The sequence below is a fragment of the Nymphaea colorata genome, chromosome 3, assembly GCF_008831285.2.
Source record: "Nymphaea colorata isolate Beijing-Zhang1983 chromosome 3, ASM883128v2, whole genome shotgun sequence".
Lineage (NCBI taxonomy): Eukaryota > Viridiplantae > Streptophyta > Magnoliopsida > Nymphaeales > Nymphaeaceae > Nymphaea > Nymphaea colorata.
In genome coordinates, this window is record NC_045140.1 from 13,185,955 (window position 1) to 13,330,133 (window position 144,179).

A 144,179-nucleotide genomic window follows, 5' to 3' on the forward strand; every position below is an offset into this window, starting at 1 on the left:
AAATGTCTAATGTATTGGGAAAGAAAAGTCAATGTTTTGATCTTGCAACCTCTATGCCCAAGAAATATTTTAGTTCACCCAAATCCTTTAATTGAAATTTACCATTCATGATGGCCTTTAGTTGTTTTTACGACATGACAATTATCTTGCAATGGTAATATCATAGACCTATATAATCATGAAAATGCTACCATGTTGGTCAATTTTAGAAAAAAGTAAATAATCATCCTTGGATTGTAAGAAACCAAGATGTTGGAGAAATTCAATAAGCTTGAAAAACCAATTCCTAGGCGATTTTTTTAGAACATATAAAGATTTTTTTAGCCGACATATGACATTCTTAGATAAGACCGGACGCAAGTGTAATATACACTTCTTCATGCAAGTCGCCATGGAAAGGCATTGTTGATATTGACTTGGAAAATGGATCATCCTTTGGTGGTGGTAGTGGACAATAGACAATGAATGGTGATGACCTTTGCAACAAGAGAAAATATTTTTGTATAATCTATGCTTTTTGTTTGTGCAGACCCCTTGGCGACAAGGTGTGTGTCGTATCATTCAATGGAGCTGTCAGCATTGTACTTGATTTTACATACCCACCAAGAACCAATGGGATTTTTTACTATGCAGGAGATGGGTGATTTCCCAATTATAGTTTGCTTCCAAAGGTCGAATTTCAGTACCCATGGCATGTCTCCATTCTTGACGTTGCATTGCCTCATGATGGGTGGAGGGTCTATGTGTGTTGAATATGGTGGTGAGGAAAACTTTGTGATTTTGGGAAAAATTTATCAAGGCAAAAAAAATTAAGCATGTGGTATTTGGCCTTTTGTGGATGTTCAAGGCCCATAATCGAGTTGGACAATGGAACAGATGTACTATAGAAGTACTTGTAATCTTTGAGATAAGAAGGTGATGCTCACTGCAATCTAAATGCCAAAGAGGTGGATTACTACAATATGGATCCATTGTTTAGGGCTGGTGTTGAAAGTTGATCGATGGGTTCATTTGGTGGAGGTGGTGAGATACATGCATAGGTGACAAGGGAATTGATAGTGGCATTGTGGTGGGTTGAGTAATAGTGGAATGTGTTGGTGAGAGAGATGAGTGGTGGTACTCATATTCGAATGAGTCGTGTGGGCAAGGGCAATACAACATGCTATCTCTATCAGTGATATTTGAAAATAGAAATTCATGTCCAACAAATTTGACATCTCGGCTAGTAAAAACTTGTTGCATTTCAAGGTCATAAAGTTTACAGGCACTTTGGTCATAAAACACGCTTACGTGCTCAAGCATCAAATTTGTGAGTTTTGGAATTATTATTTGCATAACACAAACACCCAAAAGGATGAACATGATCATACTTAGGACATTTATGGCGAAGTTATTCTATAAGTAGTTTTTTCTTCTAAGTATTGAGTTGGCAATAATTGAACATATAAGTGGCCATCAAATACACTCTCCCAAAAAATTCATGCAATTTCTCAAGCAATATTTAAAAGATCTATGTGCTTGCATTTGACAGATTCATTTTGTTGCAGAGTCACAATGCATGAGGATTAAGTTTTGATGCCCTTTGTCTGTAAAAGAACTTTCATATTACTTGAAAAAATGCAGCAACATTATCACTGCAAATCTTATGAACCTGGGTTTGGAATTGATTTTCCACCATCAGAAGAAAATTTTGAATTATAAAGAAAGTCTCACATTTATATCTCACTAGATATGCCCAAGTACAATGAGAATCACTTCAATCTCACAATGAAAGGACTGAAAGGAATTCAGAAGGGAATAGAAATCTGATATGGCTCTCAATGCACTAGGAACAAGGGGAAAGGTATGAGTTTTTCTCTTTCCATCGATGTTTCATCTGAGTAAAATGAGTTTTCTGTTAGTGGTGATAATTTTATTGTCGTTTGTATGTTTAAGTCTCTTCATTTTGCTGATTGGAGGGCGTTCCACATCTTTTGGTTTCTTTATAATTATGTCTTATTTCTGTAGCAATTTGTGATGCCAAGCTATGTGGAGATTTATCTAAAGTGATTTTTTTCTTAATGAATGAAATATTGACAAAGTGCTTGAGTTTGGTGCAAGAGTATCACTGTTCACATTTTGGTGGTTGCACTTGAGCCTGCTTCTTGTTGCACAGGATTAGTCCTTCCCCTTGACTTAATCCATCACCCTATAGGTCGAGCTTGATTGCCTATCTACATTGTGCTACAAACAGTCTATGATGCTTGTGAGCCCACCACAACTTACTATGACTTGCTCACAGCATAATTAATCACCTTAGTAGAAAGGTGCAAGTCCTCTTTTTATAATTGAAAATGCAGGAGCACCAAAGTATTCCTTGAGAATAAATATTCTTTGAATGCAATGTTTCAAGTTGTTTGTCCCAAAAAAAAAGTGGCCAAACAATAATTCATTTAGGAAAATCATGTCACGCCAATGATATAAATATCTCATATCAGAAAGAAACTATTTCATTCTCTATGCTCTTATTGCTGCCATACAAAGTAAAGGAGTTTGTGTGTTTTCAAGGCAGACTATGATCCACTGAATAAAGCATGTTTTTGGCCACAATTATCACACATGCTAACTCCATGTTTCAGATTTCCTGGTACAATTATAAGTTCCTTTTAATTTGTTGGGAATTGCTAAATAAGAGACTATGTTTTCCTATGTTCTATAACTCAAAACACATTTGAAAGTTTAACATGCTATGTTCTATTACTGCTGTCATTTTTCATTGCTTTTTTCTATTACAATCTTGCAAAGTTGCCTTTTAAATACATATCTTTCAAATAACAAAGCTACTTATTCATTCAATATTGTTTCTGATTTTCTCCTCACTTTGAATTTATGGACAGTGATTAATTGTTGATATTTTGCCTCTACTCCACTTGAGTTGTGCTTTACCTTACATAACAACTAGACTGTGAGAAAGTTACTCTTTCTTGTCTTATAAGGTTTATGATAGGAGTTTGTTTTATCATGAGGATAGGTTATCATAATTTTTGCTCAATCTTCATGGGTTTTGTCATGAGGCCTTCAAATTGATAAATTGCACATTTCTTTCTTTCAGCTTTCTTTCTTTGTTTCTATGTAAGACTTGTTATTAAAATGGCAGCATGCAACAACAACAATTACAAAGTTGAAAAAGGAATATAATTTTGTAATAGGTCATCTTCTTTTGGGACATGAAATTGATGAAAAGGAATATTGAATGGTTCTAATTAGGGATTTGCATCTTTACTTTTTATGGGAGACTAAATTCGCAATAAATTTGTTAGTTCTACTCAGAATAGGATGTGGTATACTGCTCAAACCGAAGACCACCTGGAGGTTGGCTATCAAAATGATACTGACTGAGACATGGTGGGAATTCCTACATTTGGTTTTTTTGATGGAGAGGTTAGATTTGGTTAATATGCACTAGAACATTCCACAATGTCGATAGGTTCTGGTTCAAAACTTCGATAACTTGTTAAAACATGAGGAAGTAACCCGATCAACATCACTGGTGCTTAGGTTGTCAGCTTTGGTGGTGGCAGGTGCTTTGATCTATCACTCAAGAGGGTTAGGCTTCCTTTGATGGAAGCTTTGAAGAGCTTCAATTGGATTATCTTGATCTCTACCTCATGAGATGTGACCACAAATCTGGATATCCCCTTTTCTTGATAATTTTTTACAATGTCATAAAAAATTTTCTGCATATTGATGATAAAGAGACAATTGCAGATTCACTAGTCATTTATGCTTCATGAAGGTGCAAACAAACCTCCCACACTAGATTATGTGTTAAGAGTTTGACATGGAAGGGATGTGGAAAGAAATGGAGGGACAGTAATGGAGAATCTGGTCAAAGACAATGGGTGTTAGCAATTACATTGTTAAGAGTTTAATATGTTACTAGGATTTACAATAGATCATGCCTTCTTTTTGTTAGGTAAAAATTCTTGTACCTTTAAATTATTCTTTATTAAGTAAATTTGTTTGATTACATGTTAGTGCTTTGTAAATCCCAAACAGAAATGATGCTCGCCCAGATCTTTAATGGCAAACTCATTTTTGAATTGACAAATAATTTTATGAATATATTATGGTCAGCTTCCTGTTATAAACATGCCATCCACCTGTACCAAAACATATACAAGCATTTCCCCTTTTTTCAAAATAAAAAGAGATGAATATGTTTGAGCTCCTTTAAGAAATAGGCTAAGAGAGGCAAACCATGCCCTAAGAGCCTATGTTAAACCTTATCAAACATGTTCAAACTTGCATATATGATTTGGGAAAGAATGATTCTAAAATCCAGGTGGTTGAACCATATAAACTTCTTCTAAAATAGATCCATATAGAAATGCATTTTGAATATTTAGTTGATCTATTTTCCAGAAATAGTCAATATTGTCCAAATTGTAGTAGGATTCACAATAGGGCTGAAGCTTTCAGTATAGTCAATTCCTTCTTTTTTACTATATCCTTTGATGATGAGTCAACACTCATTTAAATCCTCCGATGTGTTTGGCTTCTTTCTTTGGAACAAGTTTCCAAGTATTTTTCTAATAAGGGCATCATACTCTTCTTGCTTGACTTCCTTCAATTTTCATCATCATATGCTTCCTTGAAATTTGATAGTTCTTTGAAGAGTGGTGACAATAGCTTTTGAAAGAGAGTGTTTGCCAGAAAAATACGCATGAAATTCATTGTATTTAGGATTGGGTTTGAAGGTTCCTACTTGAGATCTAATAGTCGTTGGATGGACTCATTCTTGATTTGGGTCATTTTCATTGTATTCAGTTGGCTCCTCATTTTCAAGAGTTTCAAACTGAGATTCACTATTTATTTTAGACTGAAGTAAGGGTTCCCTTGACATTATGGAGGTACTAGATTATGGTACTATAGGGTTTGAGAACTGATATTTATGAGGGAAGGTTAAAGTGATAGCTTCGTTTTGACTTTCTAGATCTTGAATTCTAGTTTCTTGTGTATCAATAAAAGAAAATTTCCTCTCATTAAATTGGACATGTCTCAAAATATATATTTTACTGGTTCGCATATCCAAAGAATAATACCCTTTATGTTGAGGAGCATAGCCCAAGAAAACATATCTTTCATATCAGTAATCTAATTTATTTTTCTGATAAGCTTTTAAACAATGAAAACATTCACATCCAAAGATTTTGAGAAAGTGATAATCAAGTGCCTCTTTGAACAATTTTTTCAAAGGAGGAGCAAAATCAAAAATCTTGGTTGGTATTCAGCTAATCAAATAAACTACAATACAAAAACCATAAGGTCAAAAGTTCTTAAGGATGTTACCTTCTGCCATTAGAGATGAGCATATTTCAACAATATGTTTGTATCCTCTTTAAGCTGCTCCATTTTGTTCAAAGATATGAAGACATGATATTCTATATCAAATCTCATTATAGACAAGATATGGTTAAGCCTTTAAAATTCTCCTCCCCAATTTGAGTGAAATTTTTTTATCTTGTGTCTAATGAGATTTTCAAAAAGTGCAATGGAAGCTTGGAAAATATGGCCAATATATGATTTTTTTTCATCAAATAAATCCAAATATACTTTGAAAAAACATCCATAAAAATAACATAGTACTTGAAACCATTCATGCTCTCCATCGGAGCTGGACCCAATACATCTGAATAAATGAGTTCAAGCGGGCGTTTCACCTTATTTGAAATAGCGTTGAACGAAAGTGTATGGCTCTCAGCTTTTTGACAAGGTTCGCACAAATAATTTAAACAATCATCATAATAAGACAAATCACATTTGTTCAAAACCTTCTTAACAATGAAAAATAAAGGGTGACCAAGTCTTTTGTGCCACTGCCCAATAGTCTGTCTTTCTTCAAGCTAAGCTTCCTTTGTTATGATGCCAAGGTCCATCTTGTATAGCCCATCACTACTAGTTCCTTGATGAAGAATTTTTCTTGTTCCTACTGCTTGACATAGCGCATGTTTGGATAAAACTCAAAATAAACTCCATTTTCCGTAGAAAAACATTGTACAAATAGCTTCTTGTTATTTTGGGCACATGAAGGAGATCATTTAAAACTAAATTTTGAGATGTCTTTGAAGAACCAGTATCGAAAATTCTCAAACCTGATCCATCTCTATTTTTTACTGCATCTCCACCTTTGTATTTGGCATGAATGGACAAGTTGTTGATATCATTGGTGATGTGATGAGCCACAACCAGAGTTAGTATACCAATTGTCATCTTCAATGCCTTGATTCAGAGTGCTAGAAGAAACTGCATGATACGTTTGAGGAGATGTTGTCTCTCTTTCTTTAAGCAAGTTAGTATATGACTAATAAAACTTTGCAATACGACCAAATTTTTCATATATTTGGCACACAAGACGATCACCTTTATATTTTTCATTTTTTTGTCCTCCTCCTTAAGATTGGTAGTTGTTTCTACCATGGCTTCTATAGTTGGTCTGCTTGTTGTAAACCTGTTTTGAGACAATATTCACAGCAGACATAAAAGATTCAAGAGCTTGAGAATCAATTTCTTTTAAGTTAGCTTATTGTATGTGAAGAAGCTCATGAAGTTCATTCAAAGAGACAAGGTCCTTTCGAGTTTTCATATCGACTGTAATGGCAAGTATTGACTTGGCAATCCTCTAAGAATTTGAAGAACAAGATCATCTTCATCAACTAGGTTGGATGTAATGGCTAACTGATGAGCAATAGCTTTTTTGTTGTTTATATAAACGTCCATAGAACTAGACTCCTTTTTCAAATCTTGAAACAACAATTTTAACTTCATTATTCTAGCCCTAGATTGAGCAACATAGGATTGCTTAAGAGCACCTCAACCTCTACAGAAGCTTTTAAACCAAAAATTTGGGTATCTATTGCTTCAGATAGAGAGGATTTAATCCAATTGATCATTTCTCAGCCATTCAATATATTATGGACTAATTTTAGTTGTTTCACATCTAAACATTGACAGAGGAGGTTTTCCTTTATCAATATACCCCACAAGATAAAATGAGATCAAGATTACAGTGAAATGAGATTCCCAAATAAGATAATTTTCAGCACATAACTCGATGGTGAGGAAATGTTCTAAATTGCTTGTTATTGAAGAGGAGAGCAAGAAGATTCGTACTTGCATCAGAGTTGACTCCCATATTGGATGATGCTTCTTGATTTACCATGCATCAGAGTTGACTCCCATATTGGATGATGCTTCTTGATTTACCATGAGAATGAAGTGCCACAACACAAGACGTGATCCTTAGGATCTAGCAGCAACACTAACAATGACAACTGCTTTGATACCATGCTAAAAATAAAAACAAAAAATGATTGAAAAAGACATAAATTTTTAAAGTGGTTCGGCCAATAGGCCTACATTCACTACTCTCTACTTTTCAACTTGTTTTTCTTTTGTAGGTAGCTGCCTTTATATAGAGGAGATACATAAGGAGTCCTTTTGGGTAGTTACAAAAGATTTATTATCATTACAATTTTCCAAGAGACATGATTTTTTATCTCCTAAGCAATTCACCTTGATTGATGAGAGTTGATTCTCTCTAAGAGTCCTCCTGATTGATGAAGGTTGTTTTCTTCAAATGTCTTATTGAATGATGAGATTTGATTCTTTCTAAAAGTCTCCTTGGTCCACGAGGAATGATCTCTAAGAGTCTCCTTGGTATTTTCATTATTTCTATTAACAGTCTATTCTTGTTTCTATTGGCTTGATCCTTCTCTGCATCGAGTTTTTGAACAGCAGCAATAGAGACGTTTTCTAATGGAGAAGCAACATGAACATCATGATGCCTTTCTTGTTGGACCAAAAGGGCATAGGCACAAAGGATGGATGGTGTTGGATCCATAAAAAGTATCTTGCTTCGTACGGTGCTATGGCTATCGTTAAGTCCCATCAATAACTATGTGAGACGCTATTGCTCATGTATGTCCCTGACTTGATTCATGGCACCACAGCTACAAGGAGGTAACATCTACAACTGTTTGCAATTAATAATATGTTGTTGTATTTGATACAGCCTAGGAGCATTGGATTGAGAATAATGAGCTTTGAGCTACATCCGCACTTCAGCAGTAGTGCTCACATAAATCACAGTTGATGAGAGAGATGTATGCAAAGAATTAAGAAGTCACAATTGGACCATATTTTTGGAACATTGCCAAGATAAAACAAGGGACTTAACTAGGACCAGTGAGTTCCAGAATCATCCCATGGACAACCAAGTTCATTCTTGGCCACAAGGGCCATGGTCATTGCTCTATGCCAAACTTCATAGTTATCTCCAGTTAATGGTTGAGATACAAGAACCACACCAGGGTTGTCCGAGTGATGAAGGTAAAAAGGATTGGCTTCATTTCCTTCTGTTTGTCTTGCTTCCTCACTAGCTGGTGGTGTTATATTCTGACCTATCATGATTGACTACCATAGTAACTTCAGCTCTTATACAATGATAAAAAAAAATAGAATAAAGACAAAGGTATTCCTCATTTCTGAATTAGGGAGTTTTACAAAAGACAAGAGAAATATACAATGCAAATGAATTATGACATTTGCTTGCCAATAACAGTGGAGACACATGGGTGCCATCCTATTATCATGCCAATATAATAACCATTTTAATCTTCAACACTTGTGACAATATGCTTATTCTTGGGTACTTGGACTGGGAATGACGATTCAAATTTTCACTGCATCATGGAAAGATGAAGATGACAATAATTTTAAGGCCTAAAAAAGGATTTGAAGCCTATAAGCAAAGATTTTATGGATTAGAAGAACCAGAAGGTAGAAGGAAATGATCAAACCAAAAGATCATACCCAGCTGTTGGATAATCTCGATGACCAAATTCAGCCTTGGCGAGCACCCTTGATTTGTCTACTGCTCATTGCCTTGCAAGAAAGAAAAATGTTATACAAATCATTCCAGCATGTTTGTTCAACAGAATAAGGCAAATAAAGATAATAACAAGAACAAATACCATCAAAACCAAGAAACAAAACACACAAATTATGCTTAAAAAAAATCTCGTAGAGGATCATGAAACCTCACAAAATCCTATTTACAAGGACTAGATAAGCACTTGAAAAATTTAAATGCGACAACACTATATGAGCTGGTTTACAATAAAGGTGTTTACTATGATGCAAAAAGCAATCAGACAAAGCAGAAATTGTTTTACGATACACTCAAATAAAATCATGTCTACAAGAACATCATAACCACTCAGACAAATTAAATGGCCGATAATGACACTGTATACATTGGTTTTACGATAAAAATGTGTTTACTAATAAGCGAAAAGTAGTCAGAAAAAACAGATCAAGATAATGCAACTGTAGGATTTGTTTCACGATACAATCAAATAACGTCATTTTTGCAAAGATACAATAAGCACTAGGAAAAATTAAATGCGACAATGGCACCATATGGATAAGTTTGACAACAAAAATGTGTTTACAAAGAGGTGATAAGTAGTCAGACAAAACAGATAGGGATAACGTAACTACAAGATTCGTTTTACGATACACTTAAGTAAAATCATATTTACAAGGACGCATTAAACACACAAAACAGTTAATGCGACGACACTCTATGGATTGGTTTTATGAGAAAAAGGCATTTACTAAAAGACGATAATCAGTCATGAAAAATAAATTGTGATAACACAATTGTAAAATTCATTTTAGGATACACTCCAATAAATTCATGTTTACAAGGGCATTGTATTGACTGGTTTTACAATAAAAAAGGGTGTAACTAAGAGGTGATAAGAAGTCAAACAAAGTAGATTGTGATAACACAAATGCAAGATTTATTTTATGACACACTCCAATAAAATCTTGTTTACAAGGACGTGATAAACACAAAAAATCATGCGATAGCATAACCATAAGATTTGTTTTATGATGCAATGAAGTAAAATTTTGTTTACAAGGATGCGATAAGCACTCAGAAAAAACTAAATGCGACAACGACACTGTATAGACTGGTTTTATGATAAAAAGATGTTTACTAAGAGGTGATAATAGTCCGAAAAAATAGATTGCGAACACACAAATGCATGATTCGTCTTATGGTACACTCATGTTGTTTACAACGACGCAATAAGCACTCGGAAAATTAAATGTGACAACAACACTATGGACTAATTTTGTGATAAATGGGTGTTTCCAAAGTGGCAATAAGTAGTCGAACAAAACAAATTGCAATAATGCAACTGTAGTATTCATTTTATGATACACTCAAATACAATCGTGTTTACAAAGACGTGATAAGTACAAAAATCATACAATAATGCAACTACAGGATTTGATTTATGATACACTCAAATGAAATTCATGGGATAAAACAACATTGTGATTGGTTTTATGATACACTAAATTTGGATTCATGTTTACAAGGATGCGATAGACACACCTAAAAATTAAATGCGACAACAACATTGTATTGATTGGTTTTACAATGAAAAAAAGCTTATCTGAGAGGCAATAAGAAGTCAGGCAAAGTAGATTGTGATAGTGCAAATGCAGGATTCATTTTTATGATACACATCAACAAAACCGTGTTTATAATGATGCGATAAACACAAAAAATTATGCAATAACACAGCTGCAAGATTTGTTTCACGATACACTCAAGTAAAATCATGTTTACAAGAATGTCACAAACACATGAAAAAACTAAACGTGACAATGACACTGTGTGGATTGGTTTTATGATAAAAAGGTCTTTACTAAGAGGTGGTAAACAGTCAAAAAAAATAAAATGTGAATATGCAAATGAAAAATTCATTTTACGATACACTCAAATATCAAATAAAATTGTGTTACAAGGATGTGATAAACACAAAAAATCATGTGATAATGCAGCTACAAGATTTTTTTTTTATGATACACTCAGATAAAATCATGTTTACATGGATGCAATAAGCACTCAAGAAAATTAAATGTGGTGACACTCCATGAACTAGTTTTGTGATAAAAAGGCATTTATAAAGTATCGACAACGCAACTGCAAGATTTGTTTTATATCACACCCAAGTAAAGTCATGTTTACAAGGATGCAGTATGCACTCAAAATTAAATGCGACTACGAGACTGTATGTATTGGTTTTATGTTAAAAATCTGCTTACTAAGAGGTGATAAGGAGTCAGACAAAAAGTCATTCAATAACGCAACTATAAGATTGTTTAAGATACACCCAAATAAAGTCTTGTTTACAAAGACGCGATAAGCACTCAAAAAATTTAAACGCGACAACGACACAATGTGGAATGATTTTATGATAAAAGGGCATTTCCTAACAGGTGATAAATAGTTAGAAAAAAAAATCATGCGATAACACAACTGTTGTATTTATTTTATGATACACTCAAATAAAATCATGTTTACATGGGAGTGATAAGCACAAAAAATTATGCGATAATGCAACTGCATGATTCATTTAAAGATATACACAAGTAAAATCACGGTTACAAGGACGTGATAAACACTCAGAAAAATTAAAAGCGACAATGACACTATATTCACTGGTTTTATGATAAAAATGTCTTAACTAAGAGGCAATAAGCTGTTAGACAAAATAGGTTTTGATAACGTAACTAGAGGATTTTTTTTTACGATACTCTCCAATAAAATAGTGTTTACAAGAATGCGATAAGCACTCAAAAAGACTAAATGAGAAAATGATACTATATGGACTGGTTTTACAATAAAAAGGCATTTACTACGATAAGCAGTCGAGCAAAACAGATCACGATAATGCAACAACAAGATTTGTTTCATGATACACTAAAATAAAACAACGTTTAAAAGGACGCGATAAGCATTCAAAAAAATTAAATTCAATAAAAACACTATATGGTCTTGATTTACAATAAAAGGCATTTACTAGGAGGCGATAAGTAGTCAGACAAAACAGGTTGCGATAACACAACTTTAATATTCATTTTAAGAAACATTCACATACAATTGTGTTTACAAGGTTCCAATAAACACAAAAAATCATTCGATAGTGCAGAGGCAGGATTCATTTTATGATGCACTCAAGTAAAATCATGTTGACATAGACATGATAAGCACATCAAATAAATGTAAAGACAACATTGTATGCTGGGTTTTACGAAAAGAAGGTGTTTACTAAGAGGCAATAAAATCATTTTTGCAAGGCCTAGAAAAGCACTTGATGAAATTCAATGCGACAATGACAGTGTATTGACTGATTTTATAATAAAAAGTTGTTTAATGAAAGCAAAAAATAGTCGGACAAAATAAATTGTGATAACGCAACTGCAAGATTCATTTCACAATACACCCAAATAGACATGTTTACAAGGATGTGATAAACACAAAAAATCGTTTGACAATGCAACTATAAGATTTATTTTATGACACTATATGAACTGATTTTACAATAAAAAAAAGGCATTTACTAAGGAGCGATTAGCAGTCAGACAAAACAGATTGCAGTAAAACAAAGCAGGTTCCGTTTTACAATACACTAAAATAAAATCGTGTTTATAAAAGTATGATAAGCACTCGAAAAAATTAAATAAGACGACATAATATGGACTAGTTTTACAATAAAAAAGTGTCTACTAAGAGGCGATAAGCAGTCAGACAAAACAAATTATAATAACACAACTATATGATTCATTTACGAAACACTCAAATAAAATCATGTTTATAAGAATGAGATAATTACTTGAAAAAACTAAATGCAACAATGACATTATATGGATTGGTTGGATGATAAAAATGCATTTACTAAGAGCCATTAAGCAGTCTAGAAAAACAAATTGCGATAATGCAGTTGTAGGATTCATTTATGGATCCATTTAATAAAATAGTGTTTCTAAGGTTGCAAAAAAAACAAAAAAAAAAAATCAAATGCAACAACGATTGTATAGACTGGTTTTACAATAAAATGTTGTTTATTAAGAGGTTATAAGTAGTTAGACAAAAAATCGTGTGATAATGCAACTGTAGGATTTGTTTGAAGTTACACACAAATAAAATCTTCTTTACAAAGAAACGATAAGCACTCAGAAAATTTAAATGCGACAATGATGCTATGTGGAATGGTTTTATGATAAAAATGTGTTTACCACTAGTGATAAACAATCAAACAAAAAATCATGTGATAACAGAACTGATGATTCATTTTATGATACACTTAAATAAAACCATGTTTACATGGATGGATAAGCACTAAAAATTGTGTAACAATGCAATTTCATGATTCATTTGAAGACACACTCAAGTAAAATCATGTTTACAAGGACATAATAAACACTCAAAAAAAATAAATGTGACAATGATACTGCATTCACTGGTTCTACAATAAAAATGCTTACACTAAAAGGCGATAAGTAGTGAGACAAAATAGATTGCAATAACGCAACTATAGGATTTGTTTTACGATACAACGAAATAAAACCATGTTTAGAAGGACGCAATAAGCATTTAGAATAATTAACTGCAACAAAGACATTGTATGTATTGTTTTTATTATAAAAAGATGTTTACTAATAGACAATAAACAGTCGAACAAAACAGATTGTGATAACACAACTATAGGATTTGTTTTCCGATACACTCACATACAATATACTCAAATAAAATTGTGTTTACTAAGACACGATAAGCACAAAAAATTGCAAGTAATGTAACTACAGGACTTGTTTTACGATACACTAAGTAAAGTTGTGTCTACAAGGACATGAGAAGCACTTAGTGAAATCGTATCTACAACGACACTGCATGAACTAGTTTTATGATAAAAAACATTTACTAAGAGGCTACAAGCAATCAGACAAATCAGATTGCGATAATCCAGGATTCATTTTATAATACACTCAAATAAAATTGTGATTACAATGACACGATAAACACTCGAAAAAAATAAATACAACCATGACATTATATGGACTGATTTTACGATAAAAAAGAATTTACTAAGAGGCGATATGCAGTCAAATAAAAAATGGTGCAATAAGGCTGCAATAAGCATTCACAAAATTAAATGTGACAACCACATTGTATGGATTGCTTTGACAAAGGTGTCTACTAAGAGCCAATATGTAATCAGACAAAATAGATTATGAAAAAGCAACTGCAGGATTCTTTTTATGATACACCCTAGTAAAATTGTGTTTGCAAAGGCACGACAAGCACTCAGAAGAATCAAATGTGATGATGACAATGTATGGACTGCTTTTACGATAAAAAGGCATTTACTAAGAAATGATAAGCAGTCGGGTAGAATAGATTGTGGCAACACAACTACATGATTCGTTTTACGATACACTGAAGTAAAATTGCACATAAAAGGGCACGATAAGCTCTTCAAAAAATTATACGTAATAATGACATTGTACGGATTGGCTTTAAGATAAAAATGCATTTACCAAAAGCCAATAAGCAATCGAACAAAACATATTGTGATAACACAACTACAGGGTTCACTTTAAGAGACACAAATGAAATCATGTTTACAAAGACATGATAAGCACTCAAAAAAACTCAATGTTACAACGACACTATCTGAACTTGTCTTATGACAAAAAGGCATTTACTAAGAGGCAATAAGCAGTCAAACAAAATGGGTTGTAATAATACAACTACAAGATTCATCTTCTGATAAACTCTAGTAAAATCATGTTTCCAGGGAGGTGATAAGAACTCAAAAAATTAAATATGATAACTTTACTGTATGGACTGGTTTTATGATAAAATGGCATTTATTACGAGGCAATAAGCAGATGAACAAAAATAATGCGATAACACAAATGTAGGATCTGTTTTACGTTACTCTCAAATAAAGTCATGTTTACAAGGACACAATATGCACAACTATAGTAAACTCATGTTTACAAGGACCCAATACACACTCAGAAAAATTAAATGCGACAACAACACTATATGGACTGGTTCCATGACAAAAAGGCATTTACTAAAAGATGATAAGCAGTCAGACAAAACAGATTGTGATACGATCTGACAAAATAGATAGTCATACAAAAAATGTTGGATTTGTTCCGATATAACAAAAACAAAATCATGATTAAGAGGATGTGATAAACACTCGAAAAAAATAAATGCAACAACAACACTAAGAGGCAATAAACTATTGAACAAAAATTATTACGATAATGCAATAGTGGGATTTGTTTAACCATACACTAAAATAAAATCATGTTTTCAAGGATGCGATAAGTGCTCAAAAAAATTAAATACGACAACAAGACTGTATGGATTGGTTTTGCGATAAAAGGCATTTACTAAGAAGCAATAAGTAGTCGAACAAAATAGATTGCGAAAATGCAACTATAGGATTCGTTTTATGGTACACTCAAGTAAAATCGTATTTACAAAGACATGATAAGCACTCAAAAAAGTTCAATGCAAAAGCAACAATGTATAAAGGGGTTTGACAAAAAAAAGGCATTTTTACTAGGAGGCGATAAGCAGTTGGACAAAACAAACTATGATAATGCAACCGTAGATTTGGTTTTACTATACATCCAAACAAGATCTTGTTTACAAGAACGCAATAAGCACTTGGAAAAATTAGATACGATAATCAAATTTTATCGACGGTTTGACGATAAAAAGGCGTTTACTGAGAGGTGATTTTATTTGAGTGTATGATAAAATGAAACATGCAATTGTGTTATCACAATTTATTTTGTTTGACTACTTACCATTTCTTAGTAACTGCCTTTTCATCGTAAACCAGTCCATACAGTGTCATTGTGGCATTTAATTTTTTTGAGTGCTTATCACATCCTTGTAAACATGATTTTACTTGAGTGTATAGTAAAATGAATGTTGCAGTTGTCTTATCATAGGATTTATTGTGCTTATCGTATGCTTGTGAACATGATTTTATCTAAGTGTATCATAAAATGAATCATGCAGTTGCATTATCGCTTCTTAGTAAATGCATTTTCATGATAAATCTAGTCCATACAACATCGTTGTCGCATTTAATTTTTTCTAGTGCTTATTGCATCCTTCTAAGCACAATTTTATTTAGATGTATCGTAAAATGAATCACGTACTTGCATTATCACAATCCGTTTTGTCTGCCTGCTTATCGCCAGTTAGAAATGTCTTTTCATTGTAAAAGCAGTTCATACAGTGTCTTTGTTGCATTTAATTATTTTTTTTGCTTATCACCTCATAGTAAACACCTTTTTACTGTAAAGCCAGGCTATATAGTGTCATTGTTGCATTTAATTTTTTTTTTTATTTCTTATCACGTCCATTTAAACACGATTTTCCTTGAGTGTTATGTAAAACGAATGCAACAGCTGTATTATTGCATGATTTTTTGTGTTTATCACCCCCTTATAAACACTATTCTATTTAAGTGTATGGTAAAATGAACCTTGTGGCTTCATTATCGCAATATGTTTTGTTCGATTACTTTTCATCTCATAAAAAACTCTTTTTTATCATAAAACCAGTCCATATAGTGTCATTGTTGAATTTATTTTTCTGAGTGCTAATCTAGTCCTCATAAAGACCAAATGAATTCCTGTAGTTGTGTTATCACAACCTGTTTTGCTTGACTGCTTATTGTGTATGCCTTTTCATTGTAAAATCTTGTTTACAAGGACATGATAAACACAAAAAATTGTGTGATAATGCGGTTAAAGGATTCATTGTACGATACGCTCGAAAATATTGAATGCGACAAGAACACTATATGGACTGGTTTTACAATAAAAAGGCATTTATTAAGACTTGATAAGCAATTGAAAAAAATCGATTACGATAAATTAACTACAAGATTCGTTTTACGATAAACTCAAACATAGGGGTGGGCATCGGGCCGGGCCGGGTCGGCCCATCGGCCCCGGCCCGATATCCCGGGTCCCGGTCCGGCCCGGCCCAATGGGGGGAAGGGGGGAGAAGGAGAGGGGCAGAGGGGCAGGAGGTGGAGGCGGAGGGGGCAAGGGGGAAGAAGGAGAGGCGAAGGAAGGAGGAGGGGGCGGAAGGGGGAAGAAGGAGAGGCGGAAGGTGGGGGAAGGAGGGAGAAGGAGAGGAGGAGAATGGGGGACGGGAGGAGGAGGAGGATGGTATAGACCGTATAGACTCGTTTTGCGATAAAAAAAGAGTTTTCTATGAGATGAAAAGTAACCAAACAAAACAGATTGCGATAATGAAGTAACAAGATTCATTTTACCATACACTTAAATAAAATAGTGTTTATAAGGGGGTGATAAACACAGAAAATCATGCAATAATACAGCTGCTCAAAAAAATTAAATGCAACAACGAGACTGTATAGACTGATTTTGTGATAAAAAAGCATTTACAAAAAAGCAATAAGTAGTCAAACAAAGCAGGTTGTGATAATGCTACTGCAGGATTCTTTTGATGGTACACTCAAGTAAAATTGTGTTTAGAAGATGCAATAAGAACTCGAAAAAGTTAAGTGCAACGACTATATGAAGGGGTTTGATGAAGAAAAGGCATTTACTAGAAGGCAGTAAGCGTCTTCGCAAAACAGATTATGATAACGCAATTGTAGGTCTCGTTTTACTACACACTCAAATAAGATCACGTTTACAAGGATGCGATAAGCACTTAGAAAAATTAGATGCGACAGTGAGACTTTATCAACCGGTTTGATGATAAAAAGATGTTTAGTGAGAGGTGATTTTATTTGAGTGTATGGTAAAGCAAAACCTACAATTGTGTTATCGCAATCTGTTTTGTTTGACTATTTATCACCTCTTAGTAAATGTCTTTTCATCGTAAACCAATCCATGCAGTATCGCTGTTGTATTTAATTTTTTCCAGTGCTTATCATGTCCTTGTAAACATGATTTTACTTGAATGTATCGTAAAATGAATCATGCAGTTGTATTATTGTAGGATTTATTGTGCTTAGCATGTGCTTGTGAACGTAATTTTATTTGAGTGTATCCTAAAATGAATGATGCAGTTGCATGATTGCTTCTTAGTAAATGTCTTTCTATGATAAATCCAAACCATACATCATCGTTGTTGCATTTAATATTTTCAAGTGCTTATCACAACCTTATAAGCACAATTTTATTTGGGTGTATCATAAAATGTATCAAGTATTTGCATTAATAGCAATCCATTTTGTCTGACTACTTATCAACAACTAGTAAATGTCATTTTGTCATAAAACCAATTCATACAGTGTCGTTGTTGCGTTTAATTATTCCGACAGTTTATCGCTTCATAATAGATACATGTTTTTTGTAAAGCCAACCAATGTAGTGTTGTTGTGGTATTTAATTTTTTTTAGTGCTTATCATGTCTATCTAAACACAATTTTGCTTAAGTGTTTTGTAAAACGAATGTTGCAGCTGCATTATCACACGATTTTCTGTGTTTATTGCCCCCTTATAAACACGATTAAGTCCAACTACTTTTCACCTCATAGATAACTTCATTTTATCTTAAAACCAATCCATATAGTGTCATTGTCGCATTTATTTTGTCAAGTGCATATCTAGTTCTTGTAAACACTATTTTGCTTTAGTGTATCATAAAATGAATTTTTGGAGTTGCGTTATTCTAATCTATTTTGTTTGTTTATTAGTAAATGCCTTTTCATCATAAAATTGTGTTCACAAGCACATGATAAACACAAAAAGTTGTGCGATAATGCTGCTATAGGAATCATTTTATGATACACACAAAAAAATTAAAAGTGATAATGACACTGTATGGACTGGTTTTACGATAAAAAGGCATTTACTAAGACACGATAAGTAATTTGCCAAAATAGATTATAATAATGCAACTGTAGGATTCATTTTGTGATTCCCTCAAATAAAATCATGTTTACAAGAATGCGATGTGCACTCAAAAAAGTTAAATGTGACAAGGACAATATATGGATTGGTTTTACGATAAAAAGACATTTACTAAGAGGTAATATGCAGTCAGACGAAAAACAATTGTGATACCGCATGATTCATTTTACGATACACTCAAACAAAACCGTGTTTAGAAAACCATGATAAGAAATAGGAAAAATTAAATGCGACAACAACACTTTATGGACAAGTGTTGTGATACAAAGGAGTTTACTAAGAGGTAATAAGCAGTCAGACAAAACTAACTGCGATAATGAATCTGCAAGATTCATTTTACAATACACTCAAATAAAATCATGTTTATAAGGACTAGGTAAGCACAAAAAATTATGTGATAACACAACTGTAAGATTTGTTTTATCGTACACTGAAGTAAAATCATGTTTAAAAGGATTCGATAAGCACACAAAAAAGTTAAATGCAACAATGACACTATATGTACTAGATTTATGATGAAAAAGTACTTACAAAGAGGCAATACGCAGTCAGATAAAACAGATTGCGATAAGACAAATGCATGATTCATTTTATAATTCTTTCAAATATAATCATGTTTGCGAAGACGTAATAAGAACTCGAAAAAATTAACTACGACAATGACAATGTGTAGACTGGTTTTACGATAAAAAGACATTTACTAACAGGCGATAAGCAATCAAACACAAAGTCGTGCAATAATGCAATTGCAGAAATAATTTTACTTTACACTTCAATAAAGTTGTGTTTACAAAGAAATAATTTTACTTTACACTCCAATAAAGTTGTGTTTACAAGGATGCGATAAGCACAAAAGATCGTGTGATAAATCAACGGCATGATTTGTTTTATGAAACATTCAAGCAAATCATGTTTATAAGGATGTGGTAAGCACTCAGAAAAATTAAATGCGACAATGACACTATATGGATTGTTTTTACGATAAAAAGGCATTTTACAAAGAAGTGATAAGTTATCAAACAAAACAAATTGTGATAACCCAAGCGCAAGATTTGTTTTATGATACACTCAAATAAAATCGTGTATACAGAGACGTTATAAGCACTTAAAAAATTAAATGCAGCAATGATACTGTATAGATTGGTTTTATGATAACAATGCATTTACTAAAGGGCGATTAGCAGTTGAACAAAATAGACTGTGATAACGCAACTACCAGAATTGTTTTACGAAATTCTAAAATAAAATCTTGTTCACAAGGATGCGATAAGCACTCAAAAAAATTAAATGAAAGAATGACACTGTATGGACTAGTTTATAATAAAAAAGTTTTTAATAATAAGAGATAAAAAGTCAGACAAAACATATTGCAATAATGCAACTCTAGGATTTCTTTTATGACATACTCAAATAAAATCATGTTTACAAGGATGCAATAAGCACTTCGAAAAAAGTATAAGCAACAACGACACTGTAAGGACTGGTTTGATGATAAAAAGTCGTTCACATAGATGCAATAAGATATCGTACAAAACAGATTGTGATAACATAACTGTAGGATTCGTTTTATGACACACTCATAAAATCGTGTTTACAGGGATGTGGTTGGCACTCGAAAAAATTAAATGCAACAACGAAACTTTATGGTCTAGTTTTATGATAAAAAAGTGTTACTAAGAGGTGATAAGTAGTTGCACAAAATAGGTTGCGATAAAGCAATTGTTGGATTCATTTTACAATACACTGAAACAAAATTATGTTTTTTGAAATGGGCTAAGCACCTGAAATCATAAGATGTCATAACTACGAGATTCATTTTATGATGCAGTTGAGTAAAATCGTGTTTACATAGATGCGATAAGCACAAAAAAAAATTATACGCGACAACGACATTGTATGGACTGTTTTTAAGATAAAAAGATGTTTAGAAGGAGGTGATAAGCAGTCGAATAAAAAAAATTGATAATGCAGTTGCAATATTCGTTTTAAGATACTTTCAAGTAAAATCATGTTTACAAAGATGCGATGCGCACTCGAAAAAATTAAATGTGACAAGCACACTATATGGGAAGGTTCTACGATAAAAAAGCATTTAAGAAAAGGCAATGAGAAATGAGACAAAATAGATTGCATTTACACAACGGCAAGTATCATTTTATGATGCACTCAAATAAAATCATGTTTAGAGATAAAATGTGATAATTTATTGACAGATATTTTGACTATGGGATCAGGTTAGACATTTTCTATTGCCAATACATGCTGCTAAAAGTTTTCATGTAGTGTTTTCATGTAGTTGGTTCAGCGGCTTGTGTAGCCAACGCAAGCATAGGCTGAGTATAACGGTAGAAGTACTAATCTCGGAGTTTTATGCCATTAAGTGAGAAACAAAGGCTTTCAGTCTGAATGCGGCTTCCTCAAGTGACAATTAATACACCAAAATATCTCCAATGAAGATTTCAGTGTTTTCATTAAACGGATTTAGTTTAATACACTAGGTGAGTGTTAATAGGCAACAAAAAGCACAGCAACTATTCAAAAGTAAGAACGGACCACGTGTCAAGGCCTAATATGGAGCCAGCGAAACAGTGTCCAGAGGAACTCGTTACCTTTTTATATTAGCACCAGAACCCAACGTTTTTCTCCAAAAGAATATTTCTATCTTCTTCCTTCCGTTTGATGGCCAGAAACATATTTCTGGAAACAAGTTTTCAAAAATATGTTTCTGGAATTGGTTTTCTAGAAATAAAATTCTAGGATTTCCAAAAGTATGTTGCGTTTGATGGCAAGAGGGAAAGAATAGATGGAAATGAGAAAGTAGCAGCTCCCCCTCCGCCCCTTTCTTCTTCCTCCCTCCTTCCCCTCTCCTCTTCCCTCCTTCAGTTCTTCCCCTTTCCTCCTCTCCTTTTCTTCCTCCCTCCTTCCTTCCGTTCTTCCCCTTTCCTCCTCCCTCTTTCTCCTCCCTCCTTCCCCTTTCCTCCTCCCTCCTTCCACGATCCCTCCTTCTTCCCCTTTCCTCCTCCCTCCTTCCGCTTTCCCCCTCCCCTCTTCCTCCTCTCTCCTCCTTCCTCCTTCCGTTCTTCCTTCCCCTTTCCTCCTCTCTCCTTCCGCTTTCCCCCTCCCCTCTTCTTCCTCCCTCCTTCCCCTCTCCTCCTTCCTCCTTCCGTTCTTCCCCTTTCCTCCTCCCCTCTTTCTCCTTCCTCCTTCCCCCTTTCTCCTTCCTCCTTCCCCTTCCCCTTTCCCTTTCCCTTTCCCTTTCCCTTCTTCTCCTTCCTTCCCTTCTTCTTTCCTCCCTCCTCCTCCCTTCTTCTCTTCTTCTTCCTCCTCCCTCTTTCCCTTTCCTCCTCCCTCCCCGCCCCTTCTTCCTCCCCAACGGTAAAAAAAAGAAAACCGGAAATATTATTCCGTCTCTCAGCTGGAATAATATTTCTAAAAATATTATTCCGATTTCAGCCCCAACGGTAAAAAAAATAATTCCATGTTTGATGAAACTGAAAAAATTTTAAAAATTTGAATTATTTTTCCTGTGGTACAGTAAAATCCCTGCTTATCAAACGCTACCTTAATTAAACAACTTTCTGGGTTTAGAATTGTATAATTTTTTAACTAAAAAAACATTTTCTCCATTATGTCATTCAATCAAGGGTGATAGTGTGGAAGATTCGTTCCAACGCCATTGGAAGCAAACAATTGTCACATCAACGGAAAAATTAATAGTTTTTCCTTTTCAATTGAAGACAACAGAAAGAGAAACGCGAGAAGACTAAGTTATAAATTTTCCCATCTTACCACTTATCACCACCTATGACGGTAAAATCAGTTCAGATTTTTAGAGCTCTCTATCGCTCTCAGAGCTGCGGCTTTCTCCAGATGACTGAAAGGTTCAGCATGTTAACATCGACAACGTCCTTGCTCACGTCAGTGTCCATGACTTCCAAGCCAATGTCCTTTTCGACCGAGGATTGATGACCGACGCCATTGCTGACCATTGACTTCATCCTCAAACTTGGGCTCCAAAACAGGCTGAAGATGTCATCAACCATAAATACACAAACACCATTCCAGCCACACCCGCACTCTAGAGAGAGAGAGAATGAGCGAAGAAGTGAAGCTGCATAGCATTTGGGAAAGCCCATTCGGTTTCAGAGTACAAATTGCCTTGAGCTTCAAGGGAATCGAGTATGAATACATAGAAGAATATTTGAAGGACAAGAGCGAGCTCCTGTTAAGATACAACCCAGTTCATAAGAAGGTCCCCGTGCTCGTTCATCGCGGGAAGCCGATACCAGAGTCGATGGTGATCATCGAATACGTCGAGGAAACCTGGCCAGAGAAGCCCATCTTGTCAGAAGATCTTCATGAGCGAGCTATGGCACGATTCTGGGCAAAATTTTCTGATGATAAGGTGAAAAATAATTCATCAGTTTGTGCAAACCTCTCTCTCCCTCTCCCTTCCTCTGTCACATACAAAGAGACAGACTTGTTTTATGCAAGGAAACTACACAGATCAAATTCATTCGAAATGGTCTATACTGATTACAGGATCCAGGCATAAACACATACACATTATACCGGTTATTAGTGGAAAATCTATGGAGATTGGCTTTCCAAAGCATGGATTTTTCCATGTTTTGATAGTTTGAGAAACGCAGAGAAAACCGGGTAATCCCGCTGTCCAATTTCAGTTTAAAAACATGTTCTTGATTTTCTCAGTAGTGTTCTCCAATCCTTTCTCGAGGGATCGCACCACTTTTTTCTCTATATTCCCTTCATTCCTTGTTGGGGTACTCTCATGATTTTCCCTTTCCCTTTTCTAGTGCTCACCGGCAATTTTCAAATATTTCTCCACCCAAGGTGAGGAGCATGATAAGGCCAAGGCAGAGCTAGTTGAGAATTTGAAGACACTGGAAGGTGCATTGAAGGGTAACAAATTCTTTGGTGGAGAGACGATCGGACTAGTTGATATTGCAGCAGGCTGGATGCCTATGTGGATCCAAAGAATTGAAGAGGTCCTTGGTAACAAAGTTGTTGAAGAAAATAGTTTCCCACATCTGCAGGGTTGGTTCCATGACCTCCTGAATCTCCCTTTCGTGAACCAGAACCTGCCCCCACCTGAGAAACTCCGTGAGCACCTTAAGAACTTCCGCAACAGCTTGCTTGCACGATCAACCTAGCCTGCTATCTTGATGCTTCCCAGTTGCTTACTCTTTAGCTTGCTAGTTACTTAGAGAAGAATGACGGTGTGGTATACTTATAAATGGCATGTAACAATATATATCGATGCTTAATGCAAATTCTTGAGGTTCTCAGTTTACCCACATTTCTTCAACGATCTTGATTGAAGAGACACGGAGGCCACTGATGGCCCTGAAAATTTTACTCTTTGTGGACAATAATTCACATGTTAAAAGGAAATTCTGGTTTTTTTTATTTCTATAAGCAAACAATTAAACAGCTATGATCATGAACCAACTAAGCATTCCAACTGGAACTGACTGAAATCTATTTCGAAGCTATTGATAACTGTGCAAAAGTCCAAATGAATCTTCATAACTGTGCAAAAGTCCAAATGAATCTTCATTCACAGTTAATCTCTACAAGTAAAAACAACCAAAGGGCATGTCATAAAATTTAAAGTTTGCACCATTGACTGATGAAATGCACGGAAAGACTGATCAAATGCACCAGAAAGAGGATGTACACTCCTTGAAAACAACATACATGGAATTTTGCCAATATTGCCACCCCATTTTTACCATGACAAGGATACATAATATACAAGAAAATAACTAAATCAATTTTTGGCTCTAACACTGCTGTTTGCTATCACTTCTTGCCCAAGTTGGTGGACAGAGTGGAAATGAGTAAACAATCCACGTGCAAAACTTCCTTCGAGTGGCCATTTTATGGGGGCAACAAAGCCAACAACATGCACGATAAATGCATGGATTCACAACCATCCCCTCACGTTTGTCCAAATTGACTGCTCCCTCCCTCATAAACTACAAAACCACTTCATTGCTCTAGTCTTGCACCCAAGGATGCACGCTTCAGTTTTGGACTGTTGATGACCGTCAATTTGAATGGCCCTAGACAGTCCACCCCAGCCAGGTGTGCTGAGCCTTACGGGATGACTCCTCTGCAACTGCAACGAGGTATTTGTAGAAAATTTCACTCATAGCAACTCATCACATACTTCTTAAACTATCATAAGACAGATCAAAAGTTCAAGGAGGATTGTATGCCTGAAAAATTATTCTTACAATTCATTACTTTGAAAATGCCACCTTGCTATGCCAGAGCATGGTGCTAGTAGCTTCCTGAAAATGAAAATTCCTCAAAATTGACCACATCAAAATCTTAGTTCCTGAAAACAGTAATTGTCCTCAAGCTCCGCACTTTGATCCATGATAGAATTTCCAATGTGCTTTGATGAGGCATTTAGTTTCCCGACATTTTACTTTTACCACTGCATAGGACATTGCTTCTTGCTCCCAATTGCAGTATCACTTATTCATTAGATATTTGTTCTGCACATATTGGCATGCCATGATGCCACTTTAGGAGTCACATCCAACAAAATATCAACAATTTAGAGTTCCTCCAAAAACACATCCTCTTTAATCAACAACAAACAAATAAGCTTGATTCCAGTGAAACTTAAGATCAACACAAGTTTATCTCAGATCCTCAAAAGATACATTTGAGCAAGCCATAAAGCACCAAAAAGAAAGTCAGTATTCTTTTAACACCTGCAGATACCATAGACCAGTCACCAGATCTGGTCTTCCATGCTCATGGAGGTGGCGTAACTCCATCATCTGGAGTCTAGAGTATGTCTTGTCTGCCAATTAGGATATCCTACTTACAACTCCAATTCTTGGGTTCAATAACGTAAAAGAACCAACTACTTGACATACATACCAACCTAAATCGCATCTATCATGTAGTTCTCGAGTCAATCTTCATTCTCCTGTGCACATACAAAGCACCAGTTACCTTGACATAAGACAATTTTTTTATGCTGGTCACATGGATAAATGTCATACCAACGCTTCACAGGCTTCTATTCCAAACAGATTTATCAGTCTAATCTGTCAGTTGTCTATCGCAGCTTCCTTATTCCTTTCTTTGCAGCAACTATGGCCATTGGACACTGACCATTTTATCCAATCAAATACATATTTAGGATTTTCACCAAATTACAAAGTAAGTTGATACTCTCTGCATTAACGCTTTCGTTACCCAACTTCAGAATCCCAAAAATCAAGATTCAGTATGAACAACAGCAGCACCATTTACAAATCCAGCCAAATAGAATTCCCCTCTTGCTGGCAGACTGAACTAGAAACAGGCCTCTTTACAACAATAATGTCATATAAACTTATGACCTGGTCATAACAAATCCATAGGTTTCCATAAGATGAGTTTCTTCCATTGTCACATATATCGTCTATGGGTACTATACCGCAAGGAATTTCTCGAGTATAATACAACAAAGTTGTATATCTGAGGAATATCTCGAGAAAATCTCGACCAATTTTTAAAAAATTTAAAACATTTAATAAATCCTAAAAATTATAAAAAAATAAAATTATTAAAAAATACAAAAAACGCAAAAAAAATGCATATAATACACGTTCTTTTATGTTTGTTTTTCTGGCATTTTTTTAAAAAAGAAGCGTTTAATTGCCATTTTATACGGGTGACTTATTTCTCGGGTAATATGCATGTTTTTTTCCAAATAATGTGTGTTTTATGTGACAATACTTTCTTCTCGTATTTGAACCAGCTTCCTTTGGCAGCTTATTGACTTAAGCGGCTTGGGCCTTGGGGTACTTGCGAAAATTCCAACAGCAACTTAGATTGGTCATATCTTGCAATTGAAAAAGAGTCAGTAATACTTTATTGCATTTGATGCATCTTGGAAAATGTTCTCATGCAAAGGGAGAAGCATTTCCACAGTGAAAGGGCATCAGGAACTCAGAGAAAATTTCGAAAAACTTCAAATAATGAGAAAGAAAGGCAAACCTGCTCCATCAACTACACAATCTTATCAAAACACATCCCAGGAACCAATGAAGATCAAAAAGTAAAATTTCAGATGCAAAACCGAATTCAGCTCTTTACTTTAATTGAAATTTGAAAATCAGGGATGCCCCCAATGAAAACCTTAAATTACATAATTAACCAGATCATGTGCCTATTTCATGTCAAACATTAATGAACAGATATCCATATTTATTAAATATACTTCATAAGAAACCTCTCATAACAGGTAAATGTAACTAAAAGGCTAATATCTAACAGGACACCTAGAAAAAAAAAAACCATCACCTTCTTCACACTAACCAGCATTTCATCTCAAAGTAGTTCTAACTTTGTTAATTAGCAAAACAGCACGTCAGTACAATTACATTTGAGAACAGGCAGCAGATAAAACAAGAATTGCTTCCGTGAAGCCCGCGGAAGAAAAGAAAAGGGGAAGAATAATGCTAAATCCCACACCCAAAAGGCAAGTGATTCAGCAAAAAACCTTTTATCATGTGGCTCCCGGTGCATCACTTCCACCAGCAGGCTTACGATTCAAATAGCGAATGACAGCATCCTCAACCCTGTTCACTCGCACCACAACAAGAATAAGGTAACAAACAAAGGCACCGCTAAGCATCGTACAAAGAAACGAAGTGAAGATACTTACCATGGTTGATTATAGAATTCTGCACGCCGCTCCTTTTCGGCATTCCTACTTGCTTCTCCGGCGACCAGCTTCAAGTCCTTACTCTGCGATGCAATAAGGGCATTGATAAACTCCACAGGCGACTGGCTAAATCCCAAAAAGAATGCCCTCCTCTTCCGGTGCTCATGGATCCTCTTGATTGCAGAAGAAATGGCCTCGTCACACGCTTCAATCTCTTTATGCTTCTCCGTATTCGCCAGAAAGGCAGCCATCTCCTTCTGCAGAGGGAAGGGGACGTCCACCAGAACGTCGTAAGCTACGCTGCCCACTGGCATTTCACCAGACAACCTGATCCTGTGTTCCAATTGTATAGCTTGAGGAGGAGATAAATGAGGAGATATCTTATGTGATACTGCAGTGAATTTCATTTTCTCTTCATTGAAGACCTTTCGGAGCGGTGGATCGCAGATGAAGAAAGAGGGATCTGCTGGATTCTGCAGCTTCCTGGCCTTCACATAGTGCCATATAGCAGCTAGAATTCTCGGACGGGTGTCGACTTCAATCCCCAGAACCTCCATTAGTGCCGGTGACAATTTGAACTTCTCTGGCACGTAATTCATCTCGAGACGAATACCGGCTGTGAATTCTTTGTCCCCAATTCGCTTAATTTCGAAACCTTCGTGCTGGACCGGCGAGCGAGCATTTTCCCACACAATTGTTGGGTTCTCAGGGTACATAGTCGGGTCCAAGGTAACTGTGATTCTCTTGAAAAATGCAGAAAATTTCGGGAACGAATGATTCGGCTTTGGAATGCCACCCGCTGGCTCCGGTTCAGAACCATCCTCCAGAATCCTCCCAACTATCTTTAGCGACCACGATGGCGTCTCCCCAGGCCCGCGCTCATGAGGAGCCTTGTTCTGGTTGGCGTACGTGTTGAAGATGTATATTCGGAGTGTCTTCTGCATCGAAGGCGGGTTCTTGAGCGACTCCTGAATGTCGATTTTCTTCCTCATCAAGGCCGCATCTACACGGCTCTCGAACTCGAGGAGCTGCGTGTAGAGGGCAGATTCCGGCAAGAGCGCAGCCACGCGGTCAGGCAACTGCTTCTCGGGAAGCTTTCGCTTCTTCCGGCGGGCGGCCGGGGTGAGCTCCGCCGACTTCAATGCAGCAGCAATACTGGCGCTCGTGGGCGTTCCAGCGGGGCGGACGGGCGGCTTTTGCTGGGCCCTCTTTGCATTCGCTGAGCTCGGCGTGGATAGAGTAGGAGAAGATGAATGGAGATTCTGGACCTGAGGTTGGCCGTGGACGATGGACTGCGTCTGCATCTGCAGGTGGGACTGGGGTTGGAACTGAGGGTGGGCCGACTGCACCTGCACCTGAGCCTGAACGAAAGCCTGCGTCTGAAAGGGGCTCTGGAAGTGGGGCGGGGGGGCGACTGCCGGCTGCGAATTGAGGATCGTCGGCGGGTTCACCGCCGTCGAAGGCGTCGGGATCATGGACTGCGGGGGCGGCATGGCCGAGTTGCCCAGCGAGCCAGGAGCGCCGGGCTGCCGCATCTGGTTGGTGCTGGCGTTGCCGCTCGTATTCGTCGCCATGGCTTCGTACGATAAACTGAAACCCCAACCTTCGAAGGGGAGCTTCAAAGAGCTCTAACCAAAACCCTCTTGCAAAACCCTATACTCATCTTCGAAAAAGAACGCCCAAAAATAAAACCCTAGAAGCTTTCCTCTTTGATGCAGAAAAGAAGTGCAGAAATCGAAACAGTGAAAACCGGTATGAAATGACGATGGTTCTCCGGAGATGGATCCGTGAAACTCCTCTACCTTCTTTGGCTTTGCTGTAGAGTTTCGTGGTCCGGCGAAAGATGAAGGGACAAGGGAGGAGGTGGAGACGGAAACTGTTCCGCAGGTACAGCAAAGCAGGTTGCCCCGTGTTCCGTGTGGGTCTTCTGATGGATCGGATCCTAACTGGATCGGACCCGAATATTTAACAAAGTTGCCTCCTCTTTTGCGTTTGATGGTCTAAGGACTCGAGAACTACTGGTCTAAATCAAGCCCTCCCTTTGATCAATCGGACTTTTTTTTTTCAATGCAAAGAAATAAAATAAAAGTCTTATGCGTAGATCTTAAGTTTAATTTGATGAACCCATGAACTTTATCACACATCTTTCGTTGTATCAGTATAAAAGCATACCATATCATATTCATGAATTTCCGATCAACCAAATGAAATGCCCCCTTAAAAAAAAAAAAGGGTCTTGGATTCCCGTTCGCCTATTGCTTACTATTTCTACGTTTTTTCTTATTGCTGTAGCAATTGTGGAAACTTGAAATGGATTTTCTTTATAAGATATAAAAAAGAAAAACATTTTTTTCAGAACCAGAAACTTTAGTAAAGAGCATTAACCGCTCTCAAATCATCCTTGTTCCAAAATCGAAGGAGCAAGTAACATTGGAGTCTTCCGGCCCATATCACTATGCTATCTAATCGCACTATTGAAGACCAGATTCTCGCTGTTCATGAAGTGATCAACAGGTAAGTCGGCCCTCCTAAAACTTGATATTGTAAAAGCATGTACTAATTTGAAATGGCCTTTTTGCTCATACTTTATATAAAAAACAAAAATACCTCATCTCCCTTTTGGTGCATATTTGTTGCGTGCACAATGGTCTGCACGTAACTCAATCTCCTTTGCACTAATGATGGAAATCCTCTCAAGAAGAATAAGATGGGAAAGAGAGAGAGAGAGGATCAATAGAAATGCCGAACATAATAGAGACTACCGATAAATCCAGGGATATTCTGTGCGGTTGATATGATGATGATATGTAAAGCCAAAAAAGCATTCAATCAGATGCATCAATGAGATCTTCCTAAAGCTGGATTAATAATTAACCTTTAAAAGTATTATATCATTCCATTTCATGTGAAATAACACTTTTAAGTCATTAATTATCTGGGTTGGACCCTAATTTTCCAATATCATACTTGGGATTGCCTCTTTTCGGCAGCAAACTTCAAGTGGAGAATTGTGAAGCTTTAGTTGAGAAAGTAAGCAGGCGACTGGCAAGCTGGAAAAAATGGTTTTTATCCATCTCAAGCAGAATCTTTTTAGTATGATATATCAAATAATTGGATATTGGATGATGGCCTTCAAATTTCCCGGCAGTCTTTATGCTAACCATTAACGGAGGAGGGGCCTGGATTGATTCAGCTGAACACATGCAATCGAGCTATGCATTCCGAATTAGTAATATCCAATTCATGATGGGTCCAGCTAGTTAGATCAAAATATTTAAGAAATTTCAGTCTATTGACGTGTAAGATAAAAGCGAAAAACTCCTGGCCCTGAAAAGGCATCTTATGGGGATGGGAAGAAATTTGTTACATGACAAGATGGCAAGTGGGTGATGCTCATTCCACGCGACTTGGGGCTAATATCAGATGAAGATATTAAGATGTTACTCGCATCGATAACAGCTCCTTATATTAAACGTGTAATCAATAGTATCAGTTTATGTAATCAAAGACGTCATTTACTATGGGGTAGGGTATTAGAGAAGTATCAAAAATGAAGAGAAAATATTTCCACCGTCAAACCATTGGTGGATCGAAGCCAAATATGCTGCAGGCCTCCATCTGGAGGAGTGGGGCAATCCCAAGAGCTAAGCAGGTAGCTTGTCTTGCAACGGGGGGGCAGACTTTTGACAATGGATAGAAGCCAATTGATGCCCAGTGTGCTGTGAGACTATAAAACGTATACCTCATGTATTCATCCAATCTAAGAAACGAAAGTGGTATGGAAATTTATAATGAAAACTTTTTTACAAGACCATTCCCAATGCAAATTCTTTATTTAGTTTGTGGGTATGGTGGCAAACAGAGAATTCAAAGGTAAGTGGATGACAAAAATTTGGAAACCAGCATTTCCAATGACATTATGGTGGGTGGAAAAACAGAAAATCATGATTTTCGCCATTATTGTTCAAAGTCACTATCATTTCATTAGCTTTAACCTCTACCACATTTGCACTTGCACTTGCAAACTTGTCTAGCTTTCTTGCCACATTTGAACTTGTAGGGCTGCAACTTTCATCCATACTTGAAGACCTTCATGATATAAAATGAACAAAATACATGTTTCAGTAATTGTCATTGTTATTGCAGCAATTTCTAAAAGAGAACTTAAAATAAAGTTGTAAATAATGTGATGATCCATAAAGGTCACCAACAATGCAGCAAAAAAAAAAATTTGTTATTATCATGAAATGATGACACCATCATATTATCTTTGCTATAAGACTTATTTTGAACCATTGTCACAAATTTTAATGGCAATATTTTTCCCAGATTTTTTTGGCAAAATTGTTCTTCTCAAAAAAATCTCTGCAAAAACTCAGAAACTTTAAAAAATGAAAAAAAAAAATCAAAAATTAGGTAAAAATGCAATAACTCAGAAACAAAAAAGAAAATATAAATAAAGCTAGGCAAAAGTGATCAAAAGAAGGCCTTCATGATGAAAAATAATGTAGTTTAAGTTTAATCTTGAATCCTTAATGTTAAAAAAAGAAAAATGAAAAAAATCGAAAAAAAATGTGGAAAACTCAATAAATATATTTCCTGTTTTTTAAAATATCATGATTTTTTCTGTTTTTTAGTATTTTTCTCATTAATATCATGATTTTTTCGAGAATATTGTGAAATTTGTGCCACTCTTTGGAACACATGGAGATACTTACTTTTTTCAAAGGAAAATATATATCGCGCTATTATCCGTTGCACATGAGAAGTACCACGACATGAGTACATAAACAACTACTTTACACATGATAATGTACCTCACAACAAACCGTACATACTGTATATCATCTTAAATAGTACGATTATTCCCTTCGAGCTATTACTGAAGTTAATCTTCTGTTGATCGATATACATATTATCCATACAATCTATTTTCACATGGCAAGGGTTATCAGGAGCTAATTCATATGTGTCGACAAGCCAGTACATAATCCACCTCAGTAACAAAGTAGCAAGAATACAGACAATAAAGAGAACAAGTGGAAGCACGTTTGTACGCAACCTATAAGGTAAACTTGGTTAAATTCACGTATATGGCAAGCTGGGTAGAGTTCTCAAAGGAAACGAATTACTGACAGCCCCTATTTTAATCAACATCAACATGTTTCAGTCCGAACCATGCAAAGGTTTCAACGAGAACTTAACAAAATAGAATGCGACGTTCCACCAGCTTATAACAACAAGGGTGATATTGACATTTGAAACAAAAACAAGTTCTCGAAAAAATAATTCCAACCCTTTAGAGGTCGTTTGATTATTGTCCATTGAGACGGGACAGACAGACGTCATGTTCATTACACTAGTGTCTTGTCCTCATGGACAATAGTGTTTTTTGTCCACCGTTTGATGATTTTAAGAACGAAACATTATGTTCATCTTGTCCAGTGTTTGTTTCGCATATATCTGTTTTGTCTTTTCTGTCTGTCCGCCTGATATTTGTTTTAAGAAGGATTTTCTCATGAACCTCTTTGGGTTTTAAGCATTGTCACATAAGACGCTAACGGGTATAATACGGTGAGGAAAAAAACAGGTATAATACGACGAAGAAAAAAATCTCGGGAATAAAACGGAAAAAAGACGGTAAATTTTTAAAAAATAAATAAAAAAATCCTAACAATTATATAAAAATAAAATAAATGAGAAATTAAAAAAACATTAGAAAATAGCTAGATAAGCAACAAATTTTAGGTACATGTCTCAAACAATTTGCCAACTTAAAAATTGAAAATAAAGTTTAAATTGAAAATAAAGTTTAAAGTTAATAAATTCTTCCCCTTCCCCTCGCAAGTGAACTCCAGCAAGAGGCGGGAAATGAGAAAATCAAAAACGGAAAAAGGAGAGGATGGCGGGAAGTTAATAAGCCCCTTTTTCTTTTAAAAAGACGTTTTCGCCATTAAAAGGAGCATCCAAGTTTAAAAAAACCAATTCGTTTACAAATATTACATGCGTGCCATCCTTTAAAAAGACATTTTTGCCATTAAAAGGAGCGTCAAAGTTAAAAAAAACCAATTCGTTTACAAATATTACAGGCATGCCATCCTTTAAAAAGACGTTTTTGCCATTAAAAGGAGCATCCAAGTTACAAAAAACCAATTCTTTTACAAATATTACACGCGTGCCATTTCTTTTAAAAACATGTCTTAAAAAACGTGGAAGACGGGTATAAAACGCGTTTTATACGCGTCTTTTATTTTTAAACGTTTTTTTGAAAAAAACGCGTTTTATTCCCGTTTTATACGGTAAAGACGTTTTTAACGTATAATACGCGTTTTTTATAAAATAACGGCGTTTTTTGTGACAATGGTTTTAAGAAGGATGTCAATGGTTCCGATGCAATATGACATTATATTCAAACCCGAATTCAAGTAAACAAATTTGATAATATATATCCAATTACGACCAAACAATCATTATATTCACTCCACAAATTTTATAATCATTATAAAAAACGAAATTTAGTCTATGATATGTGATTGGGACACATAGAGACAAGAGTAGCAACATTACAATTTCCTTCTTTTTTTTTCTTCTTGCCCTTTTGTTCTTCAATAAAACGTTGAAGAAAAGGCTCCGCCTTCATGATGACAAATGGTAAGCAACCAAGGCTGTTTGTTTCTTCCTTGACACCAAATTCTGGGGGGAAAGGACACCGGCAACATTCATTCTAAAACATGAAGCTGCTAATCTCGTCAAAAGCTTGACAGAGGATGCACCGATTGCACGTTTGATCACCATAAATAAAAATTTGTAAAGCAAAATTATATGTCTTATGACATGTCTAATCAGTTCTAAAGAAACATGTTTCAGTTCATGTGCGTAGAGAAAAACTCAACCTCACATATGTGAAATTCCAGCAAAAAAGCATATAAATTCAAAAAATTCAAGTTGGCATATGACAATTCTAGCCAAACATACATAAACCACAAAAATGTAAGCATATACATGAAAATGAAGCAAAAAACAGGTACGTTCAAACTTACATAATGCAATTCTAGGCAAAAGGAGACAAACTCAAATTTACATATGCTGACTTGATTCTAGTCCAATTAGAACAAAATCTCAAATTTATTGACCTAGAGATAGAAGTTGGCGAGTACTCACTTGTGCTTGATGCGATTAAGCCACTTGAGCCTTCAGCCATCAAGAATCTGCTACCAGATGATAAGTGGTGTGCTTTAGTGCCCTTTCACCTCCCATTTTCTCATTCTTTCTAATCTTTATCTGTATTTTCTTTTTTTCTATTCTCTCTAAACTAAATTCATGTGCACCTTTAGATTGATCGATTCTAATGAAGAGAAAATATCTGAAAATCAGTTTCAGAATAACATGAATAACAGAAGATCCCATTCATTCATTTGTTTGGCATTTGTCTCTCAAACATTTTGCCAAATGTTTGGCATGCGAGCTTGTTCTACGCATAAAACAAAAACCCCCTAATGTTCATGGAGTACTAATAGGGTAGAGTGCGCCATCAGTATGTTTGATGATGAAATACACACAATATGTACAACTCGTCAGTCTAAAAAAAGATCAGTTTGTTTTCTAATCTACTCCTACTTACAGTTTTGCACCATTGAGTAGAAGATATCATGTTGATTAGTTCAAGGCTTCAAGCTACAGTATAGGCCTGTGAGGTAGATGCTTTGGTTACAATTACATGCATGCATGTTTAGATAGAAAAAAAGAATGTCCTCAAAACCAGTTCCTTTCGGCAAAGAATCATTCAAGAGGTGAGCACCAAGTTTTTATTCAGACAGGAGAAGAAAAGCTTCAACACCAAATGGCCAGAACTACATAGCCATGATATAACAGTTTAACACAAAGGGGCCCATGAAGTTACCTGTCCTCCCAAGAAAAACCCAGTGAGCATCTATTGCATTGGGATCATGCTGACAACAAAAAATTGATATGCCTTGGCTGTGATGATCCACAACATTCCAAGCTGCACCAATAACAAGAAGCCAATCACCTAGAGATTTGAAAGCAATGCCACATCCTCTGCTATGATTCGCTTCCACAGGGACTACACCTAGGTCCTTCCATGAGTTGATCTGCTTCAAGTAAACTTTCAGTTTGTTTGTGGTTGTTAGGGAACATATAACAAAACTGAACGGGTGCTTTTGCCGACAGAACTGAACCAACCAAAAAGAAAGAACAAAGTCAATTCAATCAGTAAATTTCTTAGAAATCAAGAACTAGCAGCAGATTCAAGCAAGAATACATTCAGTGAATCCAAGATTATCCACGGCCAATAAGCTAACAGTTAGAAAGGAAGACAACAAAAACGACAAAAATCGTCAGGAATATCTGGAAAGTTGAATAAGAAATGGGGGAAGGGTGCAGCAGATGGATAGAGAGGCGCAATAGGAAGAGACGGAAAGTGAAAAATTTTTTGCAGGAAACACGGGAAGAAAATGAGAGTAGTACTCACTGATGAAAGGCAGAACACGGCTGACAATGGAGATGGCGAGTCCAGGGTTGTCGTGACTAAGAAGTCGGCGATGAACGGCCACTACGACGACACAGACCGCGACAGTGAGGACGATCTGCACGGTGAGGATGCAATAGATCTTCAGGAGGAGAAAGAGAAAGGGCGAGGGCAGCTCGGGGGCGGAGACGGAGGAGATGGAAAGAAAGAGAAAGGGTAGGGCAGTGACGGAGGTAGAGACAAAGGAGATGGAGAGAAAGAGAAAGGGCTAAGGTAGCGACGGGGGTGGAGATGGAGGAGAAGGGGCAGCTCTAGGGCGGAGACGAAGGAGAAGGAGCAGCTTGGGCGGAGACGAAGGAGAAGGAGAGAAGGAAAGAAAGAGAGGGCGAGGCAAGAGGAGCTCGTGGTCGGGGGAGAGTCTGCGTTCCTCTCGGGGTCGGGGGAGAGTCTGCGTTCCTCGATACGTTGTTCCGTGGTTTATCACGGAACACATTGGAACATATCACCCATTTATACCCTTGTTCTCCGTCCGTCGTGTCCTAAGAGGTCGTTTGATGGCCACTGGACACGTAGAACAGGACACGCATGTTCTGTCTAAGCAAAATTTTCATCAAACACACTGTCCACGAAACTGACTGGACACGACAGACAACTGGACAAAGGTATAAATTGATTTTTTGTTCCATTCCGTTCCGAACCAACCCTCGGAACAGACAGACGAGCACAAGCTTCCCCGACCCCGATCCCCCGACTCCATTTTCTGAGCCACCCCCGACTCCGTTTTCAGAACTCTCCCACCCCCGACGACCACTAGCTTCCCCAACCCCGACCCCGAGCCCCCGACTCCATTTTTTTTTCTCCTTCTCCTTCTCCTCCATCTCCGCTGTCTTTCTCCTCCATCTCCGCCCCCTCCGCCCCGAGCTTCCCTAGCTCTTCCTGTTTCTCTTCTTCTCCTCTGTCACCCGACCTGCCCTAGCCCTTTCTATTTTTCTTCTCCTCCGTCTCTGCGGGAGGGCGACTGCCAGACTCTTTTGTTCCGTCTACTGAAAGATATCGCTCATTTGCTTCTTCCTCTGCTGAACGGAGCCATTGAGGAAGTTATCTGCCCCCGTTGGTCTTTGTCGTTCATCGGCCTCTTCAGTTGGAAGAAGAAAGAAGGAAGAAGGAGAGAAAGACTGGAGCTTTCGAGTGATTGAAGATTTCGGCAGTGGCAGTGAAGTGAGTAATCTTCTCTTCTTGATTTTTTCTTCCCAAATCATCTGGGAGTCTAAAAGCTACTGCCTCATTTCAAGTCTCCCTTTCGTCAATTGCATTTTTCTCTTGGGTATGGCCTCTGGATTTGCGTTGCTGTTGTCAAAAGGGGAAGAAAACATGTGAAGACATGCACAGGACAGCCATATCAATTAAGAGCAGGTTTCTTGTGCAGTTTCTGCTTCTAGTTCTCATTCAGTCACTTCCATCTTGTTGAGTCATATACATATATCAGGAAAATGTTGTTGGTGGTCAGTAGGCTATGCTTGTTATATGTTCTGCAATTTAGTTCCTAAGCACCAAAGATCATGTTTCCTAAAGACATTATTTTTGGGTCTTGTAGTATATTGAATGTTTTTTCACTAAATATAATAATTGTATCTTGAGGCATTGTACCTTTCGGTGTGAAACTTTTGTTGTTCAACCGCTTTTGGGGCTCTGCGGGATGTTGGTAGCATCCCCAAATGCTTCTGTTTTGTTGCAATAACCTTAAGGACAACCATGGATGCTCTGACAAGCATCAAGCCCAAGTCTAAAAAGGCTGATTTGAGGGACAGAATCACTGGCCGATAAATGGGCACCTGTAAAAGGCTGCAGTTTTTGTGCCATTACTGCTTTGAACGATGATGCTTCAGTTAATCACAACCACAAATTCTTCTGTATTTTGATACGTCTTGATCTTTTGTAAATTTTCTGCAATTTTATTTTCTGTTATTTAATGACGTTGATGTGGGATCAGTTTAACACATTCATCTTTGGAACGACTAATGAGGATTGCCAAATTAAGAGTTATTAGATCAGGTCATTTATATGGTGTAAATGTAAATTGCCTTGTAGATCACCTTTTGTTCCTATTACTAGTAAGGGTGTGTCAGGGCATTTGTATTATTCAAGTTATATCAGGTCATGTATAAATGTAAATTGCTTTGTAGATCACCTTTTGTTCGTTGAACTCTCATTATAATTTCCAAGTTTCTCATCTAAATTGTATTGAAGCACCTTCTTAGATGCCTCAACAGAATCAAAGTGACAATTTGTTGGCAGAACTGCACTGTTTACAACAACCGATTTCTCCTTATTATTAACTTTCGAAAGAGGCTTGCACCATTGTGAGTCCAATTCAGTGGAAACTCTTCCATCTATGCAACTTTGTAAATCCATCTGTAAAGTAGCATCAGTCTTATTCTTAGTTGTGCTAGTTGTCGCAGTTGTGCCTTGATGGCTGCAAGGATCATCATCAATACAATGGACGGTAGAGTTGATGAATGGTATAACATGAAGTTGTTCCTTAGAAGCACCAAATTGTCTAGATTTGTTCATCCTAGAAACCCCAAACTGGGGTCGTGAAGGATCACTTTGTTTGCATTCTTTAGATAGAATATCAAAACCAGACTCTATCATTTGTAAAGGGTCCATTCCACTTATAGAAAATGGATCAGAATCCCCTGTCTCCAGCACAAATTGATTCCATTTGTAAAGGTAGACATATTGTCTATAACAGGAGAGCAACATCCGGTTTCTAGCTTCAAGAGCATTCCTGAGAGCCTGTTTCCACTCTTGTCTGTTTGAGAATGCTCGAATGGCTGAATTGGGGGTGGGAATGATGTTGCAAACATAAGTTGGGCATTGCAAATTCAAGGATCGAATCACTTCTGCTGCATATACAATGGTGGGTTTCCACCAACTGCCAATAATTTGTTTGTTGTCTTTCATTACTGATAGAACATCTTTGTAGAAATCAGAACCTCTAGTTTCAGACAAAGATCAGTTATCAGGTCACGTTGGATCCACTTCTCCAAGTATCTCTGGTTGGCTTTTTCAATCACCTGCTAGAACTTGGTCTAGGATTATTGTTCATAAGGTGTTTCAGAACTTGGTCTAGGATTATTGTTCATAAGGTGTTTCAGAATTAGATCAAGTTGTATGTCTGATTCCTCATTATCCAGACAACTAATTAAGTCATTGAGTCGATTGAATCGAGAACTCAGCTGAATTGGTTGCCAATTGACAAAAAAAAAAGAAATAAAAATTATTCTTAAATAAATAAATAATATACATAAAAACTGTAAAGATAAAAACTCTTTGCAAAAAATGTGTGATAATTTCTGCATAGTAGAAATAGGGATGTATGTATGCATCATTTTGAGCCGTTTGCAACATCCAAAACAATCTATAAAGTCATTAACCCGCTAGCTCTTTTCTTTCAGGTCGTGTATGCCCATTTACATGCAAAAAGGCAAACCATGCCAATAAGGTCTCCTTCTCAAATCACAAGACAAAGAAATTGCAGTTTGTAAATTTGCAGTGCAAGAAAGTGTGGTGGAAAGCTGAAAAGAGGTACTTGAAATTGAGGTTGTCCACAAAAGCATTGAAGACCATCAAGAAGAAAGGCTTAGATGTTGTGGCTAAAGAAGCTGGCATCGACCTCATGAAAAAATGATGATTTTGTAATGCATTTGGACTCTCCTTTTTAAACCTTACCTTTTCTTTTGTTCAATAGCACATGTTTTGATAATGGCTATTTTTTTCCCATTAAAAGTTCAGTGCTTGTGCATCTGGGTTGAGTCTATAGCTGTTAACTTGTGCTTGTTTTAGATTTCTCTGTTGAGATGTGTTGAACTGGTGACCTTATGTTTAGCCACTTTGCTTGATGGTTAACCTTCCAGCAGCCTTATTCATTATTAGGGGTGCGTTTGATGCACCGGGTGAATTCCGATTTTTCGGAAAAAATCGTACGGGCGGGTGAAATTTCACCCGCCCGACCTAAACATGCATCAAACGGGGTGAAATTCACCCCGTTTAACGCATAACGTGAGCGGGTGGAATTCCACCCGCTCGACGCCCTCCCCCCGCGCTCGACACCCTCCCCCCGACACCCTTCTCATTTCCTCCCTTCGCCCGTGCTCGCAGCTCTCCTCTCTCGAACAGAAGACGGCTTCTCGGTGTTGCACCTTCGCTGTTTCATCCGTGCCCCATCACGGATGGGCCTTCCTCCTTTGCAGGTTCTCCCTCTCACCTTCCTCCTCTTCACCCGCGTCTCTGCTTCCATCTACTGCCACAGAGGTTTCGTCGAATAGGACCTGAATAGGTATTTGCTTGGAGGAGGCTTCTAGGGCAAATCGATGGGTCTTCCTGGCGAGAGGATTTGGGTCTCCACCAAGCAAATTATGTTATTAAGTTGATTTGGGTCTTCCTGGCGAGCAGAGGAGCATGAACTTGTTTAACCACAAATTGAGGAGCAGAGGGTCATCAAACGCACCCTTGTTTAACCACAAATTCTCTGGCAGCATGACCAAAGTTGGGGAAACCTTGATTATGGATGCCGATTCATGGGCCGCTCGCTTTTCCATCCAAAATCCATTACAAGGGAAAGGAATTGACACGAATCAACACACTTGGGACTTTGGGGGAGATCCTGGAGACTGAAAACTATCTTGTGCATCGCTTTTGATGAAATGTGCATAAACATGTTGATTTTAATTTGATGAAATGTGCATAAACATGTTGATTTTGATGTGGGATTTCTGCTCTGCTATTGCATAACTTGTTGTTGGATGAAATGTGCATAAACATGTTGATTTTGATGTGGGATTTTGATGTGGGATTTCTGCTTGCTATTGATCACGTGCGTAACTTGTTTGATGAAATGTGTATAAACGTGATGATTTTTAAACGGGATTGTGCAAAGGGCAGATGCTCATCTAGGCGTCAAACCTCGCAGCATCCTAAACAAACTCCGTTTTGAGTTTCACATAAGATTGTGCAAAGAACTAGATGTATGCCTGCTTTGTCGATCCTTGAAATCATCATCACTTTCAGGGAGCCATCCATCCTTCATTAGATTAATGCGTAGGCTCTTTAATCTCTCCCTTCAATAGTGATAAGAAGTCATTCTCCAATCAATTTAACCACTTTGATTCTTGTTTGAAAAAAAGTCTCCTAATTTTTCTACCTTGTGCATCAAACAAGGTTAAAATTACCAGGTTAAATTCTTCTTGTGCATCAAACATGACCTCAAATCGGAAGAGGGTTAAATTTCAACCTGAAAAATTTACCAGGTTAAATTTACCAGAAAAATTTACCACGTTAAATTCTTCCTTATGCATCAAACGCATCCTAGAAGAAAAATTTCCTTTTTCTTAAATTTGTTGAGCTTTTGACCTTGCAGTCAGCCAACAAGCACTTGTATTGATTGTTAACGTTGAGCCTTTTTTTTTGTTTATTTGGAAGAAAGTTTCTTTGCTATGTGTAGCCAAAACTGATCATAGAAGGCACAAACATCGGATAGAATAGACAGCTCGAACATAACATAAACAAACATCAGACAGGATAGACATAACTAATCATGGAAGACACAAACATTTGACAAAACAGATAGATCGGACATGACAGAAACAAACGTCAGACAGAACGGACAGAAACAAACATCAGATAGAATGGACATATGCAAAACAAACGCCGGACAAAAAGAACATGGTGTTCTGTTCATAAAATCATCAAACGGTGGACAAGTAACATCATTGTCCATAAGGACAGGACGTCCTGTCTGTCTTGTCCTGATGGACAGCAATCAAACGACCTCTAAGCGTTCTCTGTTCAACGTTTGCATCGATTTTACCAAAACAAAACGTGCCTGTTCAGTTCCGGGGTGTTCCAACGCAAACGACCTCTTAAGAAATAGCAGGCATAATGCATATAAACCACCAGACCCTCAATGCCTCATAGTTAACGTGACGCAGGTTGCGAGCAGAGAATAAGAGCAACGTGATCAGAGAATTAGACAAAATATTTGCACACAAGGGTAAGCTTCTACCTCATCTTGTAGTGGCAAGTTGATCGATGAATCCAGATATCAACCAAAATTGGAATATGAACCTCAAACCCTTATCCTTGGTGCTTCCAAACAGCAACAGCCTTCTCTATGAGATGATACAGATCGCAAACCCAAACGCCTGCTGGTAAAGAAAAAATAGCTTCATAGATTCATTCAACGAACAAAATCGTTCGCCAGCGAACGATGAACATTTTGAATAGAGCAGCTCCCTGTCGGACACCTGCTCCGGCAAATCCCACCATCTTAACGAGCGAAAGTCTTCTCCTGCTCCCGTTAGTGTTTAGGTACGATGCGGAGAAGAGGCGCCGCTGTCTGGCTCTCTCTCTCTTCTCTCTTGGGTCATGGAATGTCAACCGATCGAATTGTGATTAGATATCTATTCAAATTACTTCTCAAAAATCGGGGTAAGGAATTTAACATTTGATTGAGAAAATAGGATCTGATTCGGATTTAAGAAATAACATCTCATCGAATATGAATTTGGATTTAAATTAATATTCAATCGAATATTAACTATCTTAACAATAATATTTGAATCCAAACTATAACTTAATATCTGAATCTGAACAGTGAGTTGATATTTGAGTCTGAATCGTGAGAGCTTATATCCGAATCATGTAGCCTAATATCTGAATCCGAACCATGAGAGCTCATATATCTGAATCCTGTAGCCTAATATTTGAATATGAACCACTAGATCTGATATCTGAATCCTAGAACCTAATATCTGAATCCGAACCGCGAGAGCTAGTATGAAGTTGCACTTATGACAATAGGAGAATGTTTATGCAAAAGGTATATCCAAACACACTAACTTAATATTATGACATAAGAAAAATATAAATATTATATGTAGGTATAATCTGACTAAGAGCTAATGACATCCATAGAATTGCATATAATAATATCCATATAGTTATTATATACACCATTTAACTTAAAGTATTCAAAATGATATCATACAAAACTAATTAATTAATAATCAAAATTATGTTTCAGTAAACGTTTTTGTGTAAACAAGCATAATATTATAGTTAAAGCACCAACTACGCAGGATATCTTAAATAATGTATTAATTTAATTGAAAATGATGAAGCAAACTTCAATCAAGAAATCTCAACAAAATGACCATTTTTTAAAATATGAAAATTAATCACAAATAAATATATTTAATATAAAAAATTGTTGAACTCATAAAAAAATTTATTTATCAAATTATCAATTACTTATTTAATCAATCAAGTAATTATTTTGTATAATCATATAATTCGTCCAAATGTCTTAGGCATATGATATATGACATAATTCAAAATTTTAAAAACAAAAACCTTTAACTAGTAGGAAAACAACAAATTGTTTGATTTAATAAATTATCTAACATATGATTTGATTAAAAATACAATTTTATGTAAAAAACACATATTGCAATAAAGCTAAGAGGACTAACCCAAATAGTTAGTGATAATGTGGAGCGAATGAAGGTTTGTCATCATTGAACACTTTTTTTTACAGATGTAACGCAAATTATTTCAATTAACTCAATGAAATTAAAAAAAAACTATTAAATTGATAAGCTAAAAGTTAAAACAACTTAACCAACCATGTCAAAATTCAGTAATAAATATTTGTTCATAAAAATAAAATCTAAAAATCTAAAAAATCAAAATAAAATTTATTTATCCAAAGGAGTTGGGAATAAAACTCGACAATATTTTACAACTTGTAAAATTAGAATATCACTTAAAAAGAACAAAACAAATAACTACGAACTAAGAAATTTATTTGGACACAAAAAATAAATATTAGAGTTAAAACTAAGGAGTTTATTTATTTTATTGATGAATAAATCAATGCAACATTTTTTAATTAATTTAATAAAATAAGCAACTATTTAACAAGTAAACAAGAAATAAGTAAAAATTTATAAAGTAGTCTATTATAACTCTTTAATTAAACTATCTTATGTAATCAATGTGTGCATTTTTATTAATTAATATTCAGTAAGTAAATAAAAAAAATAACACAATAAAGATTTTTAAGAGATGATGTGCTTAGATTAGGGTTGGGGACAACTAGATCGGATGAAACAATTTTAAAAATCGACTTGTTCCCACCCTTTAGAGCTTGAGATTTTCCCTGGTTTTTCTAGGGCAGCACAACGAGTCGGGCCAACTTAGAAGAACCACATACTCTTGATCCAATTACAGGAAAACCAATACAGGTAATGATGATAAGAATATGTTATACATTTGCCAAAGGAATTATTTCAGTGTCAATTTCACGCATAAAATCCATTAGCAAACAAATGTGCATGCATGATGTAGCTACTGGGTAGGATCAAGACCAGGTTGACGACAAAAATTAGTGAATATACACGGTAATGCATAAACATTGACACTAAAAGAGAAGTCTTTCCTTTTTAATTCTTTTGAAAATCAGGGCAAATAGTGAGCGTTGTTTTCTACTCATTGTGCTTAAGTGATCGTTGTGTTTGATATCTTCCATGTAGTTGATCCTCATGAGCTCTTCGTTAAAGGCAAATACTATTCTTCTTGGTTGTTGATGGCTTCAAGTTTCTGTTTTCCTCCAAACTCTTTCATTTTATTTTGTTTGTTGGTAAGGCTTGTGAAATATCTATTGTATATCACTATGTTGTAAACTTCATGATAGAAAGTCATTTAGGCTATATTTTTGTTTTAGCTTACAATGACATGTTTATTGCAGTTAAAGCAAACTCAATTGGATATTGAAATGCTTGATTATCACAAGTGTGAGCTAGAGGTATGCTTAGTATGGTGTGAAAGAGAAATTCATATGTATTACTGATTCAACTACAGCATATCTTTAATGGTCTAGTTAGGCCATATATCTTTAGTAGTTTAGTCAAAGTTTTCTATTTTTATATATGCAGTTTATGGATTCTACAACATCTGATGTCAATGCTTCTAGCTGTGTCTCTGCTAACAATATAAAAAAACTGACATGATTCTTATAAAAACCAAGTCACTAAAATTAGCTGTATGAAATAAGTTTAGTAGGATAATAAACAAATGAGGTATTCAACGTATTGTTTGTCAATTGTAATATTAAGATGGGCACCACACACTTAAAAAAATGTTTAAAGGCATGTCCTAAAATACCTAATTTAGAATTAGGTCAATAACGACTTGTCATTGGTGGAAAGACTAATGATGGAAAATGTACTGTTGGTACTTTCAAGCTTGATTCAAAGAAAACCCGACTTGATTTAGCTATTATGATTACTTTTCATGAATATCCATTTTGTATAATTAGTCGTTCAGGCTTTCAAAAGTTTATTAAAGGAATACAACCACAGTTCAAGTTATTGTCACGTAACACTGTCATATCAGATCGCACACATTTATGAAGATGAAATGACAAAATTACGTATGGGAGGATTAGTCTTACATCTGATATGTGGACTTCGTCTTGTCAAAAACATTGTTATTTATGTTTGACTACACATTATATCGATAATAGTTGGAAAAAAAAAAGAAAGTTCTCAACTTTGTTATGGTTGAAACACCTCATACAAGAGAAAAACTTGCATCATCCATCAAATGTTGTTTACTAAAATGGAACAGTGATCGCAAGTTATTTTCAATTACATTAGATAATTGTTCGATAAATGTTATCAAGGTTACAAAATTGATATAGTGGTTTATTGAAAATGATGCACTTGTTTGTAATGATTTTTTTAAAAAAAAAGTTAGATGTGTTGTTTTTATTTTTAATTTGGTTGTGCAAGATGTTGTCAAAGAAATAAGTGATGTGATTGACAAAATGAGATAAAACATAAAATATATCAAGACACCTTCTTCTTGATGTGAAATTTTTGATCGAGAAGTGCATTCATGTCAATGTTGTGAAAAAAAATTATGTCTTGATATTTTAACTTGATAGAATTCAGCATTTCTTATGCTTAATGTGGCTTTACAATATAAAAAAACTTTTGGCTATTTTCAAGAACTCGATTGTCACTATCATTTAACACCGACTAATGACGAGTGGAAGAAGACTACTATTATTCATAACAGTTTAAAAATATTTTATGATGCTATTAATGTCATTTTTGCAGTAAAGTATCTAACTTCTAATATCTTCTTTAAAGAGTTTTGTGAGATGAAGATAGAATTTGAAAAAATGTGTGCAAGTTCAGATATTTACCTTTGTAATGTTTGTAATTAATATAAAGCTACTTATACATTGAAGATACTGTCTATTGTCTACTGGTATTGGTTATATTATTGATATTGAGAAAGATAGTGATGCATCTGGCTTTACTTATTTAATTGAATTTTTTTTTAATAAGAAGCTTAGAACAGGTGCACTAGATGACTTTCTTGAAGAATCATCATAAAGTCAACACACAAAATCAGAATTTGAGTTATATTTGGAAGAACTCATTTATTCAAAAAACAATTCAATTGGCATTTTGACATGGCGGAATGTCAATGCACCTAAACATCCAGTGTTATCTAAAATGATATGTGATATTTTGGCTATTTCTATATCAACTGTTACATCATAGTCCACATTTAGCACATGAGGACATATTATTGATTTATACAGAAGTAGGTTAGGTACAAAGACTGTGGATGTTTTGATTTGTGCACAAGATTGGTTGCAAGATGAGACTAAAGGTAATTTATTATTATTAATGCTTTTAAGCATATTTTTGTATTGCTTATTTTATTCTTTTGTTAAATAATTCTGATGTGCCTACACCTTTACCTGAAAATGAAGCACCATTTGTATATGCATATATTGAAACTTAATCGTAAATTAGAAATATATATTCTTTTGTACTTATTTGTTTTATTTACATCAATTAAAACCTACAGTTGTGTTTAAGATGTTTATTTAATTGAAATTTTCATTTGCATAATGCAAGACAATTTGATAGCATTATCTTCAGGACCTTAATATAATGTCAATATGGTTGAAGTATATATCTAAATAAAAAGATAATATCCATTGTGGCAAATGGAGACATTGAAAGAAAATTTTGCAAGCTTGTACTATATGGTGATTTTTTTGTTTTATTGAAGTTGTTAAGGATAACTCGTCTAGTCGCTTGTTGCATCAACGAACAACAACGAAGTATACTTTTTGTAAATTTAAATTTACATGCTCTAGAGAATGAAGTTTGATGATGTAGCCGGCGTGCCCGCACACACACATACATATATACATTAAGATTGGGTTTTATAGTTAATTTGGTGTTTACTATTTATTTTTCGTACATAAATCAGATTTGGACATAACTTAAAAGTCGGATACAGATCTAATTCGAATATAACTTAAAAGTTGAATTGGGGTCAGATTCAGATGTTGATTTTAAAGTTAAATCGAATACGGTATATTTTTTTATCATAATTTAAATTCAAGTTTGAATCTATCGAACATTCGAAAAATCAGATATAGCCAATCTGCCTATGATGGCCAACACAACCAAGAGACGGCCGGCCGGCCCCTCTGTGCTCCACGTCGACCGATGGACAACTCACAGAGCGAGGGGCATACCTGCGAAGTGGGTAGACGCTGCCGTTCCATCTGGGTCGACGCCGGTCAGTCTACGAGTAGACAAGGCCGTTGCCGGATTTTGTGCTGAGGGCAACAGGTATGCTCTAAAGAGGGAGCGACGGCCGGTCTGGGCGGATGCCGCCGGTCCGTTTGGGTCGACGCTGACCAATCCGGCAGAGGAAGAGGGCAGCTGCCGGAATGAGTGGGGACGGAAAGTGGGGGTGGGGGGAGCGACAGAACAGAGGCAAAGGGGAGAGGGGTTGCGGAGGCAGGGGACTAAGCGAGAGAGATCAAGGGTGAGCAAGAGAGACAGTGAGAGAGAAAGAACGGGGCGGAAAACGGGGAAAGTTCGAGCAGGAGACAGAGGAACGACGAAGTCGTAGGATTTCTTTAAGTTGATGTTTATATAATTTAATTTTTATTTTTATTATTGTTATTTGTTTTTCAATCTTTTAGTGAATATATAAAATATTTTTTCCCCCGAATAGCCTTTACCAAAAAAATAAATTGAAATTAAAACTTTTAAGAAACAACGTGATAGATGAGAAGTTTTTTTTGTAAGCATTTGAATTGTTGAAACTAAATAGTGGATATATATCCTTAACCATTTTTAAGGGACTATTTGATGTGCACAAGAAAGAAAAATAAAAAGTTATATGTGAAGTACATCAATGGCATATTTTATTTCATAAATAAATAACAAAAATGTTAAAATAGAAGCTTGTTTAAATTGGCGAGGAAAATAAATTCTCAAATTTAAAAGCTCTTTTTCTCACTTTCCCCAATGCCTCCTTATAGGCACAATGGCCATTGTGAGTTCAGAAAACCCATCGGATGATTCACAGCTGAGAGTGAGTTGCGGTGGAGGCAACTCATATAAGGGGACATTTTTGTAATTTCATTAAAAATAAATGTTTTTTTTATTTTTTATTTTTAAAAAAATATAGAAAATATTTTAATAATTAATCTGAACCAAAAAAAAAAAAAAATCATACATCAATATAACGTACATGACAGATGACCAGCTTCGGGGCAACAATTGAGGCTTTTCTCGCTGACTAAATATCTTTCTTTTCAGTTTACTCTCGTTTTGCTTCTCTCTCTTTCTTCCTTGTTGGAGTCGTGGGCCGTGGTAGATGATCAGCCCTGGCAAACCGAACCCTAAGTACGGCAGTGAGCCTGCGCCTCAGCCCGAGATAAGACAGGTACTTCGGGCAGAAGGTATCACCCTTGGGCTCGCCTGACCTGTGAGTATAATGACGTCAAGTCCCGGCAGCTTATATGCGGTAGCTGGGCTGCTGGTTTCCAAATTTGTTGGATCTGGGTCGGCCGGTAGGACTCATTGTTTGTTTTCCGCTCCTACCTTCAATACTTGCATGAAACCCATTGTTTCTCATACATGAGATCCGATTTACGTGAACAAATAGTTAATTCGATTGGCAAGCAGTGAAATCCACCATGCCTGTTAAAAACCTTTTATGTGAGCGGGGATGGAGCCATAATTTTTTTTATAAAAATGATTGAAATGAAGTTTCGAAATTTTGACCGAAACCAAAATATCATTTTCAAATTTATATATAAAATAAAATATTTTTTCTAAAATTCACATGTACGTTTTTTTTACCTCTGCCCCTAGATGTGAGGTATAAGGTCAAACTTCAAATCTACAGGTTTGAGCATATCACCGCATGTCTCATATTCATTTTGAACAAAAGCAGCCCAAGTATTCATCTCATGATCTCATGTTGTAGTGGATTTAATTAGTTGGAGGCGTTTGGTATATCTAAAATCATGGAATTTAACAGTCAAAATATTCAAATTTTTTATAAATTATAATTATTAAACAAAAATGGTATTTTGTTTTTGCAATTAAAAAAAGAAACCTTGATTTCATTCCAGTTTAAAGATGAATTGTGATTATACAATTTTCATTATTAAATCAAAATTTCAGACCATCGAACGCTCCAAAACAATTACACATAGACGTTTGAATGCAAACAACTTAGACCTATGGCCCTACCCCCTCGTCGTATCATATATTTCAAATATGTATTTCATATCGCTCTCGGTCACAAATCCAATGAAATCACACTCGTCTTAAAGTTAGAGGGAAAACTCTATAAACTTTTATTTCTTTTGGTCTGCCTAACTCTTTGTCAGGAGGCTACGTACGTCCTCTTAATTTGTTGGGTGTCCAAGTCAAACTCGAGCTGGTTAGTTCTGATTTACAAACCTCGTCAAGTTGAGCTAAAACTGAACTTATTCTAAAGGTCAAGTCGAACCAGGTTCGAGCTAACATACGTGAGTTTCAGCCGGATCGCTTCGGGCTCAACGGGCTCATGATTGAAAACCGAGGCCAATGCGATGCACTCAGCACACGAGCTGACAACAATTTGCCATTGAACATAAATAGCTTAATTATTAGTTTCATTATTACGGCTTCATTTTTCTTTTTAAATGTGGCATTAGCTGTCGTGCATTTCAAATTTTGTAAGTTAGAAAGGTTTCCATATTCATCTTAAAACATTATAATAATTTTTACACACAAAAAATGCAAAGAAATTATTCTGCATGTAGGGTGAAGCTCATAACTTTTTTTTATTAAGAGAGTACTAATTATATGATTTTAAACTTTTAACAGACACTTATATGTAAACGAGAAAAAGTGTCAACAAGTTTTAATCACAGTCACCTGGGTGCGTTTGATTTGAGCTCGCACCCGCACGGACGCATTGCGGGTGCGGGTGCGCTCCAGGTGCGCACCCAATCAGCACCCGCTGATGAGCTCGCACCCAAACGGCACCCGGGGGTTGGATCTAGTTTCCAAATCCAAACCAAGTGTATGGTTTGGATCTAAATCTGATTTCGAAAAAAAACCAGATCCAAAATCCATAAAATCAAATCCACCATTCTCACCCGTTGGCCATTACATCTAAGTTAGATACATCTATAGATATATTATATGTTCTCTTTTCTCTTTCAAAAAAAAAACGATACAAGACTAAAGAATGGTGGCTTTCATAAAACAATCTGTTTGCCTTTTTTTCAAACATTTCTTTTTTGATTTTTTTCCACTAATATCATAAAATGTATAATTTTAATTGTGTTATTTAATTTCTACAAAAAATTAATAATAATAATAATATTATTATTAATATTAATAAAATATCTTCACCGCACCGCCGCACTTAATTTTTTTGAAATGTGCCGCACCGGCAACCGCACCCGCACCCCGCACACAGGTCACATAGGTTTTAATAGGAAAACAAGCTACATGTCTCCAAATGCTTCCGCGTCTGCTTTACATGTCGTCATCGCTTAGGTAATATGTTGACTACTGAGTACATAACACGAGACTCCACGTTCCATACAGAAATGACCAAATCACTCTTAACGTTAAAAAGGAAGAGTCCCCCATACAAGGGCACAAAATAGAAGTTGGCTATTCGTTTTCGAGAAGACAAAAACGATACAGGACTAAAGAATGGTGGCTTTCATAAAACAATCTGTTTGCCTTTTTTTCAAACATTTCTTTTTTGATTTTTTTCCACTACTATGTATAATTTTAAAAACGATACAGGACTAAAGAATGGTGGCTTTCATAAAACAATCTGTTTGCCTTTTTTTCAAACATTTATTTTTTGATTTTTTTCCACTACTATCATAAAATGTATAATTTTAATTGTGTTATTTAATTTCTACAAAAAATTAATAATAATAATAATATTATTATTAATATTAATAAAATATCTTCACCGCACCGCCACACCTAATTTTTTTGAAATGTACCGCACCGCACCTGCACCAGCACCGGCACCCGCACCCCGCACACAGGTCACATAGGTTTTAATAGGAAAACAAGCTACACGTCTCCAACAAAAACATACTTCATCCGCTAGGCACGCCAGACGCTCTATGTAATTGTAATTGGTAAAGAGTGAATCTTTTGTAAATTTGCAATAACCAGAACATTTTTCTCATAAACTGTCAGACATGGAGTAAATTTTAGTCAACTTTAAAAAAAAAAAAAAAATTAGCTATCGGTCTTTCTCCTGCTTTTTTATCTTCAAATGACTTCGTTACCCTCTTAACTAACAATTTATCTGTAAATTACTTTCTTACTATTTCAACTAACCATTTTTTATTTTCGAGTTAGGTGTAGGTGTCTTTAAAATACTCATTGAATAGCTTTTAATAAAAGTACGGCCCTCATTAAAATAAATAAGTAGTTGTGTTTTTATAGTATTTTAAGCAAATTATAGTCTTGAAATGAAAAAAATAAATTCATATAACTTACTGGACGCAACTTGCAATTTTGAACGGCAGCACGTCACCCCTTTAGCATGAAAACCCTTCCCTCCTATGGACGCATGCCCAAAAACTGGAGCAAGCTTTATCTTTAGCCCTTTCCTGTGGCTGAACACAGGAATCAGCCCCATTCGTGAGCGGCGAGTCGATCCAAAGTCTTTGTTTTTCTTAATATCTTAGGGCTAGAGGCGGAACCATAATTTTATTTTTTGGGGGCCGAAGAGTCCACTGGCCCGCTAAATGATATTTTTAAAAATCTTTCACATGGAATAAATCATAAACTTCAATAGTTAACAAGTTAGAAGTGGTAAAATGTTAACAGTCCATCCTACTCAACAATATTTCATCAATGTTTCCTTTTTAAGCTAGAAGTGGTAAAACTATAAATATAGTAGTTACCTTTGAATTTTTAGCCCCTAAAAAACTGGAGTTTATTTTTATCCACATCAAAATATGAGTTTAAGTTAGAGTAGCTGAAGACTTTGTTATGAAAAAGGTTAGAATAATTGGTTGGTTATTTATGCACTTACAATAAAACTCCATCTACAGTTTAAAGCTTATACAGTTTCCAAGCAACGTAGGTGAGGTTTTGAAATACCGTCAAAGGCACGCACCATATTGCAAAAACTGAAAAAACAATGGCATAGAAGGGTGGTGTTGGGAGAGGATTCTCGTGGTTTTGCTGGTCATTTTGTTTGAGTGCGCGCTTTTCCTTGGCGGCCTTGCCTCAAACCCGCGAAGGGCGACGTCGGACAGTCGGAGCCGGCGCTCTCCTGTTCCCGCCTTCTCATCTTCTGGAAGCAGAAACCCTAACTCATGTGCGCCTTCCCTCAGTTGTTCCTCACTTGATTGCTTATTGATTTGGATGTGCTTCTGGCAGCGTTTTGGGTCACTGTTTTCTTCGTCTTCTTGAGATCGAATTCCCGGTCACAGTTGTACGGTATATTGCAACTGAAGCTGTATCTCTAGAAACCACAGATCTCAAGATCTCGAATGGCGATCGGTGTGAGGATGAAAGCAGGAGACGCGACGGCGGTGAAGCTGCTGCTTGCCCTGGGTTTCATGTTCAGCATGATGGCCGCTCTGGCGTACTGCATTCACAACATGAAGCACGTCCGGCCGTTGCCGATGGATGCGCCGCTTGATCGTTTCTCAGAGGCGAGGGCCGTGGAACACGTCAGGCATCTGTCCAAGGAAATTCAGGGTCGGCAGGTGTGCTGTTGCGAGCGATTTGGCTCCACATGCGGGAGTTCGAAGATGTTATTCTGATTTTTTCAGTTTCGTGAAGTTCTTACCTTTTGTTTTCACCACCAGGAGGGAAGCCCAGGCTTGCTGCAGGCTGCACACTACATAAAAGCACGGTTAGAGGCAATTGCCGCCCGGGCCGGGTCGAATTACAGGTAGGTGATTACTGGATCAAGTGATGCCTGAAATGGATCTTGTTTGTTCATGTATTGGGATTGTCGAACATTATAGATATTTGACGATTACAAGAAGCTCTCGGTTCTATTTATTCTATGTCTCTAGTATACATTCATGCTTTCACTTCAACGTGTGTCCATTTGCAGCAGTTGTTGTCGTTATTGGCTTAAACTTTACGACTTTTGTGTTAGTTGCCAATCCAAACAAACCTGGTAGGCATTTGTTATATGAAAAATTCATAAAATACTGATTAACATAATGGAATATATATACTTACACAGCACATACGTATCTGCATGTATATATATTTGTAATACAGTGGTCGAGGTACACATATCTGAGCATCAATCCACAAAAATCACCATTCTGCACATCCTTACGCAAAACTAACGATATCGAGGTGATATGCATGCCCAAATCCCAGGATTATCTCTCGAACGACAGTTTTCTGTTGTGGAGATGCGAATGCTTATGGTACCTACATCTGGAAAACAATTATGACATTCACATGTTACGGGTTGAGACTGCATATGTATGAACAATTTTGAAAAAAAGTTTGGAATTTTGATTATATCATAATTAGGAAAGACTACAGCAAATGCAAGTAAGATCCGAACAGGGATCGCATCTGTATGGTTAGTATAGGAAAAACACTTTGGTGTAAAAGTCCATAAATTCATGTGTGATTGGCTTTGTTTAATATTTTCTTTTATTCATCTGGTATCTGCTATTCGTACTAGCCAGTTGTGTAATGTATGATGGATTGCATTATCTCATACAAAGTGCAGATATTTTTGTGGTGGTGAATGGGTTTTCTGAGAACTGATCTTCACATGTACGTGATTTATGTTTTCTCTTCATGATTTGCAGCATCGAGATTGACGAATCAGTTGTTGATGGTTCTTTTAGTATGTACTTTCTGGGTCATAGTATAACTTTTGGATATAGAAAGCACACAAACATTGCTATGAGGTATGTAATATTGCGATCAATTTTTGCACATTTCCTTTTCTTTTTTCTTTCAGGATTGTTGCATAGCTATTCTTTATTCTGGGTATTTAGTCCCAAACCATGCTGTACATTTTACAGATGATGTAGTCTAGCTGTTCATATTTGTGGGGATGAGGAAAAATTAACCTCTGGAAGAGAGTTTGGCCTATCATATCAAAGAACCTCTTAACTCATAGCTGGAGGTCTTGGTTTGTTGGGGGGCTTGAAGTTTTAGCTTTTCGCCCTGTTATTAATTTTTTCTATTTTTTTTTTCCCTCAAGTCAATTTCCCTTGCTGCCCCACCTTCATAAAGGTTTTGAAGTATGGTGTTCTGCCAAAGCATACTGTCTAAAGACTCTAAACAGTAAATTTCAGTGTTTATTATGCTCAATATATGCATGGCTAGCACAACTTTTTCGAAAAGAAACTGAATCATATTGGTCAGTTATTTAAAACATAAGTAGTTCTATAGTAGGAACTTATTAATTGTGTGGATTTCTCATCTCATGTTGTGCTGTATGCTGATGTTTCTATTGTTCTTGGTGGTATTACATCTGTATTGCCACATAAATAATGTGATAAACTTAGTTATGCTATAGTTTGTTGAGTTGCATTAGGTGGGGTGGTCGTGTCTTACCTGCTTTGTATGCTTTCCCAATGACAAGGATACTCAGTCATAAGTTCTCCAACTTTTGCTTGTTGGACACTTGTTTTCTTTGACTGGCACAAAATACTGGGAAATCAGAGAGTGGAAGTTAATAGCTTCATGAGTCTTCAGTCAGAAGACCGTTAAAATGTTCAGCTGCCAGTCAGATTGTAATTTTCTTCTGTTGGCAAAGAGGAAGGAGAAACATTAGCTCATTTTTCGCTGTTTTTGTCTGCACTTCAATCTCTTGAATATCATATCAAGATGTTGCCTCGTTCCTGTTTTCTTGCCAACTTCCTCACACATACTATTCTGGAGATTTGGTGATTTGACATCTCTTCCCTGCATTCGGAGTTTGAAATGAATTGTCTGTACTTTGTCATGCTTTGGTCACTAGTTTTGGAGGCCTTTCCACTAATGTATGTTTTATGGTTCTCCTCTTCCTGCCTTTCTTCACTTGTTCATTTTGTTCAGTCTAAATTAAACTATATATGTTGCCTGCATGTCTTCCTCTTACATTTTCTATTTTGTTTTTCTCTTTTGGGGTTTGGATCTGCCAGAATTGCATCAGAATACTCCAAAGATACTAATCCATCGGTTTTAGTCAATGCTCACTTTGATGGTCCACTTGGTTCTCCTGGGGCTGGTGATTGTGCATCTTGTGTTGGTAGGATGAAGGATGAATGACTTCTGTTGTTCTTAGTTTGCCTGCTATAATCATGTTCTTTGCTTAATGGTAGAAGAAAATGGTTCTCCTTTGTAGCTTCATTGCTGGAACTAGCACGGTTAATTGTTGATTCAAGCTGGATTCCACCTCAACCTATTATTTTTCTTTTCAATGGTGCTGAGGAACTTTTCCTTTTGGTAAGTAAAGATGCACGAGAGTTCACAGCTGGTACTTTTTTTTCTTTATGGAACATGAAAACTGATCCTAAGATCCAAAATTTATGTGTTGAAGCAACACTCTCTCTCTGACACACACATATTTGCTTACACCTACCTACCTGCCATTCAGTCACAATGTTCAGAAACTATGTATTTACTTCTATATGTTGCTTTACATTGCATGGAAGGGAAATGAGGGGTTAACCTTATTGTTAATTCATGTGATAAAAGATATGGTCAAATTACTATGTTTTTGGAACACATGAATGCCCACTCTTACATATTTAATTTCTTTAGGGTTCTCATGGCTTTACGAAGACTCATAAATGGCGTGATTCTGTGGGAGCTTTTATTAATATTGAAGCATCTGGAACGGGCGGCTTTGGTATTGATTTTCTTCATATGTAAATTTTTGTTATTTTGATTTATCTTTCTTCTTCAACATTGTCATCCTCCGGAAATTGCTTTGCTGATTCTTCTTTATATGAAGTATGAGCAGCTACAAGTTGTTTAGTAGTCTGACCAAATCTAAATTAGTTCATGATTTACGTCAACCTCTCCAAATAATGTTTGTTGTCATATCAGTTTCTTGTTTAGTATTGAAGTTAAATAACTCAACAAAAAGGGAACTCTCTCTAGCTAGAAAGTTATGGTGGCTTGGAACCTTGTTTTAGGGCATTGCTACATCCTCTTCTCCTTCTCCCTTTGATAATATTAAATATCAGGGATTTTCCTTTCACCGACAATGGCATACTAAAATGACGTGCAATACATGCCTACAGTTGAAAGCAATGAATATGAGTTGGTTTTGGCCCATACATATGTAAACCATTTGGATCCAACTGCATGCCAAATTGTCAATTGTAGGTACTTTAACTGTCATTCAGCTGTATTGTGAAGAGAACACCTGAATTTGAACTGAGCCCTACCTAGATATTTGCATATAGGTCCATGAGTAGGGTTTGCTAAGCAAACATTTCTATAAATTTATAAATACAGATGACAGCCATTGATTAATGTACTACACGAACAGGTTATTTGCCTTGAGCCAATAATGCAGAACCATCATTTTATTTCACCGTTTAATGCTACATTGGAGCTTTGCCATGCGAGAATAGGTGTAACTGTTTATGGCTGTTCTAGTACAAAATCTATTTAGCCTTTTGTGTTATATTTCCCCATTAAGGAAATTACTGTAGTTATGTTGCCTTTCACTGTCAACTCTAGCAAGGACTCCGTTAGCTAATAATGCTGCTTCTAGCGGCCACACAGGACAAATAGTGTAAAGATGGTGGCAGCTCTTTTCTTGAAAACTTCCAATTAGTAGTTGCTTGCCCAACTATTATATTATTATGATACAAATCATGACCAGATTTCATATATTGGAAATTTCTCTTGCATTTTTTTCCTTAATCCTTTCTTTTCTACTATGTGACCTCGTGTGTGGACATAAAAGTATTCTTGGGTTGGACGTATTGAGAAAACTTGTGAGTCTGTATATAATCAAAATCTTGCACTATCCTATGCTTAGTTCACAGCCTTTAAATGTGGAAATCAAAGCTGAATATTAGGTGGGTTGGGGTTAACTATAGTGGGCACTTTGGTTATTTTTAATGGGTTGTTACTGTTGGTATCATAACCAAGTTTGTATGAGGACGTGTGTACTTAGAAGGGTGTAGACTGTAATACCCTAAATGGATGGAGTAGGAGCTGAAAATAGTCCCAAATTGAAAGTTTTGAAAAATTTCGAGGGGTTTATGATTTATATAGTCATATCCTTATCGCCTTGTGACTGAGGTCAGCCACGGGCAGGTTAGGACCTACTCTGTAGAGTACTTGAGCAATTTTGGGCCAGTTTGTTATTACTATTCATCTTGTTCTTCCATCAAAGTTATTGAAATCATTGTGAATCAGCTTGAGTCAGCCTCTTTGGATGGAATCAGGATTATTTTGACTCGCCAAACCATTCCATTAAACGGTAACTCATGGCAACTTTGTTGATTTTATTACTATTACTGTTTATATTTTTAATATTTTTCTTGGTTTAATGCATTTTTGTTTTTCTTTAAATATAATTTTGAGTTGATCTAATTAAAATGGTTTCAACTCAGTTCATTTGATCTAATTAAAATGAGTTCAACTCAGTTTGACTGATTCTTTGAATCGTTTGAAAACCAATTTGACTCAAACATCTATTTTAACGATATTGGTTAATTCTCGTGTTTGTTATGTTCCTAGTCTTTTTTCCATTCCTTTTTCCCTGTTCCATAATGTTTGTACTTTGTATTTACCTTGTTGATTTCTAGTACTAGAAATATGTTAAAATTTTTAACAATCTTTTATGGGATAGTGGTAATATATTCATTTTTATGATTTCTCTTCGACTCCCTTTTCTTTTTTTTACCTTCTATATCTTTGCCTTTCCATTGTTATGATATTCCTCTTCTCTTTTTCCCCATTGATGCAATTTTTTGTCTTGAACACCTTGTTGAAGATGATAGATCGTTGAAATCAAGTGGAGATATACGCCAAAGTAGTGAATACAAGTCGATCCAGAGGGAATGAGACTAAAGATACGGAGAACTCCACACTTTAGATAAATCTTAACTTTATTAATCACCTAACCTGTATCAACAATAGAATAAATAAAAGTCATTCTTACAAGTCAAAGCATCAAACATAGATTTACTAGCACATCAAAGAATCCTAAGCTGCTTCTTCTTGAGGACTCCATGACGTCATACAAATGTTTTATGCACTTGTTGTACACTATGAGTACCGGAGCATCAACAGACAACTGCGAGCTTGAAGAATAAATAAACTAATGTTAGTTAGGACTACGAATTAGGTCAACAAACAAATAAAATAATAAAAACACCTCAAATTTCTTTTTAAATCATCGCTTAATCTTCTTAATCATAAGTATAAAGAAATGAATGATGCCAAAAGCCTAAAACGCACCATCAAAGGAAGAAGAAATTATAGAACTCCTCTTATTATGCAATCTGAAAATTTCAGGGCAGATTTCTGTAATTTACTCAAATTAGAGGGGTAGAAGTGTCAAAATTGAATGAAAAAGATGTTATCTGAAAGCTTACACTCTGAGGAACCAACCCCACTTTATAGAACGTGGAAAATACCTCTATTTTTAAAGAGATATCTATTTTACTATAGAAGACATAGAAGTTGCAGTTTTGTAATTTTTTGAAAATCAGAGGGCAAAATTGTCATAAACACCATATTGAGTGAAATTTAATCTTCCCAAACATTGGTCTGTAGATGACAGACCTCTTCCTATAATGACAGTAAAATTTCACATTGAAATTCCATGATTTTCCCTACAAAATTCGATTTGTAACATGGTGCAGAATTTTGGTTATACCGAAAATAAGCAAATGATAATTTAAATGAAGATTGCTTAATAGAGGATTAAATCTTTCATATGACCAACTACTGTGCACAATCAGCATGTGTGCTTTGTAAAAAATCATATGAACCTACCCTAACTCACATGTATGTATGCTCTAATTAAGTTACACATGCATGATCAGCAGAAAATGCATGGAAAATGCCATAAAAAGAACATGAAGGCATGATCTATATGGTACGATACATGATTCATACATAAACTCTACATATCAGCATGCATAGCAAATGACTTTAGCATGGTATGTATATATATGCATGTGGTACTTGTTTCTATGCATAAAAGATGTGAAATGACATGCATGAATGCCTAGCTAATAATGGTATTATGATATGAGACATGCATGTGGATGTGAGATGATGTCACCTACTCTTTGCATGGGGATGATGTAATACATTTAAGTCTAGTCTTACATGAAATGATATGCTTATTGTTAAAGATGCAAAAGAGTTTTTCTGAAATATTAGGAAGTTAGGGAGGAGTTCTTTAAATGCTTTCTTATTTTTATTGGACTACTTTTGTAAATTCTCTAACCCTAATCTCTTTTAATAGAGATTAGGGTCACGTAATGAAGTATTCTTTTTCGGTTCTCTCTCTCTCTCTTGTAACATGGTATCAGAGCAGGGGTTGGCATCGACTGCAGGGTGAGTTTTCCGGTGACCTTCTCCGGCGACCACCTTCTTCGACGACAATCTTTCTGGCGAACAGCCAAGTGAGTTCCTTATTGTTTTATGGTCCTCTCTCTTGTCATCCCCATTCTTTATTCCCTCTTATCACCCAATAAAGAGACGGTGAGGGAATAGGGGTTGGGCATGCTGTGTGGAGAAGGACCTGATCACGTCTATGTGGAAGGCGTGATCAGATCAGATCCTCATGTTGATCGTGTGAAGCAGAGTGTTGTGGGTGCAGCGTGACTTGTGATGTTGTGGTTTGTGTTGTTCGTGGATGCTACTTCAACGGTGATTGGAACTTCATGTTGATCGTGTGAAGCAAAGTGTTGTGGGTGCAGCGTGACTTGATGCTGTGGTTTGTGGAGTCTATATGTTGTTTATGAACTCAGTTTTGATATGAGTAGAATTTTTCTATAGATCGTGGATACAAAATCAGTAAAGTAAGGCTGCGTGAGGACTGTTGCTGATTCTTAGTACAAGATTTATTGATATCGTGGATTCCTTTGACACATGGACAGCTAGTTTTATGAGAACCAGCTGCTGTTATAAGTCGCAACCGTCTTCAGTAGATTGGGGATTCAATTTTTCAGTCATCGGCTGAAACAGACCTAAACGTGATTAGCACCCTTGCGTTGCTGCTGCCGTGGAAGACATGGAGAAACCTTGATGACGTTGCTGCCGTGGAAGATCAGATCTGATTTTCTGCTGATTGGTTGGAAGCAAATCTATGAAATCTTGTATCAGATCTGCCCTTTGAAGTTATATATCAGATCTGCCCTTTTGCTGTTGTGTGCGGAGTCATGCTGTTTGAAGGCTGCTGATTGGCGTATAGAGCAGAAATGACCTGCTGATCGTGGAGGCTTTAGCTGCTGTTTGTGGGTGTAGTTTGGCATGTGGAGCAGAAATGATCTGCTGATCGTGGAGGCTATTTTAGCAACAACTTGACGTGGATGGTGTTACGCTGATCATATGTGGGGGGCAACAACAACAGTCAGCCGTAAGTAGCAGAGATCAGCAGCTGTCTTTTGGAGTTTTGTTCGTGGGCCTGCTATCATCCGCAACAATTGATTCAAATCTCTGTAATTTGTTATCTACTCCCTTTTATACGGTTCAGATTTGGTTAGTTTCTGTGATTACAGATTCTTCCTTATTGCATAGCGTGTGATATTCGTATAATCTTTGAGGATAGTAGAGATTTTTTTTTTTTCTGTGGTGTTTGACTGCTGCTTTCTATATAGTGTGTGCCATACGTGGGTGACATTAAGACATGATCTGATTATCACATAGTTCTGTGATCCATAAAGATACATTTCTTGATTGAAGTTGACTGCTGCATCTGATACATACATATTGTGCCCAAAATTTTGATTGGAATTTTACTATGGCTGATGGTAATGTGTTCGAGGGTTCCAATGACTACAAGATGACTGAAAATTCCTTCTCATATGCCAATACTACTGGAATAGACTCAGCCTTCTTTGTTGGTGCTCCTACCGATGGCCCAGATATGATGTGGATGATAGATTCTAGCGCCTCCAGGCATTGTTGTAATCAATCACACATTTTTTCATCTTTAGTCAGATTCTCTACACCACAGCATGTCAAACTGGCTGATGGCAAGCTATCTCCTGTATTGGGTAGCGGTGATATTTATCTCCCACATTTAGACACTATTACCCACGTGCTCTATGCTCCACAGTTTCCTGTTAATTTGTTATCTGTTAAGCAGCTGACTATTGATTTAAAGTGTAGAGTCATTTTGACCCTGGTACATGTTCTTTTCAGGATTTACTAAGGGAAGATGATTGGTGGCGTCCATGAACATGAGGGTCTCTATTTCTTGTCTGTTCCAGTAAATGTTGCTGCATCTTCATTCTCCTCAAAGCCTTCTCCTTTTTAGTGGCATCTCAGACTGGGTCATCCTTCAGTGTCAAAACTTCGTCGCATGCTTCCAGGTATTACTATATCAGAGTCCTTCTTATGTGATGCTTGCCAATTAGGCAAACATACACGGAGTAGCTTTCCTTTGAGTCAAGAACCATCTAGTCAAAGTCCATTTGATCTCCTTCATGTGGACGTGTGGGTCCTAGTCGGGTTTCTTTTCACTCACATTTTTGGTATTATCTTGTTTTGGTTGATGATTTTACTAGAGTCAGTTGGGTATTCTTGTTACGGGAATGATCGGAAGTCATATGTATTCTTCCGAAATTTGTCAAAAAATTAAAAACTCAGTTTGGTTTCATTGTCAAAAATATTCACACTGATAATGCTCTTGAATTCAAATCCTTCGTTCTGCTTCAATTTTATGCCAATAATGAAATTCAACCTCAATATACTTGTCCTCACACGTCCCAACAAAATGGTGTTGTCGAACGTAAACATCGACAACTCCTAAATGTGGCCCGTACCCTCATGTTGCATTCACACATGCCTGCTTATTTTTGGGGTGATGCGATTCTTATCGCATGCTATCTCATTAACAGATTACCCTCGTCAGCCATCCAAGAACGTATTCCCATTCAACTTTTATATCCAAATCAACCACTATTTAATATACCTCCCAAAGTATTTGGATGCACTTGCTTTGCACACATCCTAGGCCCAGACAAAAACAAACTTGCTGCCCAAGCCATCAAATGTGTATTTATTGGATACTCTGCCAATAAAAAATGATATAAGTGCTTTGATCCCCAGACCAAGAAAGAGATTATCAGTGCGGATGTTACATTCTTGAGTATCGTCCTTATTTTTCTCCTTCGAGTCCTCCTCTGTCTGAGATGCCTATACCTGTTCCTCTTCCCATTCCACCATGTCCCTTGAGTCCTTACCGCCATCTCAACCTATGTCACATGAACGTTTCTTTGATCCTCCATTGGTTTACACTCGTAGTCTTGGTCCCTCTTCCAACCGCCTACCAGCGTCTTCTCAACAGGTAAACTCCACTGATCAGACTGATTCATGTTTAAATGATGAACACTGTAGAAATAATAGACGCACAAGAACCAAAGATCAAACACAGATGTAACGTGGAAAAACCCTCAACTAGAGGGAAAAAAACCACGGGTAAGGAGGTCTGGTGCCCACTAGCCGCCAGACTCTCTCTCTCTTAGAAACTTCATTAACGCACAAGATTAGGGTTTACAATGGTATAAGTATGCCCAAACTAAGACCCAATGGATCGGGTCCAGACCCGGACCCATACATCAAGATCCGTTAACACTCCCCCTCAAGTTGGATATACATATCAAACATGCCCAACTTGGATACATTTCTCTCAAATGGAGTTACATGTAAAGCTTTAGCTAGAATATCAACAGTTTGGTCTTCAGACTTCATGTATAGTAATGTTAACTCCTTAGCATCAATTCTTTCTTTGATGAAGTGACGGTCAATCTCAACATGCTTTGTTCGATCATGAAGCACTGAATTGTTAAGCAAGTGAATTGCAGACTTGTTGTCACAATACATCTTCATAGGCCCTTCAATCTCTATCCCAATATCAGTCAGCAAGATCTTTAGCCACAACAACTCTGATACTCCAGTAGCAACTGCCCTATATTCAGCCTCTGCACTTGAGTGAGAGCAGACATCTTGTCTCTTGCTTCTCCAAGCAACTAGATTTCCCCCCAAGTATACGCAATACCCTGAAGTAGATCTTCTGGTGTCAACACAGCCCGCCCAGTCTACATCAGAATACCCTTCAATTTCTATAGACCTTTGTTTCACATATAGAAGTCCCTTGCTAGGATTCTTCTTCAAGTAACACAGGATTCTATCTACAGCCTTCAAGTGCGCATCCGTAGGTGCATTCATAAACTGGCTCATCACATGTACAACAAAGGTGATATCTGGTCTAGTCAGAGTGAGGTATATCAATTTACCAACTAGCCGTTGATATCTCCCTTTAGCTTCTTCACACAAAAGTTCTCCATCCTTGCTACCGAGTTTGTGCTCAGCATCCAGAGGAGTAGAAGCTGATTTGCATCCCAGTTTTCTGTCTCCTTCAGTAAATCCAAGGTATACTTCCTTTGATTAAGCACAAGAGTTGTACTTGATCTGGCAATTTCAATACCAAGGAAATACTTCAGCTTGCCAAGATCCTTGAGATCAAATTCAGCCGATAGTAAACCCTTTAATCTTGCTATCTCTTTTTCATCATCACCTGTAACAATCATGTCATCAGCATAAACCGGTAGTAGAGTAACTTTACCCTCTATTCTCTTTACAAAGAGAGTATGATCTCCATTTCCTTGTTTGTAACCATGCTTCTTCATAACAAGTCTGAGACGTTCAAACCATGCTCGGGGAGACTGTTTGAGCCCATACAAAGCCTTCTTCAGTTTACAACATTTTCTAGGTTTCTCAAAACTCGGGGGCATACTCATATGTACTTCCTCTTCGCGATCTCCGTTGAGAAAGACATTTTTAACATCGAGTTGGCACATCTCCCAACCCTTCAGTACCGCCAAAGAAATAATAACTCTAATAGTCTTCATCTTCGCAACTGGGGCAAACGTCTCTAAGTAGTCGATCTCATATTTCTGACTGAACCCCTTGGCCACCAGACATGCTTTGTACCTCTCAATGTTCCCATCTGGTTTGTACTTAACGGTGTAGACCCACTTTGACCCCACCAAATGAGCTGCTTCAGGAATCTTTACCATCTCCCATGTCTGATTTCTGTCTAAGGCCTCTATCTCTTCTTGCATAGCATGAGTCCACTTGGGGTCACTCTGAGCCTCTGTAACACTCCTGGGAATAACAGCCACAGACAAGGAGGATACAAAACATTTGTAGTCAGTGTTCAATCTAGAATAAGATACAAAGTTACCAATAGGGTGTTGGGTACATGACCTGACACCCTTTCTCAGGGCAATGGGAAGATCCTCCTTTTCATTTCCTGTCTGACTTTCTCTCTCAACAGGTTGCTTCTGAGCATGACTTGGGTTATCCAAGGAAGAAGTAGGATTGAGATTTGGAGTGAGCTTCTCACTATCAATCACCTTGTCAGTACAAACTCTCCTCCTAGAATACACCTGCCCAAACAGACGATTGCATTCTTTCTTTGTCTCCATAGGACACTCTCTCTCCTTTCCCTATTCCTGTACCTCAATAGACGTTCCATCTTCTTCTTTTCCAAGCACATCGACAGATGGATTCTTTTCACGCCTGTAATCCAGAAAATCTGTAAACTGAATGTCCTGACTTGGAGAATACTCTTCCTTAGACATTGACTTCTTCCCCTGAAGAGAATTCTCACCAAAATAAGAGACGTTCCAATAATGTGACATCCTTGGTAATGTGAACACAACCAGTGGTGGGATCTAGACATTTATACCCCTTTTGAGTAGGAGAATACCCAAGAAATATTCCCTTAATTGATTTGGGGTCAAGTTTTTTTACATTCGGGCTGTGATTATGAATGAAACACACAGATCCAAAGACCCGAGGAGGGAGGTGAAAAGGTTGGCTACTCCCTGGAAGCATGGAGTAGGGTGTACGACCATTTAGAACTCGACTAGGCATGCGATTAATCAAATAGGCACTAGTAATGACTGCATCTCTCCAATAATATTTTGGAAGGTTCCTTTGGAACAGTAAAGCTCTGGTGACATTTAGTAACTGACGGTTTTTTCTCTCAGCAACTCCATTTTGAGGAGTATAACTACATGATGTTTCATGAACAATCCCCCTCTTTCGAAGGAATTCCTCGACAGTGAGACACATATACTCAGGAGCATTATCAGACCGGAATGTCTTGACAGACTCACCATACTGGTTTTCCACTAGGAGGATGAAGGTTTCTATAATATGAGGCACTTTGCTACGGTCTTTCAACAGATAAACAAAAGTACATCTGGAATAGTCATCTATGAAAGTCATAAAGTACTGAAAACCACCATGAGAATGAATGCCTGAAGGCCCCCACACATCAGAATGAATCAAGGAGAAAGCTTTATTAGCACGACTATTTGAAATTGGATACGAAGCTCTAACATGCTTCGCAAACTGACGCACATCACAAGATAACATGGAAATGTTTAAACTGGAACATAATTCATGGAACAATTGTTTCAAAATCCCAAAAGGGAGATGACCAAGGCGTTCATGCCAATATAAAAATAACTGACGACACTCTTCCTTCTTCTTCTCTGTCCTGCTGACTGCTGACATAAGGGCTGTGGCAACGCATATAGGAAGCGAATATAACCCATCAGACACCAAACCAATCCCAACCTTCTTCCCTGTCACCAAGTCTTGCAAAACACAACGTTTTTCAAAAAATATAAGTTCACAGTTGAGTTCCTTCGTAATCTTGCTAACAGATAAAAGATTTAAGGGAAGATGGGGAACATGCAATGCACCATTCACTAAAAAATTGTTCAACAAAGAAAGACTCCCTTTCCCTGCCACAGAGGTAAAGGAGCCATCGGCAAGGGACACACGTTCCTTCCCCGATGATCGCTTGTAGTCATGAAAGAGTTTGGGGTTGCCAGTCATGTGATGAGTGGCACCGCTATCAACAATCCACTCTCCCATGCAAGAAGTACCTTGTTCTCCTGAAACAGCCAGTGCCTGATTGACCTTCACCTCATCTGACGTGTCTGCCTGACCAGCATCAATCTAGCTCAAATAAGCGCGCAACTCACGAATCTGTTCTGCAGAAATAGAAACTTTACCATCACTAGGATTCGTTGCATTCGAAATAGACTTCTTCCCACTAGAAGACCACCCCTACTATTCTTCTTCTCTGGATGCAGGTCCCAACAAAAGTCCACAATATGACCAAGTTTCTTGCAGTGAGTACATTTACGGGAAGAACAGGTAGTTCCCACAGAGACACGGCTAACGAAGGCAGACCGTTCATTGTGAGACATGGGATCCTCCTTTCTCCCACTTGTGATCAGACTCCTCTGCTCTTTAGCTTCAACATGAGAATAAACATCTTCAATACTGAATGATTCCTCAGAGTTAAGAATCTGACTCCTTATATTTTCAAATTCATCGTTGAGTCCAGCTAAGAAAAGGAATACCCTATTCTCCCACTCCTTGGCCATATACTGCATCTGGTCTTGAGGAGAACTCCATGTAAGATCAGAATGGTAGTCAAGATCCTCCCACTTAGATTTTAATGCTGCGTAGAAATCTGCGACCGAGAGATCCCCTTGTCGCGGAGCATACACGTTCTTCATTAGTTGATATACACAAACTTTTCTTTTCTTTTGACCATACATCTGCTCCAAAATAATCCACATATCCCTCGCAGTCTTCTGACGAAGAATGAGGGGTTGAATATCTGAAGACACTGAAATAACAATCCAAGTTTTTACCTGGTTGTCCTCAAGAAACCATGTATCCCAATCCATACTATCCACAGCAGGTTCGACCTTTCTCCCATTCACATAGGCAATTCGTCCTCGACCAGCGATCCCCATAGTAATTGTAGCGGACCATCGTAGATAATTCTCCTTGGTAAGCTGAATGATGGTAACTTGAACCGGTACATTATTAGTTCTCACGGTCCCAACAGCAGGCTGATCGGTATGGACTGTGGAGGAGGAAGACGAGTCGGCCATGATCACCAACTACAAACTGCTGACTATCAGAGATACACAGCAGCGGCAACCCCTAAGAACAACACACCTTAGAGTCACCGATAGCAAGGATCAAGTCAGGCGGCTCAGAGGGCACCAGTAGATGATGCAGAGACGCTGGGATCTGGTCGGACGGCGCTGGAGCCTGGTCGGGCGGCGCTGGGAAAAAAACGATGGTGCTGGAGCAGAACGACTGCACAACTAGGGCACAGGCAGCAAAGGGCAGCGGCAGATACGGGTGACGCAGAGGGTCTCAGGTGATGCAGCGGCGGCAGGAGCAGTGGCGACAACAGCAGGTGGTTCAGGGTTGGAACTTCACAACCCTAAAAAAAAAATTTTTCCAAACAACCTGGCTTTATACCATGTAGAAATAATAGACGCACAAGAACCAAAGATCCAACACAGATGTAACGTGGGAAAACCCTCAACTAGAGGGAAAAAAACCACGGGTAAGGAGGTCTGGTGCCCACTAGCCGCCAGACTCTCTCTCTCTTAGAAACTTCATTAACACACAAGATTAGGGTTTACAATGGTATAAGTATGCCCAAACTAGGACCCAATGGATCGGGTCCAGACTCGGACCCATACATCAAGATCCGTCAACAAACACTATGCAGATGATCTCCCTATTGCTATTCGTAAGGGAAAGCACAATGCACACTACACCCGATTTCTAATTTTGTCTCTACTGACCATTTGAGTACAAGTTTTGTGCAGTTTGATCGAGCTCTTTCTAGTCACATGATCACTTCTTCTCACCATCAAGCCCTATTAGATTCACGGTGCGACATGCCATGTAGGAGGAAATGGATGCTCTTATCTCTTGAGAGACTTGGGAATTGGTAGATCCACCGAGGCACTGTGATGTGGTTGGCTCCAAGTGGGTGTTCACCATCAAGTATTATTCTGATGGTTCAGTTGAACGGTTCAAGGCACGTCTTGTCGCTAAAGGATATACACAGACTTATGGTGTCGACTTCTTTGAGACCCTTTCACCCGTGGCTCGATTGGGCTCTATTCGACTTATTATATCTCTTGCTGTCCAACGACAATGGCCTTTATTTCAGCTGGACGTGAAAAATGCTTTTCTATATGGAGATCTTTCTAAAACTGTCTATATGCAGCAACCACCTGGTTTTGAGAGACAGGGGGAGTGTTCCAAGGTATGCAAATTAAAGAAGGCTATTTATGGGCTTAAACAGAGTCCTCGTGCATGGTTTCATAAGCTATCTGAGGTCTTATCTAAATGTGGCTTTCGTCGGTCTCAACTTGATCACTCATTGTTTATCAAGCAAGGTACATTTGGTATAGTGATATTAATTGTTTACGTTGATGATATGGTTCTCACTGGGGAAAGTGATCAAGAGATAGCTCAGACAAAGGAGTTTCTTCAGAAACACTTTGTCACAGAAGACCTTGGACAACTCCGTTATTTTCTTGGTATTGAGGTGGCCCGTAGTAGTAAAGGAGTTGTGGTATCTCTGAGAAAATATGCTTTGGATCTTCTGCAAGAAACAGGTTTATTGGGGGCTAAACCTGCAACTCTCCCCATGAACTCTCACATTCATATACATGATGATGAACCAAAGCTTTTTGACTCTAAATCTTATAGATCTCTAATAGGAAAACTGCTATATTTGACTGTCACTCGCCCTGACATTAGCTTCGCTGTGAATAAACTAAGTCAATTCATGGAGAAACCTAGGAAAGTTCATTGGGACGCTGCTTTTATGGTTGTCAGATACCTGAAATCTGCCCCAGGAAAGGGCTTATGGTTCAAAAAGGGAGAAGGTGTTGACATTGAAGCATATAGTGATGCTGATTATGCAGGATCTGTAGATGACAGAAAGTCTACTACAGGTTTTTGTGTCTTTGTGGGAGGTAATCTTATTTCTTGAAAGAGCAAGAAGCAGAATGTAGTGGCTCGATCTAGTGTTGAGTCGGAATATAGGGCTATGGCTCAAACTGCGGCTGAAATGTCATGGGTCAGATCATTACTTTTAGAGTTGGGTGTTTCAGTGAATCTCCCAATGAAGATGTATTGTGACAACAAGGCGGCTACCTATATTGCTAACAATCCTGTTTTTCATGAAAGCACAAAACATATTGAAGTGGATTGCCACTATGTTCGGGATTTAGTTCAAGAAGGAATTATGAGCACTATTCATGTTTCCTCTGAAGATCAGGCAGCTGATATGTTCACCAAGGCTCTTCCCATAGGCGATTTCCTGAGAGGTTGTAACAAGTTGAGCATGATTGATATCTATGCTCCAGCTTGAGGGGGAGTGTTAAAGAGTGTTTCTACAATATTAGAAAGTTGAATAGTAGTTCTTTAAATATTTTCTTATATTTAGTGGACTGATTTTGTAATTGTTATGTTACCAACCCTAATCTCTTTTAATATGAGATTAGGGTCATGTGAATAAGCAAGAAAGTGTTTTCCTCTCTCTCTCTCTCTCTCTCTCTCTCTCTCTCTCCCCCTCTCTCTCTCTCGTCCCCTTCTTCCTCCAATATTCAACAGTTAGAAATCTTCGTCGACCGTTTGAAAGGAGCTTCTCACGAAGTAGAGGGGCAGTCGGCTGTCGGGAGTTGAAGGGCTTCAACGAAAATAAAACCCTTGTTCAACAAGGGTTTATGATTTTCAAGTTTAAAAAAAAAAGTAAAAAAATGACATCTTTGTCCTCTGCCTGTCCTGACCACACCCGACTCGTCATTGACCCGAGTCGGGTGCGAGATGCGTCGTCCACTTCAACGGGTGCGGCATACTGCACTGGACACACATTGGCCGTGTCCAGTCCCATATCGGGCCGCATCCTTCCCCGCACCCACACCTGCACCGGTGCAGGTGCGGCAGCCTTTTTGACAAATCTGTGTGACATAGTTGCAATCTCTAAAGATTATATAAGACTATAGGATCAAACTGGGAATCACACCTTAATGTTTGTTACAAAAGAGGAGGTAGAAAATAATAGATATTTAGGTTCACATTGTTCAAGTCTTGGTTCCAAGGATGATGACTAGATAAATAAGCTCAATTTTTGATTGATTAACCAATATTGTATAAAAAAACATCCAACTCAAAGTTGTGGACAGCCTAGAATTAAGGCCAGAGTGAGAACTGTCCTGTGATGGTCTCTGAGAATATCAACTTTAGAGCAGGTGAAATGCTGGGATCCTAATGGTTGAAGGACTTACTTTATGGACCATCATCTTGGGGCTGTTTAGTGTATTGGTTGGGTACCTAACAAACATTGCGAATGTTTTTTAGCTCATTTGTCCTTTTGTAGGTGCTAGGATTTCTTTTTGTAAGCATGTACATGTAGAACTTATTTTTCCCTCTGTGGTTTTTTATGGAAGAAAATTTATTTTGATGGAACAAGGACAACTTTGGATGCTTTTCTTTTTGTAATGAAGATATGCCATACAAGTTTTATTAACATTAAGCTAGATATCGATTTTGTTCTAATTTATTGTCCTTGACATGGTTGTTTTGCACTCAGATTTGGTCTGTCAATCTGGACCTGGTCCATGGGCATCTTTAATTTATGCTCAGTCTGCAGTATATCCTATGGCAAATAGTGCTGCGCAGGTATCACATCCTACACACCGACTCTTTTACTTGCTCTTAGTTTTGCTCTGCATACCTTTTTTTTGGGCATGGTCTAGGTTATGACATTAAACATGCCTTTTGAACTACTGTCCTTGATGTGCACCAATTCACTGTTTCAAAAACAAAAGCAGATCAGGTTGCCACCGTTTCACACCTTCTTGTGTCACCTGGGCACAAGAGCCCTTCATCAGGAGTGGCTCTCACTAGTACACTGCCATCTCTGGCAAACTAGGTGGCACACACCTCTGGCAAACCAAATTGATTTAACTTGCCAGGTGGCACACAGGTGGTGACCTGATCTCAGTTCTTCAAAGACATGTTCAGATCATCTATTTATGAGTTGTTATAACACAAACATGTTATAGGTGGTTATTCAATTTTTTGTGCAGGATGTCTTCCCTATAATACCTGGTGATACAGATTACAGAATATTTGCCGAGGATTATGGAGACATTCCAGGACTGGATATCATATTTGTCCTTGGTGGTTATTTCTATCACACTTCATATGACACAGTGGAAAGACTATTGTATGAATCATAGTGATGTTTTGGTAGATATCTATTTAAGTTCGTCTAAAAATTTAAGCTTGTTTTTTTCCGTCTTCTGAAACATTAAAGGGTGTTTTTATTTCTTTGAATCTTGACAGTCCTGGAAGCATTCAAGCACGTGGTGAAAATTTGTTTAGTTTAGTTAAGGCATTCACAAGTTCTTCAAAACTACAAACTGCCATGCAGAGAAAACTTCTTAGGGTTGGCCAAAATGAAACAATCGAAGAACAGGCAGTTTTTTTTGACTACTTGTCATTGTTTATGGTACTCTCCCTTTTCTCTCTCTGTGTGTGTGTGTGGGTTTGTGTGTAAAGTTTTTGCTGCAGTTTCCCTAATGTGCTGTTGGTGTTCCTTTCACACGGACAAGTTATGTATTCTCATCGGTAGCTCACTGCCATTTGTCTCAAAATGTTTGGGGGTGTTATGTTGCTGTCTTTGTCTTGAAATGTGTAGTCTGCTTGAGATGCCTTGTGTGTTCTATGTGGAATGGGTATTGGCTGAATGCTTTGGCTGTAGACTTGTAAGAGGCAATATTCTTGATCTTATAATCAATTAATAATTTTTTGAGGACTTAGTTAGATGTGATGGACAGTGCCACAAAGAGTTTCCACACATGCCATTGCCTTATTAATTTCTTTGATGAATGCTCACAGTTTGATTTGATTAGTCTTGTCATTGTATTGGTTTCCACGCTAATGTGCATGTGAGGGATGCAACAGTTTGATGGCTCTAATATTGGTTTTTTGTTAGGTTTATTGGATGAATATTCAGATTCGTCTCCTGTTCTATTTGTTGTTATTCTTCCATGTCGTACTTCGATGGGAGATGGCTTGTATTGTTCATCAATGGATTCAGGTTTTTGTTTTGCTAATGATAATGGTACTTGTTCATTTGTTTGTTGTAAAAAGCATGAGTTTTTTTGTTGTGCCTAATGTAGAAATACGAACAAGAAGAAGAGGGAGAGAAACAATGATCACGATGTAACGTGGAAAACCCTCAACACGAGGGAGAAAAAACCACGAATGAGGAGGAGTTGGTGCCCACTAGCAGCCAGACTCTCTCTCTCCTAAGATTATCATTAACTCATAAGGATTAGGGTTACATGACTTAAGTAGTGCCCAAAACGGGCTACAAGGCAGGTCGGGTATGGATCTGGACCCAAAACACACAATCTATCAACACTCCCCCTCAAGTTGGCATACATATCAAACATGCCCAACTTGGATACATTCCTCTCAAATGAAGCTGAAGGAAGAGCTTTCGTCAGAACATCAGCAGTTTGGTCTTCAGACTTCATGTAAGGTAGGATCAACTCTTTCGCATCAATTCTTTCCCGAATGAAGTGACGATCAATTTCAACATGTTTTGTTCTGTCGTGAAGAACATGATTGTTGGCTAAGTTGATTGCAGACTTGTTATCACAGTACATCTTCATAGGTCCTTCAATCTCTATTCCAATGTCAGTCAACAATATCTTCAACCATAGTAACTCTGACACTCCCATAGCAACTGCCCTATATTCTGCCTCTGCACTGGATCTAGAGCAAACATCATGTCTCTTGCTCCTCCATACAACAAGGTTTCCTCCCAAGTAGACACAGTACCCTGTAGTAGATCGTCTGGTATCACCACAACCTGCCCAATCCGCATCAGAATAGCCCTCGATTTCCACAGTCTCTTGTTTCACATACAGTAGTCCCTTGCCAGGATTTTTCTTCAGGTAGCATAGCACTCTGTCCACAGCCTTCAGATGTGCATCGGTTGGTGCATGCATGAATTAGATCAAAACATTCACCGCAAAGGTGATATCAGGTCTCGTGAGGGTAAGATAAATCAACTTCCCAACCAGACGTTGATATCTTCCCTTGTCTTCTTCACAGAGAGGCTCTCCATCTCTAAGACTCAACTTGTGCCCAGTGTCAAATGGGGTAGGAGTAGGTCTACATCCCAATTTACCAGTTTCTTCCATCAGATTTAATGTGTATTTCCTTTGGTTTAGTACAAGACCAGTACTAGACCTAGCAACCTCCATACCAAGAAAATACCTTAGCTTGCCAAGATCTTTGAGGTCGAATTCTTTTGCCAGTAACCCTTTTAGCTTGATAATCTCCTCCTCATCATCTCTAGTAACAATCATGTCATCTACGTAGACGAGCAGGAGAGTAACCCTGCTCTCCTTCTTCTTCACAAACAGAGTGTGATCTCCATTTCCTTGTTTGTATCCATGACGTATCATCACTCTTCTCAGTCGTTCGAACCACGCTCTGGGCGATTGCTTAAGGCCATACAAGGCCTTTTTCAGCTTACAACATTTTTCTGGTTCTTCGTATCCTGGAGGCATATGCATATATACTTCTTCTTCGAGGTCACCATTAAGGAATGCATTCTTCACATCCAGTTGATACATCTTCCACTCCTTCATCACAGCTAGGGATATAACCACCCTCACAGTCTTCATTTTCGCAACAGGAGCAAAGGTTTCCAAGTAATCAATTCCATATTTCTGGCTAAACCCCTTGGCCACAAGTCGAGCTTTATATCTTTCAACACTCCCATCTGGTTTGTACTTGATGGTATACACCCATTTGGATCCAACTAAGTGAGTGGCTTCAGGAATCTTCACCACTTCCCATGTCAAGTTTCTTCTTAGGGCATCTATTTCTTCTTTCATTGCATCAGCCCACTTGGAGTCACTTTGAGCTTCAGCAACAGTCTTGGGAATCACAGCCAAAGAAAGAGTAGAAACAAAACACTTGTAATCTTTTTCAAGTCTGGAATAAGAAACAAAATTACCAATAGGGTGTTGAGTACATGACCTGACACCCTTTCTCAGGGCAATGGGAAGATCTTCATTTTTCTTTTCAACCTCATCATGAGTCTCCTTGGTAGCACTTGGTTCATCCAGGGAATGAGTGGCATTGGGATTGGAAGTAGATCTAGCATCACAAGTCATCATCTCCGTCCGAGTACCTCGTCTAAAGTAGAACTGTCCAAACAACTGAGGGCCTTCCTTGTCAATGCTATTGTCACACCTTTCCTCCTTCTCAGACACATCAACAGTAGTAAGTGATTCTGCTTTCTTGTAGTCCAAAAAATCTATAAACTGAAGTTCCTGTCTCTGAGAATACTCTTCCCTGCCCACAGACTGCTCCCCCTGAAGAGGATTCTCACCAAAGTAAGAGGCATGTTCCAAGAAGGTAACATCTCTCGTAACATAAACTCGACCAGTAATAGGATCAATACATTTGTATCCTTTTTGCGTAGGGGAGTATCCAACAAAGACACCTTTGATAGACCTAGGATCAAGTTTCTTGACATTTGGACTGTGATTATGGATAAAACATACACAACCAAAAACACGAGGAGGAAGAGGAAATGGTGGACGACTGCCAGGAAGCAACGAGTGGGGAGTCCTACCATTCAAAACACGACTGGGCATGCGGTTAATAAGATAGGCACTAGTAAGAACTGCATCACCCCAATAGTGTTTAGGAAGATTTCTCTGAAACAAAAGAGCCCTGGTGACATTAAGAAGTTGACGATTTTTCCTTTCAGCTACCCCATTTTGAGGGGGGGTGTAACTACAAGAGGTCTCATGAACAATCCCCCGTTGTCTAACAAACTCCTCAACAGGCCGACACATGTATTCACGGGCATTATCGGACCTGAAAGTTTTAACATTCGCACCGTATTGAGTATGCACAAGAAGAATAAATGTCTCGATGATACGAGGAACCTCACTGCGGTCTTTTAACAAGTATATAAATGTAGCACGAGAGAAATCATCAATGAAAGTGATAAAATACTGGAAACCTTGACGGGTATAAATGCCCGAAGGTCCCCATACATCAGAGTGAATCAGGGAAAAAGCTTCATTAGCACAACTAGAAGAAAGAGGGTACGAAGCCCTCACATGTTTGGCAAACTGACAAACATCACAAGAAATGGAAGACAAATCAAAGGAGGAACACAAGTCTGGAAACAAATGTTTCAAAATCCCAAAAGGTAAATGCCCAAAACGTTCATGCCAGTACATAAAAGACTGAAGACAATCTTCTCTTCTCTTATCTGTCTTGCGGATCGCTGTCAACAGAGCAGTAGCCACACGTATGGGAAGACGATATAAGCCATCAGAAGCTAAACCAATCCCAATCCTCTTCCCTGTCACCAAGTCCTGCAAAACACAACGATCGGCAGAGAATATAAGTTCACAATTCAATTCTTTAGTAAGTCTACTGACTGACAAGAGATTTAAAGGAAACTGGGGAACATGTAAAGCGCCCTGCACATGAAATTTGTCCAACAAGGACAGCGTGCCTTCGCCTGCCACACAGGTAGAGGAACCATCTGCAAGAGAAACACGTTCCCTTCCCGAGGACAACTTATACTCATGAAACAATTTTGGATTACCTGTCATGTGATGAGTAGCACCACTATCGACAATCCATTCCCCCACAGAAGAGTTACCTTGGTTGCCAATAACTGCAAGAGCATGATTAGCTGTAGTTTCCTCTGAGGTCTCAATCTTGTTGACATCGATCCTGCCCAAATAAGCCTTTAGTTCACGAAGCTGGTCAGCAGAGATGGAGACTTTTTCTCCACTGGATGCTTGCACCTCAGACACAGGCGTTCTCCCAATAGAAGATCTCCCCTTGTTTCCCTTCTTCTCTGGATGAAGATCCCAGCAATAATCCACGGTGTGACCTGTCTTCTTGCAGTGAGTGCACCGGCGAATAGATCTAGACGGGCCGCCAGGACCACGACTCACGAGAGCGGATCTCTCGTGATAGGGCACAAGTTACCTCTTCCCTTCTTTTGTAACAAGCCTTCTCTGTTCTTCCGCTTCAACACAGGAGTACACATCTTCAATACTGGACACCTCCCCTGAATTTAGAATCTGGCTTCTAACACCTTCAAACTCATCATTTAAACCTGCTAAAAAGAGGAACACCCTGTTTTCCCATTCATGAGCAACATAAAGTGCCTGATCATGGGGACAATGCCAAGGAATATCAGAATGATAGTCAAGCTCTTTCCACTTGGCTTTCAAAGCCCCATAGTACTCTGCAACAGAAGAGTTTCCTTGTCGAATGCCATAGACTGTCTTCATTACTTGGTAAGTACGAATTGCCGTCTTCTTTTGGCCATACATTTGCTCGAGGACAATCCACATGTCTCTAGCAGTCTTCTTCCGAAGAATAAGGGGCTGAATATCGGCGGAAACGGAATTGAAAATCCAAGTTTTCACTTGATTATCCTCAAGAAACCAAGTATGCCACACATCACTTGTTCTTGCTGGTTCGGGGTTGCTCCCATGGATATAGGCCATCCGACCACAGCCAGCAATCCCCATAGTCATAGCAGGCGACCACGAGAAATAGTTCTCCTTGGTGAGGCGAAGAGTGATGACCTGCATGGGAACATTCTCAGTTCTAAAAACCCCGATTTCAGTTGGATTTGTGTTGATGGTTGACGAGGAAGAAGCTGCCATAATCACAGACCAGTCTAGCAATGGGCGAAGTCCAGTAGGCAGCAGGGAGCAACAGCATAATACAACACAAAGAAGGCAGAGGGCAGGCAACAGACAAAACGGAGAACGCCGAAACCTCACCAGCGGAAGAGACAGCAAGAGGGCGGCGCCGGAAAAACACGAGAGAGCGGCGCTGGGCGGAGACAGACCGCCGGAACCAGGCAGAGCGGCGCGGCGCTGGGCGGAGACGGACCGCCGGAACCAGACAGAGCGGCGCTAGACCGCCGGAAAATGACGCGGCGCTGGGCGATGCGTCGGGTGACAGAGAGCGGAAGAGAGGAACGCTGCTGGGCAGGTCGTCGCTGGGCGGAAGCGGCTGGAACCTGAGCGGCGCTGATCAGGGCGTCGCTGGGCGGATCGTCGCTAGGTGGAGACGGCGGAATCCTGAGCGGCGCTGGGCGGAGGCGGCGGCAGGTGCGACAGACGAAGCTCGGGCACGATCGTCGGTCACAGGCGATGAACAGTGCTGGGCGAGACGATGAACAGTGCCGGGCGAGACCTCCTCCAACGCGGGCAAAAGACAAACCAGTAACGCCGGAACTTCACGGCTCTGATACCATGTAGAAATACGAACAAGAAGAAGAGGGAGAGAAACAATGATCACGATGTAACGTGGAAAACCCTCAACACGAGGGAGAAAAAACCACGAATGAGGAGGAGTTGGTGCCCACTAGCAGCCAGACTCTCTCTCTCCTAAGATTATCATTAACTCATAAGGATTAGGGTTACATGACTTAAGTAGTGCCCAAAACGGGCTACAAGGCGGGTCGGGTATGGATCCGGACCCGAAACACACAATCTATCAACACCTAACAAATTGGGCAAATTGCGTATGAGCTGCATGGAGAACATCACCTGTTATTTTGGAAACAAGATCACATATTGAGCCTAAAAGATTTATATTATTATTTATGATCCATTTTGTTGAACTGTGTTTAAACTTCTTGTTCTGGTTCACTTGATTTTCCCTGATCAATCTTTCATTCTTAATATCATGTCCTACTGTTATTACCTTTTTAAGTCCATTCTGTAAATAAGGTTGTCTTCAAAGTATATGTTACTGGATGGATGTACCAGTGTGATTTTATCTGGTAAAATTCTCTGGTTATGTATTATTATTGTAACATGCTTGCTTGCCCTTTCGTTAGGTATTTTATTCAGGAAAGACCGTTCTGGTACTGCACAGTCTTCCAATGATCATGTTTCTTTCGATGCCTTTTTTCCTTTGTCATGGAGATATGAGGGTGGAGGGTTTCTTTTCCGTTTTCTGCCAATTATTTAAAGGTATGGTGGGGTCATCATTCATTTCCAGATGCATTGTTTTAATTAACCAGGCTGGAACTTTTGTGATTGTTAAGAAATAAATGGCGTTAGGTGATTTTAGGAAATATTTAGTAGTTGTATAGCAGTTCTTATTATTTTTCTATTTCTTGGAGGACTTTTGTTGTAATTCCACTTATGCTGGAAGGTGTTCAAGAACAGATTGAAAAGCTAGGCTGATATAAGGCGGAACTTCCCTTCAGAAGTCCGATTCTTGTGTGCCCTCATTTGTTTGATTCACTATTTTTTCTGTTCTCCTCAGTTGTGTGTTACTACTCTTGTATAGTCTGAGATTTGATTAGAGTACAGGCTGAATTTATATTGCTGATTCACAGGTGAGTGGTTTGAGATCTGATTGTGTTGCTGCCTGAATTCATAGTGCTGGTTTTGCCTAGTCTGCATGTTTGGTTCTCTCACAAGCTGATCAATATATATATATATATATATTATACACACACACACCCCTTTTTGCATTCAACCATGGCTGAGATTAAGACAAGTGAAGGAAAACAGGAAACTGATTTGTCAACTGATTACAAGGCATTTACTAGCCCTTTTTCCTACAGTACTTATGTAAAACTAGATGATAACAATTATGAAATTTGGTCCAGAACTTTTATGATGTCAGTTTCATGACAGCATCGTAAATAAACATATTCTTGTTGAAAAGGAACCTGACGAGGAAACAGGATAGTGTGCAACATGGACTGAGGATAACAATATCTTGATGGCTTGCAAGTCAATTAGTGTATTTCATCATTGCAAAAAGGATGTGGGATGTTTTACATGATACTTACTGATAGAACAAAAATATACAAGTGCTTACAGGCAGTGATATCCCTACTCTAGTGGATGTGTATAATAGATTAAATTGTCGAGCTATGGCTCTTCCTCAGTCCCATGGTGTTCAGTCCCAAAGTGATTCTGCTACTTCTGCCCTGCCATGACTGGAGTCCATGGTCGTGGTTAAAGTGTATCTAGTTGAGGTAGAGGTGGAGGCCATGAGGAATGTGCCATCCCCTATCTCTCTCGATCAGTTGGAGCTGCAAATTTGTGTGATGAATCTAGTTCAAGTTCCTTTCATCGGCATCTAAAGTTGGGCCATCCGTCTCCAAACTTTGTTAGGTCGTTCCTCAAATTTCTCCAACAGCTTCTTTCCAGTGGGAAGCGTGTCCTTCAAGTCAACAACAGCCATGTTAGAATCTCTTTGGTCTTCTTCATTTAGATGTTTTGGGACTAAGTCATGTTCCTGGTTGGTTGCAATCTAGATATTATTTGGTTCTTACTTCTTATTGATGATTTTTTCTAGATTGTCATGGGTCTTCCTAATAAAAGAGAGGTATGAAGTTCCTTGTATTTTGGAACATTTTATTATTGAAATAAAGACTCAATTCCTATGTCAAAAATATTCGCATTGATATTCTCCCTCATCCTCGGATGGCGATTTTCACCTGCTGCTGGACTCCTACTTTCACTAATTTTTGGATCATCGGTAGTTACGCTGCTGTCTGAAGCCAGGTCGACTATGCTCGTTCTTCATTCCAAGAATCCTTGTTTGCTCCTTTCATTGAAAGGACGGACATCGTCAAGCACCTTTGAGGCTTCTTCCATACTTCGATTTTTAGTGGGTGGCAAAACTCCACATGTGCCCAGTACATCGTTTCCTGAAGCTAAGTTGTTGTTACCTTCCACAAGAGGATGAGGGAGAGGGCTCAGCCTCTGTATTTTGTTCTTAGTTGAGTATCTCTTCTATTCCTCATAGTCACTGGCGGACCTTTCAATATCTCCATCCTGGAACGAGTTGGCACTACTTGCCCCAACCTCCTCCTCCCCCCCCCCCTCTCTCACTGATGCTGGCTGGGGGGCTTCTGAGGCTGCCTTACTGAGCCCCTTTCCACTAACTGATGTTGCCATCTTGGTAGCACTTCTAGGGTCGACATGCTGCTAATTTCCCTTTTTCGTCAGGCTGGAATTCTGAGCGTCGTCTTTCTTCACAATTGGGTCAATTGATTGCAGGCTGGGATCCAGCATGGGCTTGTGCTTAGGAGATACCCATTGGTCCTAGGAACTGCAATTGACTCCCTTTCCCTGCAGTCGCCCATTGCTTGCCGTGCCTCTTCCGTCTGCTTCTTGAAAGCCTCCAATGCAGACGGTGGGGCTCTGGTACCAATTTGGTAGGTGCTGCCTGCCAAAGTAGCTCATACCAAGCACTAAGAGAGATTCACAGTTTCACACACACAAATTAGGGTTACCCTGCCCTAATCCTTAACCAGAAAATAATAAGTCGAGTGTATTGCAGCCAGCCTTATATATGGGCTGACAAAAATGGATCCTTAGTGATGTACCCGACCCAAAGACACCCTTATTATATCGTATACCCTAATATAGACTATTATCATTTAACGACTCTATCAGTTTGCTTTATCACTCAATTCTTTGGCTAAATTTGATTTTTTTTTTCTCCTGATTGCAGGAATGCTGTTTCATGTGTTTGGGGTTCTTCTGGCAGTTATTGTCCCTGTTGTCTTTGCCATTTGCAGGCTGCTTTTCTCTGGTTATGCAATGAGCTGGTACCTCTCTCTCTCTCTCCGTCTCTCTAATGTTTTGGCATGAGCTGACTTGTCTATTGGCCTTTTTATGTGATTTGTGAATTAAAACAGTTGGTTTGTTTTCAGTCATTCTGTTTAGCACGCTCTTGTGTAGATAGATACTCATAAGCTTTATGTATTTTTGCCTGGTGTCATCTCAGTATAAACTCAAAATAAAAGTAAATCTTTTGTTCCTTTTTAGTGGCTAGGTTGTTATGGCTGATGCCTATGAATATGTAGAAAGCCGGTTTCACGTTGAAGTTGTTTTCTGTGTATTGGTTATATCATGGGCTAAGCAACTTCTATATGCTATAGCATTGAAGCCTAATACTAGTTTACTTCCCTTCAGAAAAATCAATCGAAGCATAACAATGCAAAATTAGTTATTTCTTATTGTCTAACAAGAATATTTATCATGCCATAGGTTTGCACATCCATGGTTGGCATTCTTGATGTTCATTCCTAGTTCACTTATTGGCTTGCTGATTCCAAGAATTATATCAAGTGATCCATCTTCCCGAGCTATATCAGCTTCAAAGTCATCGACAATGGTACATATGCATATCATCCATGAAGACCTTTTGAGTTCTATCAGTTATTGATATAGCAATTATACATATATGTTTCTGTAAGCAAAAATATATCAGAGGATTAGTGACAGTGGGCATAATTATTTACAAATTTTACTCATATACATAGTTTTTTTGAAAGCGGATGTGCGAAATAAGTTTGTAAATTTTGTGACATCTTCATGGTGAATTAAGTTTCACTTTCTATTTCTACTGAATTTTAGTTTACCCGAGTAATATGCTGAATCAACCAATTTATGCTTCTCCTTTTTCTGTCACTGCCCAAAAGGCAGGATTCTCTCTCTCCACCCCTTTTAATAAAGTTTTGATTAATTGCAGGGTATGCAGCATGTGTGTGAAAAAGGCAGCTTAAAAACTGTGATATAATTTTAGAAAACGTCAATTTTTTCAAAGCATTTCTTATCATTTAATCAAAAGGTGACAACATGAACAGAGGTTTGCACCATCCTCCCATCCATTGTTCCTTTGTAAGTTGTAGATACAAAATCAAACAAGTTCCAGTGGAAACAGAAAGTTCCATCACCAAGTAAATAATGCATGATGAGGGTCTACTACTTCCGGTAAAGAATTCATTAGGACCTTTGAAGTTATATCACATAGATACAGGTGGGCACATCGGGTGTCTAAAATTTTTGATATGCAAATGAATAAGCTAGGGGAAATGGCTTAATAAAGGGACTCAAAAGTGATCTAACAAGTGTATAGGAAACTCAAGAGGCTCACTAGATGCTCTAAGTGCATTAGTGGTACATAACACATGATGATGAATGATTTGATAAAAAAAAAATGGTTGAAGAAAAGCATACCTACAAGGATATCAAGGTCCTTCTTATGTACAAGAGAGAGAAAGAAAGAGAGAGAGAGAGAGAGAGAGAGAGAGAGCTAGTGTTGGCTGCCTGCTTTGTTAAGCGGATGACATATATATATATATATGTTGACGATGAGGCAGGTTTTTGAATATTAAAGAACCTGACTGTTCTTTAATAATTTTAGATAACTTTCTGGTTTACATTGTAATTCTATTGTTCACCCTAATTCTCCCTTAAGTAAGGTAGCGTTTGATAGGCTGGAATTTTACTGTAGCATAGGAAATTTATTTCAAATTTTCAAAATTTTTCCAGTTTCATCAAATAGGATTTTTTTTTTACCGTTGGGGCTCAAAACGGAAAAAAATTTCCGGAAATATTATTCCAGCTGAGAGCTGGAAATATTTTTCCAGTTTTTTTTACCGTTGGGGAGAAAGAAGGGAAGGAGGAAGGAGGGAGGAGGGAAGGAGGGAGGAGGAAGAAGGGAAGGAGGAGGAAGAAGGGAAGGAGGGAGGAGGGAAGGAGGGAGGAGGAAGAAGGGAAGGAGGGAGGAGGAGGAAGAAGGGACGGGGAGGAAGAAGGGAAGGAGGGAGGAGGAAGCAGGGAGAAGGAGGAAGAAGGGAAGGAGGGAGGAGGAAGCAGGGAGAAGGAGGAAGAAGGGACAGGGAGGAAGAAGGGAAGGAGGGAGGAGGAAGAAGGGACGGGGAGGAAGGAGGGAGGAGGAAGAAGGGAATGAGGGAGGAGGAAGAAGGAGGAAGAAGGGAGGAGGAAGAAGGAGGAAGAAGGGAAGGAGAGAGGAGGAAGTAGGGAAGGAGGGAGGAGGAAGAAGGAGGAAGAAGGGAAGGAGAGAGGAGGAAGAAGGGAAGGAGAGAGGAGGAAGAAGGGAAGGAGGGAGGAGGAAGGAGGAAGAAGGGAAGGAGAGAGGAGGAAGAAGGGAAGGAGGGAGGAGGAAGGAGGAAGAAGGGAAGGAGAGAGGAGGAAGAAGGGAAGGAGGGAGGAGGAAGAAGGAGGAAGAAGGGAAGGAGAGAGGAGGAAGAAGGGAGGCGGAGGAAGAAGAGGGAGGAGGAAGAAGGGAGGCGGAGAAAGAAGAGGGAAACAAGAATTTCTGGAAATTTGTTTCTCAGTCATCACACACACATTAAAATTGGAAATCAGAAATATTTTTCTCATTCCATTTTTTCAAGAAATATATTTCCAGAAATATATTTCCAGCCATCAAACACTACCTAAGGGTTAGGGTAAGAGATCAATAACAAGAATTACGAGTTTTCTTCTCTCTCTTTCTCTCACGTCAACATAGTATCAGAGCCAGCGGCGGCGCCGTGATCCCTTCTATTTTTCGGCGATTGGCAGACTTCCAGCGACTTTCTTTCCGGTGACTGTCAGACCGCTTTCTCGTCTTCTTCTTCTTCCTCTTTCTTCTCTTCTCCTTCTTCTTCCTCTTCTCTAATGCTCGCTGGTTGGTGGAGTCTGATCCCGCCTATGTGGAACGCGTGATCGGACTCCATTGGTGGAACGTGTACAACAGTTTCCATTGGTGGAACGTGTATAGCAGTTTCTTTTTCTCGTGGTGAAGGCTGACACTGCTGGAGATGGTTGTCTGACGCGACTGATGGTGGAACAACAACTGATGGAGATGGCTGGATGCTGTTGCTATTCGTAGAGAGTCTAGAGACTTGTTGCTGATCGTGGAAATGATCTGTTGATACTACTAATTGTGGAACAACAAGATGTGGACTTGCTGTTTGAGAGGTTGATGTGAGAACAATAGAAGCAGCGGTAGTCTTGAGGCAGCCGTCGTCTATAAGTTTTTCTTTGCAGCAGTCATTGTCGGGAAAATCTCTTTTGTCTGTTCAGGGTCGTGTGGAAAGGTGTGACTGCTGCCTATGTTAATAACGTCTGGAAACCAAGGAAAAATTCTATGACTTCTTTTTTCTACCCGCACACACATATCATTTCTGTCCATATAAAGTGAGCATATATATTCTGTTTTGATCTTCAATATGGAGCAAAGAGATACTATTACTGATATGCAAGGAGACTATAAAAGTTCTAGGAATCTTCTTTCATTTGGGTCGACAGTGAAGTTGGATGGCACAAATTATGAAATTTGGTCTCACGTATTTATGATGTATATTAAGGGGCACAGAAAAAAAAACATGTTATTGAAGAGGAGGAACCCCTAACTAAGTCTGGAAAATATTCTACATGGGAGGAAGATAACAATATTGTTATGACATGGATTATGAATAGCGTGCAAACACACATCACTCCTCCAATTGCGTATTACACCTTTGCCAAACAGATGTGGGAATTTCTGAAGCAAACTTACTCTCACGATAAGAATATGAGCAAAATTTTGCTGGCTGAAGAACTTCTCAAGCTCCAACAAGGTGACTCAGATCTAGCCCAATACTTTGCTTCAGTCAAATCAGCCTATGAGAGACTAAAAGCTCTACGTCCCCTTGTCAATCATGCTACAAAACTCACTTTGAGCAGCACATGGTGGCCAAATTTTTAGCTGGGTTATCTCCTGAGTTTGCAGTGGCAAAAGCCCAAATGTTGATTGAGGCTGAAATTCCAGACTTTGCTGAAGCCTATAACAAGCTTAGTCGTCTGGCGATGACACTTACTCCATCCTCAACTGATGCACCCTCTTCAGCACTAGCTGTTCCAAGAGGCCGTGGGCAGGCCTTATCCATCTTAGGAAGTCGAGGACAGGGCTTCTATAGAGGGAGAGGGGGTCATGGTCTAGGAGGTGGACGTGGTAGATTTCAATGCATGTTTTGTGGAAGACTTGGACATCTAGAAGATAGATGCTGGAATAAACATGGTCGGCCAATGATGCGAGACTCTGAGTCATCACAGATCAAGGGTTCTGCTCATATCCCAAAAGCCTCACATGTTGAAGATGATACTACAGAACCTGCTGCTGAAAAGGTCACTGTTAGTATTAGTAAATCTGAGTATGAACAATTTCTTGCTCAAAAAGGCTCCTCTTCCGCCTTAGCGCCTACAGTTGTGGGTGATTCTGCATTTTCCACCACTATGGAGGAACCAAGATCCAAGTATGTCATGGATTATTGATTCTGGAGCCTCCAAGCACTTCTGCAGTCAACCAAATTTATTCATTGTGGTTCACCATTTTCCTCAACCTAGACAAGTGAAGCTTGCAGATGGGAGATTCTCTCCCATTGTCGGTTGGGGCAGTGTGAAAATTTCTGATTGTTTAACTATGAATAATGTGTTGTTTGCTCTTGATTTTCCCACTCACCTTCTCTCAGTTAAAGGGCTGACTCATGATTTAAACTGTAGAGTCATTTTTTATCCTACTTCGTGTTGGTTTCAGGACTTGCAGACTGGGAGGATGATTGGTGGAGGCCATGAACGAGGGGGAGTCTATTTCCTGTCTGAGGCTATGGACACAGCTGCTAAATCAGTCCCATCCAAACCTACTAGTCTTTAGTGGCATCTCAGACTTGGGCATCCATCAGTATCAAAACTTTGTTCCTTGTTTCCTCAGCTTTCCGTGTTAGAGTCCCTCTAGTGTGAAGCTTGTCAACTTGGGGAAACACTAGGACTAGTTTTTCATCGAGTCTAAATCCTACAAGTCATAGTCTGTTTGATTTACTTCATGTCGATGTGTGGGGACCTAGCCGTGCTGCTAGCGGGTCTAAATTTTGGTATTATCTGGTAGTAGTGGATGATTTTTCTCGTGTTAGTTGGGTTTTCCTTTTGAAGGAACAATCTGCTGCTATATGCATCCTTCAAAATCTTATTATTGAAATAAAGACTCAATTTGGACTTTCTGTTAAGGCTGTTCACACTAACAATGCTCTGGAATTCAAATCGTCCAACCTTTTACAATTTTACTTAAACCATGGAATTGTTCCTCAATTTACCTATCCATATACCTCGCAACAGAATGGTGTCGTAGAGAGAAAGCACCGACATTTGCTGCAAGTTGCTTCTACACTCATGATACAGAGCCATGTACCATCTTATTTTTGGGGGGATGCAATATCAACTGCGTGTTACCTCATTAATCGCCTACCATCCTCATCTATACGTAACAAAATTCCAATTCAAATGCTTTACCCTAATCGTCCATTGTTTCAAACTCCACCCTCGTGTATTTGGATGCACATGCTTTGTTCATATTCTTAGACCAAAGCGAGATAAACTTGCTGCCCAAGCCCGAAAATGTATCTTCATTGGTTATCCTAAGAACCAATGAGGCTACAAATGTTTTGACCCTCTCAACCAGAAAGAGTATGTCAGTGTAGATGTCACATTCTTTGAGTCTCGTCCATATTACCCACAACCACCTACCTCCCACAACCACCTACCTCTTGCTCTGAAAATCTCCCTCAATGTCCTTTGCCAATCCCACCTTTCCCGCTTATGTCCCTTCCGAGTCCATCTCCACCCTGGAGTCATTTTTCAGATCCTCCTTTACTCTACTCTTGTTGGCAGGGTCTTTCACATGGCTCTTCTCCATCATCCTCTCCTGAGGTAAGTGTACCTGATTTCTCACCTTCGATTATCTTTGACTCACAGGATCTCCCTATTGCCTTGAGGAAGGGTAAACGTTAGTGCACCATTCATCCCATTTCACAGTACGTGACTTCTGAATACGTAAGTGACAAGGTGCGACAATTCATTAATGCTCTATCTACTTATACTACTCCGACTTGTCATCAGCAAGCATTATTAGACCCTAATTGGCATCGGGCTATGGAAGAGGAAATACATACTTTACAGGAACGCCACACGTGGGACCTAGTTGATCCACCTTTAGGTTGTGATGTTGTTGGCTCTAAATGGGTATTTACTGTAAAATACCATGCAGATGGGACCCTTGAATGCTATAAAGCTCGGCTGGTTGCAAAAGGATATACTCAGACCTATGATATTGATTTCTTTGACACCTTCTCACCAGTTGCTCGGTTAGGGACCATTCGTCTTTATTTCTCTTGCAGTTCACTATGACTGGCAGATGCATCAATTGGATGTTAAAAATGCGTTCTTGTATGACGATTTTGAGGAGATAGTTTATATGCAACAACCACTTAGCTTCGAGGTTTAGGGGGAGTGTGCGAAGGTGTGCAAATTGAGAAAGACCATATATGGACTGAAACAAAGTCCCCATGCGTGGTTTCTTAAACTATCTGATATTGTTTCAGAGTGGATTCCAGAGGTCACCTCTTGATCATTCAGTGTTTGTTAAGAAGGCAGTGTTGGAAATGATTATCTTGGCAATATATGTTGATGATATTATATTGACGGGCAACTATAAACAAAGTATATCTGAGACCAAAGAATTTCTTCAAAAGCACTTTGTCACAAAAGACGTTCGACATTTGAGATATTTTCTTCGGATAGAAGTGGCTCGTGGTAAGGAAGGAATGGTTCTCTCTCAAAGAAAATACATTTTAGACTTATTACAAGAAACATGAATGTTAGGGGCAAAACTTGTCACCATTCCGATGCGTCCACGATTGCATTTACATGATGAGCAGGAAGAGCATGTAGATTCTAATACGTATAGATCTTTGATTGGAAAGCTTCTTTATGTGACAGTTACAGGTCCAAATATTAGCTTTGTTATGGGAAAGCTGAGTCAGTTTATGGAAAAACCAAGGAAGGTTCATTGGGAAGCTGCATTGGTGATACTCAAATACTTAAAATCTTCTTCTGGCAAAGGACTACTATTCAAGAAAGGGAAAACCTTAGATATCCAAGCCTGCAGTGATGCAGACTACGCAAGATCTATTGAAGATAGAAAATGTACTAATGGGTTTTGCATTTTTGTAAGAGGAAATCTTATATCTTGGAGGAGCAAGAAACAAAATGTGGTCTCACGGTCTAGTGCAGAGTCAGAATATAGGGCTATGGCCCAAACAACAACAAAATTAACGTGGGTTAAATCCATGCTCGAAAGCTTAGACATTTCAGTTCAACTACCTATGACAATGTTTGTTATAACAGGGTAGCCACCTATATTGCAAACAACCCGGTCTTCCACAAAAGAACTAAGCACATTGAAGTAGACTGTCTTTACATTCGTGATTTAGTTCAAGGAGGAGTGATCTCTACCACTCACGTGGTCTCTGAGGAACAAACTGCTGATATCTTTACTAAAGCTCTTGCAAGTAGTGAGTTTTCAAAGTGTTGTAACAAGCTAAGTATGATAGATATCTATGCTCCAGCTTGAGTGGGAGTGTTGACGATGAGGCAGGTTTTTGAATATTAAAGAACCTGACTCATCGTCAACAATATATATATATATATATATATATATATATATATGTTTATTTATATAGTTTAACATGGTGTAGGATACAGATCATGCAAGCATATATAGCAGAGTTTGCATGGATGATATACCTTAGGTTAAGCAAAATCCTTTGATTTGTGAGCTTAAGAATGAAGCAACAAAGATTTGAAATGTTTAAAGATATATAACTAACAAAGTATTATAAGAACAATGTAGTTAACTTTAGATACTTTCATTATGAATTTGAGGACCAAATGATATGGCAAGTGCCTAAGGACTCATGTTAGCGACATGTAAAAATTGGTAGGTTGGGCTTATAGACATGCATAAGTTACATGTCTCAAGGTGTTTTGGTTGCTCAAGATTAAAGGAAGATGATGGTAGATGTCCATTTGTTGCCTTCCTAGTCTACCAGCTAATTGTGGGGTTAAAATTAACTGTCCGATCCTATGCTGTTAAATTGATGAGCATAGGCTGTTGACTGGGCCTTGCTCTTAAATTACCCAGCCTCAACATGATGGCTTGGGTTTTATGCCCAATTCACCCTGACCAATCTTCTGATGGTTGGCCTATGGCCAGGGATGCTAAGGTGTCACCAGACATGCATTTTTATAGGGAATGGGTTCAACCCGTCTCATATTGGGAGTGGTATTCCCAACTTCCTTTTTTCTCTCTCACTCTCTCACCTACTTCTTTTTCTCAACTTCTTCTTGTTTGGTTTTTCTCTTCACATACATTCTCTCTACCCTAAATTGGTGAAACATAGGGAGGTTCATGAACTTTAAAATTCAGTCCCACTATTTGACAAATTTTACTTGAATGTTCAATGAAGAGATAAATAAAGAGAGAAAGGAAGGTTGTTGGGATTCTGGAAGTAAAGATCTAGTTTTTTATATACAAGAACATGAGAAAAGGGACAATAAAAATCCTGGTTAATGCCCATGACAAAAAGGATGGAACAATGAAAAAGCATTTGGACCATAAGATTGCCACTTTATATCCAATGAACTATGGCTTATCTACTACGTTTGGTGGTAGTTCTTCTTTGTCAGATGCTTCAACTATTTGTTACTGTCGAACAACTGAATGGGCATCTTTGATATAATTTTCGGTACTTACGTTCCAGGGTTTGTCAAACACGATTCGCTTTTGGGGTGCCTTTGGTTATTATTCTTCTCTAACTTCGGTATGACTTCCTGCCTTCTTATTTATTGTTCTAAACTGTAAAGTAGGTTTCAAGTATATGGATTTTGGTTATTCATTTAATGTGCTCCATTCACTAGTATTCTTTCTCATGTTCTTGTTCTCTAAAAGCTGTTTTTTATTGAAGATTTTGCTATGCAGCTGCAGCTTTTTTTCTTATTTGAATTATTTCCAAAAGAATTGGTAAATTCATAAAGTTGCCTTGAATAATAACTGATTTTGGGTAATTTTTTTCTATTTCTTTAGTTATTTTCTCAAAATTAATGATGCAACTCTACTTTTTTAACTAAATAATGGGCAACAAAAATCTTGTTTATTTTTTGAATTTTCTGACTATTCTCTCTTGCAAAACAGGTGTTGTTCTCTAGGTACATATGTTGCTTTTTTATTGAGTCTGCCAGTTGTTCTGTTAACCTAATTTGTTATTCTCCACCTTTCCATGATATTTCTAGCATAAATTGTCCAGCAATTCCATATTCAATCATTACTTGTTGTCTTCACCTGTAGGCTTATCAAGCCTTTGGGCTTCATGGTGGTTTTTTGACACTTATGATATCTATATTTATGTTCATGGGTTGGATTTCACATCGCCTTTCTATCAGAAGTTTTGGGCAAAACTCGCTCAGGTAACTCTCATCAGAGGACTGATTTTAACCTCTCAACATGCTATTGGAATGTAAAGTCTTGTTTGCATTTTCCATCTTTACCTGTAACAATGGCTGTTATATTAAATGATTTCAAACTTCAAAAGAAGTTCAAAAATCCATTTCAAATCCATTTAGAATCTAAACCTTCAATTTCCAAAAATTCCCAATTTTCCAATTTCAGTCAATCCAATTCTGGGATTAAATCAATAATTCCAATTCAATCAATTACTGGAATTCAAAAGAATTTTCAATCAAATCCAAATCCAAATCCAAATCCAATTCTCAAATCTTCGATTGTCAAAAGTTCCAAATCTCCAATCAAGTTCAAAATAAAACTTCAAAATCAAATGCAGTTCCTTCACAATTATATAGGTGGACCAATCAATCAAATGACTTATACAATTGAGAAATCTTAGACCTTGGTCCGGTTACCCCTGTTAAAGGTGGTAGGAATGGCTGGACCTTGTACCAATGGGCAGATCCATTTTTCTTAGAAATTTTCCAAATCAATTCCAATTTTTTACTGCTTCGCGTGGGAGGGGTGTGAACACCCACCAACCGTCTTTCAATGAGGTTCCAGGAGGTGGTGCCCACTAGTTCCGGCCTGCCATGTGGGAGGGAACTTGCTGCTTATGAGTCCCCCTCACTGTTTGTCGGTGTATTTGTTGTGAGTATTGGAGGTATAGTTCGATTCTCAGATCCTAAATCTGTTGAATAACTGTTTTCACTTGCAGCATTGGATCCATCCTTCTTTGTGCACTCAACGAGATCTTTACTCATACATGCAATTCTTTTTTATGTTTGCATTCTACTCAGTAGTCGCACCATCAGATCTACATCACTCGAATGTGCATTTGCCTTTGTGTTTTTTTTTCCTGTTTCTTTAACCACAAAAGAATTGTACCTTAAATGTTCAAGCATTGTTGAAGATAGAAGAATTTCAGGCTCTGTTCCAATCTGACACAATTATTCGAAGTCCTCACTGTAACCCCCATTGTTGAATGAACTGAACGAAAAACAAGAAGTAAAAACAAACGAAAGTAAGAAAGAAAGTATGATGAAATAACAAAATAAGCTTAGGGTTTTGATTAGTCATTCTTCACTAATCTCAAATGAATCACACGTGCCTTTAAATAATGCTTCCTAGTAAATTTGGATTGTTGGATCTGAGGCATAAATCTAAGAAGAAAGCAAACACAGAAAATGGATCTCCTCCAGGATCCACTTCAAATGGATCAACCCTGCATGCTTTTTCATTAGGGGCCACTTTTCTTTGCTTTTTGCATTGTCTACCTTAAGGGGTTGCTCTTCTATCCCACTAACTTATCCACATAATTCTTTTGCCTTCATTCATTTTGCACTTAACTCATATTCTTGATGATTAGAGACTGATTTCCCTTATCATGTCATATAATTTGTTGCTTATTTATCAGTTTTTTTTGAATTTTTCATATTTTCTTGCTTTTTAATTTTTCAGTTAGGAAAGTATAATGTTTAATTCTACTTGATGTTAAAACTGTCATGAACTTGTTTGGTCCTTTTAAGTTTTTTCATTTTCAGTCTAATTCTCATTACCATCATTTTCACCACATGAGAATTGAGAACAGCCAGTCTTGTTGTTGTGCACCACTGCCATTTTAGTTGCAGCTGTTAATAGCCAATTCTTCATCATCACTGTCATAGGTACCATGTCTTAAGCCACCATTACCACTGTTTCCATCACCATTGCCATTGCATTCACACTTAGAACTTCAATTGGTTTAGAACAATATTAATCTAACAAAGTGAAAATAAGATTTTTCACTAAAAAACGAACCTTAAGATGCTTGTGTGCCTATGTAAGGATTCATGCATAGACAATGGAACATGCTCCTGCATTTGTGTATATCTGGTGGGTAGGCATTTCTATCCCTTGTGATTGCATGTTTTGATTTTCAGCAATTTATTTGGTTTAATATTAAATGTTTATACAATTTATCAGATCAATATAACCTAACCTTGGACATTTTGGAAATTGTCAGGTCACTGGCAGGATATGTTATTACCTTGATTCCGTTGTTACTATATAGTGTATACTTTGGTGGATTCCTTGTCCAATTTTTGATTGAGAAGATGGGCATGATGGGTTCTCTTCCTCCTCCATACGGTCAGTTCCATCAATGCTTAGACTAGTAACGATAATTTGTCATCTGCAATAAGAAAAAAGTAGGTGTAGGGAAACTTGTCAAATAGTTCCATAGATGGTAATTGGTTTAAGGAGTCTAGCCAATGGCAATATTACCTTTGGGCACTCTGATGGTATTATATGACACAATCTATATTGCTTTGAGAACTTTATCACTTAATTACTATATCTGTGTACTAACATCTTCCGATGCAAATTTGCTAGGGGATAGGGCTTCCCAACTTTAAGAATGGAACAACAAGAAAAATACAATCAACATATAATGATTTCAGCCTTCATAAGATCACCCATTCCCGAGAAGAGCACAGGTTATAATTCACATCTGAAAGGTCGATGACTTCCTGTGACCCATGCCAACTTAAAGGGCCAGCATAGCTCTACCTTGGCTACTAAATCCCAAAAAATTGCTCAGAAGCCCAATCATAAGATTCTTCGCTTCCTTTTTCAGGCAAAAAACTGACTCCAACAAGTGCATGGCTCTCCTCAACCTGCTTCACCATTATGCAATTCTTTGATTGCATTTCTTCCATCTACATATTGACTGAATACTTGTCACATAACCATTAATCATAGGCCGTGGCCTTCAGCCAAGATAAGATCTCCCTCTCATATCTCCTGTTCCAAACAGCACTTGTCATAATTTCATTCCATAGAAATTTCTTTATCGCAGACACAACACTATTACAGGAACCATGGGCCTACCATTTCTATCTTTCCATAAGCTCCACACCACTACTGGAAAACGTAACTGCCATCCATGAAAGTTAAATTCCACCACCAAATGAAAATAACATGAAGCGGCCCTCTCAACTACACCCAGACATCAAACTTTCTTACTATAAATTTCCTCAATGAAACTGTTGCTCTTCATTCAACAAACACATGAGATACGGACGACTCCACCTGGCCACATAAATGATGCCTATTTGCCAATTTGAAACCAATTCTGAAGCCTGTTCTATGTCTAACAATTTTCCCTGTAAAGCCATATACAAATTCAATCTAGCGCAAGGCAAAGCATCATTCAGCCACACCCACCTCCTCATAGGATCAACTGGTCCTGATCGAAGATATCCTTCCTTTTCATACAGCCCACCTCATGATTTGGCCAAACAATCTCCTCCTCAGATCCCATGTGCACTAAGATCTTCAATTAGCATGGGTTTACAAAATGCTAACTTGTGGTATATGGTGTTAAAAATGCTTGCAGGGTATTTTGTACCAGATGTCATAATTGCAGCTACGATTGGTGTAGTCACTGGGTGGTGCATGGGTCCGCTAGTTCCCCTCATTGGCCATTTGCTGGCCAGATCATTTGTCATCCAATGCTGCTTGCATTTAAGTGTTGCTGCCATGGCATTGTCATCACAGTTCTTTCCTTACAGTACCAGTGCACCAAAAAGAGTTGTGCTCCAGCATACATATAAAACTGCAGGTCTGGTGTTAATTGCTTCTGCATGTTGTTTAGTATTAGCCATCCCTGTTTATCTAGATGTTTCAACTTGTTACATAATCATCTTCTGGAGTAAATACTACTGTTTATTCTTACTTTTTCTCTTGTCCTCTTCAATTTCTCTTAAAAGCTTTCCATTTTAAATTTTGTAATTATTTTTTGTAATATATGTTGATTCAAATTGGATGATTAGATTCAAGTTGCACCACTAATATTCTTGATGCCTTTCGGTATATTTGTTGGTTTAAGTATTAAATGATAGACCAAAGGTGCATAACTGATGTTCCTAATATTCATATTTTAAGATCTGTCAGGGTTCATCCATTGTGCAGTTTGGTCTTTATATATGCAGACACGTTAGTCTGCTATTGGACAATTTCCTATCTTCCGGAAAATATGTTCTGAAATTCGTAAAGTTGGAACTTTGCAGAATGTCTACTTGCCTTTCCATGTCAGTTTTAGTAAATTTAATCACCTTGGCTTATCATTACATTGCTTCTGGCATGTGAAAGATATGGGCATTCTAATCCCATATTTTCCTTTCACTACTCTTCTCAATATCTTACCAGCTATCCATGTTCCAGAAGGGAAAGGGAGTGAGAGATGTTGGATCCATCAGTTTGAGGTTGTAAATTACCAGTGGAGCAGGTTCTACCACTTATCATGTTAACTTTCTTCATGAGGGCGATTGTTCTTATGGGTGTTCTTTTTTCTCTATGGATAATGATTGGTTGGGGTAAATTTTGGATGGTGAAGGAATTTGGAAGGGCAGTATATATTACAAAAGCTTGCATTTTCTTTTTTGTTCATAAATGTTGTAAAAAATGCAGTGTTGAAATTAGTACAGCTTTGTAGATACTGTAGTTGTTGATTTTTGTGCATGTGAACTTGGCAGATGTGAATAGAGTAGAGGACTCGAGCTATGATTTTGCTGTTGTAGATTCCAATTCATTGCCCTTCCTTTTCAAATATTCACCTAAAGCAGCAAATCTGTTAGAGGTTGGGTCACAGCTTTCTGCAGAAAATTCTTTTCCATCTAACCAAGATGAATTAGTGGTATGATCCTTGTTCTTGATATTCACAAGTTAATATTTATGGATACGCTAATAGAAACTGATGACTTGGATGATGCACATCTCTACCAGAGGCACAAGTCTAGTATTTTTATGTTCATAATTGTTATATTTTTTAAATAGTATCTGCGGATTTTGAATCTTTTGTGAATTTTTAATATATTTTGCTGACAGTGTCTTTCTTGTGGTCAACAAAATAATGGACAATCCTATTATCTGATGTCCTTCTTTGATATTTAATTGTTTTCATGTCCTCAACACTAACAGTGATACTACAATCTCAAAATTATGTTTTATCTAGGACCTGAACCAACAATCTATTGTATGTATGGAAGAAACAGTGGAAAAAATAGCATGAAAGTCCTTAAGCATATTCCTTATACTGAAACTAGCTTTAACAACTATAGCAGCTTTAATTCCTCACCTCTCCATAACCTGCTTATTTGCTTGTTTTGACGGCTTTTGCAACTTCTTGATAAGTTTCTGGATGACTTTCTGATTGAGAAATATTTATATCAAACCGAAAGAATCTAAGGTTTGTTCGTCTGTAACTGAATCCATGCTGATCAAAGTGCTTAAATGTTTTGGAAATTCATCTCCCTTAGTATTTTACATTGGCACGTTTGAAACTATTGTCACAGATATTGCCTGTTTCTTAAAAAAAACGTGAAAAAGGGAAATAAAAAAAGTTGGACAAATCGTGACGGTGTTTAAAAAGTTGCCAAAATAAAAATGTGTCTTCTCGCTTATGTTTTTGTTTTTCTCTTTGTCAGACAAAATTGGTTTCTAGTATATTTTGAATGTTTTTTTTTTATGTTTCTCTCAATATTTTAATTTGGATGTTGAGCAATGTTTTTTGTAAGAAAATCAGTAAAAATTTTACCTTCCTGAATTTCTAGAGAAAATTACCTTCCTGTTTGATGCCTGAGAAGAACCTCGCCAATAAAAACCCAAGAATGATATTTGTGTAATGTTCTAGACAATAAAATTATTTTCACTTTCTTGTCAAAAGGTAGTCCAGTTAGGATGTCAATCTTGTGCTTTTCATCTATTTTGAATTTTTTCAGTTCTTATCTCCCTGAGATCTGATCTTGTTTTCCACAGTGAACCTATAAATGAGTGAGTTGTTTGGCTAGAAAATTCGTCTTCAAAATGAATCAAATGAGATCATTTAGCTGGCAAGGTGAGAACAGGGATGGAAAGAGATAATATTTTGTAGAGAATATCATAATATTGGTAAGCCATAAAAACTTCCTGAATGAAGTTTTTAGCATACCACCATTCACTTATTCAGTAGATTTCTCTGGCACTTATGCTGAGTGGTGATTGATGTTGGTCACTCTTTTGATCAAAAATTTTGTTTTGCATGTTGTGGCTATCGATTTAGTTACAAAACTGCAGGATGTATTGTTGCTCGGCTTATTCTTTTGACAAAATTTGTTGCTAAGCTTATGTTCTGACTATCTCTTGCTAATCATCAGTTCTTTGTTGTCCTTCATATTGGGTGTTTCTTCTTCTAAGGAAAAAGAGAACACACACAAGTTACAGAAAGTCAGAGAAAATCTGATTGTTGTGTTCCAAACTAATGGAAGATGAATACTCTTGTTTCCCTTGCCTAGGCACTTTTTCCTGTATCCTATTTACTTTATGGAGGTGTCAAGTTTCATACAAAGGAAGATAACATCTTTAAGCACTACACACATTTGCCATATTTATTCAGCAACAAGCCAACAGAGCATTATAATCCTGTATCCAGGAGGATCTACCTCGAACTTTATTTAGGGTAAGTTTTGCTCCATTTCATTGTCAGCTGACTCAGCATTCCTCTAGTCATATCCAAGCATTGGCATGTGTGACTTGTTTTATTTATTTTCAGGTCTCTGCAGGAGGTTTGGGTTTCTGTCTTGAACATCACAGGTCCATTATCAAGGTGGTCATTTGCAGACAATACTGTACCTGGTGAGTTGATGCTTGGTTTTACACATCATACTGATACACCGGCATAACCACTGGAAACCTGTGCAGATCCGGAGAGAATAAACGGTGGACCGCCATCGTACATCTGTAGATTGAGCGGTAGAGGTGACCAGAACTGGACATTTTGGTTGGAGGTAACAGCTGACCTTCACATATATTTTTTTCCCCTTTCTACCAACATTTGCTCTCTCTCTCTCTCTCTCTCTCTCTCTCTCTCTTCCCCCCCTCCATCTCTCATATACATGGATGCCGCAAAGTTTTTGGTCTTTATTTAAATGAAGAAAACAATATTAGTACTAAAAAAGTAAGAAGTGGATCTAAGAAAATAAAAAATTCATTAGGATTTTCAAGTGATTATTCGGTGTACTTAAATCAGAGAAATAGTGTTATTGGTTAAACACTTCCCTATTTCGTAATTTAAAAATAATTACTACTCTGAGATAATCCAAAAATTCAGAAAAAAAAACCCATGAAACATTAATAGTCGGATTTTACCTGAGCATGAAAAGTGCCCTACTTAGGATGTACGTTTTCCATTAATTCAGTCATCAGATCACATATACAAGGTTAGACTAAGCGAGAGAGCATGGAGAAGTATGTTTTCTATGTAGTGATATTTAATCGATGGAATGGCATGTCTTGCAGGCTAACAGTTCAGAAAGTTTGAGGGTAGATCTTGCAGTGGCGGACCAATACCTGGGTGATGCTACGAGGAAATTGAAGGGGGCCTTCCCGGATTGGGTAGATGTAGTGGCTTATTCAAGCTATCTGTCAAGTTATTTCTTTTAAATAATGTTCCTTTTCCCAGACTTCACTGCTTAAAAATAATTTAGTTGATCAGGTGATTTCATGTCTACGAATATTTGGACATGAAAGATAAACATTGTCAATTTAGGCAGGTTCAGTTAAGCCAATCTTTTTTATGCTTTGTGGTGCTGGTGACTTTTCATGATTCTTGCGCATGAATGCTTACCTTTCAGTTCGACTGGGCTCGGACTGGGTTGGACGGAGATGGCGGATACACGGTTCTTATATTGGTGATCTGGGTCTAGGTAGACTTCATTAACTTGCACCCACGCCCTGGCTATTGAACTGTTGACCTTCTGTAACATGGCAGTTCCAAGCCAACTGCTTTGTCTGGGTCCCAAGTCTGTGAAGTGAGCTTCGGTTCTTGTTCCTTCACTCGGCTGAAAACCTAAATAATTCGTTCCTGTTCTTTTCGGTGAAGTTTTTCCTAATAAACATTTCCTGAAATGTCATCAAGGAGTACTTACGATGCCGGAAATGATACGTTGGTGAAGGTAAATGAGTTGTCCTTTTATTTAGGTTGGTTACTAAAAAATTACTCATTTACTTGGGTAGCTCATGGGTTGGTCTGAATCCAATATGTCGAGCAGTAGATCTGTATCCAAATTGGACTGCGAATTGCATGAGTCTACTTTGTGATCTGACAACATGGGAGGTTTTGATCTCACTCCTGTTGGATACGGATCTTGTTTCAAAATTTTAAGAGACGAGCATTAAGTTGAAGCTGTTAAATGGACGAACGCACCTAACTCAAACGACTCAAATACATGTTCATTCTGGCAGCAGTTCTTTTCCGTTATGGCCAACAAATAGCACATCCCTTCCTTAGCACATGCATTTCGTTTGCTCTCTTTGATGAATTATTTCATCAGTTCTGAGCGGATATGATGTGAGCAGGCTGAGATGGTGTAGATATTAAGTGGAAACTTGAGATCTGGATTTAAAATTATACCAGAAATGCAAGCTTTTAAATCATTTTTTTTAAAAAAATAGTAATATCATACTTTTGGGTCAGCATGAGCAGTATTTCATCTCATCCTGAAAGCTGAAGTCTTCACCTTTCCTCCATTCTTGCAAAGTACCATGTCTGCTTTTTTATGTCTAGACGTGGTGCTAGTCATTACCATCCTTCATTATCACGTAAGACTTAAGGATGTTGATGTCCAGTGGATGCTTCAAGTGCATTTTGTTCCACATTTCCATGTTGTCTGTGCCTTTCCCTTGGAAGGGGGTATGACTTTTTTACCATCGAAGGCATTTTTTGTCATTTTAACATGCAGAGATATAGTTCAATGTTAGGGCTCAAGCGTTAATCATGTTATCATTTTCATGCAAGGCTTTTGAGTCGGAGTCATTTTCATGCAAGACACTTGTGTCAGCATTATGCCTGAGACATGCTGATTGCCCTATGGTTCATGATAGGTACGGGTTGCCCCATCGTTCGTGGTAGGCACACTGTCCCACTTGATCTTTCTTTCAATCATAATCTTACCTTGAATGGCATATATCGAAGGCAGATTAACTCAAGACAATTAATATGCTTAACTAGTAGTAACTTGGATTAATGAAATTGATAAGTATATAGATGGTAGGAAGGTCCAGGCATATATCTCAATCCATGCAACACATTCCATGTGCTCCCAATCTAATGACCGGGAAACCAAAGATTGTACACAGATCCAACACAGGTATTATGAAACTGGACCAATTAGAATTTAAAGAAAGATGAAGTGAAAAAGAATAGGGTTCCTTTGATATGACCAAAAAAAAAGAAGAAGAAAAAGTAAAAGGAAAAATTTTGCCTTACCAATGACTACTGGAAGGCCAAGCTAAGATATTTGCTTGTAGCGAATACAAGCAGCCGAATTGGCCTGAGACAGAACTGGAAGCTGCTCCATACGCCACGCGATGACATCCTCCATGAATCATACTTCAGGTTGTGTCATTCTTTTACTTGACAACATGAGTTAATTCAGTCATTTATTCCCTGGGTCTTTACTTAAGCCCATCCTCCTAATCCTCCTCATTTGCAGCCAAATCCACCAACAATAATACTCTCTAGCACCCACCTTAATTCATGAGAGCGTCAAGCTGATGGAATATCGTGCTCCTCCTCTTCCTTTTTGGCCTTGCATCGTTATTGTCATAGCATTTTGTAGCACCTTCTTGTTACTCTATGGAGGAGAAGGTCATGTGGCAATAGGTGCAAGAGGACCCTGCCTCCACAATCAAAGGTTGGCCGTCCTATGATTCAAGCAAGGTCTATGTCTCGAGTCGCGTACATGCATAACTACATGGCAGAATGGATCTGATTGTTGTATGCGGGAGGGAGTTTCTTGCGAACACACTAGTGGCATGGTCACTAACCTCCACCTTTATGATTCCGAAGTGCAGGTAAGTAAGCTAGACCCTTCCTTATTCGAGCTTCGCCGCCTCCACCAGCAATTCATTTAGCGGTGGGCTCCCATCAAGGTTGTCGGAACTCATTGACTTGACCTATCTCGGGCTCTCAGATTTCGGATTCCATGGTCTCATTCCTGAATCCTTCATAAAATTTTCCAATCTAACCTTTTTGAACCTTAGCTTCAACCATTTAAGCGGAGAAATTCCCTCATTTTCTACCAGACCAGGCCACCTTACAGTCATTGGACCTCAACAACATGTTTAATGGTTTCACTCCTTGATTTTAGAAGTGGATTTTCTGCATTAAGGAAAGTTGATCTCTCTCATAATATGTTGGATGGGAGGATACCTTCTTCGATAAGCAACTTGTCACAAATTGAAGAATTGGATCTTGCATCAAATACATTTAGTCGCACCATCAAGTTCTCCTCATTTCAAAACTTGAAAAAACTTTTTTATTTGTCCCTTTCTTTTAATGAATTGAATGTTGAAATGCCTAAAGTTGGTACTTTTGACCATCAAGCTGCCATGTTTCCACATCTTAATTGAGTTATTTTGCAAAATCAAGGGGGAGCTTCCTTGGATCCTCCAAAGTGCAAAGTGCCTTAAAGAACTACAGCTTTCATACAATAATGTAAGCAGGAAAATACCGACATGGGTGTGGGGTCTACCGAACCTTCAAAAATGTTAGATTTGTCTCATAACAAGCTCGATGGGTTTCGAGGAAGTAGTACAGAATGTCAGTGATCAAGTTGCAACGTTTCTACATCTAGAAAGGTTAGGTCTAAGTGACTGCTACATCAAGGGGGAGTTTCCTTTGATCTTCCAAGTGTAAAGAGCCTTACAAACCTAGATCTTTCATCCAATAATATAAATGGGAAAATGCCATGGGTTTGGGGCCTTCCAAACCTTCAATGATTGGATTTGTCTCCATAATAATTTGGATGGATTCGAGGAAGCAATCAATGTTAGTGATTCAGTGAACTCCTTCAGTGAACTCCAGCGTTGGCTTGAGGTTCAGACATCAGTCCCCATCCAATAGACTTAAGTTCATAATTTTGTTAAACAATAATCTCACAGGAGCAATTATGCCAGTATTCTGTTCCCATATGTTCGAACTGGAGTTTCTAGACCTATCAGGAAATTAACCTCTCTGGTACCATACTGGATTGCATTACCAACTTGACCAAGTTAGAAAAGTTGGGCCTTAGTGAGAACCAACTTCAGGGACAAATTCCAAGAGGGCTCATTTGTGGTGAACTTGAATTGAAGTTTCTAGACCTATCAAGAAATAACCTATCAGGTACCATACCATATTGCATGACCAACTTGAACATGCTGGACCTTAGTGAGAATCAACTGCAGAGACCGACTCCAAGAGGGGTAACTTATAATAAAGGGTAACCAATTAACTGGCAAAAAAGCAAAACTATTCTATAACTGCAGTAGTGATTACCTTTACGCCCTCGACCTGTCACATAATAGACTCACGTGTAGCTTGCCAGATAGTTGGCTCACATGTTTTGATCTACATTTGTCGGACTTGAGCAATAACGAGCTTCATGGCTAATTCCAGATGTGCCTAATTCCATTACATCTTTAAAAGGGCTCATCTTAATTCCAAGATGTCTTTCTAATATTTCCAGTGGACTAGAGATAACATTTGGGTGGCAATGAACTGAGTGACATTTCCCCCTTGTGGCTTGGCGTTTTGGAACACTTAAATGTGTTGGAGCTACGTTTCAACAAACTATATGGCTCTATTGGATCCTCCAAACATGGGTTTTCTTCCTTACAAATGTCTGGAAATCAATTGATTGGACATCTCCCCACTGAGTCTTTTTCAAAGTTTTACTTCCATGACGAACAAGAAGTTACAATACAAATATAATTTTGTATATGGAGAAGAGCTGCTATTAAACATAAAGGGGCAAACCCAAGACGGGCATTTTGAGATGTTCGACAATCTATTTGTTGGGAAAATTCCTGAAGAGATAGGTGCATTGAAGGGCCTTTATTCTTGTATTATCACGAAACAACTTGTACGGTCCCTGTTGAAATTCATGGATGAAGAAGAGGAAGAAAGAAAAGAACTCAGATTTTAACGTGGTTTGGCATTGAAGCCTACATCCACGGAAAACAGAGGAAGCTCTGTTTTGTCTCTCTTTTGTATATTCTCACCCACTGATAACGTGGGAGTGGAGTCATCTCCTTATATGGATTACAGCCCCTTCTTCCAATACAGGTCCCAACAATCTTAAGATCCCTGGAATTCAGGGAATTACATAACAAAGGCAACAATTATAAGGAAGGGAAAGACGAGATTGGCAGAATTAGATTGATGCCAATTCTCGTTCTGATGTCCTCAATCCAAAAAATTAACTGTTGAGGATTTCTTTTCAAAGAAACTGCTGAAGATTTCTTTCCAAGGTAGAGACGTTGACAGTGCTTCCTTCCAAATGCGCTAACAAACTACCCCTAAAGTTGGTAGGCAAACATCAGTCTGCCCCAACTTGTCCACAATCGTCCTATGTCTTTCTTTCCCCAAACTTTTTGTGAAGATGTCCGCGAGTTGGTATTCACTTCTGACGTGAGAAGTTGTAATGGTGCCATCTTGAATTTTTTCTCGAACAAAATGGCAGCCAACTTCGATATGTTTGGTTCGTTCATGGAATACGGGGTTCGTGCCAATATGAATAGCAGCCATGTTGTCGCACTTAAGTTCCGTTGAGGAGTGAATTTCAACCTTCATGTCCTTAAGGAGGGACTTAAGCCAAATCAATTCACATGTACATAGGGCCATAGCTCGGTATTCAGCCTCAACACTGGATCGAGCTACAACGGCTTGCTTTTTACTTCGCCAAGTGATCAAATTTTTTCCAATAAATGTACAGAAACCTGATGTTGATCGTCTGTCATTTGGGTCTCCAGCCCAGTCTGCATCAAAATAGCCAAGAAGATGATGAGGTTGATCTCGTCTCATTAAGATTCCCTTTCCTTGTGTCCCTTTTAGATTCCTTAGGATCCGATGAGCTGCTTCAATATGATGGGATCTCGGCTGGTGCATGAATTGGCTAATTACACTAACAGCATACATGATGTCAGGCCATGTAACAGTCAAATATATAAGTTTTCCAACTAGTTTTTGAAAACTTTCTTTGTTTTTGACAATATCACAATCTTCTTTCCTTAGTTTGCAGTTCATCTCAAGGGGCGTATTTGCAGGCTTAGCTCCAAGATATCCAGTGTCTTTCAGGAGATCAATTATGTATTTTGACATATAAAAATTCCTTTGTCTAAGTGAGTCACTTCTATTCCAAGGAAGTACCGAAAGAGACCAAGGTCTTTGATTTCAAACTCACTATTTGAAAATTTCTTTATAAACTGCATGGTCTCAAAATCATCTCCAGTAATAATGGTATCATCTACGTACACAAGCAAAATGGTTGCCTTGGTTTTTCTAGTGAATGTGAACATGGTGTAATCGGCAGAACTTTGCTGAAACCCATACTTGATGAGTGCTGTCCTTAAACGAGCGAACCAGGCACGAGGTGATTGCTTTAATCCGTAGAAAACTTTCCTTAGTTTGCAAACATGTCCAGATTGACAGTTAATTTCTTGTGGGGCTTTCATGTAGACTTCTTCTAATTCGCCATGGAGAAACGCATTTTTTACATCTTTTTGTAGATGCAACTGCAAGGAGTGCTCTCACCGTGTTCATTTTTGCTACTGGAGCAAAGGTTTCATTGTAATCGATTCCTTCTATCTGAGTGAAGCCCTTTGCAACGAGGCGCGCCTTATATCGCTCAGCTTCTCTATTACTCTTGAACTTTATTTTGTAGATCCATTTACATCCTACCAATTTTTTTCCATCTGGTAGAGGAACAAGATCCCAAGTATGATTCTTTTCAAGTGCCTTGATTTCTTATTCCATGGCTGCCCTCCATCGTAAGTCTACACTAGCTTCATTAAAGTTTCTTGGCTCTTGATGCCCATAAGTGGCAAGAATGTATGACTTGTAGTTATGAGAGAGAGCTTCAAACAAGAGATAATTTTCTATTGAATGAAGATTGTCAGCAGATAAGTAAGTATAGTAATCACTGAACTTGGATGAAGGCCGAGTTACTCTAGAAGATGAGAGAGAGCTTCAAACGAGAGATAATTTTCTATTGAATGAAGACTGTCAGCAGATAAGTAAGTATAGTAATCACTTAACTTCGATGGAGGCCGAGTTACTCTAGAAGAACGTCTTAGTCCTGGTTGAGGTTCAACGTTGGTGGTGACTTCGCCCTCCTCCAAAGTAGTACTTTCAGGGCTGCTGTTGTCATTGGAAAAGTGGATAGTCCCTGTTTGACATGGAGACGTTTGTCTCCTGAAGATGTCTGCCAGTGGTCATGGAATGTCGTCATCACCATTTTCAGCAGAGTTTTTGTCATTTCCCTCCCCCTGTATGCAACTGTCAAAGAAGTGTTCATTCTCATAGAACTTTACATCTCGAGAAACAATCATGCATTTAGAGAGAGGGTCAAAACAACGATACCCTCTCTTCTTGCTTGAGCACCCCAAAAAAATATACTTGATGGCACGACTCTGAAGTTTATTTCTAAATTTTTCTTGCACATGTACGTAACACTTGCACCCAAATATCCTGAGGTGTTTGATTGAGAGAGGCTTGTTGAGAAGAAATTCAAGTGGATTTTTTCCATCGATGCTAGAATTTGGAACTCGATTGGATATATAACACGCTGTCCCTATGACTTCGCTCCAAAACATCGGGGGTACATTCATGTGCATCATAAGAGCCCGTGCTATATTTAGAAGTTGCTGATTTTTCCTTTCTGTCGTGTCGTTTTGCTGAGGTGTCCCGACGCATGTATATTGAGGTTGTATCCCATGTTTCCTCATAAAGTTCTTCAATCACCACTATTGTCAGAGCGAAGCATTTTAATCTTAGCACCATATTGAGTAAGAATGAAATCATAGAATTCTTCAAAGATTTTTGGCACCTCACTTTTATTTTTGAGAAAATAAATCCAAGTTACACGAGTCATATCATCAATGAAAGAGACACAGTACTTAAAACCAGCACGAGAGTCCTCTGGAGCAGGTCCCCAGACATCCGAGTGGATCAGATCGAAAGCTTTTCCAGCATGAGTGGGCTGAAAAGGAAGGCGTGTAAACTTTACAAATTCACATGCATCACACACTTTATTATCTTCAATAGTGAGGGAAGGAATAAGACGACTGAGATTCCGATCGCATATGTGGCCTAATCGAGCATGCCAAATTTGATAGTCCATCCTTTGAGTTAATCTTGATTTTGTGAAGAAACTCAAACTGTTGGTGTCTACAACGTAGAGGTCACCATGGCATCGGCCTTTACCAATCACTTTCTTCGTGCTCGGGTCCTGAAACGTTACGTCCTTTTTGGAAAAAATAACAGGACAATCCTAATCTTGAGTGATTTTGCTAACAGACATAAGATTGACAGCGAGTTTGGGAACAAGTAAAGTAGAGCCAATATGTTTTTCAAAAAATGTTGTTTTTTCAATGCCGGCAACTTCTATAGATGACCCATCAGCAGAAAAAACAGAATGATGAAGATCCTTATTTAGATCGGCAAGTCTTGTGGGATATTAGTCATGTGATCAGTAGCACCAGAATCAACTATCCAAGATTTATTATTAGTGGCAGTCATCAAGGCACATGGCTTACCTTCAGGGATGTCACCCACTGGGTGGGAAGATACTAGATTTGTTTTTGAGAATTTCTGAAAAAATTTTTCCAGGTCCTCTTTGGTGACAAAGTTTGCAAGATTTACGTCTTTGTCTGGGATTGAAGAGGATCCCTTTTCCTTCCCTAGTCATCCCACGAGTTCCCAGCAGCGGTCGCGTGTCGCCCAATTTCCTGCAGCGAGTACACTTAAGTTTGCTGCGAGTTTTCAGTGTGTTCGAATGGTACCTTTGTATGCCTTGAATGGTGCCCGATTGTGAGAGGCATGCCATTTTTTCTTGGCTGTCTCCTATGGAATCTGTTTTAGGAAGGGTGCTCATGACTCTTCGCCTTGACACCTCTCTTTGAATCATTTGACAAACAACATTGAATTTGGGCAGCGGCATAGTGTTGAGGATTTGAGTCCTTAAGGATTCATAGTCCTCACTCAATCCAGCGAGGACCTTGAAAATTTGATCTTCTTCAAATCGCTGTTTATAGATGGTTGGATCAGAAGTTGCAGGCCGGTATTGGAGGAGCTCATCATATAGGCTTCTCAGTCTTCCAATGTACCGCTGCACATCTTGATCATGGAGGGTGAGATTGGTAATTTCACATTGTATTTGGTATACTCGAGCAAGATTATTTTGTTCACTATAAAGTTCATCTAGAGCCTCCCATATTCCGTACACGGTATCTTGGTATGTGAAAAAGTTTGCTATGGATGGTTCCATAGAGTTGAGTAGCCACGTCATAACCATGTCGTTCTCAGCTTCCCATTCATCATATTTAGGATCAGTAGTGGCTGGAACTTTGATTTTTCCATTAATGTATCCTGCCTTTGATCTTCCACTAAGGAACAAGCGAGCAGCATTCGCCCAACTCAAATAATTAGCACCATTGAGCGTGGAGGTAATTTTCAGACTGTTATGTTCGGTGGACTTAGCTCCCTTGGATGCTTCGTCTCTAGTAGCGTCAACCATGATATTGAAACTTTGGATCAAGAGGAAATCACACCTGGAATGTCTTGTCTAGCGAGTCTTGCTCCCTCGTGACAGCAACTGCACCACTTGTGAAATACCGACGTTTCGGAGAGATCATCGAATATTCATTGCTCTGATACCATGCTGAAATTCATGGATGATGAAGAGGAAGAAAGAAAAGAACTCAGACTTTAACGTGGTTTGGCATTAAAGCCTACATCCACCAAAAACAGAGGAAGCTCTGTTTTGTATATTCTCACCCACTGATAACGTGGGAGTCATCTCCTTATATGGATTACAGCCCCTTCTTCCAATACAGGTCCCAATAATCTTAAGATCCCTAGAAATCAGGGAATTACATAACAAAGACAACAATTATAAGGAAGGGAAAGACGAGATTGGCGTATTTAGATTGACGCCAATTCTCGTTCTGATGTTCTCAATCCAAAAAATTAACTGTTGAGGATTTCTTTCCAAAGAAACTGCTGAAGATTTCTTTCCAAGATAGAGACGTTGACAGTGCTTCCTTCCAAATGAGCTAACAGTCCCATCCCTAGGACCTTAGGACACTTGGGAGAACTGGAATCACTGGACCTTTCTCACAACTTATTAGGGAGCATGCCAGAAGAGCTAACTAGAGACACCTTTCTCTCTGTGTTGGATCTGTCATACAAGAACGTTCATGGGAGAATCCCTCAATACAACCAGTTTGACACATTCAATGCTACTTACTTCATTTGATGGGAACCTAAGGCTTTCTGGACCACCATTAGCACTCTCATGCCCAAGTACTGAGAGTGGCTCTCACAATTCCATCAATGGCGTTGAAGAAAAGCCAAAAGATCCACATTGGGAGTATTTAACAGCAGGGGTTAGTGCTGCAGTTGGTTTGTTGACATGCACACTGCCCATCATGCTCATTGAAAGAGTAGCAAATTGGTGTTGGGATGTTGTGGACAGGGCACTCGAGGCATTACTACTCCTACTACATCGTTGATTCTGTGCAAGGTATGGCATGCTTTTGCTTTCAAAAGGGTGATCGTTGCCGTGCCATTGTTTTATGATTGCCTTTCAAATTTAGGTACTGTAATTTTATCAGTGCATCACTATTATGTAATATGTGTTGTTTGTGAAAAAAATCAGGATGCCTGTTGACAACGAGCATATGGAATCTGGCCTTGTCAAAACTCTAATTTGTCCAATGCGACAATTGTGTGCCTGCAATGTAAGTGCGTTAATTGGTTTTTCATTCCAAAGATTAGTATGCTTGTTATAATATATTCCCTTTCTGGTATGAGTTGTGATTTATAAAATATCCATTGGCTAAGTGAGTAAGCTGTAAAAAGGATCCCTATCTAAAAAAAAAAAAAGGAGGTCTTTCATAATAATATTCAACACCATGAGTGTTGTTCTGAACGGGGAGCAATGGAATACACCATTGTGGTGAAGGCATTATGGCATTAAGATTTCCGAGGTTTAGCCAAGGCTTAGCTCAGGACCCCACTACTCGTCGTATTTGGTTTGGTATTGCTACCGCACATGACTTGATGATATCACCAAGGAACGTCTTTCCAAGTTTCTATTTCATCCTCCACCTATTGATGAGGTTCATTAAATTTGTCATTGATTAAGATTATGGACCACTCAAGTTAATGACAAAAATACCAAATGTTCCGTGAAAGTAGAGTTACTTTACTTGGAGCTAAGATATAAAATTTAAAAATATAAGATGATTTTGAAAACTAAATAAATAATCCATTTTTTACAAAAAAGTAAAAAAGTTGTCAACACAATCTGCCAAACTATTCTCAAATGATTTGTATCCTGTCGACACGGATGGAGGTGTAAATTATCAAAAAACACAAGACATAACTTAATGTGGTTTGGTTCATAAAGAACCTACATCCACAAATCTCACTTTGATTTTAGTGCGGTTTGGTCCAAGAGAACCTATGGATACAGATGCCACTCTATCCTTCTTGTCATTCAAGACGGGAGTTTTCGTTAAATACAGAGGCCATTGGGTTTATATGAACAATCCCACGAATGAAGGGACTTAATTTAATTTTTATATAATGGATTTAAAACGTTTCTTAACCTTTTGGTATTTTGTGGAACAGTTTATAGTTTTCATCCACTGCATATCTTAATGATGCGTCTCTCCTTGCACCTGCCACTTTTGATTTGCACATATATCACTTTTGAAGATGCTTTCACACACCCGACTAATGTTCCATTTGCATCTTCGAGCAATATATATGACAACTAAAGTTTGTGCAGGCCAATCAATTCTAACAAGTTTGGTGAGGATGCCTCAGGATAGAGCCACATGTGGGCAATTGCCCACACATCTCAACAAAATCCATTATTTATATATTTGTCAACCCCAAATTTTTGCATGTTTACGAATAAAATGCCATTTATACCGTTCAAATAAATAAATAAATAAATAAATAAATAAATAAATAAATATATATATATATATATATATATATGGTGAGTGCCCTTCAGCTAAACATGTCTGGCTCTAACACTGCTTCAAGATGAAATGCATTTGATACTCGGTTATTTCATGGCAAGTTTGCCCGCGATACAATTGATGGTGATCGACTTTTATGCACTTGCTTTTCTTGTGAAAGGTTAGAAATTGAGCAGCAAGACATGCTGCTCAGACATTGCCACACCAAACAAGAGGAACTATGATTTCAGTAATTCTTAACTCATGTAGAAGGAAATTCAACCAAGTAATCTCAGCAATTGTATTGGCAATTGTTCGATATATAGACCTGGTACTATATGAAACTGTCTATTTTTTCTTTCTTAAAAGTTGGTGCGAGTGGAGAACTCAATACACGATGGTCGACTCCATTTGCCCTATGCTTAACTTTGCTTATGCTGAAAGCTGAAAAATAGGAAGGTCAAAGGTCTCTCTCTCTCATTTCCTAATACTAATTGGCCTTTAAGGAAAATAACTTTCAATTTGTATGAAAACAAGAAAAGTATTTGGGCTTTCTTCTTCTGATTTATTACATGTTGAAATCAGGTCTGAATCGAGAAACTTAATTACCTATCCAGTGTCTTAAGCCTTTGTGGCTGGCTAGTACGCTGGCCCTTGGTACTATATATACATGCTTTGGCGTGCGCAAAGAGTTGATACCCCTAGAGCTCATTGATGTATAATGCCTTAAAGCATGTTAATCATGTGGTTTTTGTTCAAGGCATATTCTCTTAACCTTTCTGGTAGACAACAAAGGTTAGATTGGACATTTTTAAGGATCCAAATCCTACTCAGGTCTCTTATTATACGAAACCAAATCTGACCTGGTTTAATTACTTCATGCATCTGACGAAACCAGTTTTGACTGAGATGGTCAGATACCTGAACTTAACTCTTCCTATTGTTGTTCAACCTTTTTTTTTTTTTTTAACTGATAGTAAATACCCCTTTGTAGAATAGATCAACTATTATTAAAATTGGTACGAATTGGCCAACTTGAGTCGGCTGATCGAGTCGAATAAGGAATAATTTGATTAGATACAAGTAAACTTCTGGGGTTTCTTAGAATCGGTTGATTTTTATGAAAATTGGCTTATCAAATAGAATTGTCAGAGTCTACCTGGATAAGGTCATGGCTGGTCATTATATGCTGTGTTCCAAACATTTCGTTTGTGTTTGTGTTTCATGGGGCAAACCTGCATAAATCTTTATACTTTTGGCTTGAACTAATTTTTTATCTTTCTGATGCACAAATCCATCCTTTTTTGTGCACTCAATGAAATCATTACTCAGATACTGCAATTGTCCTGCATGCTTGTCATCATACTCAGTAGTTGGACCATCAGATCGAGATTACACAAATGTGCATTCGCCTTTGTGTTTTTTTCTCTTGTTCCTTTGACCACAATAGGGTTGTACCTTATACGTTCAAGAGTTGTTGAAGATGGAAGAAGAACTTCAAGTTCTGATACCAATCCGATACAGCGATTAAAGGTACCATGAAACATTAACTGGATTCACCTGAGCATGTATATGCTTTCCATTAATTCATTCATAAGTTACCATACAGAAGGTTAGAATAAGTGAAAGAGCATGGAGAAATATATGTTTTTGTTTAGCTCGTAACATGGATGTTTTGATATACGTTAATGTTTTGATATATTTTATTGTTATACATGTAAGTGCCCTAAAGAAATTAAAGGTATTAAATGAATGCTCCTACGGAAAAAAAAAAAAATAAATTCTGACTTCCTCTAGTGAGTGGTATGCTCTTTTTGAGGGATTAATCAGCTATGAACAAATATGATGTGAGCAGGCTGATACGGTGTGGATATAAAAAATAGTGGAAACTTGAGGTCTGGATTTGAAATTATGACAGAAGGGCAATTTAAATCAAATTTTCCTCCTTTCTTTTTATTTTTTATTTTTAAATAAAAAATAGTCATACCGTGCTTATGGGGTGAGTAGGAGGAGTCATCCTATCATCTAGCCGAAAGCCATTCATTTCTCGCCTTCTTTTACAAAATACTACTTGCGAAGAGTAGGAAGACCTCCTTCTTTCTAGTTTTTATATACGCTTTTCTCATGCATCTACTTTGTTTGTTCTTAGTTAATAAATAAATAGGGTTGGGGGCCCCAAGTCCAACCTCCCAGCGAGATTGAATCACAGCCCGAACTCTCTTAGAAGCGTTTTGATTTGCACCAATTAATTTTGAAAATTTCAGAAAAAAGGTCTGCAGATGACTTTATTGAAAACTATATACATCTTTGCTACTAACTAACTAACTAACTAAATTCATCAGTAAATAGCACCCGCATGGTCACTCGCTAGCGCGTCACTAATAGCTAAATGGTGACTGATGAAAGCAGAAGATCACTAATAACATTCATATAGCAAGATTTTGCATTCGGGCCACTCAGTTTAATTGAAAGCGTGGAAATGGATCAGATTCGGGTTGGATATTTGCATTCGACTTGAATAGGGCGTTATCTATTCAGTGGTTTCATCATTTAAGAATGATACTGATACAGCATGTGGACGTTTTACCCAAGCAATTGAGTTCAATGCTGGGGCGCAGCATTAATGATATGATTAGTGTACTGTTATTTTGGTGGAAAAAGACGACTTTGAGTCAACTCCGCGTACCATTAATGCTCCACGACATGCCCCGTCGTCGTTTCACGCTAGAATAGATACGGGTTGCCCATGCTGGGCTCGGTCTCATTGATTGCCCTTTCTTTCAATTTTGAGCCTTCCGGTTTAGTTTAAAAGTAAATGCAGTAGATTGCAGTTTGCATTCAAACATGACCCGTCATCCAATACCTAAGCTCGTAACATGGATGGATTGCCTACTACTAATTCATGGGCATGGTTTCACGCTTGCCATAATTTTTTGTCATATATGTTTTCTTTTACCACGTCGAGTTAAGCCTGGGCGGGCATCCGGCCCGGTCCAGCTCGATAACAAGTTGAGCCAGGGCCCGGGCTCGACTCAAAAAACCCGAGCTCGAGTTCGGCCCGATTAAATTTAAAAATATATTTTTAATATAAAATAAATATATAAATACAATGAATTATAATAAAATATTATATATATGTATATTAATAAAAAATTAAAAATAAATTATCGGCCCACTTAACGAGTCGGGCCGGCCTAGGTCCCTTTTTTCTGGGCTCGGGACCAGGTACCGGCGGCGGCCCAGCCTTACTTTGAGTCCACATACTCCCCAAAAAAAAAAGGTTTTGGGTCTGACCTATACAGATAAAACAAGTTCTCCTAGTGGAATTTCCAAACTTCATTGAAAATGAAGATTTGGAAACAATTTCGTCAGATATGCATTGGGAGTAGCTTTGTTATTGTCTATACCAAACGCATAAATGGCAAGGACTGATTACTTGTTCCAACAATATTACCTTGAATGGCCTGCACCAAATGCAGTGGGGAAGCCATAAATTTTTTTGGTTATGGGGCATTGTTGTAGAAATTCTTATTTTTCAAAGGGCACAACATATATAAATAAGTAAATAATTATAAGACATCTATGTAAAAATATATAAAAATAAATAAAAAATTTGTTGCTGGCCTATATGTAGCTCTGTTACTGACCAAATGCAGTTAAATTCAAAAGACGCGTACCTACATGGCAGAATGAATCTCATTGTTGTATGTGGGAGAGAGTTTCTTACGACCACAGCTATGGCATGGTCTCTAGCCTCCATTTCTATGATTTCGACCTGGAGGTAAGTGAGCTAGACCCTTCCTTATTCGAGCTTCGCCGCCTCTGCTATCTTGATCTCAGCGTCGATTTAATTAGCTGTGGGAGATTGCCTGCAGCTGACTGAGCTGACTTATCTCAGGCTTGCGGATTCCATGGTCTCATTCCCGAACCTTTCAAACAACTTTTCAAACATGCCACCTTACTATCATTGAAACTGTCTATTTTTCTTTGAACTAAAGAGTTGGTGCGACTGGAGAATTCAGTACACGATGGTCGTCTCCATTTGCCCTAAGCCCAACTTGCTTACCCTAAAAGCAGAAAAATAAGGTCAAAGGTCTGTCTCTCATTTCCTTTTACTAACTGGCTGTCTTTATAGGCACTGCCTAATGAACTTGAACTCGTGTCACAACTTGGATATTTGAAAACGTGAGAAGCTTGAGCCTACATGAAGCTCAAAAAACAGAAAAGAGACTCAAGAAGGCTCGACCATGTTCACTTAATGGACCAACCACAACTTAAAACATTGAAACAGCACAAAATTACATACATGGAGGCAGCGTATATAACCAGCTTCGTGCAAACAATGCTAAAGTCTATGTGCAAGTCTCCATAACTTTTTCAATCAACAATCAATTGCTGTTGACATGGACATAATTATTTTGTTGATGATCCATTGGTTGACTGCTAACAAACCTGCTGTAGGTCAGTTGGATTTGTCCTAACATCAAAACTTAAAGTTGGGGAAGTTGGTGCCTTTGGGCAGCAAAATCTCTTTTGAGCTACTAGGAGGGTGTGAAGCTGAACTTGAACCAGTGGGTAGTAGGACAACTACTGCCCTCTTTTATGAGAATGGCAAATTTGTTGATGGAATCGCTGTCCACAAACAAATATAATGGTCTGACCATTTTTTTAAATGTAATAATCTTATTGAAATAATATAATATATTTTTCATAGTATGCAGCAATAGATTTCACAATCTATGTGTCTTAGTACTGTAATCAAATGTAGAGACTTCTCTGCTAGTAAGTCCAACGAAATTTTGACTGGCAATAAATGAAAGCCATAACTAGATGGCAGTATGGCATCACATTCAAGTTATTTTCTGAAATTGCTATTTAGATCTTTTCATGGGACTTTCAAACAAAATGTTGAGGGAATCATGATGTGTTCATAATGGCATTTTATCATGATATCAAGAATATAGAAAAAGTGTTGATTTTCTATTTTGTTTCTATGTTATGCCACTATATATATTCCTCCTTTTCAACTGAGATTTTTCCAGGAAAAAAAAAACAGAATCACAAGTTTGCCATGCTGAGATCTTCTTTGATGCTGGCAATGTGATTATGATTAATCAGTCTTCTTGAGGTTGAACTAAACGCAGCAAAGAGCCTCGTTTTGCCCATGTTTCTATATTTATATACTAGTATATGAAAACTCTTGTTTGGCCAGCATAATAACCAAGTTGATTCTAATACTATTTGCCTCATCACCAAAATAGTATAGCAGAATGTTTGTTTGCATCTCAAAATTAATTTTGGTTTTCGGAGTAGTGCAAAAAAATCAAGTTTTTGTTGTTAAAAGAGAGAGAAATGGACTCACCTATCGGTACGAGGTCCGGTCATTCCTAATTTATTTGTTGTGGGTAACCAAACCAAGAACTAACATTTTGTTTTGCACATTTCAATATTTTAAAATGTTATCTTAAAACCTTGTATGCATATGCATGTGTGCTCAAGTTAAGAAAATTTTTTAAGGTATTGAAACAAATTTTAAAGAGATTAAATTAGACTTGGTTAAAAATATTGTGCCTTAGGTTTAGGACTATGGTGTTAAAGGTATTTAATGAACTCCAAATGATAGCAACTTTAGAAAGTTGAGATTGGAATGTAGAAATAGTTTAATTAATAAATTACTCCAAGATATATACTTTTGAAATCATTTGAGTTTCTCAAATATTGTCATCAGAACTCAAAGTTTTCAACTTATTTAAAGAAATATGATTGAAAACATATTTGTAAATTGCTTGTTTTAAAAAAACGTGGCTTCAGTTTGTCATGCTTTGTAGAAACAACTTTTTCAATTTTTTTTTTTTTTTTTAGAATAAGATTTTGAATTAGATGGGCAATGACCATAGTTCAATTCATCATAGGGCCATAAAGAATAGACTTTACAATATTGAAAGAGTTTTAAAAATCAAAATTATAGTGAAAAAGAGTAAAAATTTGATTTTTGAAACAAGAAAATACTATAATTTATATAACTCTTTTCCTTAAATCTTAAGTAAGTTTCAAGATTTTGCCATAATTAGATTGTTATCTCATTAGAGTTTGATATTGTCTTACTTAAGTTTCTTAGATACGTGTTTGTGAGCATTTGTGAATCTCATAAGTGATTATGTATATATGTTTCTTAAATTCTATATGCAAGAGATAACAATTCCAAACTTCAGATACATCTATAAAGTAACAAAAAAGCAAAATTTATTAGAAATGGATAAAGGTAAATCTCATTTATCAATTCGCTCAATGGCTTTTTTGGAAAATATAGGTAGGCCATGGAAGAGTAGAAAAAAATTGAAAGATTGAAAAATGGTGGAGAATAAATTTGTGATTTGAAAGATCAAAATAATATGGTCAATGCAAATTAGCATGCACATCAAGTGTATTTAAATATTTACTCAGTTGGACAGTTAGACATGTCCACAAACAATCAAAACATCAACATAGAGAGATAAAAATAAAAATATGAGGAGAAATAGAGAACATATAGAGAGAAATTAAAAAAGAGAATGAGAGAAATATAGAGGGAAATGAAAAGATATGTAAAAGAGAAACTAAGATTTAAAGAAGGGAGAGAAAGAGAGAAATTTGAAAGAGAAAGAATTAAAAAGAGAGAGAAATAAAAAAGAGAGAAATAAAAAGAGAAGAATAAAAATGACAGATTAAAAGAGAGAAAGAAATAAAAGGAGAGATGTTCAAATGAGAGACATAAAAATTAAAATGAAAGAGAAACAAGTTAAAAATGTAAGAAAAATAACTTTGAAAGAGAGAGATGAAAAAAAGAGAAATGTTGAGAGAAAAAGAGAGAGAGAAATATGCATAAAGGTCCGAGAAGAAAGAAGATAAATTAAGAGGAGAGAAAACAATATTTTTTAAAGAGAGATGAAACCATGTTTAAAACATAGGAAAGAGATTAAAAAGCTACACTTGCCTTGGTCGTGCTCCCCAAATATTAAGGAAGATCATTAACAACAAAGAGATCTCTAGGTATTCATTGGCTTGACATAAAAATAAAGATAAAAAAGTTCAAATAAACGATAGAAAAGCTAACAATGAGAAAAAAACAAGTTAAGAGAGAGATAAGCGAGTTAAAAGAAAAGGAGAAACAAGTTAAAATGATAAAAACATATGTTAAAAATGAAGGAGAAAGATCTTAGTCAAAATAAAGAATGAGGAGAATCCCTGCCTTGGTCATGCTACGGGAGCATCACGGTAGATCCTTATCTTCGGAAAGACTCTAGACCTTCCTCGGCTTGGCGTAAAATAGAAAGAGAAATACAATAAAAGATAATGAAATAGACATTAAAAAAGAGAGAAAAATAAGTAGAAAAAGAGACAAGGAGTGGCTAGAAATGAAGTCTATATTCCTTGTTATGATGGATTCCAAGGCTCATAGAGGATGGCTCCAGCTCGTTGAAGACGACCCATACAAGTCCAAAAGGAGCACCTACGAGGTCCTCTCATTGAAAACATAAGCTTGATATTGAAAATCAAGAGAGCCAAACAAAAAAAAAAAAAAAAATTGAAGAAGAAGACAATGAAGTTAAAAGAGGAGAGAGAAAGCTCAAAAAGATGATGGATTGATGTTAAATGAGAAAAGTGAAAATGACATTTATAATAGAAGAAGACTCAAAGGATTATGATCTTTCTTAATGAAATTAGCCATCAACTAGTCACTCTTGACTCAAAATATGCTTAAAAACACTGATAAGGTCAAATTGTCCAAAAATGGGTTGATTGGAGGGTGGACTGCACAATGGAGCAATGTCTAGAATTGAGATTTGGATTTGAAATTCTATTTTGGATCTGGCTGAGAATTTGCATTTGAATATGGATCTAGGGGTCTGTTTTGGATGTAGAACCAGAATTTGGATTTGAATCTAAGTATGGGATTTGTTTTGGATCTAGAGCTGTAATTTGGATTTAGATATAGATCTAGGGATCGATTTTGAAATTGAACCAAGGATTTGGCCCTGAATTTGGATCTAGAGCTGTAATTTGGATTTGGATATGGTTTTATAGATCTGTTTTGAAATTGAACCTAGGATTTGGACCCAAATTTACATCTAGAGGTTTGTTTAAATTAATAGGCATTATTAATGATCGTGCTAAAGTAGAAGGATCATTTTGGGAAATCTAAAATTTAAATGAAGAACAAGAGAGAAAGGCCCCACCAATCACATTTCATTCTTTATTAGAGTGCTACTTGAGCAATATAGTCAGGCATACAAAAGTTTGTAGAAGTAAAAGCCTCTTGTTACAGTACGAAAAATAGCAGACGGAAAACGTAAATGAGTGGCCCATGCAGGTCTCGAACCTGCGACCTTCGCGTTATTAGCACAACGCTCTAACCAACTGAGCTAATAGGCCACTTTCCTCCTTTAAATCCTCATCAGTTGTTATTGCTTGACGAGAAGATTCGGACAACGCCAACAGTTTGTATTCGGAATTCGGTTGGTCGGACTTATATAAGGAGCGGAATACGCACACTGATTCAAAAAGTTATGTGATTCCATCTGATATTTGAATCAATCCAATCACTTGTAAAAAATTTACAGCGCGTTTGGATGTCCGAAAATGGCATATTGAAGCAGGAAAAAAAAAATTGTTATTTTGCTTCCAAAATGTTGTTTTTGGTGTGTTTGGTTGGACTGAAAACCCGTTCCAAGTTGTCATCCAAACATGTTCCAAAATCAGATTTCCGCAAAAATCATTTTTCAAGGCGTTATCGAATGCAACCTTAATAACTTGGTCTGGTGTTTCAAACATTTCAATCCGAATTCTCCTCCGCTTGGGTTTGTTTACTGCAGACATGAGATTCAGGGTGAACTCATATCAACATGGATCTCAGACATGTAAATTTAATTGGGTCTTGCCTAAAGCTGACCTTAAATCCGTGGCCTTTAATATATCGTATGAATTTAAGATCCATGTATTGAGATCCCCTGTTTGGTTAAAATGAAGATCTTACATGTACGGCTGCACACGAGCTGAATCGTGCTCCATAGAACAGGCTCGAGCACGATCTCAACTCATTTAACTTGTTTAACTCGTTTTTGTTAAGCATTTCTTTTAACTCGTCAACTCGTTTAGCATTTCTTTTAACTCGTCAACTCGTTTTACTCATTTGGTTGCTACTCGTTTAACTATTGTTTCATTATATTTCTACAATGTAGTTAAGCTCTAATCAGTTCTTACAACTCGAACTTGATTCGTTTAACATTTGGACCATAAATTTGAACTACAACTTGTTCAGGAGGAGTTTGACAAGGGAGAGTTTTAAATGAGCTCAAGCTGGTTTGACTTCTTGTGCAGCCCTACTTGAGTGGCACAACTTTTAAAGCAACTTATCAAATATGGCCTATGACCCTATCCAACCCCACTGGACACTTTTTTTTTCTTTTTTCTTTTTTTTTTTTCCTTTCTGGTGGCAGTGAACCCTGCCATGGACCGGACCACTTGACTTGGCATCTCTCCCACCAGATCGGCGCAGCAACCATTTGCTTAAGGATCCTAAACTGGCGGAACCAGAGTTGCTCAGCAAACACCTTTGACTATCACCAATTTGAACACTTCTTTAGCTTTAGGTTCGATATGCCTGACGCCTGAGTCAATGTAGTGGGGAAACTGAAACAAGACTGCCAGCCATTTAGGTGGGTCTGGATGCATCTTTACTGAATTAGCTGACTTGTATCGAGCTTATGGAAAACCGATTCGATTTTGTTGCAGATTCACGAATGACCACCTGTAAAGTTTTCACTAATTTTCTGTATTTGTAATTATCTTTATACATTTCTTCATTTATTTCTTGAAAAATCAACTTTTAAATATTGTCAGCCAAGTCGCCTGAATCCGATTCCTTGAATTGGCAGCCTCATCGATTCGGTTTAGAAGCCGGTTGTTATGACACTACTTATCAAAAGTCCACTGATGCAGCCCATATATTAAGTTTGAGCATCGGGTCAGCCGGATAGAGTTGGGCCCGGGCCGGCCCGACATTCAAAAACTGGGCTCGGACTCAGCTCAACTTGGAAAATCCGAGCACAAGCCCTGCCCAATTAAATTTAAAAATATATTTTTAAATATAAAATAATATATAAATATAATTAATTGTAATAAAATATTATATATATATTAATAAAAAATTTAAAAACCAATTATTGGGCCCACCCTGACTGGCCCGATATGATCCCTTTTTCCCGGGCCAAGGCTCAGGCCCCAGTCGGGCCGAGTACCGGGCACCCAGCGGAGGCCCAACCCAGTGCTCAGCCTTATCATATATGGGTCTAGTGTCCTTGTGTGGAAAACGTCAAGCCCCCTAACTAAGAGCAACACCATGACAGAGAAAAGGGTCACAATTGCAAACAATACCAACAAAATGTCCATGCTCATTGCTAGCTAGTGGATTTTAGTGTGAGACAATTCTCTCTCTCTCTCTCTAAAAAGCTCTTGTTGCCACCAATTACATGCTTTTTTTATTCACATGAGTGCCTCTTAAAATATAAAAACTTCTGAAAGAGTGTACTCTCAAGCAACCTTATAGTTGAGGTTCTACCTTTTTTTTTTAAGTTGTCTAAACATACATTTTTTTTAAGTTGTCTAAACATACAATACATCATTCAACTTAAATGTCATGTTTAGCACTATTGACAACAAACACATAAAAGTGTGACAATGTCCACAATATTAGAATCTTGGACCCCTTGAGTGTGGGGTATTTCATTTTATTAAATGTATTTATATTTTTTTACTAAAAATGTAGCTTTGAAAGACATTGGTTTTGAAAAATATTGAGCAGTTTTTTTTTTTAAGAGCAAAATTTTCAACGTCTCAAAATATTTGCGTTATTTGATCAGTTATTTGTTATTTGCAGCATTACGTAATGTATTTCTTAGTCGTTCCATCCAATGTTGTAAAAATTGTTTTCGAACTTGAATCAGTGAGCTTATAATTCAGCAAATCGACTGAATTGAATCAAAATTGAAATCGTATTAATTAAAATTTTATATTTTTATTCACAAATAAATAATAAAAGAAAGTTAATAATAACGTTCATACTTTGAAAATACTATCTTAATAATTACGAAATATTTCTGTCTTTCTCCTGGAATGAATAATCATGCCTTAATTTTATTTCTTTCGATTTTTTTTCCTGATCTGCTTTTCTTTTTTTTGTGTGGAAAAAACAACTTTTTGTTATCGGCCGTAATTCACATGAAACTGAACCACCCCAGACTTAGATCTGTGACCATTTAAACGATGTATAGAAATTGGAAACGCATGTCAGAACCCAACTCAGAATAGATAAATAAAACATGAATAAAGTTACGTTTTTGCCTCTTATATCCAAAAGCGCTGTAAGTATTAAGTCACCTGGTCCTCATATGCTTTTTTTTTTTCTTTATTAAGGTACATATATTAGATTTTTAAATTATTTCCACCTTTACGTGCCACAATTTTTAAAATTGACTAATTTTTTTATTTCAGATTCTTAATTGTTTATGCAAATGATTTCTTAACTTTTGTAGGTATCTCTAAGAAAGAAACATTTTCCTTTATTGCTTCATCGATGAGTGAAATTTGAAACTAATTTGTTCCCCTAACCACCAAAATTTTTCAGGTGAATGAGAAGAGTGTCGTATCTCACTAGGGCTGAACACGAGCCGAGTCGAGCCCGAGCTCGGTCAGCTCGAACTCGGCTCAACTAAATAAGACACGAGCTCGACTCGACTCGATTATAACTCGACTATCCTGGCTCGAACTCGACTCGATAGTCAATGGTCGAGCTCGAGCTCGGCTCGATTAAGCTCTTTTAGTTGCATCCTAACTTGTTGAGCTCGAGAGGCTCGAAGTCGTGAGCTCGTTTAATATTACTCATTTCTAGTTTTTCAAGAATAGTTTCTTTTTAATGGTAGGCAGCCACGGCGAATGGACGAAATGACTTTGGGAATAAACGATAATCAGACGAATACTATGTACTTAAGGAGGTTGAGGATAACCTCATATCTTTAGGAGTTTTGCACACAAATGTAAACTAAAAACAACATTAGAAGTGGACTTTTTATCATTATCCATGCTATACAGGTTAGAGTCCTAAAAGGCAACAAATCAACAATTTGTCATTGACATATTTTGTTCAAATAGTTGTAGAAACAAACCCGAAGACCAATACAGTTTCAGATCCCACCTGTGCACATATGGCTCCTTTCAAATGCGTCCTTGTACCAAGATTGCCACAGAAGTTGTATAATGAATAGCATCTAGAAGGGAAATACACTTGGGGAATCTCCTTGGTAGCTATTACGAGCAGCAATCAAGTGAAACCACGAGATGCTTCCAAATAAGTGCCTTTGAGAAACACATGCCAACTGTAATAGGTGTTATATGCAGATACTCCCTATGATGCTTGATCTGCTCTAAGCGGGAACAAAGGAAAAAGCATATGAAGCTTCATTGAAGAAAGTTTAAAAGGACCAGAGGACTACTTATTAAGAAATTAAACTAATGTGCTATGAGCAGTAAACGTTGTTGCTTAGGTTGTCACATTATAGTGGTTTAAGCTGCAAATGGCATTCAACAAAATTAGTTTTAAATAACATATGAAGCTTTAGTGCAAATCTGTACATGGATCTTCAATCACTCCTTTTACAGGGAAAGTGCAAGGCAAAGGATTATAATATATTCAACTAACATGAAAAAAAACTGTCAAAATGCTGAAGAATGGAAGAAAATAAAGGCAGAGCAGAAACACAAATCTATCATAAATATGCTGCAACCTTTTCCAAAACACTACACAATGATCATTTATCAATGGAAAACAAAATAAACCTATGTTACATGGAAAACAAAATAAATTTATGTTACATTCAATTACACTGGAAAACAAAGAAACCTATGTTACATGGAAAACAAAATAAATTTATGTTACATTCATTAGTTCTCTTGTTCGTTGTATCTCTCTTAGAAGGTGATCGTTTAGCAATGGGGTTCCATCCTCCTTCCACTCACAACAGCAACACAAACTTATACGGAGGAGGAGAAGACTTCGTGAAAGGCCAAGGAAGAAGGAATCATCCCCATTAATCCCCACGGACAGAGTCACCCTCTAATCGTTTACTGTACAGTCTGTACTGTACCCAAATGGTACTGAAAAAAAAAAACCGACCATCGAACAGAAGGGTAAAAAGAAAATGAAGGAGGCCGAGAGCAACGATGACAGAGGATAACGCAGGTAATCTCCCTCTCAGAGCGTGCTATGCAACCAGACCCTTGAAGGCATTCTGTTGTTTATTTTGATCTTTCTTTAGAAACTCTTCAATAGAATCCTCGACAGGGGTATTTCTCCCCCTCATCCATACCGATTATGTTCAACTAGAACCTTCAACTAAAGGTCGACTCTGTTCTCTATCTCTCTCAGATTCAGATGCAAAAAACACACAGCCAGAAGAGACTTTGCCGACACAAAGATCAGGCCCTCAGGGGTTATTTTCCTTCTCAATGAAAACAGAAAAATTGAAACCCTTCAACAGACCCTAGACTAGTATCCTCGATAGGGGTATCTGTTTCCCTAGTCGAGTAAGGGTCGGATGAATTCGACTCTATCCTTTGTCCATTTCAGACTCACATACGAAAAACACAAGATGAAATATCACATTCGAAAGAAGATCAACTGATCTATCTATCATGCTTCGTGAAGATATCTAGCATGTTCAATAATTGAATCGAGAGTATGTTCATGTGTGCGCTTCACAGGTACCAAGGCAGAACTGAACAAACCTACTTGGATTCGAAGAACCTTTGGCTCTGGCTGTTGGATAAAGCAGTGGGTTGTCCTCAGGCAACTGCAATCGGCCTTCCAGTATGCAGCAGCCAGCAAGTCCACCACCAACGGAGATTCGCCGGAGAAGAGAACGAGAAGTAGAAGAGACGGAGACCGAGAGGCGAGAGAGGGAGAGTCGGCGTCGGAGAAGAGCGCATGCGAAGATTCGCCGGAGAAGCGCAGAGCACAGGCGGAGATTCGCCGGAGAAGAGAACAAGAGAAGTAGGAGAGACGGAGACCGAAAGGCAAGAGAGCTCAGAGAGGGAGAGTCGGCGTCAGAGAGAAAGGGAACGAAAAAAAGAAAGGGAAGGAAAAGAGAAACCCTAAACCTTTTTCCTGCGAGACAGCTGAACCGGTTTTTTTAAAACCGATATGTTAATCGAGCCGAGTCTAGCTTTAACGAGTCGAGTTCAGTGAACTCGAGCTCGACTCGATTACTTAAACGAGTTGACTCGTAAACTCGAGCTCGACTCGTTTAACTAATGAAGCAGCTCATTTAACTTTCGAGTCGAGCTTAAACAAGTCGAGTTTGAGTAGCTCGACTCGTTGTGCAGTCCTATATCTCACTGCATTCATAAGAATCGAAGTGCCCTTCCCCTCTCCTTGTCCCTTGAATTCAAGCTGCATTAATATATGGTATTGGACTCTGTGCATAAGTGCCATCTTATACATTGGTACATCACTTTATAACCTCACTGATATAACGGCAAAGCACTCATGAAAAATGTCGGTGCCAGCTCTGCCTTGTACACTCCCACTCCCAGCTGCAAAAGCTTTCAATAAAAGTAGGCTGGGCATTGGGCTGGGCCGGGCGGGCTGAGTCGGGCTTTGGGGCTGGCTGGGCCTGTTCGCAACAAAATCTATATGACATTGAACAACAAAAGAAAAGGTAGAGCACACTATAACAATAACAATCGGATAGGATACTGGCAGAATTCCAAGGAATCTCAGTCATACATCATTGAAGTTGAGCACATCTACCACAAAATTTCTTTATAGTAATTCCACCTTTAGCAACAAAACTCTCAGGCAGTGCATAGACAAGTCCATGTAACAAAATCCTTCCCTTAAACTTTAAGTAATAGAAACTACAAAATCCTCAAACTAAAAAACTATAAAATTGTCTCTTGAATTATGACGAACAGTTTAGACCTGCAATATTCTGACCATCAAAGGTAAGTAATAACAATCCTAGTAACCCCAACAAAAAAATTATGTAAAAAAGAATAGTTGATACAACTATACAAGGGTTTGTCATTAAACAGCAGGCTCCAACCTTAGTATAAAAGAAATCCATAAGCATGTACAATTGTTTTTCAATAGTGTCAAAGTACATTATCGATCACTGTATCTCCAGATTAGTTTGCTTGTGGTGATATCTTCCTTTCCAAACTTACAAGATCCCAAACCACCTTCACAACCAAGACAGGAAAAGAGTACAAATCCCACCCACATAGGACACTACATATATATTAGGAGGGCTGAGCAGACAAGAGCAATATCTGCGTTTTCTTCCCATTGAGCATAATCTGATCAAGCTTTGTTATGTGATGACCTTGTCCTTCAGTTGTGTTTTCACTGTAACAATTACGCCCATTGCATTTGCATGAGAAAGCAAAGAAAGAAAGAGAGACAATAAGATTGATATGATATGGTGCAACACTATGTTTATAGCATAAGAAAACAGCCTGTGTGTGCATGTGTGTCAAGGAGATTTTATAAAATGTCAAGGAAATGTTTTACCATAATGAAATATAAATCATGCTAATTTGTCACCAGAAGATTCTTCCTTATCTTCAAAACTACAAAAAACACATCACCAAAAGCAAACTACAATGTTAGTGGATCATGAAAAACAAAAAAAATGATTACAATTTAACATTAAACAATGAACATCTTACCTCTCACACGAGATATCTTCATCACAAATCTAACTCTGTATGCAAACTAGTGCTTCAACAATTTCAGAAGTGGTTGAGCATCGATAATCATTAATGATTCTTTCAGCTGTACTGAATGCAGACTCAGATGCAACTGTGGATATAGGGATTGCCAATATATCTCGAGCTATTTTGGATAAAACTCTATATTTACTTTCATTTGCCTTCCACGAAGATAATATATTGAAGTCTTCATTAGGCCGATATCATTCTATTGGATCAGTTAAATATGCTTTCAGATCTGTGTGAGGTACTTGAGGAGTTGTAGAACTCATGTAATGTGTGAAGAATGCATCTCTTGAAAAAGTTGAAGTTCTCTCTTCTTCAAAATCAACAATGGCGTTGTTTGCATGTTCATTTTCTTCATTGTGTATGCCATACACGTTTTTGTACTTAGCATCCAATTCATGAAGACTGCTCTCTATTTTTTCATATTGTACCATTGCATCTATTTCATTTAGACTCTCAAGAATATACTTCAAATATCTCAGTTTGGACCTAGGATCTAAGACAAATGCAATTCTAAAGAGAACATTGTAGTCATTTTTCCAATATTTGTCAAACTTTTCTTACATTTTGTGTGCTAATGACCTTATATAATCGTTGTTTGCCAAATGATGTTTACGCAAATGGTTGTGTATCTTCTATATTTCTTCAAAAACCACATTAGCTGTTATGTTTCTAGTAGCAGAGAAGGTATTTGTAACATTATAGAATAACTTCAAAAACTAACACAAGGTAGTTGCATAAGACCATTCATCATCAGAAGATAAATTTATAAAATTGGGATCTACAGAAGCTAAATGTTGAAATGTATCTTTGTAGAACAATGCATCTCTCAACATGACATATGTAGAGTTCCATCGAGTTGAAACATCATAAGTTCATTTCTTTGTACCAATCAAGCCCACTGTTCTTATACAATCCTTAAAGGAATGTAACCGCTTTGGTGATCTCTTTACATATTTAACACTTTCACGAATTTTTGAAATTGTATCATGTAGATCCTGCATACCATCTTGAACCATAAGATTTAGAATGTGCGCACCACAGCAAATATGCAAATATCGCCCTTGCATTGAAATAAGATATCTTCTTCCTAAGTTCCTTTTCAATGTAGTTATTGCACTATCATTCGTCGAACAATTGTCAGCAGTAATAGAAAATAACTTTGAATGAATGTTCCATTTAGAGATGATAAAGCCTCACATAAACTATTTGCATTATGTGGCGGAGGTACATGCACAAAACTAAACATATGAGCATGCAACTTCCAATATCTATTAATATATTGTCCTGTCACGCATAGATAACCCAATGTCTGCTGTGAAGTCCACATATCAAATGTCAATGGAACTCGCTGCGTAGAATCATTTATAAATCCTTGAAGTCGGGTTTTCTCAGTCTTGTACATTGACATAATTTCTCTTTTCAAAGTTCTTCTAGAAAATGGAACGAACCTATGGTTGCAAGCTTGAAGAAGTTTGTTACGATATTTATATTCTGACAAATTAAATGAAAGCTTATGTGCTATTACACACTTTGACATCAACTTTCTTCTAGACTCCATGTCAAATTTTTATATACAAACAGAAGTTGCACCAAAGTCACTAACTGCAAGTGATAAAGTTCTTTGTTTTCCTTTATTGATTTGCCTATTTAAACAAGATTTTGTATGTCGACTTTAATGGCTAGTTCCATGAGAACTGCTTGCTTTCAGTCGTTCTCCACAATGTTTGCATTTGACAAACTCTTCTCCTTTATATGTAACCAATATAAAATCAATCCATACTTTTGAAGTCATTTTTCTCTTGAAGACAACTTCTCTCTCGATAGATGATTCAATTGATTCCATATTAAAAGTTGGACAATATTCTTTATTAGAGGAACCAGACAACATAACTGACATAAGTTGAAATGACACATGTAAATAACCAAAACAATAAAAAGGACCATTAAGATGCAGAATATCATAGGAATGGACTTATTGAAACTATTGATAAATAATAACTAAGACAAAATAAGTTGCAACTTGTTGAAAGAAACAAACATGCCAAAACATGATCTTTATGTGCAGACCTAAAAGAGAAGCATTTCAACTAAAATAGACGTGCTACCATTAACCATATCAATATAGAAATGTCAAGAGTCTAACCTTGGCAAGTCAATAGGAGTTAAGTCAACCTGGTCCAAGAATTGAGTGCCTTGATAATGTTTCCTCTCTTGGCTTTGGCACGCTCAAAGACCTACAATGTTGACAGTAAATGGAAAATACAAAAATTAAGGGTAAATCAAAGGTAACAAAAACTTCCCCTTCATCCTATACGCTTAATATGGAGCAACCAATAACGAAGAAAGGTTGGAATTCCCAGGCTTCAACTTTCAAAAAGATTAAAACAAAGAACTGTGAAAGATATCTCGTTCTTTCCCCTCAAAAAATCTGGATGACTTTTCATAGAAAATCACATTTGTTTATGCTCCTGTCTGAACGGAGCCATGAATGTACCAAGGTTTGGCTATTCAGGAAGCATTTTCAATGAATAGTGAAAATAACATATCAGAATATCGACCTATGGAAGGAAGACCATGTCAAAGGCTGCTGGGAGATCAGAATATTGACCTTTCTTTTGATCCCTCAGTAAGCAACTGTTTGCATGGACTTGTGCAAACAGTTGACACTTGACAAAGACTAGATCCTTACCTATTTAACAATTGGCAGATCCATTTCATTGGTATATCTTTTATCCTGTGCAAGACTCCAATGCATTGTCATGTTGTTGTTAACAACTAAAGTGGTTTAAACAAAAAACTTCCTATTCATATGACAAGTTTAGAGAAAGCATGCGAGCAAGAATAGAAACAAAGAGCTTCTTATTGCTTGCATGTTTTGTCTTTTGTTCATAGTTTTACCTGGCAAATCACATTCTTGACAATAAATTATGCATTTGATATATACAAGTCTTTAGTCAATATCTCAAAATAGACAAAGAGAAGTAGCAAAAGCATAAAAGTAGAAAAAGATATAGAGGCGATGCAAAAAGTATACAACATATTGACACATACGTCTGTGTGTGTATGTGTGTGCTGTGTGTGCAGAAACAGAATGTATTGCAACCAACCAAAGGAGGTAGAAACTCAAGCACATCAGTGAACAATATATGAATGGTAAAATGCTGAAAAATCCAAGTGTGTGGATTTGGAACTCTTCAGGTTAGTTTCTTGCCAGCTTGTTCATGACCAAATGAGGGTAAGTAACAAAAGAAGTCTTCCTTTTTTTTACAGCTCACTGACCATCTACCCATGTTAAACAAAGTAACAAAGAAGTGCAATCAGACGCCCAAATGGAGATTGAGATCATGGGCAATGAGCTCGGGATCCACAAGTTGTGTTCATTTCCATTTCTTTTCTCCTTTTTAGAAAAAAGAAGGAGAAGAACAACAAAAAATTTAACAATGAAGCAGGGGAATTTTGACGGCCAGGGAGAAAAGGGAAAAGTGGCGCACCTGTAAGAAGGACAGACAGGGAGGCTGCCGATGGGCGATGGCCACGGCGACAACCGGAGGAGGCAGTCGATGGGTAAAGGGGACGGCGACGGCAAAGACCAACTGGGAGGACCGGAGGAGGCAGCCGAAGGGCGACAGCGACGGCCGGAGGAGGCAGCCGATGGGTGATGGCGATGGCCGGAGGAAGAAGCCGATGGGCGATGGCGACTGTCGGAGGAGGTAGACGATGGGCGACGAGGAGGCAGTCTCGAGTCTCGATGGGGAGGAACAGGGAAACAGCGAGGAAGGAACAAGCATTAAGCAATGTTAAGTGTGAATTATGAAACCCTAAGTTCATTTTTCTGAAAAAAAATAATAATGTTGGGTTTTTCGGGCCGCCGACGATCACAGAGGCAGGCCCGAGCCCGACCCGTTAATTATCGGGCCGGGCCGAGCTAGGTAATTAACGGCCCGAAAACCAATTTTTCAAGCCCAGGCCCGAGCCCGAGTCGGGCCGGGTACTGGGTACCCGGCAGCGGCCCGGCCCGTGCCCAGGCTTAAATAAAAGGTTGATGCACTAGACTGAAGTAGGGTCTAATAGGCGGTCAGTATTGGTTTCAAAGGCATCATCTCAAGACACGGAAAGCAAGTTTGGTATCTAATGAAGACAAACAAAAGGATGAAAATTTTGGCTCTTTTGTTGGGCAGTAGGAGGAAATAACCCTTCCTACTCACCCAACAATATGGTGAAAGGTGAGAAAGGACATCTAAAATCACAATTATTACCAAAAAAAAAACTTCAAAGAAAAGCAAGATGAAACATTCTTCAACTTCATATCCTTCACATTCCCCTCTTAACACTTGTTCATAAATTGTAGCGCTAAAATTTTATGTTCATGACAACAACATAATATTTATTAAGAAAATAATAGTTTCATAGAATAAGTGATACTTACAAAAAATTATTTCTTCAAATTATGGGAAGAAAAAAAAACCTTGACCGCATGTCTGACTTTTTGGAAAATCCGCTAGGGATGTACCAACTTAAATAAGTGAGCTGGTCCAAAAATTCCAAGTGGAAAAATCCATAAATCATGGAAGCTTATTTTTCAACAGAAAAGGTAAAAATCAATAAAAATGTTGATGTTTCCATTATCTGTAGAGCAGAATTTTGCAACATAGAGTAAAAGTAGAAAGTGTATATATATATATATATATATATATATATATATATATGCACTGAGGCCTGAGGATCCATTCTAAGCGACATGCCCGGCAGCCACCGAGAAGCTACCGGCATTTTCCCCACTACCTTCCATGCCTGTTTACAGAGAACCATGTTCAGTTCCTCCTTGCTGGACACCCTAATAATGAAATGACCGTGGCCGAGAGGGAGGAGCTCATGCATATTTTTTCCCATCCACAAAGCAGAGAGACCCTTTTGCATGGAAGAAATATTGTAGGCAATTCTAAAACTAGATGAGACTTTAACTTCATTTCCCTCCTTAAGATTCACTAGCGATAGAGTAGAGGATGGTTAGCCAGCCATTGTGATATCGAAAGAGGATTATCAAAGCCTCTCAAAACCTATCGTGCGGTCAGCATTGGGCTGCTTCATGGAAACTTCGTCAAAGGTGAGCAGCAATTATTATCACAAATATTGATACATTGTTAGGTCCAGTAGTCTCGTGTGCAATCAAAGAATTTTTTAATTGATAAGGGAAATTTTGTTCGGAAAGTAGGAAGAAGTCATATGGTTCTAATTCGAAAAGAGAAGTCAGTCAATCATATTTCAAAATTTCGGCCCATTTCTCTTGAAACAACTATGTTTAAATTCATCTCTCTCAGACAATGGTATATTGTGCAAATGGGGTGCTTGGAGGATTATACGAGGAACTAAGGGCATTTCTAGAGGGCAGGAACATCTATAACTGTTACTTGTTGAACCATGAAATGATCAATTCGATGGACAAAGCAAGAGCATCAAGTATGTGTTTGAAGGTTGATCTATCCAAGGTGTCTGATAGCATTAACTGGGAATATGTTAAAGGAAACAAATGCACGAGGTTAGGTCCATCACCACCTGCTCATCCGCTGCCAATTGACACCTTTCCATAAGAGGGCCATTCATCTCAACGCCCATTTCAACGTTCATCTCAATGCTCTCTCCTCCAACTTGCCTCAAATATCAAACATTTATTTAGAAAACCTTGACATGTTGAGGAATGGAGAGCTCGCTCCTTACCGTTGTAAAATTTATTGACGTTGTAATTAACGGTTGTAAAGTTGCTGTATATAATGTCTTGATTTTTAGCAAATAAAGATTTAGTCTTTCCATTGACAATATTTCTTTCTTGTTCTCCTTTATCGTGCCATTTTTCATGAATAAAGCTATTCACATGGTATCAAAGCAATGAGGACAATGGCAGACCATGGAGCTGACGAGAACAGTGATAGACGAAAGATGAATGATGTTGTTCTTCTTGATCCCAGCAGCACGGATCTGTCCCAGGTGATGTCTAACCCTTTTTTTATTCGCCATTCAGAGACAATCCTAGGAATGTCTTGGTCTCTCAGCATTTTAATGGGAAAAATTATGGGACGTGGAGTAGAGCAATGTTGATGGCTCTCTCAGCAAAAAAACATAATTGGTTTCATTGATGGTTTTATTAAGGAACCAGAAAAGGATGATCCGAGCTATCATCAATGGGTTTGGTCTAATAGTATCATACTATCCTGGATCTTAAATTTAGTCAACAAATATATTGTAGAGAGTGTTATATATTCAACTAAAGCTAGAGAAATCTGGGAAGATTTGCGAGAACGATTTACTCAAAGTCTCACCCCTTGGATTTATCAAATCCATAGTGCTATCAGCTGTCTACAACAGGATACTATGATTGTTGCATTATATTATACCAAATTAAAAGCTCTTTGGGATGAGCTCAGTTCATTTTCTCTCATCCCCATGTGTTCTTGTGGTGCAATGAAATCATATTCAGAACAACTCCAAAGGAAACAAATTATCCAATTTATAATGGGTCTCAATGATTCTTATAATGTTGTTAGAGGCCAGATTTTACTTCTTGATCCCCTTTTCAATGTCAACAAAGTTTATGCAATGGTCCTCCAAGAAGAAAAACAACATGAGACACAGTTTTCTGGTTAAGCTAATGGAGGGACTGCAGCCTTGGTGGTCAAACAAAGTGATCATGTTAAACAAACCAGCCAAGATGCTAACTACGATAGATTTTATAGGAACAAGGGAGGACGACAAAATAGGCCTATTTGTTGCCACTGCCGAGGAATTGGACACATTAAAGAAAAGTGTTCCAAACTCATTGGGTACGCTCCAGGTCATCGAATCTATGATCCTAATTTGAAACCATCAATTGCAACTAATGTGTCTCAAAGGAATAGTACACCTGATGCTACCCTTTGATGGTGTTGGGTGTCTAGGTTGTGGAGAATAAATACTAAGGGTTCTGCTCCAGCATTTACATTTGAAGAATACCACAAATTGTTGTCCTTGGTGAAAAACCTGGAGACCAATATCAACTTTGCAGGTAATGTAGTCAATGAAGGTAATGTTTGCTCTATTAATACTCAATCTTTTACTTGGATTATTGACTCGGGAGCGAGTCGACATATATGTGCTGATGAAAAAATGCACCAAAACTTAAAATCATGCAATGTTTTCGTAACATTACCTAATGGAAAAACACTTCCGGTTCATCAGGCGGGTAAACTATCCTTGCCTTTGTTTGAATCTAATGATGTATTATGCATTCCTTCTTTTAAAGTTAATTTACTTTTAGTTAGTGAACTAACTAAAAATTTAAATTGTTCAATAACTTTTCTACCTGATCGTTATATTATTCAGGACTTAGAATCGAAGATGACGATCATGCAGGGTGAGGTGAAAGGTTGACTATATGTTCTTCAACAAAAATCACCATGTATTCAAGCATGTCTTGCGGTTTCTACTCATGAACTTTGGCATAAAAGATTAGTTCATCTTTCGCATTTTCGCTTGAAGCAAGTGAACAATTATTTAGATTTAAACTTTGACTTGAATAATGACTATGTATGTGATGTTTGCCATCGAACAAAACAAACTCGACTTAAGTTTAGTTTAAGTGAAATATTTACTATGCATCCTTTTGATTTAATTCATTGTGATATTTGGGACCCTTATGCTCAAACCACTATTTCTGGTGTGCATTATTTTCTTAGCATTGTAAATTATTACTCTCGTACCACTTGGATTGTCTTAATGAGACATAAATATGAGACATTACATCTTATCAAATTTTTTTTTGCTTTGATGAAAACACAGTTTAATTGTCAAATTAAATCTTTGCAAACGGATAATGGGATTGGATTTTTTTTTTACAAAAATAAGGTACCACTCATCAACATAGTTGTGTGGCTACAAAATGGCATAGTGGAATGTAAACATATGCATCTTCTTGAAGTTCCAATGGCCTTACATTTTGAATCTAATTGACCTTTGCATTTTTTGGGTGAATGTGTTTTGACTGATTAATTGTATACCATCATCAAAACTTAATGAAATGAAATATTATTTGGTAAAAAACCAAACATTAAACACCTTGGAGTTTTTGGATTTTTATGTTATGCAACAAATACATGCCAAAACAAAGACAAATTTGACTCTAGAGCGACTAAGTGCATTTTCATTGGATACCCTAAAGGACAAAAAACCTATAAATTGTATGATCTTGAGACACACAAGGTGTTTGCTAGTCGTGATGTAATCTTTCATGAAAATATTTTTTCCTTTTCAAAATAAAAAGTTGGTGAAAAAGGTGTTGTTTTACCCATTGTATATGATCTAGATATTTATCCTACACAAGGAATAAGGAATAGAACGTCCATTACTACCCCCCTTAATCTAGAACACATTGACCTAGGAACCAATGTTTTCATGAACCCACTTATGAATGACAAGTCGATCAAGCAGATGAGGAGTACATAGATAAAAATGAACCAAACCTGTCTTTGTTTGATCCAGATCTAGATCCAAATCCAAATCCATCTTTAGTACCTAGGAGATCTACTCGTGTGAGAAAACCTACAACATGGTTAAAGGATTTCCAATGTTCACCTCTTACCTCACTCTCAACCAATGACATCTCCAAATCAAGTTAGCAAAAAGGAACGAGGTATCCCATAAGAAAAGTTATTTATTTTCATTGTTTCTCGAATAATCATTTTACTTTTCTCACATCTCTTGTTTCTAATTCTAAGCCGAAAAACTTTGAAGAAGCAGCTCAACATAAGGAATGGAGAGACGCTATGGATTGCAAGATTCGTGCTTTACAAGAAAACAAGACTTGGACTATTACATAACTTCTAATAGGAGTAAAACCAATGCGGTGCAAACATCACTTCTAATAGAGGTAAAACCAATCGGGTGCAAATAGGTTTACAAGATTAAACTAAAATCAGATGGATCCATAAAATATTACATGGCTAGGCTAGTGGCCAAATGATACACTCAACAAGAGGGATTGGACTATAATGAAACATTCACTCCGGTTGCAAAAATGATCACGGTACGTACTCTTTTTACTATGGTAGCTAACCGAGATTGGATCATGTGTGAAATAAACATCAATAATGCTTTCCTACATAGTGACTTGCATGAGAAGGTCTACATGAAAATACCTCAAGGGTATGTCAAACAGGGGGAGAATCAGGTATGTAAGCTACATAAATCTCCTTACGGTTTAAAACAATCTCCAAGAAATTAGTTTCATAAGCTTTCAACTGCTATGGAAGATTATGGATTTATGCAATCTAAAGCTGACCAATCTCTAAAGCTGACCACTCTCTATTCACTTTCAAGCATGATAAATTTTTTTTTGTCATTCTAGTGTACGTTGATGACTTGATAATTGTAGGAAATATAAAGGATGGAATTGATACTTTCAAATCATTTCTATGAAAAAAATTTCACAAGAAAGGACTTAGGCAAACCTAAATATTTTTTGGGAATTAAAATATGCTCGTTCTTCAAAAGGTATATATCTCTCACACAAAAAAAATGCTCTAGATATTATTCATGAAATAGGTCTCTTGAGAGCAAAACTATAGAAACAAACGCCAAATGAAACAAAAGCATGGGTTGGACGAAGATCATGGAGACTACATCAAGGATCCAACACAATATCACCGGCTTATTGAGAGACTAATCTATCTCATCATTACATGCCCAGATATACAATACGCCATGCACGTCCTAAGCAAGTCCATGCAACAACCACGCATACCCCACCTACAAGCAGCATTTCGAGTTATTTGAAATCTCAAGAAAAATACAGACTAAGGCATCCTAATGAGTAAAGAGAATAATATGCAGTTAAGTGCCTTTTGTGCTTCAGAATGGGCTACCTGCCGTCAAACGCGACGATCTACCACTCGCTTCCTTGGTCCAGTTCTCATATCTTGGAAGTCAAAGAAACAACAGACGGTGTCATGATCCTCTGCTGAAGCTGAATATAGATCCATGGCTAATGTGGTATGCAAAATAACATGGTTAAGATATCTATTGAACGACTTTGGAGTTAATCAACTACCCAGTAACGGTTTTTTGTGACAACCAAGTAGCATTGGATATAGCTGCCAATCCAGTTTTTCATGAGCGCACGAAACATATTGAACTAGATTGTCACGTCGCGTGATAAAAATTACTTCAGGAAACAATACGCACATGTTACATCTAGGGGTGAACAACGAGCCGAGTAACTCGAACTCTGCTCGTTAAAGCTCGGCTCGAACTCGAGTTCGAGCCAGCTTTTCTACTCAATGAGTTGAGAACGAGTTGCTGGTTCAACTCATTTATTTATTGAGTCGAGTTCAAGTTTGTTTATCAAGCTCGATTAACATAGCTCGGCTTGTTAGCTCGAGTAACTTTCCTCTTCTTTTTTTTCTCTCGCTTTCTCCTTCCATCGATGCTGCGTCACTTTCCCATTTTTTTCTCTCTCTCTCTCTTCACTGGCTTTCTTTTGATTCTCATGAACTGCCACCGCCACCAGCCACCGATTCTCTATCCTTCAAAGGCTACTGCATAACGCTAAGGTACTCTATCTTGTTTTGCCCAAGTCTCTCCCTCTACCCTTCCCTTCTCTCGCTCCCTCTCTGATTTCACACTCTCCCTCTTTTTGCCTCCCTCTCCGATTTTGCCTCCCTCTCCGATCTCACATTCTAGATTGGGCAAAGGTTTTGCCCAAGCGAGCGTTTTTGGAACCCTTGATTACGCCCAAGTCTCTCCCTCTACTCTCCCCTTCTCTCACTCCCTCTCTGATCTCACATTCTCGATTGGGCAAAGGTTTTGCCCACGAGGGTTTCTGGAACCCTTGATTGTGCAGAGGCAAAGTTTTTGCCCAAGTAAGGGTTTCTGGAACCTTGATTGGGCAGAGACAAAGGTTTTGCCCAAAGCGAGTGAGTGAAACCCTCAATTCACTCCCTCGCTTGGGCAGGTGAGGGTTTTAGAAACCCTCACTTGAAACCCTTGTCTTGGGTGAGGGTTCCTTGCTTGGTGGGCAAGGGCTTTCGAAACCCTTCTCATGGGTTTTGGTGGGGAAGAATCAGGTGACACTGACGGCAGTGGTTGATCAAGGGGGGTATGGCAGTGGTTGAGCAAGGGGAAGCGGTGAAGAAAAAGCAGAGAAACGAGTTTGTCGAGCCTTCAAGTCGAGCTCGAGCTCAACAAATTCTGTCGAGTCGAGCTGAAAATGCATAGGTCGAGTTATTTTCGAGCTCGAGCCGAGCTCGAGCCGAGCTCGAGCTCGAAGTTTCATTAGCCGAGCCGAGCTCGAGCTGGGTGAACTCGGGCTTGACTCGGCTCGTGTTCACCCCTAGTTACATCCGAAGCAAAGACCCACTAGCAGACTTATTTACTAAAGCATTAGGAAAAGAAGGTTTTTATCATCCATTGCTCAAGTTTGGTGACGTCAGTCTTTACATACCTGTTTGAAGGGGGAGTGTTAAAGGAAACAAATGCACAAGGTTAGGTCCATCCATCACCACTTGCTCATCCACTACCAATGGACACCTTTCCATAAGAGGGCCATTCATCTCAATGCCCATTTCAACGTTCATCTCAACACTCTCTCCTTCAACTTGCTTCAAATATCAAACATTTATTTAGAAAACCTTGACACGTTGAGGAAACGAGAGCTTGCTCCTTACCATTGTAAAATTTATTGACGTTGTAATTAACAGTTGTAAAGTTGTTGTATATAATGTCTTGATTTTTAGCAAATAAAGATATAGTCTTTCCATTGACAATATTTCTTTCTTGTTCTCCTTTATCTTATATTTCTTCATGAGTAAAGCTATTCACAGAATACCTGACAGCTGCGATGAACAGACCAAGATTTCATGATCAATAGTTTGATAAAGTGTTGTTGTTGCGTGGCTAGCAGCTCCTTTGCATTAATTATCAACAGTGAGCAGGGTGAGAAAACGAGTGTGGGTTGAGACATGGAGACCCTTTGTCTTCTTCTTTTTTTATTGTCATGGAAATTTTTCGTTGGGACTTCCCTGCAACTCTTGAGAAAAAAGAAAATTTAGGTGTCAAATGTTTGTAAAGGGGTTGCTAGTTTGGATGCAGTGATACATGAAGATGATGTGATGTTGTATTTAAAGGTAAATAAGAGGAGCTTCAATAATTTGGGAACAATGATGCAGCAATTAAAGGGAAGTGCATGCCTAAAAAATGAATGTTGAGGAGGTCCATCTTCTTCCCCATGAACCTGCTAGAAGCAGAGATATTGTAAGATTGAACAATTTTATGGTTGTGCAAGAGGTCAATTCCCCACTAAATATTTGAGGCTAGCGCCTAATCTTGATTGTCTATGAGACTTTGTTTGGCATCAAATGGTTTGAAGATACAAAATAAATTGACAGAGTTTGCAAGACACACACACTATATTTGAATCTATCTTTTCATATGTAAGGGATATTTTTAAGTTGGCCATCAAGTGGGGAATCTGATCTTATGGACATGGTTTTCATGCTTGACTAATATAGATTTGTTTTGCTTTCTTCACGAATATCATACATGCATCAGTTTTCATGAATCTATAATCTATGACAATGGATGGTTAGATTGATTCATGAAAAACCTCTTCATGCATCATGCTTATAACTAGTTGTGTTATGATTGCTTACTTCGATCATCTACTATATATCCATAAGTTAGTTTTGTTGTTTTCATATATGATAGCATTATGTGTATTAGAAATCATTATCTACAAGAATTTATTGTGGTATTCTATGATTATCAATAAGATTATGTCTTATCAACAAAATTCATTAGTTCAAGTGAAAATTTGTTTTTTTGAATAATTGAGATTTTCACTAAACTTTGGAAAACTATATCTCTCAATCCATGAGCTATATCGATGAACTGTTGAAGTCACTAGCTTCTCTATGTGTCTAGTTATTTCATACCAAATTTTATCAAAAACTACTTTGTTTTGGTCTATCGTTTACCTGATTTTCTCCAACCTGCTTTCTGCAATTTTCAAATTGCAAAAAATTGGTCTTGAAAATCTGTCAACTTTAGAACTCAATAAGTCAAGTTCTGTGATTTCATCCTTGTTTTGTAAAAGCGATAGGTTTCCTATGTATGTCAAGTTTGTCTACACAAATATTGAGCCCAATAAAAGGTGATTTAATAGGTTATTAAATTAGAAAATTTGGAACAGGTTCTATCATAAATATCTGCAATTTCATATAAAAACAGCTTTTTTGTTAAGTTTTTCATGTTATAACTTTTTGTTCAAAGATAGTTTTAATCATGTTTTAAATTGATTTTTGTCACTTGTTATACCAAATATTTCAAGAAAAAATGTTATTTTCATAATCAAATTTCATTTTGAAGTAGGCCAGTGGAACACAATTTTCTGTGGTTTCTGCAGTAATCATATTTCTGCTCTATGTTTAGCATCCCATAACTTTTCACCCTGATTATGTTTTTTCAATGAGTCAAGTGGATCTGATTTTATGTTATTCAGAGAGTCTATGTACCAAATTTCAAGTCAACGAAGAAGTCTTGAATGATTTTCATCGCCTCAAAGTAGGTTGTTTACCAACATACTATGTTTTATTCTGCAAAATTTTGTATTTCTCTATGTTGTCTTTCCAGCCATACCTAATCTAACTCCAAGTTAATTTTATAAAACCAACACCCAAACCTAGTTTCCACTTTATGTAAGGAATCTCCATACTAAATTTCAGCCAAAATTCTTGTCATTTGTTGTGCCTTTTGCTATTCCAAAGTTGACAGTAGAGTTAATCTTTCTATTCTACAAATTTACAAAAAATTCAAGTTTTTGCTTCTCGATTTGACACACACATCTTGTTTAGGCATAATATAAATCCTAACACTTGTATTTCACTTTTGTTTAGACATTTAAAATGCTATCATTAAGTTTTAATGTGTATTAGGTATGTTTTGTCTTAATAATATGTCATGTTATTTGACTAGTGTGTGCCATGCTACTTTTTTCGTAATACGTAGGTAGACTGATGCACGTTTTTCCTTTTCATTCATGTTTCAGGCTAATTATTTACAGAACAGCACTAGAATATGCATTGTCAGTGTTGTAGATATGATTCATAATACTCCGTGTTGTTTGGGAGTCCATCTAGCTTCATCTCTTTATATGTTATGTTGTATTTTGTCTTTAGTAAAGTTCATAACAAGTTTACGAAATTGAGCTTTATTCATGTTAGGTAGCATCTTTGTTCTCTCCACATGTCTTACAGTTTTCTTTGTTTTCTTGACTGTAAATTATGATTTTAGCATGTTATTTTACGTTCTTTTGTGTGATGTTATATCTTACCATAATAGTTCACTTAGGATGATACATTCATCTAGTTTCTAGGACGACTCTTGGCAACATTACTACATTGTTAAGCAACTCCAAAGTGTATACATTGCCTTTTTTTTGTATTCTTTGATTTTTTCACTATGTGATGTGCTAGATCAATTTTGCATTGCATATAGTTTGTCTTCAAGTGCTAATTGTGCAGCAACATTATCACTGCAAATCTTAAGAACCTGGGTTTGGAATTGATTTTCCACCATCAGAAGAAAAATTTGAATTATAAAGAAAGTCTCACATTTATATCTCACTAGATATGCCCAAGTACAATGATAATCACTTCAATCTCACAATGAAAGGACTGAAAGAAATTCAGAAGGGAATAGAAATCTGATATGACTCTGAATGCACTAGGAACAAGGGGAAAGGTATGAGTTTTCCTCTTTCTACCGATGTTTCATCTGAGTAAAATGAATTTTCTGTTAGTGGTGATAATTTTATTGTCGTTTGTATGTTTAAGCCTCTTCATTTTGCTGATTGGAGGGCGTTCCACATCTTTTGGTTTCTTTAGAATTATGTCTTATTTCTGTAGCAATTTGTGATGCCAGCTATGTGGAGATTTATCTAAAGTGATTTTTTTCTTAATGAATGAAATAGTGACAAAGTGCTTGAGTTTGGTGCAAGAGTATCAGTATTTACATTTTGGTGGTTGCACTTGAGCCTGCTTCTTATTGCACAGGATTAGTCCTTATCCTTGACTTAATAAACATAGCCCTTGGGTTGATTACCCCTCGTAAAGGTGCCGAGAACGGTCGACCCTCGTACCGACGGGTGAGCCCATTTCTTTCCTATTTCAAAACAAAAACCTCATTTTTCTGGAGCACTCTAGAACCAAATAGAAGATTTTGGAATGCTAACAGATGGTGACCGTGACGGGACTCATCATCGTTTGGCTATGATTATAATAGATGCATTTCTACAAACTTGAACTTCTCATATATTGCCAATGATGAAGCATGTCCCCTATTTTGGCATTAACCCCATTGACACTTCATTGCATTGCTTGGTGATTGTGTTTGCTTTCTTGCACATAAGACTAATTGAAGAGGATAAATCATGTTCACTTAGATTTAGTATCAAATACAACCCTCCTCAATTTAAGAGTTTGAAAACAATGTTTGCTCTTCTATTTATCTCAATCATCACCTTAGGCAACATTGCATTAGAGACAACTCATTTTACAAGATTTCTCATATTTCAAAATTTCTCATATCTATTTTGTCTCAGTTATCATGCTGCCGGGCTTAGTATTAGGTGGTAGCATAAGACTAAGCCTTACAACTAGACCACACCTTGGGTGGAAAAGCCCACTTGTTAGTACCATGAGTGGTAATTTGTGGTATATCAACGAGTGTCCAAGAAGAAGTAGATAAACCTTAGCTAAGATATATTGGCATAACTTATATGAAGCAATTTGATCAAACCCAATTCAATTAGGGTCCTATGCTCCTTTTCCAAATATATACATGATAATAAAAAATGTTCGACGTTTATGATTGTATGATGATTGCATAAGTGGTCTATCAATGGATTCCATTATCTTGAGCTGTGAAATGAAGTTCTTTATCCAAATTGCCTGTGATGTAGTCTCATATAATGCAATGAATTCTGCTTCCATGGTGTGAGCAGCAGTCACAGTCTGCTTTTTGCTCCTCCATGAGATGGCACCTCCTGATAGAAGGAAAACAAAACCAGTAGTAGACTTTCTAAATAGCCAATCACTTCTAAATGGTCCACCTTGCGATATGTCAACATGTAATCTTTTGTCCCTTGCAAGTATCGCATGACTCTCTTTACGGCCTTCCAATGTGCAATGTCTGGATTAGACTGAAATCTACCAAGCATGCCAACAACAAAGGAAATGTCAGGCCTAGTACAAATCTGCGCATACTGCAAGCTGCCAACCGCAGATGCATATGGAATGTTGATCATTTGTGCCTTTTCAAATTCGTCCTTTGGACAATCATTTATGCTCAATTTATCCCCTTTAGCTATGGGTGCCGAAATAGGAGAACAATTCTCCATCCCATATCTTTTAAGAACTTTATTGATGTATGCTGATTGGGAGAGACTTAAAACACATTTAGATCTGTCTCGACGAATCTCAATGCCAAGAACAAATGAAGCCTCACCCATGTCCTTCATCTCAAAATGAGATGCGAGAAAATGTTTGGCTTCTGTTAGCAATTGAAGATCATTTGAAGCAAGCAAAATGTCATCCACATATAAAGTCAAAATTATGAACTTACTCCCATATGTCTTAAGATACACACATCGATCAATGATGTTTTCTGTAAACCCAAAAGTCGTAATGACTTTGGAAAACTTAATGTACCATTGACGTGAGGCCTGTTTAAGTCCATAAATCGCTTTATTAAGCTTGCAAACCAAATGATCTTTACCACTCTCAGAAAACCCTTGAGGTTGATCCATATATACCTCTTCATCCAAATCACCATTCAAGAAAGCCGTTTTCACATCCATCTGATGTAGCTCTAAGTCAAAATGAGCTACAAGTGCAAGGACAATCCTCATTGACTCCTTAGGAGAGACAGGTGAATATGTCTCATTATAGTCAATGCCCTCCATTTGTGTGAATCCTTTAGCAACCAATCTTGCCTTGTATCTCTCTATGTTGCCTTTAGAGTCCCTCTTGGTCTTATAGACCCATTTACATCCTACGGGTTTTACTCCTTCAGGCAACGACACAAGGCTCCACGTCTGGTTTTTAGCCATAGAGTCAAGCTCTTCTTTCATGGCATTAATCCAGTGCCTATATTGTTTGCTTTCAACGGCTTCAATGAATGTGAAAGGATCTTCATCAACATCTATGAAATGACTAGGCTCTTGTAGGTATACCACATAGTCTGATGATATGGCAGATCTCCTGGCTCTTGTAGATCTACGAACAGGTAATTGATCATTTTCAATTTGTATGTCCACATCCTGTTCGTGTTCATCAGTATGATCTACACTTAATTCATCTGGATCTGATGCATTGCCTGTATGATTTGCATTCATGTCATCCTGGGAGACAACATAATCATACACATTTATATTCTCTTTATCAGGTCTACTTTCAGTATCCTGTATTTCCTCAAAATTGAGGTTTTGTAATGCATCTAACCCAAATGAGCCATCTTCCATGAACTTAGCCTTATCTGTTTCCACAATATGTGGTGTATGAGATGGACAATAAAACCTATAGCCTTTCGATCTTTTTGGATAACCAATAAAGAAACCACTGGTTGTTCTAGGATCAAAGGCTTTTATGTAGGGGTTATACAATTTAGCTTCAGCAGGACATCCCCATATGTGCATATAAGAAAGAGAAGGTTTCCTACCTATCCATAACTCGTAAGGAGTTGTAGGAACAGCTTTAGTAGGAACCCTATTTTGGATATGCACTGCTGTCCTTAGAGCTTCACCCCACAAGGTTAGAGAGAGAGTAGAGTAATTTAACATAGCTCGAACCATTTCTTTAAGCGTACGATTTCTTCTTTCAGCAACACCATTTTGGTAGGCACTGCCTGACATAGTGTATTGAGGCACAATGCCTTCTTCCTTTAGAAATCGCGCTAATGGTCCATCCCTTTGTCCCATCTCAGTAAACCTACCATAATATTCACCACCTCTATCTGATCTGACTATCTTGATAACCTCACCGGTTTGTTTCTCTACTTCTTTCTTATAGTCTTTGAAAACTTGACACACATCAGATTTCTCAAAGATTAAGTAGAGATACAAATACCGAGAATAGTCATCTATAAAGGTGACAAAATAATTTTCGTCTATGTAACAAGGAGGGAAAGGTTCACAAACATCTGTGTGAACAATTCCTAACTTTTCAATACATCGGTCGGCACCTTCTTTATATATGTTAGTTTGCTTTGCCTTTATGCAATCTACACATATGTCGTTATCTGTAAAATCAAGAGATCGTAAGATCCCTTCATTTATGAGTCTCCTTATTCTCTTTTCAGAGATATGACCCAAACGGCAGTGCCATAGCATGTATGAATCATCCTTTATGGTACTACGCTTATTGCCAATTATATTATGACTAGAAACCAACGATTCAGGAGATTGGATCTTCACATTCAACTTGTATAAACCATCACACAAAATAGCAGAACCAATTTCAACAAGATCTTTATAAATCAACATTTTTGAATTTTCAAACTTTAA

General features: G+C 37.7%; 3 protein-coding genes, 3 long non-coding RNA genes and 1 other non-coding gene across 16 annotated transcripts; 3 read left to right on the forward strand and 4 right to left on the reverse strand.

Annotated features, from left to right (window-relative positions):
* Positions 1–8,853: 8,853 nt before the first annotated feature.
* Positions 8,854–29,426, reverse strand: LOC116250186 (SWI/SNF complex component SNF12 homolog). Of its 5 annotated transcripts, none has more exons than XM_050076705.1 (3): positions 27,545–29,426; positions 27,380–27,458; positions 8,854–8,925 (listed from the first exon to the last, which is right to left on the reverse strand). In XM_050076705.1, the coding sequence occupies exons 1-2, from the start codon at positions 29,116–29,118 to the stop codon at positions 27,386–27,388; spliced, it is 1,647 nt and encodes a 548-aa protein (XP_049932662.1). In that variant the 5' UTR covers positions 29,119–29,426; the 3' UTR covers positions 8,854–8,925; positions 27,380–27,385. The 5 variants fall into 5 exon arrangements, with proteins under 5 accessions (XP_049932662.1, XP_049932661.1, XP_031479522.1 ...); XM_050076704.1 differs by lacking the exon at positions 8,854–8,925 and adding an exon at positions 22,938–23,166; XM_031623662.2 differs by lacking the exon at positions 8,854–8,925 and adding an exon at positions 23,100–23,237 and having other exon boundaries at positions 27,545–29,425.
* Positions 22,693–24,157, forward strand: LOC116250187 (probable glutathione S-transferase). Its single transcript, XM_031623665.2, has 2 exons — positions 22,693–23,248; positions 23,661–24,157. The coding sequence occupies exons 1-2, from the start codon at positions 22,937–22,939 to the stop codon at positions 24,015–24,017; spliced, it is 669 nt and encodes a 222-aa protein (XP_031479525.1). The 5' UTR covers positions 22,693–22,936; the 3' UTR covers positions 24,018–24,157.
* A 1,879-nt stretch (positions 29,427–31,305) lies between the features above and the next one.
* LOC116249528 (uncharacterized) lies at positions 31,306–36,519 on the reverse strand. Of its 6 annotated transcripts, none has more exons than XR_004171213.2 (4): positions 36,036–36,519; positions 35,445–35,736; positions 34,706–34,752; positions 31,306–31,633 (listed from the first exon to the last, which is right to left on the reverse strand). It is a non-coding gene; the product is annotated as an uncharacterized LOC116249528 (long non-coding RNA). The 6 variants fall into 6 exon arrangements; XR_004171212.2 differs by lacking the exon at positions 31,306–31,633 and adding an exon at positions 33,991–34,268; XR_007572700.1 differs by lacking the exon at positions 31,306–31,633 and adding an exon at positions 33,991–34,281.
* A 324-nt stretch (positions 36,520–36,843) lies between these two features.
* LOC126409863 (uncharacterized) lies at positions 36,844–39,877 on the forward strand. Its single transcript, XR_007572701.1, has 2 exons — positions 36,844–37,250; positions 39,491–39,877. It is a non-coding gene; the product is annotated as an uncharacterized LOC126409863 (long non-coding RNA).
* Positions 39,878–52,653: 12,776 nt separating this feature from the next.
* Positions 52,654–98,346, forward strand: LOC116251263 (uncharacterized). The gene is made up of 21 exons (XM_031625428.2): positions 52,654–53,184; positions 53,287–53,372; positions 54,265–54,366; positions 55,591–55,697; positions 55,794–55,894; positions 56,213–56,300; positions 71,109–71,197; positions 71,608–71,747; positions 71,867–72,032; positions 78,447–78,582; positions 81,092–81,188; positions 81,631–81,757; positions 90,009–90,068; positions 90,593–90,711; positions 92,754–92,878; positions 94,128–94,352; positions 95,266–95,426; positions 97,063–97,226; positions 97,320–97,402; positions 97,469–97,554; positions 98,066–98,346. The coding sequence occupies exons 1-21, from the start codon at positions 52,966–52,968 to the stop codon at positions 98,207–98,209; spliced, it is 2,625 nt and encodes an 874-aa protein (XP_031481288.1). The 5' UTR covers positions 52,654–52,965; the 3' UTR covers positions 98,210–98,346.
* Positions 98,347–118,121: 19,775 nt separating this feature from the next.
* Positions 118,122–118,195, reverse strand: TRNAI-AAU (transfer RNA isoleucine (anticodon AAU)). The gene has a single exon. It is a non-coding gene; the product is annotated as a tRNA-Ile (tRNA).
* Positions 118,196–121,855: 3,660 nt separating this feature from the next.
* On the reverse strand, positions 121,856–123,954 carry LOC116249512 (uncharacterized). The gene is made up of 2 exons (XR_004171207.2): positions 123,606–123,954; positions 121,856–122,236 (listed from the first exon to the last, which is right to left on the reverse strand). It is a non-coding gene; the product is annotated as an uncharacterized LOC116249512 (long non-coding RNA).
* Between the last annotated feature and the right edge of the window lie 20,225 nt (positions 123,955–144,179).

Bases quoted from the DNA above. Each gene is read 5' to 3' on its own strand.
- LOC116250187 (XM_031623665.2), top strand. From the start codon at position 22,937: ATGAGCGAAGAAGTGAAGCTGCATAGCATTTGGGAAAGCCCATTCGGT. The intron at 23,249-23,660 runs GTGAAAAATAAT...TCCCTTTTCTAG, and splicing joins CAAAATTTTCTGATGATAAG to TGCTCACCGGCAATTTTCAA.
- LOC116250186 (XM_050076705.1), bottom strand. From the start codon at position 29,118: ATGGCGACGAATACGAGCGGCAACGCCAGCACCAACCAGATGCGGCAG. The intron at 27,459-27,544 runs GTAAGTATCTTC...GCGAGTGAACAG, and splicing joins GAATTCTATAATCAACCATG to GGTTGAGGATGCTGTCATTC.
- LOC116251263 (XM_031625428.2), top strand. From the start codon at position 52,966: ATGGCGATCGGTGTGAGGATGAAAGCAGGAGACGCGACGGCGGTGAAG. The intron at 53,185-53,286 runs GTGTGCTGTTGC...TTTCACCACCAG, and splicing joins AGGAAATTCAGGGTCGGCAG to GAGGGAAGCCCAGGCTTGCT. The intron at 94,353-95,265 runs GTCTGGTGTTAA...TGAACTTGGCAG, and splicing joins GCATACATATAAAACTGCAG to ATGTGAATAGAGTAGAGGAC.